Source organism: Hypomesus nipponensis, chromosome 4 (genome assembly GCF_054491055.1).
Source record: "Hypomesus nipponensis isolate SF chromosome 4, ASM5449105v1, whole genome shotgun sequence".
Classification (NCBI taxonomy): domain Eukaryota; kingdom Metazoa; phylum Chordata; class Actinopteri; order Osmeriformes; family Osmeridae; genus Hypomesus; species Hypomesus nipponensis.
Genome location: NC_140364.1, coordinates 4,136,377 through 4,272,621, shown reverse-complemented (window position 1 = coordinate 4,272,621; position 136,245 = coordinate 4,136,377). Strand labels below are relative to the sequence as shown.

The 136,245-nt window shown below is 48.0% G+C and overlaps 17 protein-coding genes and 1 pseudogene across 21 annotated transcripts in view; 13 read left to right on the top strand and 5 right to left on the bottom strand.

Annotated features, from left to right (window-relative positions):
- Positions 1 to 10,410, top strand: part of stm (starmaker) — a 13,347-nt gene extending 2,937 nt beyond the window's left edge. For both annotated transcript variants that reach the window (XM_084697137.1, XM_084697136.1), the window contains 14 exons: positions 82 to 132; positions 299 to 343; positions 2,339 to 2,407; positions 2,773 to 2,811; positions 2,912 to 2,950; positions 4,573 to 5,787; positions 5,923 to 5,970; positions 6,159 to 6,212; positions 6,604 to 6,645; positions 6,729 to 6,776; positions 8,291 to 8,338; positions 8,445 to 8,534; positions 8,636 to 8,707; positions 9,698 to 10,410. In XM_084697137.1, coding sequence (XP_084553263.1) covers positions 82 to 132; positions 299 to 343; positions 2,339 to 2,407; positions 2,773 to 2,811; positions 2,912 to 2,950; positions 4,573 to 5,787; positions 5,923 to 5,970; positions 6,159 to 6,212; positions 6,604 to 6,645; positions 6,729 to 6,776; positions 8,291 to 8,338; positions 8,445 to 8,534; positions 8,636 to 8,667 — 1,820 coding nt within the window. In that variant the 3' untranslated portion in view covers positions 8,668 to 8,707; positions 9,698 to 10,410. The remainder of the gene's footprint in view (positions 1 to 81; positions 133 to 298; positions 344 to 2,338; positions 2,408 to 2,772; positions 2,812 to 2,911; positions 2,951 to 4,572; positions 5,788 to 5,922; positions 5,971 to 6,158; positions 6,213 to 6,603; positions 6,646 to 6,728; positions 6,777 to 8,290; positions 8,339 to 8,444; positions 8,535 to 8,635; positions 8,708 to 9,697) is intronic.
- Positions 10,411 to 16,602: 6,192 nt separating this feature from the next.
- LOC146295090 (uncharacterized) lies at positions 16,603 to 28,337 on the top strand. The gene is made up of 27 exons (XM_084695953.1): positions 16,603 to 16,639; positions 19,100 to 19,135; positions 19,443 to 19,505; positions 19,679 to 19,729; positions 20,555 to 20,584; positions 20,769 to 20,825; positions 21,207 to 21,260; positions 21,476 to 21,520; positions 21,616 to 21,660; positions 21,755 to 21,796; positions 21,970 to 22,008; positions 22,232 to 22,303; positions 22,965 to 23,042; positions 23,301 to 23,336; positions 23,451 to 23,501; positions 23,596 to 23,628; positions 23,751 to 23,789; positions 24,598 to 24,651; positions 24,877 to 24,918; positions 25,057 to 25,101; positions 25,221 to 25,253; positions 25,595 to 25,639; positions 25,736 to 25,900; positions 26,714 to 26,746; positions 27,011 to 27,046; positions 27,278 to 27,322; positions 28,087 to 28,337. Exons 1-27 carry the CDS (start codon positions 16,603 to 16,605, stop codon positions 28,119 to 28,121), a joined length of 1,341 nt encoding a protein of 446 aa, XP_084552079.1. The 3' UTR covers positions 28,122 to 28,337.
- Positions 28,338 to 28,681: 344 nt separating this feature from the next.
- On the bottom strand, positions 28,682 to 38,958 carry hsf1 (heat shock transcription factor 1). 2 transcript variants are annotated; one of them, XM_084695770.1, is made up of 14 exons: positions 38,535 to 38,958; positions 37,336 to 37,444; positions 34,982 to 35,118; positions 33,965 to 34,089; positions 33,728 to 33,803; positions 33,551 to 33,612; positions 33,235 to 33,331; positions 32,651 to 32,787; positions 32,249 to 32,461; positions 31,712 to 31,792; positions 31,248 to 31,353; positions 30,971 to 31,027; positions 30,608 to 30,665; positions 28,682 to 30,221 (listed from the first exon to the last, which is right to left on the bottom strand). In XM_084695770.1, exons 1-14 carry the CDS (start codon positions 38,658 to 38,660, stop codon positions 30,022 to 30,024), a joined length of 1,584 nt encoding a protein of 527 aa, XP_084551896.1. In that variant the 5' UTR covers positions 38,661 to 38,958; the 3' UTR covers positions 28,682 to 30,021. The 2 variants fall into 2 exon arrangements, with proteins under 2 accessions (XP_084551896.1, XP_084551897.1); XM_084695771.1 differs by lacking the exon at positions 31,712 to 31,792.
- A 160-nt stretch (positions 38,959 to 39,118) lies between these two features.
- On the top strand, positions 39,119 to 56,153 carry bop1 (BOP1 ribosomal biogenesis factor). The gene is made up of 16 exons (XM_084695769.1): positions 39,119 to 39,384; positions 40,170 to 40,379; positions 41,249 to 41,392; positions 50,235 to 50,389; positions 50,555 to 50,672; positions 50,839 to 50,940; positions 51,036 to 51,248; positions 51,603 to 51,764; positions 51,890 to 51,970; positions 52,056 to 52,125; positions 53,723 to 53,855; positions 53,977 to 54,157; positions 54,583 to 54,874; positions 55,190 to 55,274; positions 55,405 to 55,512; positions 55,600 to 56,153. Exons 1-16 carry the CDS (start codon positions 39,283 to 39,285, stop codon positions 55,751 to 55,753), a joined length of 2,310 nt encoding a protein of 769 aa, XP_084551895.1. The 5' UTR covers positions 39,119 to 39,282; the 3' UTR covers positions 55,754 to 56,153.
- Positions 44,977 to 48,990, bottom strand: scxa (scleraxis bHLH transcription factor a). Its single transcript, XM_084695528.1, has 2 exons — positions 48,012 to 48,990; positions 44,977 to 45,646 (listed from the first exon to the last, which is right to left on the bottom strand). Exons 1-2 carry the CDS (start codon positions 48,507 to 48,509, stop codon positions 45,614 to 45,616), a joined length of 531 nt encoding a protein of 176 aa, XP_084551654.1. The 5' UTR covers positions 48,510 to 48,990; the 3' UTR covers positions 44,977 to 45,613.
- Positions 56,154 to 60,070: 3,917 nt separating the features above from the next.
- Positions 60,071 to 63,349, top strand: LOC146295086 (testis-specific serine/threonine-protein kinase 5-like). Its single transcript, XM_084695764.1, has 8 exons — positions 60,071 to 60,568; positions 60,845 to 60,952; positions 61,032 to 61,234; positions 61,713 to 61,768; positions 61,921 to 62,053; positions 62,142 to 62,248; positions 62,463 to 62,675; positions 62,840 to 63,349. Exons 1-8 carry the CDS (start codon positions 60,374 to 60,376, stop codon positions 63,241 to 63,243), a joined length of 1,419 nt encoding a protein of 472 aa, XP_084551890.1. The 5' UTR covers positions 60,071 to 60,373; the 3' UTR covers positions 63,244 to 63,349.
- hgh1 (HGH1 cochaperone) lies at positions 63,300 to 66,238 on the bottom strand. The gene is made up of 6 exons (XM_084695765.1): positions 66,139 to 66,238; positions 65,159 to 65,792; positions 64,934 to 65,031; positions 64,646 to 64,836; positions 64,224 to 64,340; positions 63,300 to 63,721 (listed from the first exon to the last, which is right to left on the bottom strand). The coding sequence occupies exons 2-6, from the start codon at positions 65,698 to 65,700 to the stop codon at positions 63,539 to 63,541; spliced, it is 1,131 nt and encodes a 376-aa protein (XP_084551891.1). The 5' UTR covers positions 65,701 to 65,792; positions 66,139 to 66,238; the 3' UTR covers positions 63,300 to 63,538.
- Positions 66,239 to 66,341: 103 nt separating this feature from the next.
- Positions 66,342 to 77,357, top strand: recql4 (RecQ helicase-like 4). The gene is made up of 24 exons (XM_084695763.1): positions 66,342 to 66,562; positions 67,187 to 67,220; positions 67,591 to 67,751; positions 67,887 to 68,033; positions 68,165 to 69,513; positions 69,993 to 70,086; positions 70,181 to 70,331; positions 70,562 to 70,678; positions 70,772 to 70,906; positions 71,121 to 71,213; positions 71,294 to 71,430; positions 71,590 to 71,673; positions 72,091 to 72,264; positions 72,646 to 72,828; positions 73,048 to 73,240; positions 73,674 to 73,951; positions 74,267 to 74,404; positions 74,754 to 75,096; positions 75,304 to 75,433; positions 75,572 to 75,729; positions 75,897 to 76,074; positions 76,353 to 76,500; positions 76,693 to 76,801; positions 77,058 to 77,357. The coding sequence occupies exons 1-24, from the start codon at positions 66,479 to 66,481 to the stop codon at positions 77,177 to 77,179; spliced, it is 4,740 nt and encodes a 1,579-aa protein (XP_084551889.1). The 5' UTR covers positions 66,342 to 66,478; the 3' UTR covers positions 77,180 to 77,357.
- Positions 77,358 to 79,801: 2,444 nt separating this feature from the next.
- On the top strand, positions 79,802 to 87,769 carry slc39a4 (solute carrier family 39 member 4). Its single transcript, XM_084695761.1, has 12 exons — positions 79,802 to 80,110; positions 81,017 to 81,298; positions 81,391 to 81,586; positions 81,730 to 82,052; positions 82,151 to 82,319; positions 82,491 to 82,663; positions 83,740 to 83,913; positions 84,205 to 84,291; positions 84,731 to 84,782; positions 85,795 to 85,947; positions 86,711 to 86,898; positions 87,365 to 87,769. The coding sequence occupies exons 1-12, from the start codon at positions 79,898 to 79,900 to the stop codon at positions 87,491 to 87,493; spliced, it is 2,139 nt and encodes a 712-aa protein (XP_084551887.1). The 5' UTR covers positions 79,802 to 79,897; the 3' UTR covers positions 87,494 to 87,769.
- A 2,628-nt stretch (positions 87,770 to 90,397) lies between these two features.
- On the top strand, positions 90,398 to 92,210 carry LOC146295082 (zinc finger protein RFP-like). Its single transcript, XM_084695760.1, has one exon. The coding sequence runs from the start codon at positions 90,398 to 90,400 to the stop codon at positions 92,021 to 92,023; it is 1,626 nt and encodes a 541-aa protein (XP_084551886.1). The 3' UTR covers positions 92,024 to 92,210.
- Positions 92,211 to 96,063: 3,853 nt separating this feature from the next.
- On the top strand, positions 96,064 to 97,913 carry LOC146295081 (E3 ubiquitin-protein ligase TRIM21-like). The gene has a single exon (XM_084695758.1). It carries the CDS (start codon positions 96,064 to 96,066, stop codon positions 97,729 to 97,731), a length of 1,668 nt encoding a protein of 555 aa, XP_084551884.1. The 3' UTR covers positions 97,732 to 97,913.
- A 3,892-nt stretch (positions 97,914 to 101,805) lies between these two features.
- On the top strand, positions 101,806 to 103,896 carry LOC146295080 (E3 ubiquitin-protein ligase TRIM21-like). The gene is made up of 2 exons (XM_084695759.1): positions 101,806 to 101,915; positions 102,163 to 103,896. The coding sequence occupies exon 2, from the start codon at positions 102,165 to 102,167 to the stop codon at positions 103,794 to 103,796; it is 1,632 nt and encodes a 543-aa protein (XP_084551885.1). The 5' UTR covers positions 101,806 to 101,915; positions 102,163 to 102,164; the 3' UTR covers positions 103,797 to 103,896.
- A 4,439-nt stretch (positions 103,897 to 108,335) lies between these two features.
- LOC146295079 (E3 ubiquitin-protein ligase TRIM21-like) lies at positions 108,336 to 110,003 on the top strand. The gene has a single exon (XM_084695757.1). It carries the CDS (start codon positions 108,336 to 108,338, stop codon positions 110,001 to 110,003), a length of 1,668 nt encoding a protein of 555 aa, XP_084551883.1.
- An 896-nt stretch (positions 110,004 to 110,899) lies between these two features.
- LOC146295078 (coiled-coil domain-containing protein 137-like) lies at positions 110,900 to 111,520 on the bottom strand (annotated as a pseudogene).
- Positions 111,521 to 113,954: 2,434 nt separating this feature from the next.
- On the top strand, positions 113,955 to 118,170 carry LOC146295077 (E3 ubiquitin-protein ligase TRIM39-like). The gene is made up of 3 exons (XM_084695948.1): positions 113,955 to 115,109; positions 115,191 to 115,574; positions 118,159 to 118,170. The coding sequence occupies exons 1-3, from the start codon at positions 113,955 to 113,957 to the stop codon at positions 118,168 to 118,170; spliced, it is 1,551 nt and encodes a 516-aa protein (XP_084552074.1).
- Positions 118,171 to 119,029: 859 nt separating this feature from the next.
- On the top strand, positions 119,030 to 121,165 carry LOC146295076 (transcriptional repressor scratch 1-like). Its single transcript, XM_084695889.1, has 2 exons — positions 119,030 to 119,147; positions 120,435 to 121,165. Exons 1-2 carry the CDS (start codon positions 119,030 to 119,032, stop codon positions 121,163 to 121,165), a joined length of 849 nt encoding a protein of 282 aa, XP_084552015.1.
- A 7,499-nt stretch (positions 121,166 to 128,664) lies between these two features.
- Positions 128,665 to 133,914, bottom strand: LOC146295075 (TBC1 domain family member 20). Its single transcript, XM_084695862.1, has 8 exons — positions 133,451 to 133,914; positions 132,717 to 132,902; positions 132,371 to 132,451; positions 132,047 to 132,233; positions 131,675 to 131,776; positions 131,141 to 131,282; positions 130,596 to 130,780; positions 128,665 to 129,582 (listed from the first exon to the last, which is right to left on the bottom strand). The coding sequence occupies exons 1-8, from the start codon at positions 133,518 to 133,520 to the stop codon at positions 129,330 to 129,332; spliced, it is 1,206 nt and encodes a 401-aa protein (XP_084551988.1). The 5' UTR covers positions 133,521 to 133,914; the 3' UTR covers positions 128,665 to 129,329.
- A 51-nt stretch (positions 133,915 to 133,965) lies between these two features.
- Positions 133,966 to 136,245, top strand: part of mims1a (mitochondrial inner membrane scaffold 1a) — a 3,219-nt gene continuing 939 nt past the window's right edge. The window contains exons 1-3 of one of the 3 annotated variants that reach the window (XM_084695863.1): positions 133,966 to 134,089; positions 134,465 to 134,876; positions 135,481 to 135,592. In XM_084695863.1, the coding sequence (XP_084551989.1) occupies positions 134,503 to 134,876; positions 135,481 to 135,592 (486 nt within the window). In that variant the 5' untranslated portion in view covers positions 133,966 to 134,089; positions 134,465 to 134,502. Of the gene's footprint in view, positions 134,090 to 134,446; positions 134,877 to 135,480; positions 135,593 to 136,245 lie in introns of all 3 variants that reach the window. The other 2 variants (XM_084695864.1, XM_084695865.1) reach the window with 2 other exon arrangements.

Genomic DNA, 136,245 nt, shown 5'->3' with positions numbered 1-136,245 from the left:
CTGTCTTGTCCTGTCCTATGTTGTCCTGTCCTATCTTGTCCTGTGGTATCTTGTCCTGACCCCCCTGTGCTTGTACTTCAGATGGAGAAAGCATGGAGATGACCGATCTGCCAGACCTTCTGGATGCTGCAGGTGATAGCTGCATCCTTCTGCGTTAACACAGACACACACAGTCGACAGCCTTTATCAGACATGCTAGATGGAGTTCTATTACGGCTTCACTAAAGACAGAAGAGGTCCATGGCTTGATGATGCTAGGCTACGCTAACTAGCAAGCATTCACTGTTCCCCCTCACAGATTCAGCTGATGCAGATGGGATGCCACTGGAAATGGATATTACAGGTACGAGATAGGGGCTGTGTGAGGTACACCTAAACTTGTCTCTTTACCTATCTAACCCTAACCTGTCTCTAAAAAGCATTACCGACCTGTCGCTATATAGTGAGGTTTGCTATCTAGGTTTGTTAGCTATCCTCATCTATTTAACTGAAAATGAATGCCAGTGATGACACCAGTGTCTTTCAGTGGAGTTCAAACATTTTTGACTAGAAGCTCTCAGAGTGGCCACAATTAAAGTGTTCTGAAAAAAGGCTAGGTTCAGCGCTTTTTCTCTATAAGTGGCCGCATGCATATGTATACGCTCTCTCCTCAGTGTGAAAACCCTGAGGCTCAGAAAAAATCCTGGTCTGGACACTGGCCCTAACCCTCACCTGTCTAACCCTCATCTGTCAAACCCCCACATGTCTAACTCTCATCTGTCTAACCCTCACCTGTCTAACTGTCTAACCCAACACAAGCCCACAGCCTCACCTGTCTAACTCTCACCCATGTGACCTTCACCTGTCTCTTCACCTGTCTAACCCTCACCTGTCTAACCCTCACCTGTCCAACCCTCACCTGTCCAACCCTCACCTGTCTCTTCACCTGTCTAACCCTCTCCTGTCTCTTCACCTGTCTAACCCTCACCTGTCTGACCTTCACCTGTCTAACCCTCACCTGTCCAACCCTCACCTGTCTCTTCACCTGTCTAGCCCTCAACTGTCTAACCCTCACCGGTCTAACCCTCACCTGTCTCTTCACCTGTCTTACCCTCACCTGCCTATCTGTCTAACCCTAACCTGTCTAACCCTCACCTGTCTCTTCACCTGTCTAACCCTCACCTGTCTAACCTTCACCTGTCTCTTCACCTGTCTTACCCTCACCTGTCCAACCCTCACCTCTTTCTTCACCTGTCTAGCCCTCAACTGTCTAACCCCTCACCTGTTCACCTGTCTAACCCTCACCTGTCTATCTGTCTAACCCTCACCTGTCTATCTGTCTAACCCTCACCTGTCTCTTCACCTGTCTAAGCCTCACCTGTCTAACCCTCACCTGTTTAACCCTCACCTGTCTCTTCACTTGTCTAACCCTCACCTGTCTAACCATCATCCTGTCTAACCCTTACCTGTCTCTTCACCTGTCTAACCCTCAACTGTCTAACCCTCACCTGTCTAACCCTTACCTGTCTAATCCTCACCAGTCTAACCCTCATCCTGTCCAACCTTTACCTGTCTCTTCACCTGTCTAACCCTCACCTGTCTAACCCTCACCTATCTATCTGTCTAACCCTCACCTGTTTATCTGTTTAACCCTCACCTGTCTATCTGTCTACCCCTCACCTGTCTAACCCTCACCTGTCTAACCATCACCTGTCTAACCCTCACCTGTCTATCCATCTAACCCTCACCTATTTAACCCTCACCTGTCCCCTCACCTGTCTAACCCTCATCTGTCTAACCTCACCTGTCTAACCCTCACCTGTCTAACCTGTTAATATACAGAGTTTCTTTATACATGAAGCTTGTGTCTTCCTGAGGTCAAGAGGTCATACAGTGAGGCCCCTCACAGAACAAATATAGGCGTGGAATGAAAATATGTCCAGACTCTTGGGAGACAGTGAGGAGGGAACATGTATAATCAGGATTTACATGAGTTACGATGTTTTTACCTGTTTGCCTGTTCTACTGTATCAATGTACTGACCATTCTAGACCATATAAGGAATCAATTCTGTACATTCAATGTTTTAACATGTCCAGCTAATGTATATAAGGACGTCTGGGAGACAGTTGCCCCACTCATGCTGACCATTCTGATCACATGATCCGAGCTCGCTTAATAAACAAAATGAACCCTTTTCATTGTCGTGCATCCTTCCGGCCTGCCTTCTGACAGAAAGAAAGTTCTAACACCTGTCTAACCCTGACCTGTCTAACCCTCGCCTGTCTCTTCACCTGTCTGACCTCACCTGTCTAACCCTTACCTGTCTAACCCTCACTTTGTTCTGTTGCCCCATCAGATCCTGCTGCCAGTGACAGTGTTGAAGATGAAGACGCCGCTGAAACAGACTCAGATGATTCGTCTGAGGGTAGGTACACACCAGGGGGCATAGCCCATATTTTTGGGTAGCCCTAGAAAAATATGGATAGGCATCTTTTCAGTTTTTTGTAACTTATCTACTTTGTGATGTGCACCCGGTGCATCATTTTTCAGAGATATTTTCGTTTTTGGGTAGGCCTTAGAACAAATTGGGTAGGCCTGTGCCTACCCAGGCCTACCCGTGGCTACGCCCCTGGTACACGCACCACCGTTATATACACACCACTAATATATAAATGTAAACAGAGTTACATCGCTCTAAAGGAGCTGACATCACACATCCTGACATCACTCTGTCAAGATTCTGACATCACTCTGTAAAGGTGCTGATATGATGTTGCTTTTGTGTTTCAGAGTCAGAGGTTGAGGAGGACGCTGATTCACGAGGGAAAGGTCAATGATCCCCTTTTACAAAAGCACTATCATAATCTGGTCACTGTCATGTCACTCTTGTAACAGTATGTTGTGTGCCCCTGTGTGGTGTCTAATGCAGACAGCGACAAGGACTTAGAGATGGACCCAGATGATGCAGGTAACAATGGACAGTGATTGTGACAGACACACAAACACACACACACACACTCACAACAAGACAAGCACAGACAAGCACAAACACGCACGCACAATACATACACACACATGACCCATTCCAACACAATCACCCGCAAGCCCTCACAAGAACTTTACTATGGTTGTTGACGCCAAAATAAGCCCATTAACTAGAGAGGGTACAATTTCTGGGGAAATTGTAGGGTGTGCTTGCTTGCGTCAGTTGCAGGTGGGTCCGTTTTCCCTTCTAGTGAAATTTTCAAGCATTTAGCCTACTCATATTGCATAATTCATTAAGGACACCCTTTGAAACAAGGAACCCCCTTTGAAACAAGCTACTGTAACAACGTTGTCACCAGTGTTGGGTAACGTTACTTATTAAAGTAACTAATTACAGTTAGCACTTACATTCCTTGTAAAGTATCTAGTTACGTTACTTAGTTACTTGCTGTAGAGAGTAAGGCGTTAAGTTACTTTTGCGTTACATTAAGAAAAGTCTTTTATTTCTAAGACAATTCACCTGGTCACTCTTATGCCCAGAAGGCACATTTAATGGGTTGACCTCAGCAATAGCACATATTGTACTGAATATTCAGTGTCACTCGCATATAACATGATCAATCCTCATTATACAGCAAGACGGATCAAGGTAATAATCCACTATCATGAAAAGCAATATTTGCATGAAGTTCTTCAATCAAGAAACGTTTTAATCGATAAATAATATACTTGTCGACGAGTGTCAACACTCGTCGACAACACTGTTGTTGCTGCCGCAATTGTCAATGGAGGCTGACGGGGCTTTCACATAGCAAACAAATCAAAGTTTTTATAGCAACCTATATTAAAATCTCACCACCTGGCTGTCTTCACAGTCATATTGTCATAACATTTCCCTCTTTCTGTTTGTTCGTGTAAAAGCAATTGGTGTGATTTTGGGGGGCTGCCATTTTTCACTCATAATCCAAGCTCCAATTTGCGATCTAGAACGTCTCTATCACGTTGTATCCATGCGTCGTTGCTAACGTGTGTTGACGTGGTGACGTAGCTAGCACAGATTACCCTTCGACGACTAAAGGCACTTTGTTGCCACAAAAACGTTGTAACCTCCTAAACTGTGCAACGGAACATAATGCAATCGAGACCAAGACGAACATTTTGACACAGGCGTTGTCTATGTAGTCCAAATATTGACTGATCCTTAGGGGGGCAAAAATAAAGAAATAAAGAAATATATATGTGAGATAACAATGGTTTGTGTTCGCCGAAGGCAAGCACACCCCAATAATGTTGAATTGATCCACAACCTAGACCTAGGCACCATAAAATGACTGTAACTGGGGTTAGACCGTTCACTAACTGGGATGAATCAGTGAGAGGGTGAGTAACCGGGACAATAACAGGGTTGGTAACAAGGACGGAAACACGTCAGTAACAGGGACATCAACAGTAGTAGGGACCGTAACATGGGCTGTAACCAGGACATTACCAGGGAGAGCAAAGGGACAGTAAGAGGGGCAGTCAGTCTGATAGTGGTCTGGAATGCAACGTCTCCACTACACATCCTACATCACAGTTTCCTTTAAGTTATATTTCTACCTGCAGACACGGACACAGATAACAGCGACAGTGACCAGGAGATTGAGGCAGATCAAGACACCGACAGTGACAAGGCCCTGGAAGCCGCGGTGGCGAGTGACAGCCAGCAGGACTCTGAGGATGACAGTGAGAGCGAAGCAGACAGCCCGGAACAGGAAGCGGAGACCGATGAGGGGGGCAAAGACAGCGATGAAAACCAAGATGCGGCTGAGCAGGATGACACAGCGGATAGAGATAGTGTTGAGGATGAGGTGAGGGAGCAGGTGGAGGCAGGGGGAGATGAAGGGCAACAGGCTGAGTCTGTGGAGAGCCTAGAGGAGGGTGGTCCCGTGGTCGCCCAAGTCCCGGAGGTGGAGCCAAGTAAACAAGGAGACAAGAGTGTGTCCTCTCTGGCCGCAGACTCCTCCGAGAGCAAGGATGACAGCAAGGATGACAGCAAGGATGATAGCAAGGATGTCAGCATGGATGACAGCAAGGATGACAGCAAGGATGACAGCAAGGATGACAGCAAGGATGTCAGCATGGATGACAGCAAGGATGACAGCAAGGATGACAGCAAGGATGTCAGCATGGATGACAGCAAGGATGACAGCAAGGATGACAGCAAGGATGACAGCAAGGAGGACAGCAAGGATGTCAGCATGGATGAGAGCGAAGTTGCTGTTGAAGCGAGGGATTCTAGTGAAGAGAGTGATGTCCCAGACCAGAACCAGGACCAGGACAGCAATGATACTCAGGAGAGTGATGTCCCAGACCAGAACCAGGACCAGGACACCAATGATAGTCAGGAGAGTGATGTCCCAGACCAGAACCAGGACCAGGACACCAATGATAGTCAGGAGAGTGATGTCCCAGACCAAAACCAGGACCAGGACAGCAATGATAGTCAGGAGAGTGATGTCCCTGACCAGGACCAGGACCAGGACAGCAATGATAGTCAGGAGAGTGATGTCCCAGACCAGAACCAAGACCAGGACAGCAATGATAGTCAGGAGAGTGATGTCCCAGACCAGAACCAAGACCAGGACAGCAATGATAGTCAGGAGAGTGATGTCCCAGACCAGGACCAAGACCAGGACACCAATGACAGTCAGGAGAGTGATGTCCCAGACCAGGACCAAGACCAGGACAGCAATGATAGTCAAGACCAAGATGTCCCAGACCAGGACCAAGACAGCAATTCACAATCAGAGGATACCAGTGTAGACAAGCTGTCTGAAGGTATAACTTTTCTGTTACATAGCTATGGCCACACATGACCGTGTATAATGAAAATTCATAGCTACACCATACATGAATGCGTTTCTCCAGTAAGACATCTTGTACAGTACATAACTGTTCATTGCTTCCTGACAGAGACGGACACTGACGACGCCAGCGAGAAGGAAGACAGTTTGGCATCTGGTAGGTCTGGCCTCATAAATGTAAATCAGTATCAAACTAACCAACCACAAAGTGGTTATTGGCCATTGGGAGCCATTCTAGCAGGCTGCCTCTCCAGACCAGTGGAGGTGAATGATGAAGCAGTGATTATTCTCCGCCCAGTCCTGTCTCACTGTCTGGCCAGATGTGACATTATGTTGTTCCCTCAGACCCTGAACTTGAAGCAGACCTGGAGCCAGCAGAGGACGCAGACTCAAACGCAGGTGGGTTAGGATGAGAGTTAGAACTAACTGGGTGTGCTAACCAAACTAAGTGTTTGTATTCCAGTCAGACCACTTAGCACTTTATGTTATTTGGTTATTTGGACAACTATTCTATCGTCACACATTTATGAATACTTTACCATTGTCTTTTACAAAAATACCAGTCCAATTTATCTGCGTAATCCTGTCTAATTTACAATCCTAATAAATGGGTTGATTAACTAATTAATTAATTAACATTAATGAGTTAACAGGGGATGACTGCTTGGCAATGACACATGATGACAAAGCGGTGACATAGTGGTGACATAGTGGTGAGACAGTGGTGACATAGTGGCGACTAGTGGGGATCTTGTAGTGTGAATGCTACAGTCTCTGTTTATCTTAACAGATGAAGATGACCACCTTGAGGAGACTGCTCCAGATTCAGACGGTAAAGTCCAGGATACAAAACCAAGACCTAACAAGGTTCTGATGGGGGTGGTACTCTTACGAGTTGTGTGTTTCCCTGAACAGAGATGGTGAAGTCAGACGATCTGGATGACACGGACATGGTATCGGATGGTGAGTGTCAGGAATGATATTAATGATCCTCATCAGAATGATGAAGATGTTGCTCCCAGTTGGGTTGGTACTGATTGGGTCATGGACGGATTAAGAAACCACGGGCCCCTGGGCCTGGATGTGTCCAGGCCCCCCCCCCCCTCACCGCAAAAAAACCAAAACATTTTCTTTTTTGTCAGGAATAATATTGATATAGTTGTTTAAAAACGCAAAAGTACTCGAGTAATCAACAAAATAAACAACGTTTATATTCCAAAAATATTTGATAGTTGTAACCATAGACTAGAGTGTACATTTGTAGCCCACACAACCCTCTCTCTTTCTTGAAAAATGACCATCATAGGCTTAACAATATTATATCTTCAATAAATAGTGTGTTGGGGGTGCTTAGACACAGCTCTAATGCCATTGGTTTTCACTTGCTTTTTGGATTTCTCCCTAAAAAGTTGAAGGTCCCATATTTCATGGAGTACTCAGCCCCTCTAAAGTCCTATAGATAAACTGAGGGGATAAACACTCACTTGAAAGGTATCATGATGGTTTCTTTCTTGTGACATCTTCAAAGTGAATGTTTAAGCGATTTTTTTGTTTAATCAGTAGGACTTTTGGGGCCCTGTTTAAGACATTAATGACTTAAGCCTAGCATATACTGGCTACAGCGCATATCATCATGTCAATACACTAGCACATATCAAGTTAATAACAGCGACGTCACGCAGACTCTGGGTTAGGGGCCCCTGAGCTCATGGGCCCCTGGGCCTGTGCCCGGTAGGCCCATTGGTTAATCAATCTCTGGGTTGGGTTGGTCCATGATGGGTTCTGTTCTAGTTGGGTTCTAGATTAGTTGGATCTATGTGTAGGTGTGTGTATAGGTGTTGGATTCTAGTTGGATTGGGTTCTGGTTGGGATCTAGCTGGGTTCATCTTAGTTGGGTGGTGTTACAGTTGGGTTGGGTTCTAGTTGGGTTCTACTTAGATGGGTTGGTTTCTACTAGGGTTGGGTTATAATGTGTTGGGTCCTAGTTGGAATTGTTATCAAACGTGAATGCCCTCCAAGAAGCCATTTGGGCACAGAACATGTAGATTGCAGACACACAGCAGACACACATTAAAACCATATCAAACAAACCAAATCACAACAATCCAAGGTAATCAAGATCATCTATTGTAGCCGTTCAGACAGAAATTAAAGGTGCCTGTCAACAACTGTTACAATAAAAAATACGTTAAAATAAATGATGAGTATGTTGCGCATCTATGTATTTATGGATTAAGTTCTAGTTAGGTTTATAGATGAGTTACTTCAAGATGGATTGGGTTCTATTGGGGTTCCAGATGAATTTGGTTCTAGTGGGGTTGAACTTTAGTTGGGTTCAAGGTTAGTTGGTTCCTATTTGGGTCGGTTCTAATTGGGTTCTAGTTGGGTTGGGGTTCGTATGGTTGTGGTTGTAGTAGTCCCATTTGGGTTGGTTCTGGTTGTGGTGTTTGGGTACTCTAATGTGTTTCTCTGAACAGAGTTGGTTCAGTCAGACGAGCAGGATGAGCTGGACATGTTATCTGATGGTGAGTAGTTATCCTAACCCTAGCACTCCTTTTGTTGCAACATAAGAAAATGTTGTTGGATCCAGTCCAGCATCATGTTTTGGTACAATGTGAACCCTTATCACAGAGCTCCCAGCCACACCTGATCCACTGGACCCACTGGACCAGCTGGACCAACTGGACCCTCCAGATGATATGGTTCAGGGCGCAAAGCAGGGTAAAGATCACTGCACCACACTGCCTGCCTGGAAGACCAATCAGCCTCCTTCTTCAGGGATACTACATTAACCTCATCACTGATCACCGGTCTACTTCCAGGCTCTGATGCTGCCATGATGACCCAGTCTTAGCGCTATGGAAGGAGTCCACTGGGATATCAGTTTTCAATAGGTATTTACTCCATCCACACACCTGCAGGTCCATCTTTCCACCTGAGGTTCATCCAAGTATCTGCACCCATACGCCTGTTACACTATCTACTGCTATATTCCTGTCTTGACATTGATACACCTGTATCTACCTTAATACTCCTGTAGTTACTGCTGTAATCCTGTCTTCATTGATGCACCTAGCTACACCCATAATCCTGTAGCTGCACCCATAGTCCTGTAGCTGCACCCATAATCCTGTAGCTGCACCCATAGTCCTGTAGCTGCACCCATAATCCTGTAGCTGCACCCATAGTCCTGTAGCTGCACCCATAATCCTGTAGCTGCACCCATAGTCCTGTAGCTGCACCCATAATCCTGTAGCTGCACCCATAGTCCTGTAGCTGCACCCATAGTCCTGTAGCTACACCCATAGTCCTGTAGCTGCACCCATAGTCCTGTAGCTGCACCCATAGTCCTGTAGCTGCACCCATAATCCTGTAGCTGCACCCATAGTCCTTTAGCTGCACCCATAGTCCTGTAGCTGCACCCATAATCCTGTAGCTGCACCCATAGTCCTGTAGCTACACCCATAGTCCTGTAGCTGCACCCATAGTCCTGTAGCTGCACCCATAGTCCTGTAGCTGCACCCATAGTCCTGTAGCTGCACCCATAGTCCTGTAGCTACACCCATAGTCCTGTAGCTGCACCCATAGTCCTGTAGCTGCACCCATAGTCCTGTAGCTACACCCATAGTCCTGTAGCTGCACCCATAGTCCTGTAGCTGCACCCATAGTCCTGTAGCTGCACCCATAGTCCTGTAGCTGCACCCATAGTCCTGTAGCTGCACCCATAGTCCTGTAGCTGCACCCATAGTCCTGTAGCTACACCCATAATCCTGTAGCTACACCCATAGTCCTGTAGCCACATAGTGCCTTACACCTTCAGCTTGTGTTTTACACCTATGAATTGAGTGTTTGTGCGAGCCCTCTGTTTTTGATCTCCTCTCCAGAGCCATCATGGTGATGCCCATCGAGGAAGACCCTGTCCCGCGGCCACAGTAACAAATCGCGTCAAAATGTCACATGTCATGTGTTTTAAAAGTTTCCTAACCCTGCATTTCCTTGAAGGTTGAGGGTTTCTGTCTAGGGCTGTGGGGCTCAGATTAAATTATTTCCTCTATTTGATGTAAATTAATTTCCACCCACTTGTTTCTCAAAGCTAGTTTAATGTTTGACGATGGAGAATATGTCGGTTATCCATATTGCTCGTCTCGTCAGCCGTGTTCTGATGTCCTGCTTGTCAGCTTTTCGTTTATCGTCCACCAGCACCCTGGAGATAGCATTCAGATACTGTTAGCTTTGCAAAAGTCTTGAAGGTTTTTGGTTTCAACTGTCTCTTTTGCTGTTGTGTGACACAGTACTTTTTCTGTTCTTAGCTGGCACTTTGTCCTTTTAACAGCTGCTACCCTGACTATAACTCCACTGACTCTCAGATCATCATTGGTTAAGTTATGATAAACATAATAAGATGTACATACATTACATTCTAGGCTATGACAATTCTCTTGCCTGTCTTGGACTTACAAACTGAAATTTATAGAAAAAATAAAGATTGAATTTGGTGGATCAAAGGTGAAATAACAATTGCATGAACATAATGCTAAAACACTTTATTTTCAATGTACGCTTTAAAACACAATAAAGATTTGAGTTGTCAGATTAACTTCATCTGACCCTTTTTGGGGATAACAGGCTTGTGTGTGCGCGTGTGTATGTGTGTGTGTGTGCGTGCATGCATGCATGTGTGCATGTGTGGGTGTACGTCTAAACATGTGAACATGCTTTAGGACACATATGGGTTATTTGTAAAACGTTTTGTGCAATGGAAGAATTAAAAATTATAAATAAGTATTTTGCACCACATCTACTCCACAGCATTAGGACAGAACACAACATATCGGGCACTACTCACCATCGATAACAGTGTAACACCCAATAGTGCATATGACTAATTACGTAATTAATGAATCAATAAAGCCATACATTAATAGAATAGAATGGAAAATGTTGTCCTTTGACAGTCAATTAATGTTACACATATAACATATGTTCACTTATTCACCATTTGACATCTTAGAAACCAATAACAAATGATTGAATTAATGGTTGAGTGGAATCCAAAAGATGCATGTATGCGCTCTTTCATCCAGGTCATAAGCTCACTGCTGGAACAGCAGACCTGCAGGGCTACAGTCAGGTGAAGGGTTGGGGTTACAGCAGGAGCTCTCACCACAGAGACCAGCTCAAGGCAGACAGACAGACAGACAGACAGACAGACAGGCAGGCAGGCAGGCAGGCAGGCAGGCAGGCAGGCAGGCAGGCAGGCAGGCAGGCAGGCAGGCAGGCAGGCAGGCAGGCAGGCGGAGACAAACATACATACATACATACATACATACATACATACATACATACATACATATATACAGGCCAGCAGGCAGGCAGGCAGGCAGGGAGGCAGGCAGGCAAGCAGAGAGAGACAGTTAGACGGAACAACAGACAGAGAGGCAAGTGGACAGAGGGATATGATATAGAGAGGCAGGGGGTAGAACTGGGCGAGGGACATTAAGGTGAGCCAGGAAGAGAAGAGGGGAGGACAGAGAGGGATATTGAGGTGAGGCTATCAGGTTCTCGGTTTAGGGTTTTGAAGTGACCCAGTGAAGTAGATCATTTGACCCCAGAAAAGCTGTTTTGAGGAGCTTCGGTTTCCACGCCTGCCTCCTGACTCTCGCGTTACACATCCTCCACACCTGGTGGTCCAGAACCTGACTGGAGACGAGGAGGGGGAGCCGGGGGGACGCAAGAGGGGAACCAGAGACAAAGCCTCCAAACAGCCCCGAACAAAGAACCGTGGCCTGCCAGAAAGAAGGCCTGGGATTGGCGTCTCAACCCTGACCTAGGTTACCTGCCCATGCTCAGAGAGGCTGGGTAGTGGAGCCTGACTGCTCCCCCCCGCCCTCCATCGCTCACAACGCTCCCCTCTCTGCCCCAATCCGCCCCCCCCCACCCAACCCCACCTGCACCCCCCCAAACACTGGAGCCTGACTCGCCCCAGCACCACCCCCACCCCCAACCCCCCGCAAACGCCAAGTGCATTAGGAACTTCCCTGACCTCTCCACACACCTACCCCTCTCGCCCCCCCCCAAAAAAAACCTCAGGAGGGCGGAAGCCTCCCAGACCTGGGAGAAATATTAGACTTTAATTTCAAGAGCAGGAGGTTTCGAGCGTGCGCTCTGATGGCTGCCATGATAGCTGTGAGAAGAGGCCTACCTTTACCTGGGAAGTGGCACGTCCACTCCAATGGATTACTTGCGTTACACTTTAGAGACAACACGAGTACAGTGCAGCCCCATTGTTGTTCTGGCAGGTGTCTTGTCGACACGGTAGGATGTGTAACACAAGAAGCAGGCACACACTCCCCGCTGATTGGTTGGAGGGACCGAGGGCTGGGGTGGTAGAACTGATAACTTCCTCTCCCCCTAACCCTAACCCTAACCCCAAACTGTTGGCGAAGGCCCTTAGAACAGGGAATTTCCAAGACCACTCGTTGGTCATCAGGAGCGAACGAAAGGTAGTGGGAAATGATGAGACATTGGAGATGGATGTGAGGGGGCGGGGGGGGGGGATTCTCCCAATATATCCTACTGGGGACACAGATGAACAGTTCTCTTCTGTTGGATTCCTTTCGTTTAAGAGCTTGGGCTGATTGGAAAGAGAGCAGGGCGGCCCTGGTCACACTAGCAGCCTCTAATCTGTGTTTGGCTCCGGCACAGCCCCCCATTAACAGGAACCGATTGTCCTGCAGGGGAAAGGAGGGGAGGCGGGGAGGCGGGGAGGAGGGGAGAAGGGGACATGGATCTGGATAAGAGGAATCTTGGCAGATGGATGGAAGGCTCCATGACACATAATAAGGCCTTTCTATATGTCCTCTAACCTTATTCTCCCACACGTGCCTGTGTGTCAACGCTGTTATTGTGATCTGCGGGAGAAAGGGCCCAAATGTCCTCCTCCCTACGAGTGAAACATACATAAACATCTGACTACATGTTGGCTGGGTAGTACTGTACTGTAACTGACACACTGGGGGTAGTACTGTACTGTGACTGTACTGCTATGTTCTAGGGTTTAGGAACGTGTGTTAAGTATGTGTTCTCCAGAGTGAATGAAGATGAGCGCTCTCTTGAGTATAGGAAGGTGCATGTTCTCCAGAATTGAGAGACGTAAGTGCTCTCCAGAGTTACGAAGGTGAGCGTTCTCAGGCGTCAGAACATGTTCACCTGAGGTAAGGCAGGTAAATGTCCTCCAGAGTAAAAGTGATTGTTCGGTAGACAGGTGTTGTGTTTCAAGGGACAACAGTAACAGTCTGTTTGATGGCACAGTAATTACTTGTGTTATGGAAGATCTCCATTGCTGCTCATCGGGATTCATTTATTTAACCAATAAGTCTGAGCGTCTGCGGGTATTCATTACAGTGTAACACTGTAAAACAGACTGCTGAGGTGACCTGGCAAGCAGGGCAGGAATGCACTGTTTTAATTCTAGTTTAGTTTGATTTTCTTTCTGCCTGCCTGCCTGCCTATCTAGATGTCTCTCTGGCTCCTCTACCTGTCTGTCTGCCCGTCTTTCACTTTATCAGCCTGCCTGTCTGTCTGCCTGCCATACTACTTGTCTGGCTGCCTGCCACATTACCTCTCTACCTGTCTGCCTCTCTACCTGTCTGTCTGTCTGCCAGCCACTCTACCTGCTTGCCTGCTTGTTTTTCGGCCTACCACCCTGTCGGCCTGTATGCCACTCTACCAATCAGTCTCTCTGCCTCTCTACCTGTCTCGCTGCCTGCACCTGTGCATTTTGGCCTGCTTTTCTATTTGTCCCTCTGTCCTTCAGGCTATAGAGGAAGCGATATCTCCCAATACAGCATCAGAGTCCACCAGCCTTTTTGTCTGTCAGTCTCTCTGTCTGTCAGTAAGGAGGAAAAATGGGCAGAATGCAGGTATTGTTTTGATGTTATTAGCAGGCTGGCTGTGCCCTCCACTGGTAGACCAGGGTGAAGGTTGCTCTATATGGTAGACCAGGGTGAAGGTTGCTCTATATGGTAGACCAGGGTGAGGGTGAAGGTTGCTCTATAAGGTAGATCATGGGGAGGGGAAGGGCTGCTCTATAAGGTGGACCAGGGGAAGGGCTGCTCTAAGGTAGACCAGGGTGAGAGTGAGGGGTTCTCTATGTGGTGGACCAGGGGAAGGGCTGCTCTTAGGTGGACCAGGGTAAAGGTTGCTCCATGTTGTCTCTGAGCAGCTCATGCAACTGATTTTTCATGTCATGTTTGAGATTGTGTAGTAGCACTGTCTTGTAAGAGACTACATAGTGAGGGTGAGGCTAGGGCTGAAGGCTGGAATTAGATTTGGGTCCACAACTGGAGCCAGGTTGAAGGCTGGGACAAGGCGTGGGTATTGGGAGTGAGATTAAGCATGGTATTCTGGGAGGGTCCAATGGCTAGTGCTAGGGTTAGGATTGTTTTATGGGCCGGTGGTAGGGTTAGAGCTGGGTTCTGACGAGGTGTTGAGGTTAGGGTTATATATTGGCTGATAATGGTGCTAGAATTGGTTCTGGAGCTGGCTTGGATTCTGGTCTGGGTCCTGGACTGGTCCTGGTGCAGATCATGGTGTCGGTCCTGGTCTGGCCCTGGTCTGGTTAGGGCTGGAACTGTCAGGGTCTGAAGCTGCAGGGGCTGGGTTAGGGCTGGTCCTGCCCCCTCCCAATATGGGGGGTTGAGAGAGTATAAAATTTATAGCCATGCCCACTGAAGCATAAGGACGCCTGTGTGCTAGCTGCTTGATGTCTGTGTTTCGGTCCCCCACATAGACCTTTACAACATGCTGTCACGGTAAGTCAACACTGCATAGCTACTGTTGTGGAGGGCTGTCTCCTCAATAAGCAGTTTCCATGGAGCTGGTTGTTGATGTTTATCGTTAATGTTGTCATTTTTGGTGGTCCAGAGTTGATCAGATTATTCAGATGTTTACAGGTGTGGTAGTGAAGATAGACAGTTGGGTATCTGGACATATGCTGACTCTAGGGCTAAGGTATCTAGTCTTCATCTGAAGTCTGAAAAGATTATCTAAATGTTGTAATGCTGATTATACTAACATTCTGTGGAGATAGGAGGATAGAGTTAAACCCCTGGACATGATTAATTCTGTGTCCTTGTATTGAACTTTGTAATAACCTACAGGAGCATTTAAGTGGCACGCAACAATAGCAACTTATTAACCGTGGTTAATAAGTAGTTATTGTGAACTGTCAAAGTAATAACACTGATTAGTTTTGTTATAATGAATTCTGAGGTATTATTTCTTATCCACAGAAATCTTTTACTTGCGTCAGTGGTTGTCTTTCTGGTCGTAACAGCTTTCACAGCCCCAGTAGACGGTAGGAACTTTCCCCAAACCTTGTGGGTTCATTTGGAGTTCACTGTGATGCCGTCGATTCAAGGGTAACCCTGACTTCTCTGTCCAGAGATAGAACACGAGGACACGGAGGTGGAAACAGAGGAGGGAGAAGAGGAGCTCTCCGAGGAGGAGGAGGGTAGGAGACGGAAGGGCGGGGGAAAGGGAGGGATGGTGGGAAGAATGGGACGGAGGGACTGAGATAGAGAGGCTTGGAAAAGAGATGGGTCCTCATGCTAAGTTCACAGCCATAAACGTTTAGATGAGGTGCATCCTAAATAGGCACAGTTCTAATATCACTCTAACTTGGCGTCCTTAACATGGAATTGTTTTAACGTCACTCTAAAATAGTATTCACATGACACAATAAAATACTCTAAAATAGCAAAGGACTTCTGTTGAGTTAGGGTCAAGTTATGTTGCTAAATCGCTCTTACTACATTTGAGACAATTTATCATCGACCTGCTCCTAGTATTACTAAACTAGACCTGAGCATTGTCATTCTAGACCTGCAGCATTGTCATACTATACTTGTAACTTTACCATACTAGACCTGCTCCTAGCATTATCATACTATACCAGTAACTTTACCATAAAAGACTTGCTCCTAGCCTTACCTTACTTGATCTGTAGTATTAAAATACTACACATGTAGCATTAACATGCTAGATCTGTTCCCAGCATTATCATACAATACCTGTAGAATTATCATACTGAACCTGCAGCATTATCATACTAAACCTACTCCTAGCCACTTCTTACTACTTAGACCAATAGTTTTATTATTCTAGACCTGCTCCCAGTGTTGCTTTACTAAACCTACTGCATCAACATGCTAGACCTGCAGCATTACCCAACTGCTCCTAGCATTATCATACTAGACTTGTATCATTCCCAAACTTGGCCTGTAGCATTACCATACTAGACTTGCAGCAATATCTTACTATACTTGAAGCGTCACCATTGTAGACTTGCTCTTAGCATTTCCTTCCTTGACTTTCCCCTAACAATAGCTTACCAGACCTGCTCCTAGCATTTTGTTACTAGACACGCTTCTAGACTTGTGTCCTTACCAAACTAGATCATACTGGATCTGCAGCTTTATCATACTAGATCTGCCACATACCCACACTAGACCTACTCCACAGCACTATCCAGTTATATGTGTAGCATTAGTTAACTAGACCAGTAGGACTGCCCTTTTATATCTGCTCCTGGTGTAACGGCTCACGCACAGAGGTACATCCAGATGCAGACACAGGAGGTAGCTTCCAAGAACAATAGGGTTTATTTAAGGCAGAGATAAGTCAGGGACAGGCAGGTTATTTGGTGCACAGGCTGGCGGTGAAGGTACAATCGGGTACAATCGGGTATCAGGTAGAGTAGTCTTAGTCCAGTCTAATCGAGGTCAAAATGCGGGAGATCAGAGCACAAGGCAGGAACAGAACAGGTAACAGGTAGACAGGAACGCTCGGTAGAAACACACAAGACGAACTGGCACAGGACACACAACCCAACTGACTAAACACCCTACTAACGAGCAGACGAGACACACCTGGAGGGGGCGGGGCCAAACAGAACAGGTGAACACACATACAGGATGTGACACCTGGCATTTTCACACTAGACCTGCAGCATTACTGATCATTCCTGCAGGTCTAGTATGATGATTCTGTAGGTCTACTATGATAATTCTGCAGGTCTAGTATGATGGTGCTGTGGGTCCTACTAGACCTGCTTCTAACATTATCATAGTAGTAGACCTGCAGCATCGTCAAATTAGACCTTCTTAATATCACTTGTAATAGGATGCCTAATCCTAACCTGTTAACAGTGGAATGGAACATCAGACTAAAGCAATATGGACAAAAATCTATTTATTCCGTTTATTAATGTCCTTTTCTTTTCAGATGATGATGACTCCAAGAGTCAGGATAAACATATGGGTGAGAGGTTAACAACATACCACCAATGAAGAGAACAGCAATGACCTTGTGTTTAAATCTGTCAGTCTAAACAGATGACTCTGTGAGTGATTGGGGTCAGAGGCCAAACTGAAATGTCTGAAGGATAGATCTTTAAAGTTAAATAACGAGCATGCATGTTTTAATTCGACTTGAATGTCTTGAATGACGTAACAGTAACGGGTTTCAAAGACAAACAGCTTAAGACGGACATAAACATTAAATAGTATTTTATAAAACCAAACGAAACAGCACATACTCTCTATGAAGTAGAACCCCACTGCATAAAGTCCGTTTGTTGGTAAAAACCAGTTGAAGCCTCACTGCTCTCCTAGTGACATGGGTGTGCAGGTATGGAAGTAGGCCTAATCTTCCCTCCAGCGGGCTGAATGAAGGGCTTTATAGATAAATCTCAGAAGACTCTCGTCTCCCCTGCAGGAGCTGCATCACAGACGAGCACAGCATCAAAGGGCCTGGGTAAGATGACCCTAATCCCCTCTCCGCCAGGAGATCGCTCGCTGCTTTACACCAGAGCCCATCTGATTGGTTTACACCCGAGCCGATCAGATTGGTTTACACCAGAGCACGTCTGATTTGGTTTACGCCAGGACGGATCTGACTGGTTTACCCCAGAGCACATCTGATTGGTTTACGCCAGAGCACATCTGATTGGTTTACGCCAGAGCACATCTGATTGGTTTACGCCAGAACAGAGGGGGGCTGTGTGTGCATCTCTGTGTTTGTGGGTATGTGTGTGTGTGTGGGGGTGTAAATAAATGTGTGCGGGGGGGCGGGGGGGTATGTGTGAATGTGTGTGTGTAGAGGGAGGGGGGGGGGGTAGTATGTTAATGTGTAAGGTCCAAGATGACCTCAAACTAAAAGCTGTTTCCTTCCAGGCATCAGTGCTCTGCCGGACTCCTCCGCCCAGGGCCAAGCTCTTAACGGTAACTCTCTCAAGCATACGCCTGCACACATAGACACCTACACACGCCTGCACACATATACACCTACACACACCTGTACACATATACACCTACACACGCCTGCACACATAGACACCTACACACGCCTGCACACATAGACACCTACACACGCCTGCACACATATACACCTCCACTCACACACACACCTGTACACATATACACCAACACACCTGTACACATATACACCTCCACTCACACACACACCTGTACAGCTGTACATCCACACGGCTCTTCTCTCCTCTGAGCCCTGTCGGCTCAGTCTGTGATCACCGGGGCTCTGATTTGCCCAATGGGAAGCGGGGAACCCCTCAGAGTGGTCCTGGTCCACAGAGGGCTGGGAGGCCTTCACTCTCTGGTGCAGCCACAATACCCCACCACAAGAAGAAAGCCAGCATAGAACTAGGCCATACGATTGACCACCTACACAACTGTACGGCTGCAGACCGATATACTCACACTGCTACACACCTGTACACTCACACATCTACAGTATATACCTAGATACATGTACACCCATACACGTACACACCAGTATAACCAGAACACCTGTTAGAATACTTCCCTCGGGTAACCAGCAGCATGGATGTGCTAGCCTGTCTGCTGGCTCTGGATGTGAGTCTAAACCAGGTGCAGCATGTGCTCCCTGCGATCAGTGGCAAAACTCTGCTATGAACTTGGGGGTAACAATTATATGACATTTTCTCAAGAGCAATTCCTGAGGGGGACACCAAATGACCGCCGTAACATACGTACGGCCAGTAAAAAAGCACCATTGTGTCCATAATCAGTAAAGCGCTTTCATTGCGTATTATGAATATGATAGAAATTACATAGTTATGTTTACAGTGATTTATTGGGGGGGGACAAATCATGTTTTTCCCAGGATGGGGGGGGTCGTGTTCCCCCGGGATTTCCGATGTCAGTGTGCTTGAGTGAGACCTCATGATGTGTTCTCTGTCGTAGCTTCCAGCAGCATCTCCACGTCACAAGGGATCAACGGTAAGAACCACACACCAACTAAAGTATACCATACTGCACTAAACATGTTCAGTACCATGTACCGAATACTGCCATAGACATGTCATTGATCATATAACGTTAATCTTAATAAAGCAGTATTCCTAAAATATTATGAATGTGCCTTTAAATCTCAAGGCAACCATCCAAGCCAAATTCTAACTTTTTTTTCAACCAAATTGAATCCGAAGAACATTGGATTATGAATGTGCATGTAAACATGCTCAGTGTCTTGTTCGTGTGCGCTCTGACTCCTGAGTCATGAATCTGACTCACTCTTTGGATTTAGGAGGGGTGGAGGAGGGTCCTCCTGGTGACGGAAGTCTCCACGATGCATCCTCTTTTTCCCAAGGTAACGCTTCAGCCAGACCCACCCCTCTCCTCCTCTTCACATCCTCCTCCTGTTCCTCTGCTCACCACCTCCTGCCCCTCCTCTCCTCCCCCTATCGTCTTTCCCTCCCTCCTCCCCTCCTGCCTCTCCTTTCGGATGTTCCTCCTCTCAGATGAGTGTTTGTGTGATTTCAGAGTCTGTTGGTGCACCAGGACAGCCAGGGTCCTCCTTGTACTCCATGTCTGGTACCAGTTCTGTTCTGCACCCCTGCACCACGACACCCAGCGGTCTATGTACCTCCACTAATCACTGATCCACCGTCATGTAGTCCATACCTCATTGTACATGTGACCAAACTGTGCTCCAGATGACCACACGTTCACATGTCACCCTATGCATCTTCTTCTGACCCGAACCCTCTAAACCAGGAAGCCATATTTGAACCCAAACCCTGCACATTCAGGTGTGCTGCATTCTCTCAGCACACACCAGAGGGCAGCATCTCTAGAAACCAGGGTGAACTTGTTGAGGTTGTGTTTCGTAGAACTGTTGTGAGGTTGTGTGTCATGATGTCATCAGTAGGTGCCGAGGGACATGGCAGTTCTTCATCTCAGCTGCAGGCTCCAGGTAAGAGCCATGCCGTTCAGGACCAACCCTAAACCCCAACCCTGTATGGGGCTAGCCCAAACCCAGCAGAACATGGTTTTAGCATGTCCTTCCTACTGCTACATAGCACAGAGGCCAGGTCTGATCCTACATGACTGTCTCCTTAGGAACAGAGGGAGGACACGCAGACACCACGTCTCACGGTACGAGACCACGGAACTCCACACCCACCTCTCACTCACTCTCTCCTAACCCTAACCCGCCCCTAACCCACCCCTCACTCATTCACCTCTAACCCTAACCCACCCCTAACCCACCTCTAACCCGCCCCCTGCAGCTGCTGTTGCTTTACACTGGACACAGTAAGGCAGATGCACAATGCCCCTGTCAAGGTAGCTTAGTCATGTCATGATATGACAGGTTAAATTGCATAAATGATTAATGCTTTTCTGCTGTTTCTTCAGGTTCAGAGGCACCTGAGATGGAGTTCAACGGTAACACTGCAGACAACAAATACCCCCCACATTTTGTAACCAATCAACAATCGCTAACATTTATCGAATTACGGCTCCATTCCACCTTTTCTGTGAGCTGTTGGTTGTAATGTGACTGAGGAGATCTACCATCCATTATTAATGACTCGTTAGTAACAGCCAATAGATTTCACAGGATAACTTTCTTTCTCAGGTAATGGTCACAAGCTGCTGAATGGAGCCCTTGAGAATGGCCATTCAGGTGAGCAAACAGGAAGCAGGGTATGACAGGATGGAGGATGAGGGCATGGGGCTGGGGGGAGAAGGCAGGAAGAAGGGAAGAGAGGATGAAGAGAAGATGAGGGCAGGGGGAGAAGAAGAGGAGGAGTGGAGGAAGAGGAGAGGAAGAAGAGAGGGTGGGAGGAGAAGAGGAGGAAGGAAGGAAGGTAGGAAGGAAGGAAGGAAGGAAGGAAGGAAGGAAGGAAGGAAGGAAGGAAGGATGAGGGCGGGAGGTAGAGGGGAGGAGAAAGAGAAGACAGAAGGAAGCGAGGAGGAGAGGACTAGGGCAGAAAAAGAAACCTAGCCCCCATGGCGTGATCAGGGAGGCAGCAGTGTTTCTGAAGTCCAACTGCTTGTGTCTCAGCCTTAGGCACGGACCCGTTCACTGATGGAACCGCTCACACAGACTCCACAGCAGGTAGGTCTCGTCTCATATGAGAGAAAAGATGATCACTAATTCCGTTGACAGCATGAGACAGATTGCATCGTATAGCTTTGTGGTAGGGTCCAACACTGCAGATTTAAAGGTTGCAGGTTCAAATCCCTGTTGCTTTGGATAAAAGCTAGATGAAATCATTTGATCATTTATTGCCTTGACACCTGTAAACGTTTTGTGTTGGTTCTTTTGTCCAGGTGCTCTTGAGCCGTTTGGTACCGATTCTCACCTGGACTATACAGGTGAGTGTCCAGGTGAGGGTGCTATTGTTTTTCCAGTTCAGGTACGATCCGTTCTGTGTCCATGATCACGTCACTCAGCTCATGCTTTTCCCCAGGCATCATAGATGAATCCAGTCATGACTTCCTCATTGGGTTGATGGGTGAGTTCATCTCAATATCTCCTCTCAAGGCATGTTGTGGTCATGGTTGTGTTTATGGTTGTGCTTATGGTTGTGGTCATGGCTGTGTTTGTAGGTGGAGTTGATCCCTTCGGTCCAGACATTCACATTGACACAGGTACAGTCACTCAAAGTGGATAAGATAGCTTCATGAACACTCATGCACCTCTCATCAGTGTTCCCTCCCACTATTAGAACCCAGAACTGATGAATGATTCCCGTGATTGATTCAAACTTTTGTGAAGTTAGCCCTGTTAAGCTGTAGATGTCTAATGCTCCTTGCTCTGCCAGCAGAACACACAGGACTATTACCACACTTTGATTCCACAGGTAGGTGTCCTCAGCCTGACCTCAAACCCCCAGCCCCCAGCCCCTTACCCCAGCCCCTAAACTCCAGCCCCTAATCCCAGCACCTAACCCCAGCCTCTAACCTTCAGCCCCTAGCCTCATTCCCTAATCCCCTAACCCCTAACACTGTTCCCAGTCCATCATGCAGCATGTTCAAATTCCCTTAGACCATGTTGATATTCTCCCTCTCATCTCTCTCCTCGAGGTGTGGATCTGGACCCGGAGGCAGATCTGGATCTGCTGTCCAGTAGGAGCCCAGTTCCAGATCCCCATCCAGGTACTGAATGCTGGTGTTCTAGCTCACTAATTAGCAGGTGCCAGTTCTTCTGCCAGGTACCAGTAATCCCACCAGGTACCATTTATCTTATTAGGTATCAGTTATCCTACTGGGTACCAGTTATCCTACTAGGTACCAATTATCTTACTAGGTAGCAATTATCCGACCTGTACAATATTATTATATTAAACTGAAATATTAGGGTTATGGTATCTCTCATACATTGTATATGAAGAGTTCCCTGGAATGCATGCAAAAAAACATGATGTAGGGTGATAAATACAAAATGAGATATATGTTTTTGCTAAATAACCCCTCAGATCATTTGTAACCTACAGTTCTGAAATTTATTTAAATTTTTAAGTAATTCTTTTGCAATACTTCCATGGAATAAAATGTATTCCTAAAAATAATAAGGTGAACAGTGTGAGTTGAACTGATTTAACAGGGTGGGACACGTCAAATTTTGAGTTCAATGTCATTTATAAAGGGAATTCTGTATGAAATGTACGTACTCACTGTGTCATAAATAAGAATATTTTTTGTAAGGGCTTCCTGTGTTTTGTCGGCCCTCCACTTTTGACGTGAATCCTCCGCAGTTTTACGAATGAAACCACTGCTCTTCTCACAGGACACCACCTGGACCTTCCTGACCAATCAGAACTTGACCACTCATCTCCAGGCTCCTCCCTCGACCATGCTGTCTCAGGCTCAGACGACCCTCCAGTAGCAGACACAGGTCAGTCGGACCTGGCATGAAAGCTTACCTTTTTTAGCTACTTCAGGGGTATTCTAGAAACTGCAACACAGGCTTGTTGAAATCAACAAAGACTAACTGACATCTAGGCAGGCTATTTAAAGTCGAGGCAGGATAGATGAGGTTGAGGCAGGATAGTTGACACACTAGTGTACTAGCAAAGACTGTGGACTACAGTCTTTTGGCTCTACGCGTCAATGACATGATGTAAAAGTGCATTGTCATCATGCATTCCTATAGGCATGGGAGATTACGCTGGCCACATAGATGCTCCAGGTAAGTCTAAAAACGTCCCAGTATCTGGCGCCTGGGAACCGTTTCTGCCACTGAATGTTCATAGAATGTTCATAGGACGTTTATAACAACCTCACCCTCAGTTTTGGTCTACAGACGCAGCAGCTGTGATATCACTTCCAGATCATTTGCATATAGATTACCCAGGTAAGATCATACACACATGTAGGATACCACATGAAACATCAGAACAATTCCTCCATCCAGCACCAGTTATAAACGCATTCCCCTGTCCGTCCAGATGTCTCCAGCATAGACTCAGCTGATTCTAATGGTAAGGTGTGAGTTAACTGTGGGCCAAACATCCTATGCCATTGCTGTACATGTAATATCAGCATTAAAACAGGTGGATTGAAATAAATAGCATGTTTTCACGGGTATATTTGTATGTTGCAGGGAATGGTCGACAGAGTCTGGTTATAGACACCCATGGAGGTACGGAACATCCTGCATTAGTGACAGCTCCATCACGCATCCTACTTTAGTGACTGCACTTTAGCGACATACAGTATGCTACATCAGTGACAGCACTGAAGCATTATATCCTGCATTAGTGACAGCTCAATGTAGAAATCTTTCTTATATCTGGTTCCTAGGAGACCACCATGTTGAGGATCATATCCACATCACGGGGACCATCGCAGGTAGGAATGGATCTCCAGACAGGATCTCTAGACTAGTACTCCAGACAGGATCTCTAGACTAGTACTCCAGACAGGATCTCTAGACTAGTACTCCAGACAGGATCTCTAGACTAGTACTCCAGACAGGATCTCTAGACTAGTACTCCAGACAGGATCTCTAGACTAGTACTCCAGACAGGATCTCTAGACTAGTACTCCAGACAGGATCTCTAGACTAGTACTCCAGACAGGATCTCTAGACTAGTACTCCAGACAGGATCTCAACACTAGTACTCCAGACAGGATCTCTAGACTAGTACTCTAGACAGGATCTCTAGACTAGTACTCCAGACAGGATCTCTAGACTAGTACTCCAGACAGGATCTCTAGACTAGTACTCCAGACAGGATCTCAACACTAGTACTCCAGACAGGATCTCTAAACTAGTACTACACTAGATCACACTAGATTTTGCACAAGCACCAGGGGAAAGGTATAGAATTATTCTAGTGATAAAAGCTAAAGGGATAGATTAATATCATCCCGGCACACTTTCCACTTTCTACTCGGTCGTAACTGTCTGTTGATGTTGGCTAACTGCCGTTTCTTCACATGTTCAGCCACTGTCCTGGTAGATGGTGTGGACGATGTCCACGCCCCCACGCCTGCCCCAGGTACAGGCCTCGCTTCTCTCCTTTTCCGCACCTCTATGACAGAGTCACAACCCTAACCCTTTCCAGCCTCCCCACGTTGTGAAGCGTATAGACCTTCTTTGGCGTTGCATGGTCGCAAGAGTTCGCGTCAAAACTCGTTTTAATCTTCTGTTCCGCACTCTCTCTCTTTGTTTTGTCTCTTCCCTTCGTCCTCCCTGCCCCCCCCCCCCTCCCCCCCATGTATAGTGCTGGCAGACGTCCACAGTTCTGCTGCCTCGATCGCTCCAGGTTGGTTCAGCACTGCCCCCTCTCTCTGATTCCCTCCTCACTACCCAGTTCCACCCCCCCCCCACCCCCCCCGGTCCCTATTTGACCATCCCTCTACATCCATTTCCACCAATCTAACATCTCCAGTGTTTGTCCCAGGGGCTGATGATGTCACAGTGACCAGTGGACTTCTGAACTTTACAGGTCAGTCAGGTCTTGATGAAGTCTCCTTCCCCCTCACCCCCTCACCCCCTCCCAAAGGTTGAATAGTACGTTTGCTTGGGAATCTGTTCTGTGGTCATTTTTGTTTTTCATCTCCGCAGAATCTGAGTTTGGATTAGGACATAATGTCACAGGTACACCTGCTAATAAAGAGAGTCAGAATGACCGTAATAGTGACTTGGTTTATGACTGTAATAATGACTATAATCATAACTGTAATAATGACTATAATCATAACTGTAATAATGACTGGGATTGTGACTTACCTGATGGGTATTGTAATGATTATGATTCATTACATGATGATTGCATTATCACGATTGATAACGATTGCTGGAAATTCTTATCATGATTGATGGGGTCTGTGGGGGCTGTGATGATGACTACAATGAGTCTGGGATAATGACTGTGATGGTACTGTGATAAGATCTTTGATGATGACTAAAATATGGGACTTGCACTGTCTGACTTGTAGGAGCTGGAGATTTTCACATTGTTGTCGACCACACAGAGTCATCAGGTGAGTAGAACCTGTGGCCCTCTATGAATACATAATCATAACCATTGAATACATTATCTTAACATTATATTATTGTGATGGCCTGTGATGTCACAGTTACAGGGGTTCCGAGCAACACTTTTCCCCAGACTGATGCTGTAGGCACTCACACAGCAACAGACACGGCAACAGACATGGCAACAGGCACGGCAACAGATACGGCAACAGACATGGCAACAGGCACAACAACAGACACGACAACAGACATGGCAACAGACAAAGGTGCTGACTACAAACCCTGTTCTGTTTACTACTGACCCTAACTCTGGTCTGTTCACTACTGACCCTAACTCTGGTCTGTTCAATACTGACCCTAACTCTGGTCTGTTCACTACTGACCCTAACTCTGGTCTGTTTACTACTGACCCTAACTCTGGTCTGTTCACTACTGACCCTAACTCTGGTCTGTTCACTACTGACCCTAACTCTGGTCTGTTCACTACTGACCCTAACTCTGGTCTGTTCACTACTGACCCTAACTCTGGTCTGTTCACTACTGACCCTACCTCTGGTCTGTTCACTACTGACCCTAACTCTGGTCTGTTCACTACTGACCCTAACTCTGGTCTGTTCACTACTGACCCTAACTCTGGTCTGTTCACTACTGACCCTAACTCTGGTCTGTTCACTACTGACCCTAACTCTGGTCTGTTCACTACTGACCCTACCTCTGGTCTGTTCACTACTGACCCTAACTCTGGTCTGTTCACTACTGACCCTAACTCTGGTCTGTTCACTACTGACCCTAACTCTGGTCTGTTCACTACTGACCCTAACTCTGGTCTGTTTACTACTGACCCTAACTCTGGTCTGTTCACTACTGACCCTAACTCTGGTCTGTTCACTACTGACCCTAACTCTGGTCTGTTCACTACTGACCCTAACTCTGGTCTGTTCACTACTGACCCTAACTCTGGTCTGTTCACTACTGACCCTAACTCTGGTCTGTTCACTACTGACCCTAACTCTGGTCTGTTCACTACTGATCAGATTGTCATCAGCTCTCTGAGAGTCCCTCTCTGTTTTCTGTTGCAGGAACGGCAGACCCACAAGCTGCCCGTGGTTCCAGTGAGTCTCCTCCAGACCAGGCCCATAGTTACAGAGAGCAGTGTGTGTCAGGACAGACTGGGTGGCTAGGTCGTGGCATTATTGAGTTGTCCTGTTTGTGATGGGGTTGTTAGACAGGAGTTAGTTGGATCACGTTTTCCTGTGTTGGCGATGAGGTTTGTAAGGGGGGTTAAGGTGTGTGTGTGTATATGTCTCTGTGCGTGTGTATGTTTATGTGTGTGTATGTGTGTCTGTGTGTTAACATCATGTGTCTGTTTCACTCAGGTCAGCCTGCTGGAACAGAACAGTCACAGCTGGCTGGTAAGCTTCATGAGAGTCCTAGTTAGTCAACAATAAACACTCACACACGTTCACTTACACACACCCATTCACACACACACACACCTACCAGACGGCTCTGGGAGCAGGCTGGTGAGGCTGTAGGTGGTTCCTTGGGGAACAGAGGTGGTTCCTTGTGGAACAGAGGTGGTTCCTCGGGGAACAGATGCTCAAGGGTTCTTCTCTTCTCTCGGTTTTGTTTGTTCTCTCCAGTTCCAGCAGCTGAACAGTACAACACATCTGGTCAGGGTCCTGAAGGTAGGCGTCTTCACCTACACAATGCTACATACAGTCCTGCTACACAGTTACATATACAGTCCTGCTACACACCCAGCCTTGCTACACACAGTTACATATACAGTCCTGCTACACACCCAGCCTTGCTACACACAGTTACATATACAGTCCTGCTACACACCCAGCCCTGCTACACACAGTTACATATACAGTCCTGCTACACACCCAGCCCTGCTACACACAGTTACATATACAGTCCTGCTACACACCCAGCCCTGCTACACACAGTTACATATACAGTCCTGCTACACACCCAGCCCTGCTACACAGTGCAAAACACTGTTACACACAGTCCTGCTACATATTGTACACAGCGTCCTGCTATATACAGGAACATGTACACTGTCTGAGGTAAGATGAGGTCACCTGTTCAAACAGGAAGTTCCGTAGGTTTCATACAGGAAAGGTTTAATGCGAAAAATGTGGTAGATTGTGACTGATGTATTTAGTGTTTAGTATTAGCAGCTCAAGGGAGTCCTCATGCTGCTTCAGCAGAATCATGGTTCTTCTTGTGACCTTGCAGTCAGGAAGGGCTTCTTCCAGGGATTCTTGATTTTCTGCTACTGATTCTTGATGTTCTCTACACGTACATGTATGTCACTTTGGAGAAAAGCTTCCTCCAAATGAATAAAATGTCAAATGTGATATCCGTGTAGACATCTAGCTCTACCCGCCTACCAGCCGAGCCTCCCTGAGTTCTCTGATATTGTCTGATGCTCCTGAAGGTGCAGAAGATGTGGAACTGGAGGATACCTGCTGACTTCCACATGAAGCCCAGGGTGCACTTCCTGCGTTATCGTTTCCAATGCACGGACCAATCAGCACAGCAGCCTCCCAGTGACCCCACCCACCAGCAATAGTCCTCTGTGTCTGTGTGTTTGTTTGAACTATTTAAACTTAAATATGACACTGTAAATTCAATTTCTACACATGTTTATAACTCCCTTTCTATGTCCCTGTGCAAAAAGACGATGTGAGAAACTTGTTTCAGATGAGAGTCCCAATGAAAGGATTTTTTCCCTCCCTCTAAAAACTTTTGTACAAAACTCAAATTTAATTCATCTTTGTGGTTTGTTATATTCTAAAGTACTGTATTTCCATATTTAGAGAATGTGAGAAATATGCAACTTCAGTGTCAGAATTGTACATTTCTAAATGTATGTCAGCGTAAACATTAAAAGTAACTTCTATTTTGAACATCAAACTCTTTCTTGCTCCGTCTTATTCTAACTCTTCTCAGTTTAATGACAACTTTGTGTATAAAACTCCCACCCAAGTCCCCGTGTCTCTTCAATGCTTAACGAAAGACTCAGGCATTGGTTTTATTTCAAAACAGTCATGTTTATTTGAAACATACCCTTCACAAAATATAGTTCTCATGCGCAGTTAGCAAATCTCAGGTTATGCCAGTCATTGGTTATGGTCAAAGTACTCAACTGTCCATTTTGGTACATGCAGACCCACCACATCCCTGTCTGCACCAGTAACTACACTCCAGTACACACACTGGGACTAGACTCCACCCCCGAGGGACGAGGGCTATGGACAAGGACCAGGGTTGTGAACAGTTATGGACTAGGGATATGGACCAGGGTTGTGAACAGTTATGGACTAGGGATATGGACCAGGGTTGTGAACAGTTATGGACTAGGCATATGGACAAGTGACCAGAACTACGATATTTACTGGGGCTAGGGATATGGACTAAGGATGTGGAGTTGGGAAGTGGACTAGGGCGGGTGATTGAGACAGACGAAACAGAAGGAGCAGAAGGTGGAGACCAACATCTGGAACTGTTGAAATGTTCAACGTGACAGAAGGCCCGTCTACACGACTATGATCCATCTACTGACAATAGGTGGGAAGAAATTAATATTCCTCACAAATCAATACTCTGCATAAGTGTACGCTATTTATATTATTGCAAAATAAATACTTCGATGGTCAAGCAGAACAGTGTGTCCATGAATACCTGTGAGGACCTACATACAGAGACCCAGTGGATCCCATACAGATGTGGATCCCATAGAGACCCAGTGGATCTTATAGAGACCCAGTGGATCCTATAGAGACCCAGTGGATCCTATAGAGACCCAGTGGATCTTATAGAGACCCAGTGGATCCCAGAGAGAGAGACATGGATATGCAAACATGAACAAATGCCAAACCCACAGTGAATCTAACATGCAGCACAAAGAATATAGAATGTTGTAAAAGAACTACTCTTTTAAAAGAACCCAATAATCCAAACAAGCAGGACAGACACTAAGAGAGGAGAGGAATTTGACAGAAAGAAGAGAAACAAAATCACAAGGATTGATCCTTGTGAAACAAAAGAGGGAAAACAAAATCGGGTAAATTCTGGAGTCTAAATCTGTCGTCTATCCTGCCTTGGTGCTCTGTGAACCACGCCTTGAACTGGACACTGCCTGGGGTATTGTGGGTAAAGACTGCATCAGGCCAGTGGCATTGTGGGTAAAGACTGCATCAGGCCCGGGGCATTGTGGATAGAGACTGTAGGGATTTCAACCAGCTGACTGCAATTCTGCTCAAGAACTTGAGGACATTTCCCCGGTTGGACATGGCTGTATAAAACAGAGACATCCCTATTTAAAATCAGCGCAGCGAGAGTCTCTGGGCAACAGGATGCAGAGGAGCGTCTAGGAGAGTCCAGGCTGGGGGGGTGAGGGCGCCTGGAAGTCGGAGGAGAGCAGGGAGAAAGTGGGGTCGTCAGGGATGTAGTAGGAGTCTCCCTCCAGCTGCAGCAGGGAGGGCAGGTCCCCCACACTGTTCTCGGGCTCCGGGTCGCCTTGCTCCGGCAGCACCAGCGGCGAGGCTGTGTACTGCACCAGCTGCTTTCCTGCACACACATGTCGTGATGCGGCCTCCACTCTCACAGGGTCACAGGTGTGACCGGGCACATGTATGTGTCATGTGGCATGTTTGCGTATTGGTAGTAGAGCGTATGGTGTGCGTGAAGGGAGATGTGTGTGTGTGGGTGGTGTGTGAAGGAAGGTATGTGTGTGTGTGGTGTGTAACGGAAGGCGTGTGGTGTTTGAAGGAAGGTGTGTGTGGGTGGTGTGTGAAGGAAGGTGTGTGTGTGTGTGTGTGTGTGTGTGTGTGTGGTGTGTGAAGGAAGGTGCGTGTGTGTGGTGTGTGAAGGAAGGTGTGTGTGTGTGTGTGTGTGGTGTGTGAAGGAAGGTGTGTGTGTGTGTGGTGTGTGAAGGGAAGTGTCTGGGCGCTAACCTGAGTCCTCGCCAGGCTCCCCGACCCTGGAAGGCTCAGGTGACAGCAGGTCCCGAATCTGAAACACACAAGTGGGACTGTGATACACACACAGGGCTAGGAAGCATTAGCTAGATGGCTAAATTAGCAAGATTAGCATGTGTGCTAAAGGGCTAGGCAAGGTTAGCTAAAGGGGTGGGCAGGGTGAGCAAGAAAGCTAGTCAGGGTTAGCAGGTGCACTAAACTGCTAGGTAGGGTTAGCTATAAAGCTAGGCAGGGTTAGCATGTCCGCTAAAGAGCTAGGTAGGTTTAGCTAGAGGGCGTGGCTGGGCAGGGCTAGCTAGCTAAAGAGCCAGGTAGTGTTTGCTGGGAGGACTAACTTACACTGTCCAGGCTTGTGTCCAGGTCAAAGTCACTGTTGGGCATGGGTGAGCTGAAAAACTGAAACAACCCATCAAGAAAACATTACATTGACATTCATCCACTCAGAAGAAGCATTCATTGAAATTGTCAGAATACTACGTGAAGAACTGCAGAAAGGATCACAGTGCAACGGGACAAACACTCAAACACAGTTTACATCGCCCCCCCCCCCCCCCACCCAGCACAGCACCCGCCCATCCAGGACAGCAGCCCACAGACTAAGTAGGTGAGACGTTACTTCAAATAAAGGGGAGGATTCAAAGTTGATGTTCTGAGCATTGAGGATGGTCTGGAGGTTCTCCAAGCCGTTGTCGATGCTGTCCAAGTGTTCGTTTAGCTCGAGCCTGCAAGACAGTGAGACCGGGATTACACCTGGGGTGAAGTTAGACCTGGGGGGGTGGGGGTCATACCTGGGGGGTATGGAGGTGTAGAAATAGAACCAACACACATCTGCCCTGTTTACGAAGCGCGTTTGCTGTAGTCGGCATAAACCACTGTCCCAATACAAACACTGAACAGTATTCCAAAAAGGGTGAAACTACAACCAGGTGAACATCCTAACGGTTGGCTGATGACAGTGGTGGGGATTCGGGGTTTACGGTAATAGTGGGGCTGTCGCTGTACGGGGTCTAAGGTGTGGTGTGTCTATAGGGTGTGTTTGATACAGTGTCTAGGGTGTGGCGGGCCAGCTGACATGCTAACCCCAGATGATGCCTGAGCTGTGGAGACGAGGTGGAGGAGGGGCTGGGGATGAGGAGGGAAACATCTGACACCTGGGCAGAACTGAAACATAGAAGCACAACAACTAGACGGTAGACCTAGACAGAATAGACACTGTCCCAGCTAGAACTAGACAGAATAGACACTGCTGTCCCAGCTAGAACTACACAGAATAGACACTGCTGTCCCAGCTAGAACTAGACAGAATAGACACTGCTGTCCCAGCTAGAACTACACAGAATAGACACTGCTGTCCCAGCTAGAACAAGACAGAAAAAAAACTAGACAGAAAGCCGCATATAAAAGTCTGCGAATGCTAAATATACCCGAGAAGGATAACTCACATAACTGGGGTAAACTGGTTAAAAACTCTGGTTGTACTGTAACTGAGGTTCAAGAGGCAACCTAGTTGGCCCGTCCCTGGATTCACACCTGCCTGTGTCCATCTGGGTGCTATTGGACAAGTGTGCATGTGCATGTGTGTAGTTGGAGCAGGGTTAGAGGGGGTAGGACGCTCACTTGTCAATACAGGCGACACTGAGACACGGCTGATCTGTGTGGGCGGGGTTAGGGGCAGGGGCGGGGCCGGGCTCGCTCTCCTGCAGGATGGAGTTGATGAAGGTTGTGGGAGAAAGGGGCGTGTCTGCTGAAAGCCCCGCCTGGGTAGAACATGGCTCCTCCCCCTCGGGGCTGGATGGCTCCTCCTTGACTAGCACCCGCGGGCTGGTGGAACTGAACGCATAACAACCAGGGTTATATAGGATTAACCAGGGGCAGGGTTAGGGTTAACACACCAGGGATAACACACAGGTTAACAGGCTCTCGGGCTATGACTCGACTGCGCCCACACGTGGATACTGAGTGTTACAAAAGAGTGACATGAATGAAGCTTGTTTATTGTGTGGTGGTCAAGGCACTAACCTGTCCTCCAGCCAATCGCTGTTGTCCTCCACAGGGCTGGGCGTGGCCTGGTCAGTGATGTCAGAGATGATGGGGCCGGACTTTAGAGGAGCTTCTGTCTGGAACAGGTTCACAGCGCTGAAAGCACTGTTCGGCGCCTACACACGAGCACATGTTATTGTCCATTATCTGAACAAACACAAATAGATTATGCTGTATGATGTCATGGTATGCTGTGCTAAGTTTGGCTCCAGGACTCCCAGATAGAACCTCATGCTAAGCCAAGCTAAACTAGGCTCCAGGACTCAGAACACTGCTATGCAAAGCTATGCACCAGGACTCATTGAGAACCCTATGCTAAGATAGGCTAAGCTCCAAGACTGAGAGAATATGATGCTATGCTAAGATAGGCTAGGCTCCAGGACTGAGAGAATACCATGCTATGCTAAGACAGGCTAGGCTCCAGGACTGAGAGAATACCATGCTATGGTAAGACAGGCTAGGCTCCAGGACTGAGAGAATACCATGCTATGCTAAGACAGGCTAGGCTCCAGGACTGAGAGAATACCATGCTATGCTAAGACGGGCTAGGCTCCAGGACTCACAGAGATGACTGGGGAGGCCTCCAGGGGCTCCAGAGAGTACTGCCGGCTGAACTTGGGTAAGGAGTGGGCGGAGCTGCTGTCGTTCAGCATCAGTGGTCTGCAGCGGGGACAGCAGTGACACAAGACCACGTAAGCAGGTCCAGTCATCATAACCTCACATCCTCCAACCCCCCCCCCCTCCTCCTCTCAACAACATAGCAGGTAAAATTGTTCGATACCCTTCCCCACTGCAACTCTAGTCAAGGGGACACTCCACACGAACGGTGCACTTCGATTAGGATAAATGCTACATCATAAAGATGCTAATGTCACGTACATCTTCCTCTTCATCCCCAGCACTCTGTTGGACTGAACCAAGGTCACCAGGAACTGGATCAGCTGTGGACGGGGACGGGGTGAAACGGGATGAGAGTGCGAGACAGGCTTACAGGGTGAGACCCTGGTTACCACAATATATGTGTGTGCGTGTGTGTGGGGGTGGGAGTGTGTTTACCTTGTTAACGACTTTCTGCTGGTGGGTGTGTTTCTGCCTTAGACTGGCCACTTCCCTCCACAGGGCTTCGTTCTCACTGTGCGCGCACACACACACACACACACACACACACACACGCACACGCACGCATTGGGCAAACACATTTTAAACATGCATAAGTGTGTGTGGCATGTGAGTTAATTGTTGTTGGTGTATGCATGTGTGTGTGTGTGTGTGTGTGTGTGTGTGTCCCCTCACTGTTTCATGGCAATGATCTTGGAGTCGATGTTTTCCTGCTTGCCCCTCATGTGCTGCACGTCAGTCAGGATCTTGGACACGTCGTCCGTGCTGATCTTCAGGTCCTCCTGCTTCAGACTGGACACCTGGGAGACCACAGGGCACGTTTAGCACGTAGCGTACACACACACACACACACACACACACACACACAAGCATGGATCCTGAAGGAGCAGTCGGGCCCTGCTTGTCAAAGATTCTGGCCTGGCCAGATTATACATTCAGATTACCAGATCCTCAAGGATTTAATCCCCAGATGGTAGACCATGCTGGCTCCAGATTAGCTATCCCGACATGATGTCCCCTCAGACACAGAGAGAAGGAAGGAAGAGCCTCGACAGAAGAAAGCACAGCAACAGACAGAGAGTGGACAGAAGACAGACAAAAACAAACAAAGGGGAACAGAGAGCGAGAGGGAGAGACAGGAACAAACAAGAGACGGCAAAACAGAGAGAGACAGTAACAGAGAGAGAGACAGAGTAACAGAGAGAGAGACAGAGTAACGGAGAGAGAGACAGAGTAACGGAGAGAGAGACAGAGTAACGGAGAGAGAGACAGAGTAACGGAGAGAGAGACAGAGTAACAGAGAGAGAGACAGAGTAACAGAGAGAGAGACAGAGTAACGGAGAGAGAGACAGAGTAACAGAGAGAGAGACAGAGTAACAGAGAGAGAGACAGAGTAACAGAGAGAGAGACAGAGTAACAGAGAGAGAGACAGAGTAACAGAGAGAGAGACAGAGTAACAGAGAGAGAGACAGAGTAACAGAGAGAGAGACAGAGAAACAGAGAGAGAGGAGAGAAACAGAGAGTAACAGAGAGGGAGACAGGGAAACAGAGAGAGACAGAGAAACAGAGAGAGACAGAGAAACAGAGAGAGACAGAGAAACAGAGTAACAGAGAGAGAGAGAGAGACAGAAACAGAGAGACACTGAACAAGCGTATCTGTCAGGCAGACTGGTCAAGAACAGTGGACTGTACGTTTGTGACTTTGCGTTTGATGTTCTCCAGCAGGTGCTCCTGTCCCCGGAGGAAGTCTGGGTGCTGGAACTCTGTGTCGTCCCTCTCCGGCTTCAGCAGGCCGCCGTGCTCGATGTGCACCACCTTCCGGAAGCCGTCTGGACAGAGACAAACAGGGGGGAACTGGGACTTAGAATCCAACTCGTCTCTACAATTCCAACGATATGTTATGCGACCGCCTTTTATTCAAATTGACTCGATGTACTGTGGGGGATGCAGACCTGCGATCTCTTGATTTGTATTCACGTGCTCTAGCCTACCACGAGGCTATACCTAGTTCTAGCTAGTCCCTAGGGGTCAACTCCAGTACATGGCACAATTATATTAACACAGTCATGTTCCATTACAAAACACTACACACTTCCGTTCCATGAGGGGGGGGGGGGGGGGGTGTACGTCAGTGTCGTTGAGCTACCAGAGGGGGGAGGAGCTATAGGAAGGGGAAGGAAAGTGATAGCTGTTTGGTATAGGCTGTCACTGTACAAGTCAGAGGCGTCCTTTCTGAAATGTTGCTCCGGAGGACAGATCAATGTCGCCACGACTTTGTACCTTTATGCTGTCTACATGGGGCTACATCAGTAACCACTGTTAACTTATTACTGATGTGATTATACGATAGCACAAAGGAGACCACTCTTATGGCAGTTTTTTTCACTTGTGACAAAGAGATGATGGAATAGAACAGGTACAGGGAATGTCCCTGTACTTACTGTAAGTCGCTCTGGATAAGAGCGTGTGCTAAATGTCTAAATGGAAAAACAGAAAACTATCTGATTGCGTCTGAAAATGGCTGACTTTTGGCCATGTCACTGTTTGAGATGACACTGTGTTTTCATTAGACTACAAAAGTGTTAAGAGGCAGCTTTTATTTAAAGGGGTGGTTGACGTTGTTTTGGGGGAGTATTTCACAGTGTTCCTTAAGGTCTCCGAACAAGGTATGTAACATTGGTTGGGTTGAAAATGGCCCGGGTGCTGTTCTATGATAGATCTGATAGATCCTCTGAAATTTACCCAGGAAAAAACACTAGCTTTTCTCTTTTTATGGTATGCTCATTAATATTTAGATAAGCTGCGGGCTGATTGGTTGGTTTTCAACGAGTGAAGCTGGGGAGCAAAAACGCAACTGCTCAGAGCAAATGAATGATTGAGTGTCGACCTTTGCTGGGATCTACTCATAGACAATCAGCAGCCATGCCTGTCAAATGTTTGGCTCCTTGGGAAGTCTATGAGTGTTAACCGTCCCTGTACAGGCTGGAACACAGCATTTACAACCGTGGTCCATTTTCGATATCCTTGTTATAATTCAAAACATTTTTCTTTGTAATTCCTTAGAAGTAGCCTACACAAAGCAGCACGCAGCTAAACTAGTATTGGAGATCTACGCTACCTCGGGTTGGTCTGGATGTAAATTTTGGGGCGTGAAAAAAATACAGACCAGAGCCAAAACAGGAGGGCCACCGGACTGACGTCAGTCCGGTGGCTTTGTTGAAAAGCTACCGTTTTACAGACAATTTTTTTCATTTTGAGTTTGCATAGGGAAGAGGTGTCAACAGACTTTGAGGTTGACTGTATGTTCATTTTACCCACCAAACTGTTGTTATTCAACTATGACAGGGTAAAATCGGTTTTGTAATCAATGACTCCTTTAATAATAAGCTTGTACTTTGTTAAACCTGATAGGTAAATTCATGTTTGTTTTCTTTTGTTAATCCTTGTTTTGTTCAAATCAAAACCAAATAAATCATACTTATTGGGTGTGCTTGCCTTCGGCAAGAACACAACCTTTGTTCTCTCACATATATATTATTATTTTTTCTTTTTCCACCCAAGGATCCCTAAATATTTGATTTTCTTGATTTTCCCATAAATAAATGTCAAGCTTGTTTACGTTTTTGGGGGCATATTTTCAGTTAGCAGATGGTACTGTTTAATCGCGATTCCATCTGAAAAATACTGCTGGTCACAACGTTGTTAGAATAGCTTGTTTCATAATAAACGGACACATCTGCAACCGACGCAAGAAAACACACCCTACAATTTCCCCAGAAATTGTACCCTCTCTAGTTTCCTTTGTAGTTTCAGTGTATTTTAATTTTTTATTTATTTAGGCCATGTTGCCCAATCCAACAGGAGGGGTGAGGATACAGGTGAAGGGAGGACAGGAGGGTTGAGGACAAACGAAGGGTGAGGAGGACACGAAGGGTGAGGACAAATGAAGGGTGAGGAGGACACGAAGGGTGAGGACAAATGAAGGGTGAGGAGGACACGAAGGGTGAGGACGACACGGGGGAGAACAGGAGGGGGAGGATACTCACACATGTTGAGCTGGCGGACGAAGCTAGCCATGTTGTTGTGTTTGAAGAACTTCGGCAGAACCTCTTTGGAGAAGCGGCCCTGATCGAACACGTGGAAACTATTTCCATTCTGGGACAAAATAACAATACATTTGATTAGCAGATGATTTTATCCAAAGCAAATACAATACAAATAGAAAGTACAGCAGAAAGTCAAGAATCAGAAGTGCATCAGTTCCAACAATATTTCAGTGGTCAGAGTCAAAGAACGGTCTGAGTTTGATTTTTGTTCTGAGAAGTGAGACAGCATGCCCATCAAGCTCTGGTCAAATCAAGTCTTATTTTAGAGACCTTTTACAAACAACGTCACAGATGCCTACAGATCAGAACCCAAACCAACTTAATACCTCAAACCCATAGCAGCGACACTCTGCTGTTGCCAGGTCTCACACAACGGTCGATTAACACTCAAGCTAACATTCCGATAAAGTTAGACTCTACCCTCTTCTCCCGTCATCCTGTGACGCATCTTGCTGCAAGAGTTGTTCCTACGTAGCGAGCCTGTGAATAATTATTTCCAGTAGTTAAGCTGAAGTTGGTTTGTTGTATTTACTTCCGCACATGTACATATTTAATTGTATTTCTTTATTTAATCACACCGTGTCCCCATATTACCATGTTAACTATTTACATTTTACGCTCGGTACATCTTTGTAACCCCCCTCAAAAATAACAGTTAGCTACAACAACGCATTCCCATACAGCAGCTGGTTATTTAAGATTCAAGAACGTCTGAAATCAACAGTCAAACAGCTGCTTCAAGTGTGTTAAACATACGTTTTAGTCCATTAGCTAGTTGGGGTTAGATAATTTGGCAATCCCAAACTCCCAAGTCCTTCAATCCGTTAACGCAGACTAAATACAATACTATAGCTGTCTGGTTACTACTAGCCTAGCTAACTTGCGAACCAGTTCGGCTAACTTGAGTCCACTGTAGCACAGGCTACCTTGAGCTTAACAACGATCTAGCTAGAGCTAATTAGGGAAACTAACTATATCATATCGTTAGCTAAACTAATAGCTGGAAGTGCAACCTCACTACCTCACACTAACATTAAACTGTATGCTACACAGTGTTGGATAATATTGATAAATACCATCTTTTTTGGGCAGGCTAGCTAACCTCGTAGCTTTGCCAGTACACACTCGTAGTAACTTACAGGGCTCCAGCAGATGAGTGGATCGGCGTCCGGATCTTCAACTAAAGTCCACAGCTTGGTGAGGAAAGCTGGTACGTTACTGCCGCTGACTACAACACCGCCAGACCCGCCACCGTGGAACTCCATCACAACACAGTAAAAAAAATGCTTGCTAAGTTTACAGCTAGCTAACGAGCTAGGAGACTCCAAAAATAGCCACCGACACAAGGGGGGGCGCTCGAAAGAAAAACAAAGCCTAAACGAGCGTAATATTATTGACAGCGCAGTTTAAGCTGTAACCTCGACATAGGCGGTTACAGAGTTTCACGGAATCCAAATATTCAAAACTGTAGCGTATAAGTCCGGGAGTGGGACCTTCTATGGTCGATAACTGTAAGAGATGGAAATTTCCATCCAAACTACATGTCTCCCAAGTACGAACTGCGTAAATAATGCCCATTGCACAGGCGCCTGGTTGTTGTCGCATGTGTGTGACATCATCAACAAAAACTTAGCAGATACATAGGCTACATGATACATACACTTCACATACATTAATTTCAAAAAATGTAAAAAAAAAAATATATATATATAATATAAAATTGAACATTAAGATAGAATTTCAATTAGCATCATTGTGTGTCATTTCAACGCAACCCGCCGGTTCCATCCACGTGTAGCCAAAACGAGTGTACCCATCTGATCTACACTCTCAACTTCGACCCTTGACTCCACAAACTGCACATGGACCGCTGTTGATGTCCGCAGCATGCCGACACAGAAGCTCGAGTACAACACAGACTGTACTAACATGAGCAAGGCTAAAGAAAAGAGTGTGAAGAAAAGGAGCGTAGAAGAAGAGGATGACAAGGTACAGCACAATGCCGTTTTAGATGTAATGTTAACCGGTTAGCTGAAACCGAGGGGCCAGCTTATACCACTGTGCTAGCTTGCTACTAGCTATCAAGAACGCATGGCCGGAATTGGATTGTAATCTTTCTTGTCCAGTTAGCATCCCAGTTCAGTCTTCTATGAAGGTAGTGTGTGCTTGATGTAGCGAGTATCTGTAGGTACCGGTGGCAGTGATTGTCTGTTTTTATGAGCAAAAAGCATCCACGGAGAAGTACGATTTGAATCAAAGCAACAAAATGTAACTAGCCCAGGGGTTCTGACCCTCAAACCCTAAATCGTTACACCGATTTAGTAGATGCTTTTGCGCTCTTCATTTGTTACATTGTATTCCTTGATGCCATTGGAAGCATTTGCAATCTAAAACTTGACAGCATTTATACTTGTCAAGTAATTTATCTCAAAAGCTTTCAGAACATGAACAGTAGCCTGGCTGAAGACAGGGAAAGAGACATTTAACATGGCCAGTCTAAAACTGACCTTCCGCAAAGGCATTAACTTTTAAATAATGAACTTATTGCTCCTTAATCAAATCATTACATAAATTATAAGTGTTATAGAACAACTTAACTGGCTCAAAGCTGGCCTCGGTTTGGAATAATTTAATGGAGACAAAATGCTTGTTTTATTGCACAGTTTAGCTAATAGTCCCGGTTGGCTGGTTGATGTAATGAAGAGAGATCTGTAGCTGACGAGTGTCACACTGCAGACTATCCTGATGTTTCTACATGTCATCTCTCCTCCCAGCTTCCCTTGTTCAGCATAGACCTGACCCTGGAGAAGGAGGAAGAGGATGCTTCTGACAGCGAGGAGAGCGTGTTCTCAGGGCTGGAGGACTCGGGGAGCGACAGTGACGACGAGGATGAGGAAGAGGGTTCGGTGGAAGATCTGGCTGTCATCGATGGGCCCCTGGGGATCAGCAGTGGAGCTGAGAGCCCAGAAAAGGAAGATGCTCAGGTAGCCATCTTGACTGCTGTGTCTCGTAACAGTGTGACTGGTTTCTGTCTGTAACAGTGAGTATGTTTACATGCACACTAGTATCCCACTATTATTCAGGATATCAATTCTCCAAATTTGATACGGTCATGTAAATGGATATTCTGAATTGGGCCATATTCTGAATGTAGCATTTTCTAACGAAGACGTGGCATATGCAGATATTGTTTGGTTTGTAGGAGCCTTAGTTGGAGATGTATGCAGCGCAGTCAGAATATCTCTGTGTGCATCTCTGTGTTTTTTTTAAATGCAGTTTGCAACACACTGTCTCACTGTCAGCTCTGTGCGTTGTACACAAGCCAACTAGTTAATCGGAGTAAGCACGGCTGCATGTGAACGGAAATATTAGGGGGATCTTTATTTTCATTTTACATGTAAACATATGAGCAGGAACATTGTGTTCATGTTCCAGAATAAAGGCCAACATCTAAATGTTTTGTGCAAGTGATCATGGTTGTAGTAGTAGATCTGCAACAGTGTGATTGGTCTATTTGTAACAGCTGGTCTCTTTCTGTAACAGTGTGACTGGTCTGAGTTCAGATTAGTGCGAAAGCTGTGTTCTTTTTCCTGACCATGGGGGGGAGCTGTAACCCAGCCATGTCTTTCACAGTTTGACAGGGCAGAACCCAAATTGTAGTAAAGCAAGTCTTCAATCCCTGGAAGAGGACAGTTTCCACAAAGGTGGTCATTATTGTAGTCTACTGGAGTCTGGAGAGATTGGAGAAAGCGTGATGGTGAATCGTTTTATCATTGAGGATCTCCTTGTGACAATCTGTAAAACATGGACACCCTCTGTCATCTTCTTAAATGGAGTGTTCTGTTCCCTGCAGGAAGACGGTTCTTTATTGAAGAAGACGAAAAAGAAGGTGAAGAAACTATGTGCTGAGAGTGGAGAAGAGGAGAGGGGGATGGAAGAGAGAGGACCGAGTACCATGCTGAGGGACGAGTACGAACAGGACACCTCGGATGAGGAGGTAGGAAACTGTCACAGTCACACAGTCACGGTCACACACAAGCACACAGCCACACAGTCACACAGCCTCACACACACAGCCTCATACAAACAGCCACACAGTCACACAGCCTCACACACACAGCCACAGTCACGCAGTCACCCCCCCACAGTCACACCCACACAGTCACAATCACCCCCCCACAGTCACACCCACACAGTCACAATCACAGACCTACTTAAGCCGACATAGGGGAAATGCGTAACAAAACCCTCACTTTGGGGACACGTCTTTTTGAATGGTTTAGAGCTGTGGTCCTCAAACCTGGTCCTCTGGGCAGCCTGTCCTGCATGTGTTAGAGCAGGGGTTTCAAATCCTGGTCCTCGGGCCTCCCTGCCCTGCATGTTATAGATGTTTCCCTGCTCCAACACACCTGATTCCAATGAATGGGTCGTTATCTATTTATGCAGAAACCTGCTAACGACCATTCATTTGAATCAGGTGTGTTGGAACAAGGAAACCTCTAAAACAAGCCTGATAAAGACCATTTATTTGAGCTGTGATTTTTCTATCTATTCTGTTTTGACAGCAGCAAAATAGCCATAAAAGAAAGTTGCAGATGGGATAGGTTGTCACAAAAAGGCACGGTTGTCACACAAACTACAGAATTTCTGCCTCAGGTTGAGCACAACCATGAATAATAACAATAAAACAAAATACAAAAAGGCATTAAAAAATAATACAATAAAAATAGGACAAATACAAAACTACAGGGCTTTCTCGAATTAGGTTGTAGTTTTCCAAATAAGAAATCAGTTTATGGGCTTTCTTGACCTTAACAAGTTTCAAAGATGAACTCAGAAGTTTGACCTCATTTTCCCAATGGTTCTAACTGGGATATGTCTGCAGTGAGAGGTTCTCAGGATTCCAGTGACACCGGCAGCTTCAAATACCTGTTCACTTCTCAGCAGTAGCAGTTTCATAGCTGCTTTTTTAATACCATTAATTTGTCTCTCAGAAAATGTCCTTAATGAGCCTTTATCTGTCCAAATGTGTCTGTCCTCTGAATCTCTCACACATCTTTTAACAGTTCGATTATCTCTTGTCAATTTTCACAAAAACGACACTATTTAATGCTTTTCATCTTAAGATCTTTCTTCCTCCCCATATTGCATGAGAACTGTCACTTGCATCATTATGTGGAACAACCTCCATTTACATTTAACTAGTCATCTGGCAAACTAATTGACATTGCCTGTCTGAGATTGACACCAGTCATCTAAAAATATATGAGGAATAAAACAAATACTTTCTTTGAACACCTTAAACCTAAATGTTTATTTGACTGAAATCTTACTGATATGTCAGTTGAATAATAATTAGGAGCACAGTGTTATACAGACAGTCCTGCTGTTTGTTGTACACTCAGGATCCATTGCACTTTCTAATGACAGCAGGAACAGATGCTGATGCAGTTCCATCTCCCATGGGATCTGATCTTGTCTTATGCACTTCTTCTTATGATTTGATCGCAGTCTTCGTGATTAATCAATACTTTCTGTCACAGCTCTGACATGTAGAAAGAGGGATTTTGTCTTTATATTTGCATGGAAGAGGATTGCTTCTGTCACCATTTACCAGATGGCGTAGCATCTCTTTGTGGTGGTATTACATACCTCATTCTACTGTCTGGACTTTTCCCACTGGATGGCACATATTTCTCCACTGTCTGGGCTGGAGTAACTCCCAGTGGACCCATCAGTATTCCATCAGGGTTGTGTATGTACATTATACTCAAGACATCAGCGCTACTCTAGCAGGTAAAACAAACTAATTGAATCATTGTCAGGGTTAGGTACCATAGCTGTAACATTTAATACTCTGCAGCATGCAAGATTATCTCCAATCTTTCAAAATGTTCTCTTCCTCTTCATCTGTGCTGGAATTGAGGACAGTTCTTGACTTCATACACCTTGGCACAACATTGTTTTCATCAGGACTGGAGTCAAAAAGCTCTTCAGACCAGATCAGGAATCTCCCACTTCATCTAAGACAAAATCATTTATTTTAAAATGTAAGATGCAAATTATGCCCATATTCTGAAAATAAATTATATACTAAGTACAACTAATAAACATGCTCTTTAGGCATGTTTTGTGATAAGGGGGATATAAGATATGGGATATTATTTAAATAATAATAATTTTAGTTAAAAAAGGGTTAAGTATTACTGCGATTCCCTGCATTTCTATCTTAAACTCTGTTAAGGCTGTGGGCAAACCTCATAGTTGTGTGTTCACCAACAAACATGCTCCATGACATCGCTATGATATCTATTGATAATTTATTTTTGAGAATAAGTTTAAAAAGTTGTCAGGAAGTACAACTTTGCCATCCTGCCCTCCACAAAGTGAACATGACTCCCCCTGGTGGTAACACAACAAAATCACACAGTAAAAGGAGCATGTGTTTTATACAAATTGTTTGTACCCTTTTCACTCACGTGAGACGTCACCACGCCTAGAACAAGGACCAGACAGACAAATATCTTAACATCTTCAACGGGGAGGAGCACAGTAATAGGCCTGTGCATCCTCAGAGAGTCATCTTTGAACCCTATCTAAACCATAACACCTAACCCTGCCCCTGACACCGCCCTAACCCTGCCCCCATGCCCCCCTGTCTAACATCGTACAGACTGCTCCAAAGGATGGAAGCAGCCACGGTGTAAACATTTAGTATTGGTTGTATTCCCGCTCTTGGTTGGGACGTTTTTTTTCCTGTTGTGTTCTCTTATCGGTCAGACTAACTGCCATACTGGCAAGCTTATCGACAACGTCTTCCTCATCACCTGAACTCAGTGTCTCACGCCACAAGGTTTGCTTTTGTTGTGTCGCATGTTGAGGGTGCAGCCGAACAATGACTGGCCTGTTCCGTGTCGGTCGTAGCACGCTCCATTATCACGCTGTCCATGAGCCATGGAGGGAGCGCATTGGGGGTGCGTTCACGCAACCCAACGTTGCCTGTTCGTTATGCGCTTTCCTGGACGTTTGAATGGGATGCATTGAAGTGACAATGTCGAACATCCCATCGAGCCGGATTCTTATTGCAATTGAATGAGTGTCTTTATCGCGGTACGCACCGCTATCGTTTGTTCGCCCAGTCCCAACCCTGACTTTGATACTCCTTCGATAGTCCTGAACCCGACCATATCCCAGTCACCATGCCCCCGCCCTCTCTAGCCCTCACTCGTCACCCCAGTAACACCCACCACCATACTAACCTGATCCTGAGATTCCAGCCTGCAGACAGGAAGGTCTCGTTCCCTGCGATAGGTTTAACATGTGCTCTTTAGTAGAATGAAGAGGGTGGGGGGGGATGGGGGCGGAGGGGTAGAGGACAGGGGGAGTAATGGAGAAGGGATAGGAGAGGGGGGGGGGATTAGGGGAGGAAGGGAAGAAGGGGGAGGGGGGAAAAGCAAAGCTGGCGCCAGCTTCCTGTCTGAAAGCTGCTACTGCACTCAAGGACTCCACACAAGTGCTCTACAGTGTGTGTGTGTGTGGGGGGGGGGGGTAGTAACTGTGTGTGTCAGGGTTTTAGATGTGAGTGTGTGTGTGTGTAGGAATGGACAAGTGAGTGTGTAGGGAAACAGTATGTCTGTCGAGTCCAGAAGTTACCGAGCATAAGACAGTGAATATACGTTTATCATACATGTACTGCCTGCTTATGAACATGATTAGCTATGATGCTGTAGAAACCCAGTCAAGTTTAATAAAAAAAATAATTAGAGCGGGTTCAGTGGGTCCTGGGGGGTGCGGTAGGGTCCTGGGGGGTGCGGTAGGGTCCTGGGGGGTGCGGTAGAGTCCTGGGGGGTGCGGTAGGGTCCTGGGGGGTGCGGTAGAGTCCTGGGGGGTGCGGTAGGGTCCTGGGGGGTGCGGTAGGGTCCTGGGGGGTGCGGTAGGGTCCTGGGGCGTGCGGTAGAGTCCTGGGGGGTGCGGTAGGGTCCTGGGGGGTGCGGTAGGGTCCTGGGGGGTGCGGTAGAGTCCTGGGGGGTGCGGTAGGGTCCTGGGGGGTGCGGTAGGGTCCTGGGGGGTGCGGTAGGGTCCTGAGGGGTTTAGTAGAGTCCTGGGGAGTGTAGCAGGGTCCTGAGGGGTGTAGCGGAGTCCTGAGGGGTGTAGCGGAGTCCTGGGGGGTGTAGTAGGGTCCTGGGGGGGTCATCCTCCTGTCTTTCTCGTCTAGCAATTAACTCCTCAGAGCAGTGTTTCTGTCTTTGTTCTGAAAAAGAACACACCCACATTCAGACATAAATACATGTAGAGTCAGTAGGTGTACTGAACACAGACCCTATAAAACACTCCTGTAATGGCTGTTTGACTGCAACTCTGCTTTGAGATTTGGGGAATTATCACTTTATAACTAACAGCGGCAGGAAAACTGTATTTCAAACGAAGATGGATAAACTTTGCTATGAATTGATCTATTTTGGTCCGTTACAACATCACCCTCAAATTGTCGAATACATCACCAATCACAAATTGAAGCAATGATGGTTGTCAATAGGAACATTTGTAGTTCTCGCCCAACCCTAGTGGGTTATTTGCTGATGTCTGTATGAATATATGGGAATATAAGAGGTGAGTCTGTTCTGATATCTTGTGTGTGTGTGAGGACTGTGTGAGTCCACCAGAACCAGAACTCCTCCCCTGGGCCTTCACACACCCAATTAGTAATCCTTTTGGGTCACCCCTGTTCACATCGCACAGGTGTGTGCGCTTTGTGCACTGTGTGCCGGTATGTGTTATGCAATCCCCCCCTGCCATCTTGCACTAGTTTGTCCTCACCTGCTAGAGACATTACTCTCCAGCTCCATTACACACACTCTCTCTCGCTCTCTCTCTCTGTCTCTCTCTCTCTGTGTCTGCCTCTCTCTCGCTCTCTCTCTCTGTCTCTCTCTATCTGTGTCTGTCTCTGTCTCTTTGCCGGCATGTTGTGCCTTTATGCCACCCAGCAGTTCTGTGTAACAGGCACCAACATAGAATGAAGGATCATTGTTGTACTGCCAGGCAGTGGAAGTAGTCACTGTTTAAAAGGGAGAGTCAGCATGGTTGATTCACTGTTAGTCAGACTGTGACACTGTAATACTTATCTGGTGGCAAGGCCCTCGCCCAGAAATATGCTTAGTTTCTCACTATCATCAATCTCTACTGTAGTTTGTAATTCTTTATTTTGTCTCTCTCACTGCACTGAGACACGTGTAAACACACACACACACACACACACACACACACACAAGCATGCATTATTGTATTATTTATATGAGCTCATTTCTATGTCCTTTCACTGTAATGCCTTGAAGTCATGGTAATACTCATTGTAAGGCTAAACTGTGTCGTCATGGTAATGCTCTACACAGTGTAGTCATGGTAATGATCCACAGTGTAGTCATGGTATTGTGTAGTCATGGTAATGATCCACAGTGCAGTCATGGTAATGCTCTACTTACTTGCTTGATAATGTAGAGCATGGAAATGCTTTGATGGTAACATAGTTATGATTCACAAGGGCTATGTATTCTAGAGTTGGGAACAGGTAACGTTGCCTATGGTAATATGGTGTAATACAGTGTAAGGGCTCTGTAGTCTAGTGTTAGCTGGAGTGCAGGGTTTCTCATAGCTACTGTACTGATACACTACTGATGGGATGACTGGAGGGGCCAGTCACTGCACCGTCTGATCAACCATAGGCAGCAGGCCCACTCAGAGCTCTGGGCTGGATGGATGGTTGACTTGCTGGAAGGCTGGATGGATGGCTTGCAATCTGGCTGGCTGACCGGTTGGTTGGCAGACTGGTTAGCTGATTGGCTGGCTGGCTCAGTGACTTGTTGGTTAAGTGCAGTTAGTCACAGTGGTTTTGGGGTGTATGTGTGTTTGCAAGTGCAATGATTTAATGAAGCAGAAATGTTCCAAAGTCACGTTGCTTTGGGCATATGGTATATTTCACTGCTCAGTCTCTCCCCCTTCCTTCTCCCCCCCTTTTCGTCCGTCTCCCCTCTCTCCCCCTCTTCTTTCTCTCATCCACTCTCCTCTCTCTCCTCAGCCTCCCTCTCTCTTTCTCCCCCTCCTCTGTCTCCCCTCCTTCCTCTCTCTTTCTCCCCCTCCTCTGTCTCCCTTCCTCCCTCTCTCTTTCTCCCCCTCCTCTCTGTCTCCCCTCCTCCCTCTCTCTTTCTCCCCTTCCTCTCTGTCTCCCCTCCTCCCTCTCTCTTTCTCCCCCTCCTCTCTGTCTCCCCTCCTCCCTCTCTCTTTCTCCCTCCCTCTTTCTCCCCCTCCTCTCTGTCTCCCCTCCTCCCTCTCTCTTTCTCCCCCTCCTCTCTGTCTCCCCTCCTCCCTCTCTCTTTCTCCCCCTCCTCTCTGTCTCCCCTCCTCCCTCTCTCTTTCTCCCCCCCTCTCTGTCTCCCCTCCTCCCTCTCTCTTTCTTCCCCTCCTCTCTGTCTCCCCTCCTCCCTCTCTCTTTCTCCCCCTCCTCTGTCTCCCCTCCTCCCTCTCTCTTTCTCCCCCTCCTCTCTGTCTCCCCTCTCTCCTTCTCCCCCTCCTCCCTCCCTCTCCCCCCTCGTGTGTGTAGGAGGGGGAGTGTGTGGACTCACCCCTCTCCTCTGGTTGCTGAGACAGAAGGTGCAGATCTGTTTGGGCTGGGCGTTCTCGTTGTCACGGTTACGGCTGGGGGAGGCGTAGTGATGGTAATGGGGGGCGGGGCTTCCACCGTGGCAGGGCTGTCCTTCCGCCGGGCCCTCCCCCAGTAGCAGCACGTTGCCAAGGTGACTGATGTAGCTGGAGGCCAATCGCAGCGTCTCGATCTTGGAGAGCTTCCTGTTGCGGGGCTCCGTGGGGATGAGCGTGCGGAGGGCGGAGAACGCCGTGTTCACGCTGTTGGTGCGGTCGCGCTCCCGCGCGTTCGCCGTGTTCTTGGGGGGCGGGGCCTGAGGGTCCGGGGGCGGGGCCTCCCGGACAGGCTTGCGGAGGTGGTAGGCGGCGCCGTGCATGGCGATGCACCCCTCCCCCTCGCTACTCTCCCCTGACGACGGCAGCGACAGCTCAGAGTACAGCAGGCTTCCGGCCGCTGGGCGCACCATTGCAAATGACATCGCCTGACCACGCCGGGGTCAGGGGTCAACGTCACAGTCTCAGGGGTCAGGACAGTCGAGGGATCCTCTGGTCACCTGTTCATGCTCGTTAGTTAGGGGTCGGGGTTGAAGGGTCAGGGTCGAAGGCAGGGCTGGAGAGGGATCGGCTGCTGACCACACACACACACACACACAGAAGGCGATTGGCTTAAAAAGAGTTGTCCAGTATCGTGTAGGTCCAATCTGCTAGGTGCTGATCCAGTACCAGTGTTCCAAGTCGAGTAGCACTCTGCTTGTTCCAGTACCAGTGAGCTAGGGCCAGGGCCAGGTCCAGTACCAATCCGGTATCTTCTGCCAAGGCTTTACTTCTCCTTTCCTTGTCTCTTTCCACGTCTGTTTCTCTGTTCAGCTTTACATGTGTCTCTTGTGATCTCTCACACTACCTGCGTATATCTGTCTCTTTCTCTCTCTCTTTGTTTCAGTCTGTCCTCTGTTTCTGTGTGTCAATATATTTTTATCTCCCTCTCTCCCTCCCTCCCAGTCTCCAGATCCATGTGAGGTGTCTGAGTTTCCGTGTGCCTCTTTTATTGCCGGGGGAGTGTCCTCGCCCCTGGCTCCTCCTCTTCCTCCTCCCTCTACACACACAGTTCCTCAGCTCCTCCCCCTCCTGCCTGCCCTTCTCCACTTCCTCCTCTTCCTCCTTCCCTGTCCCCCTCTTCCTCTTTCCCCGTCTTCCTCCTCCTCCTCTCCCTCCTCTACCTCCTGGCCCTCCTCCCCCTCCTCTACACAGTTTTCTTGCTGGCACCGAAGAAGGAAACCCTCATGCCATCTATACTGCTGTAGGATTAGGGTTAGTGTTGTCGTCTGTCTGGATCTGTTTTGATGTGTAGACCCCGTCTCCTCCTCCTCTCCTCTTCTCTCCTGCTTTCCCCTCTCCACTCCTCTTCCCCTCCCCTCCTGTCTCCTCTCCTCCCCTCCCTGTCTCCTCCCCTCCCCTCCTGTCTCCTCTCCTCCCCTCCCCTCCTGTCTCCTCTCCTCCCCTCCTGTCTCCTCCCCTCCCCTCCTGTCTCCTCTCCTCCCCTCCCCTCCTGCCTCCTCTCCTCCCCTCCCCCGCCGAGTGCATACAGTAGCCATCTGGAGGATGAGTTAGCTGCTACAGTGGTGTTTTCATTCCAGACGAGGGCCTTCTACTTGAGTTGCTTTCTGGGTTCATCAGTGTGCTTATGCTGGGTCAGGGTTACAGACTGGGGTCTGTGTCCTGCCAGGCTGCAGCAGGAATGAGGTCTGTCACCTGCCTGCAGCTTCAGGTCTGGGTCTTGGGTCTGTCTGGATCCAAGGCTGAGACTCATGTGCGAGTCTGGGACTGGGGTCTGGGTTGTGCTGGGGTTAGGGTCTGGGTTGTGCTGGGGTTAGGGTCTGGGTTGTGCTGGGGTTAGGGTCTGGGTTGTGCTGGGGTTAGGGTCTGGGTTGTGCTGGGGTTAGGGTCTGGGTTGTGCTGGGGTTAGGGTCTGGGTTGTGCTGGGGTTAGGGTCTGGGTTGTGCTGGGGTTAGGGTCTGGGTTGTGCTGGGGTTATGGTCTGGGTTGTGCTGGGGTTAGGGTCTGGGTTGTGCTGGGGTTAGGGTCTGGGTTGTGCTGGGGTTAGGGTCTGGGTTGTGCTGGGGTTAGGGTCTGGGTTGTGCTGGGGTTAGGGTCTGGGTTGTGCTGGGGTTAGGGTCTGGGTTGTGACATGTTTCGGTGTTCCTCAGGACATAAGAAACACAGTGGGGAACGTTCCTATGGAGTGGTACCAGGACTATCCTCACATTGGCTATGACCTGGACGGCAGGAAGATCTATAAGCCCATCAGAAACAAGGACGAACTGGACGAGTTCCTGGACAAGATGGACAACCCTGACTACTGGTGAGGGCTGGTGACTGGAGAGAGTTGTGATAAAGATAATGGTGATGATGATGATAATAATAGTATATGATATATCTTGTATGATATAATAATAGTATGGGTGGTCATGGTAAATGCTCTTATAATGGTTACCATAACCCACTGTGATCTTCTCCCACCCCCCAGGCGAACGGTGCATGACAAGATGACAGGAAGTGATGTCAAGCTGACGGACGAGCAGATAGAGCTGGTGCAGCGGCTGCAGAAGGGCCACTTTGGAGACGTGAACTTCAACGAGTACGAGGTAACCACGGCAACCGTCACATCCTGATCACATGGCCAGAGGACCATGTTGACGTTTGACTGATGTGTGTCACCTCTCTCTTCCTCCTCTCTGTCTCTTCATCCCCATCGCTCTCCTCTCTCCCCCTCCTCTCTCCTCCCTCACTACTCCTCCTCGCTCTCTCCAGCCGTCTGTGGACTTCTTCTCTGGTGAGGTGATGATCCACCCGGTCACCAACAGGCCTCAGGACAAGCGCAGCTTCATCCCCTCCCTCATTGAGAAGGAGAAGGTGAGACGCACCCTCACACACACACACACTCACACACTCACAGGGTGTCATGTGTGAGGTGTCGCCCCTGTACTTACCCAGTGTGCTGTGTGCAGGTGTCTAAGATGGTGCACGCCATAAAGATGGGCTGGATCAAGCCCCGCCAGCCCAAGGTCACGACCCCGGTGTACTACGACCTCTGGGCCACCACTGACCCCAACGCCATCCTGGGGAGGCACAAGATGCATGTCCCCGCCCCCAAGCTGCGCCTGCCTGGTCACGAGGAGTCCTACAATCCCCCCCCTGAGTACTTGCTGTCAGAGGAGGAGGTACACACACACACACATACAGGCACACACCAAGCGTATTATTGTAAACAAAACATTCTAAACAAAGCTCTGTGGAAAAACTGCATCCACAGTATAAACAATATTCAGTATCATGTGGTACGTCTTTGTTTGTGAAGAGCCTCGACACTAAGGACATTTCAAAAGACCCATCACTCGTTTTGTGATGCAGTACAGATCTGCATAGTTACACTGCCTTAACAGGTCTAATAGCTTTGTACTGCAATACACCTCATTTGTGCCTTAGTCGAGTTGGGATGGTCATTTGATTTCCTTTCTTCTGCCTGCCTGAAAACAAACTGTGACCGAGCTGGGTTGTGATGTTGTGCGTCGCAGCGTCTTGCCTGGGAGCAGCAGGACCCAGAGGACAGGAAGTTGGAGCTCCTGCCCCAGAAGTACTCCTGCCTGCGCGCCGTGCCTTCCTTCCCTCGCTTCATCCAGCAGCGCTTCGAACGCTGCCTCGACCTCTACCTCTGCCCCCGCCAGCGCAAGATGAGGGTGAGACTCAAACATACACACACACACACACACACAACCACAGTAAAAAAAAACGCACGTGTATGATCACAAGCAGTTCTCTCAGGTTGGTTATGTAGCGGTGTGTGTGGTCTTTCTCCCCTCAGGTGAGCGTCAATCCAGAGGATCTGATCCCCAAGCTCCCCAAACCCAAAGACCTGCAGCCCTTCCCCACCACACAGTCCCTGGTAGGTACCCTGCCCGGCACACACACCCATTTGTACACACACAATTGTACACACACAAAACTTAACAGTTTTGCTGTGTTCCCAGGTGTATCGAGGTCACACCAGTCTGGTGCGTTCCATAAGTGTGTCTCCTTCTGGACAGTGGCTGGTCTCTGGTGAGTACAAGCCTATGTTGCTACTCCTAGCCTAGCCTGTATTTAGATTGGATCAAGCCTAGCCTATCACTGTAAACTAGCCTGTATGTGCACTGTAAATTAGCCTAGCCCGTATGTGGGCTGTAAACTAGCCTAGCCTAGCCTGTATGTGCACTGTAATTTAGCCTAGCCTTTATGTGGGCTGTAAAGTAGGCTAACCTATGTGGACTGTAAATTAGCCTAGCCTGTATGTGGGCTATAAACTAGCCTAGCCTGTATGTGCACTGTAAATTAATCTAGCCTGTATGTGCACTGTAAATGAGTCTAGCCTGTATGTGCACTGTGAACTAGCCTGTATGTGCACTGTAAATTAATCTAGCCTGTATGTGCACTGTAAATTAATCTAGCCTGTATGTGCACTGTAAATTAATCTAGCCTGTATGTGCACTGTAAATGAGTCTAGCCTGTATGTGCACTGTGAACTAGCCTGTATGTGCACTGTAAATTAATCTAGCCTGTATGTGCACTGTAAATGAGTGTAGCCTGTATGTGCACTGTGAACTAGCCTAGCCTGTATGCGGGCTGTAAACTAGCCTAGCTTGTATGTGTACCTCAGCTCTCCCTGCAAAGCCTCTATCACATTCCCCGCTAATGATGTGGCCACACTGGGTCACCATGGCATCCCTGACCCTGCCCATCTCCCTATGAACTCCGGAATATGTGGTTCTCGTGTGTGTGTACGCTCAGCTGTGGTTCAGTCAGTGTGCCAGTGGTCCCCAGGCTTGGTCTGTCATCTTCATCTTAGCAGTTCACTTCCTGTGCTTCAGCCTGGTATGTCTCACTGGTGTCAACAGGTTGCTACGTGTGGCCGAGTACTGACTAGAGTATGCTAGAGTACTGACTAAAGTACATACCAGAGTACTTACCAGAGTAGTGACCAGAGTATAGCAGAGTAGTGACCAGCAGTCCCAGGGTTAAGAGCAGAGGGCCATAACCCCAGTGTGCTAAATCTGTTTGCTGCAGCAGCCGCCAGTGCTGTAGTTAAAAAGTGATCATGGTTTCTGAGTTATTCTGCTCCACCCTGACGTGACCCTCGCTCGACCGCTGCCTCTGCTGTGCAGGTAAACACACACAGCGTACTAGTACGGACCGACAGAGTACAGACATGAAGCATACTAGACTAGGCACTAGCGTACTACACTAGAGTACGTATACTGAGATCCTGTAACCCACTGTTTTGCTAGAGATTGAACCCACTAAATTGATTGATGTTGCATTTCAGTTCTGCCTTTTGTTATTTCTGCATTGTACTAAATTGTAGTTTGGATGGTGTTGTTGCACTGTATTTGTGATATTGTGGTTGCACTTTTGCCTGGTAGATGAGATGTGGTTACTTTTCCTGGGAAATACAGACCGTTCCTTGACTCTGACTTCCGAAGTACCGTTAGAACTGCCCTTCTGATGCTTTATTTACTTTTTGTACTTTTTGTACATCACTTTGGAAAAAAATGTCTGCGAAATGAATCCATGTAATTCTAGTGTACTAGTTCAGTTGGGGTATACTGTTCGAGGTGTAGCAGGGTGACAGCGTGTAAGAGATGACCTCTGACCCTAACAGGCTCGGACGACGGCTCGCTGCGTTTCTGGGAGGTTGCCACGGCACGCTGCATGAAGACTCTGGAGGTGGGCGGAGCTGTGAAGGGCGTGGCCTGGAACCCTAACCCCGCACTCTGTCTGGTGGCCGTCTGCTTGTAAGATACCTCCTCTTCTCTCCTCCTCCTGCATTTCTACTCTCCTCCTCGTCTCGTCTCCTCTCTAACCGTCCTCTCTCCTCCTCCCCGTCCCCCCCTCCGACCCGGTCCCCGTCCCCAGTGAGTGCTCTGTGCTCGTGGTGAGCCCTGGCCTGGCTGACCGGCTGGTGGTGTCGTCCAGCGAGCAGCTGCTGTCCTCCTACGAGGCTCCAGAGGAGGAGAAGGAGCAGGCCGTGGTCTGGAGCTCCTCCCAGGGACCCGATTACGAGAAAGGCATCCGACTCACCCTCACTCACCCTAAGGTACTATCCTCACCCCCTCCCTCCCAGAGGCTGGCTGTTCCCAGTTTGAAGCTGTCAGTGCTCTGGTGCCCAGTGGAGGGTTTGTCTTTCCTGCAGCTGACGGAAACTTCCAGAAATAGGCAAGTTAGTGAAGTTTCTCTGCTTTCTCCAAACAAAGCTGGAGGAAAAACCTCCTGACCTGCATAGAGATGGATCTGGGTTAGCATTAGCATCCAAAACCCTAGAAATGGATAAGGGTAAGCATTAGCATATCAAACACTAGAGATGGATAAGGGTTAGAATTAGCATATCAAACACTAGAGATGGATAAGGGTTAGCATTAGCGTCCCAAACCCCAGCCATGGATATGGGTTCACATTGGCACATAAGGTGTTTTGTGGGTTATAGATGGTTATTTTAACCATCTCTCCCCCACACCTCCTCAGGCGGTGCGTCAGGTGACCTGGCACGCTAAGGGGGACTATCTGGCCAGCGTGATGCCAGACAACAGCAGCAACCTGCAGGTGCTCATCCACCAGATCAGCAAACGCCGCACGCAGAACCCCTTCCGCAAGAGCAAGGGCCTGGTGCAGTGCGTATCCTTCCACCCACTCAGGCCGTACTTCTTCGTGGCAACACAGCGATACGTCCGTGTCTACAACCTCATCAAGCAGGAGCTCACCAAGAAGCTGATGACCAACTGCAAGTGGATCTCCAGCATGGCCATCCACCCCGGAGGTAAGGCTAGGCTAAGACATGGTAGGCTAGTCCCAAGCTAATACATGCTAGGCTGGTGCCTGGCTAGTCCCATGCTTTGACATGCTAGGCTAGTGCCTGGCTAATCCCAGGCTAAGATACGCTAGGTTAGTGCTAGGCCAAGACACGCTAGGATAGTCACATGCTAACAAATGCTAGGCTAGTCCCACCCTAACACTTGCTAGGCAAAGAAATGCAAGGCTAGTCCCAGTCTAAGAGTTGCTAGGCTAATGCTTGGCTAGCCCCAGGCTTCATGCGCTCTCTCTCACTGTAACTCATCTGTGTTTGTGTCCACAGGAGACAACCTGGTCTGTGGTAGCTATGACAGCAGATTGGCTTGGTTTGACCTGGACCTCTCCACCAAGCCCTACAAGATCCTACGGTTAGCAAACACTATGCTGATCATCCTCTAATCATCATTAGCCAGAATACATAGTTGGGTAGTTTGGTCTTTGACATCATATAGACTTGATTGATTGTTTAACAAATACCCTTCACCTGTTGTTGCCTAGGCACCACAAGAAGGCCCTCAGGGGTGTGGCCTACCACAACCACTATCCTCTCTTCGCCTCGGGATCAGACGATGGCAGCGTCATCGTCTGCCACGGCATGGTGTACAAGTAGGTTACCATGACTACGTTCACAGTGTGACAGTGCGAAATGGCCGTTCCACAATTCAATTCTAACCTTCTCTCCTGCCCTTCCAGTGACCTGCTCCAGAACCCCCTCATCGTCCCAGTCAAGGTTCTGAAGGGTCACACCCTGACCCATGACCTTGGGGTCCTGGATGTGACCTTTCACCCCACCCAGCCCTGGGTCTTCTCCTCTGGAGCTGATGCCACCATCCGCCTCTTCACCTAGGACGTGTCATTACCATTTTATTGTGTACTACAACCTATTATTATTATTAACAATATGTCCTTACCTGCTAAGACCTGTTATATACATGTTCTTACCTGTTAGGACCTGTTATTAACATGTTCTTACCTGCTAGGACCTGTTATTGCCATGATTTTACACGCTAGAGCTTGGTATTTCTATCTAGAACCATCTACGAATACATTTCCTTCTAGGAGGTTATGTTATAACTGATGTAGACATGTTATTCTGTTCTATCTGATGACGTGAACGTGTTGTTAACGATGTAAACATGTTATTGTGTACGATCAGCTGATGTGTGTGGTGGGAAGCAGGCATCTCCATCAGTGCTGCACCAAGTGCCTCCTTGTTCAGTCTCTGTTTAATACAAGTTGTTATAAAACGTATGTTTCAGATTTATGTTATTGGTTTGCTTTCGTGGTAGTGTTTAGATTCCTCAGCCAATCATCGCTCACCAAGGCCGTAGGTCAGATCATAAAAATACCTTTTTAGAGTTGTTGGAGACAGAGTTTTCTCCTGATGATTCAGATGTGGATCAACTAGAACAGTCTCTCCTTTGCCCCGCCACGCCTCTCTTTCCCCCTCCTCCTTCCCCCTTTTCTTTCCCCTTCCTCCTTCCCCCTCTGGTTCAGTTGAGTTTCTAATGTCAGGTGGCAATGACATTACCCAGCCCAGAGTGGGAACCCAGTCCAGAGTTGGAACTGTGCCTGTCCCGGCGACTGGTGCCACAGTTGCTGTTTAATTAAAAGGGTGTTTCTAGATGTTTCCATTGTGTTGGGGTTTGGGGTCCACATCTCTGTGTTCTCTGTAGTTTCTCCTCCCAGCCTCTCTTCTCCCCAAGCCTCTCTTCATACTGCCTCATTCCTCAGACAGCCTCTTCTCCTCTCCCAGTATCCCTCCTCCCCCACCATCTCCCCTCCCCCACCATCTTGCCTCTCCTACCACGTCCTCTCTTCTCTCAGCCTCTCCTCCCCCAGCCTTCCCTCTCTCCCAGCCTCTCTCCGAGCCTCTCCACCAGTCTCCTGTTAATTCTGCAAGGCAGGGATGGTAAAACGCTCCATAGATGTAGATCTCTAATAAGAGTCTTTGATACGGCATACATGCATGGGAGTGGTGAAACGGCCATGGCTCATAAACCATATTGCTCTCTCCTTCTCCCTCCTCTCTCTGCCCCTCAGTCTCTCGCTCTCTTTCCAGCTCATCTGGTTCCGCTCTGGCCTAGCTGCTCGTTTACCACATTTATCAATTAGCGTCGGCAGTAGCTGGGGAAACCACTTGATTGGCTGCAGCTGGTTGCTGTTTGATGTCCCAGAATGCCCTGCTCCCCCAGACACACCAGCTGACAGGAAATTGAGGCGCATAAAATGATTTTTAATCAACACAGAGCGAGTGGACTACACGACCCAGGGAGCATGGAGAGAGAGGGAGGGGAGGACGGGGGAAGGGGGGGGGGAAGAGAGGAGGATGGAAAGAGGAGAGGAGGGTGAAGGGAAGGAGAAACCTGGACCTGCCAGACCAAACCATCCCAGACGGTGTCCGGTCGGGAGACATGGAGAAACATCATCGGTCTTAAAACAAATGTGACCTTTTAATAATGATAATAAAGTGTTCATTAAGCCGATGCTGCAACCTCTAGATCTGCAGTCGAATGCCCTACCACTGAACTACACCCATACCTCTGGATGACTTCCTGCCAGTAGCAGGCCTCGGTGGAGTGAACACCTTGAATTCCTTGTTACTTAAACCTCCTAATGTGGGTTAGCTAGAGAGCTATAGTGTCGTGTGGGTTAGTCATGGTGTTTTGTGTGTATAAAGTATGTGAGTAGCTGGTGCAATAGGACTCGGATGTTGACATCAGAAAATGGCACTGAAACAGTCTAGGAATCTGTCTGGTCCACAATATTGCAGCAGAGACTGTGTGTGTGTGCACACGTATGTCTACTTGTGTGTGCGTGGCTGTGGGTTTCCTGTCAGTGAAACTCAATAATAGTCCCATTGCATCACTCTGAGTAGTTTGAAAGCAGCCGTCCTGGTTTCTGGAGGAAAACCACGCTTTCCATAACTTCTCTTTTCCCTCTTTCAGCTTTTCAGACGCAGGAAGCTAAGGAACAAACAGAAATATGCAGAAAGGAGAGATGAGGGGCGGTGGGGAGAGAAGTGCAGGGGGGGGGGGGGGATGAGGGAAGGGAAGGGAGATGAGAGGAAAAGAGAGGAGGGAGGGGGGATACAAGCCTAGGTAAGAGTCATGTCTCTGTCGACAATAGCGTCCTTCTTCCTTTGCAAAGACTTTGGCAGATGTCGCTAGAATAATATGACTTCTTCCCTCGCTATCTTTTTTTCCACCTCTCCTTTTTTCTCCCTCTTTTTTTCTCTCCCTTCTATTGAATCCGTGCCCTCTCGGAGCATGCATCCTCTCAGCATGGCGTCCATGTTGTACCTTCCAGGGTGACTCAGCACGGTTGTACCAGTGCAGTCCCACAGCCGCAGTTTACTGAGTTCTGATTGGTCGAGAGCAGTCCTAGCAGCCTTGATCTGCAATAAAGCCTTAAATAGAGAAGCATCTGCATGACCTCACCTCTGCAGACGAGAGGGGGTGGGGAGGAGGGAAAGGAAAGGAGGAGGGGTGAAGGAGAGAGAGGAGGGGTGAGAGTAGGGGAGGCTGACCACAGTGTAATTGACTTGCCTGAGCTCATTTAGAAAAAAGTCTTAGTCGGCCGTCTAGTTTTTGTTAGATCACTGGTGAGGGGGGAGGAGGGGGAGGAGGAAGAGGCTAGCCTGCCTCTTTAGCTCTTCCCCCAGCTCTAGCCCACTCAGTTGTAAATCTGGACCACTAAGTCTTCATCAGAACAGCTGCCTCCATAGAGGAGAGAGGTGGAGTAGAGGAGAGAGGTGGGGAGAGAAGAGAGGAGGGGGAGGGGAGAGGGGGGAGGGGAGAGGGGGGGGGGTGAGGGAGAGGAGAGAGGTGGGGAGAGAAGAGAGGAGGGGGAGAGGAGAGGGGGGGGGGAGGGGAGAGGGGGGGGGGTGAGGGAGAGGGAGAGGAGAGAGGTGGGGAGAGAAGAGAGGAGGGGGAGAGGAGAGGGGGGGGTGAGGGAGAGGAGACAGGTGGGGAGAGAAGAGAGGAGGGGTGGGAGAGAGGAGAGAAGTGGGGTAGAGGAGAGAGGAGGGGGAGAGGAGAGGATGGGGAGAGAGATGGGGGAGAGGAGAGAGGTGGGGGAGAGGAGAGATGGGGGAAAGGAGAGAGGAGGGGGGAAGGATTTGTCGGAGCCTTTGAGTGAATCACCTTGTCAGAGATCAACATTCCTTTTCAGGACACAGAGCATCTTTCATTCCTGGGCAATTCAGAGTGTGTGTGCTTGTGTGCGTGTACATGTGTGTGTGAGTCTGCTGCCTGAATTATGGTTCCTAATGTTGTGGGTTTAGGGGCTCAGAGGACAGGAAGCAGTTCGTAGGAAACAGGAAACAGTTTAACGACCACCTGCTCTGTTTGTTTACATGAAGCACTCCCCAGACCCCCTTGTCTGTGTGTGTGTGTGTGTGTGTGTGTGTATGAATCACAGGTGGGTGCCTGCAGGTCAGTCATGATGCAAAGTGTACTTGTTGGCTCTCAGTCAAGTAGGACAAGAAGTTACACACACCTACACCCTCACGATCACCAGTGATCACCCACTGGTGACTTGATCCTGCCCAATGAGACACCAGCTTTCTCCAGGTAACCGTCTACAGGCCAATCAAAGACCAGCTCCCAACAGCTCTTGGAATCTCAGAGTAGGGGCAGGGGGGTGGGGAGAGATCCCCTGCTGGGGAGACCAGTACCAGCACAGGGTCAGGGTTAGAACCAGACCAGGGGGAGAGTGAGTGACCAGCAGACAGAAATGTCTTCATGTGTTCCACTGCTGGTGCTCAGTTACTGACCAAGATCCTCCACTAGGGGGACACAGAAACACGACTGACAAACGCACAAAACAGATATTTGCAATAAAATGCTTTATTTTCAGTCCAAGTGCTAAAGGGTTAGCCAGAATTCAAACTAGTTAAGCTAAACCATTTAACATATAGTATTTTAGACAATGGGCAGTATTTATCTGGTTTGGTACATATACAAAATGTTATATAATAATATAAAAGTATTGCAATTGACAGATGATAAGAAAGCATTCATCTCAAGAAATTCCGCAACTTTAAAACTCTTAATGAAAAATCCATGACATCACAAAGGAAGGGGGATTGTTTTGTGTTGATCAATGATGTTGCCATGGTAATGGTTCCAAGTCCTGCAGTCAGCAGACTCCAGCAGAAAAACTTGTTAACAGAGACCTACAGTACTGCCTGACTTTCAGTACTGCTGCCACACCTACAGTACTGCCTGACCTACAGTACAGCCTGACCTACAGTCCTGCTAGTCCTACAGTACTGTTGCCAGACTTCCAGTCTTACAGCCTGACCTACAGTACTGCCAGACCCATGCTGACCTCACAGTAAAGCCCAGAACTGATGCCAGACAAGCAGGTGACCTTGCCATGAGGAGCTGCTAGCCTCCCAGCCCTGATTGGTCCAGCCAGGCTGTGATGTCAGCGGCGTACTAGAGAAAGGGCAGGAGTCAGAATGAGTGGACGGAGGGTTTCTGGGAAGTCTATTGATGAGCGCGCGATGGAGTGCAGGGAGAATGGCTACCTGCTGTCGGCTAAGAGGATTGGCGCTGGAGCCTTCTCCAAGGTCTACCTGGGATACGCCACTCCCAACAAGATCTGCCAGAACTACAGGCTGGCCAACGACCTGCGCAGCAAGAACCACAACATGGTACACTACCCACAGACCACAGTACAGTAGAACAGAGTTGAGTTGAGTGCAGTAGAGTATGTGAGTAGAGTGCCACAGAGTAGAGTACCCGAGAGTGTGGGACAGTCACTATGCTGTTTGCGCTATCAGTCTGTTTGCCTGTCTGTCTACATGTCTGTCTCTCTATCCGTCTCATCTGCCTGTCTGCTTGCTTGCCTGACTGTCTGACTGTCTGGATCTTGGTCCGTCCGTCCGTCTGTTTCTTGGTCTGTGTTCCTGTCTGCCTGTGTCTGTCAGGTGGCCATCAAGATCATCTCCATTAACGATGCTCCTCCAGAATATTCCAAGAAGTTCCTCCATAGGGAAATCTACGCCCTGAATGCCACATACAGACACCCAGGAGTGGTGAGAGCAGACACAGACACGCACACACACACGCGCGCACAGGATGCTGGTTGATCGTGGCTGTTCTCCGGGGTCTCAGATCCAGCTGTATGACGTGTTCCGCTCCCCGCTGCGGTTCTACCTGGTTCTGGAGCTGGCGCTGCGGGGAGATCTGTTGGAGCACATCAACGCCGTGTCCCGCAGCAAGGGCATCCCAGGCCTCAGCGAGGATGAGGCGCGCAGGGTCTTCAAACAGATCGTCAACGCTGTCATGCACTGCCACAACAGCCACATAGTACACAGGTAGTGTGTCAAAGGGGTTTCTTTAAGACTGTAAAGAAATGAAATGCTAGCTTTCTTACTACCAGCAAGACAATATAAAGTGAACACTTTATTTTCCATACAGATGCAGTGAATTGTATCATGTTAATTAACGCATTTATTGATCATCCGTGTGGAGGTGCATTCTCTAATTGAACTGTGAAAATGTTTTGTTGGTATTGGATATTGTCCCCCCGGGAAACATTTCACAGTTCGATTACAGATAATCACAACCAAATCAGATTTTGAAGTCGGAACTAACTGTTCTGCAAACCACATAGAACCAACCACATTATGGTTGTGATCCACATAGTACTTAAGTAACGATAATAACCAACTTACTAACCAACCAACTAATCAGTTGCTGGTAACTAAGCACTAGCAATCACGGCAACAACTACTTTATAGTCCACAAGTTCCAGGTGCAGGTCCAATTCCATAATTTCCTCTTCCTCTTCAGAGACTTGAAGTGTGAGAACATTCTTTTGGACGAGCAGGGCTTCGTCAAACTGACAGGTACACAAGCCCCTCTCGCTTCATCTCCTAGCTCGTACAAGGTAGTGAAGAGGCTCTGGTTATACGATGTGTTTGTGGCGTGGCGTTGCGTCTGGTACGTGTGTGTATGCGAGTATTTATGTGGGGTGTATATGTGTGTGTGTTGCTGCCAGACTTTGGCTTTGCCAACCACTCGAGTGACAGGAGAGCCCTGATGAACACGTTCTGTGGCTCTGTGGCCTATACGGCTCCAGAGATCCTGCTCTCACGCAAGTACAACGGAGAACAGGCTGACCTCTGGAGTCTGTGAGTACACACACACACACACACACCACGCACTCTCCAGACACACGCACCCAACCAGCATGCCTCAAGCTCCCTGCTGTGTGTCCAGGGGGGTGATCCTGTTCGCCATGGTAACTGGGAAGCTTCCGTACCAGGAGAAACCCCCCAAGAGACTGCAGCAGCAGTACCTCACCTTCCAGACCCCCGTCTCCTCAGGTAACACAGCCGTGTGTGTGTGTCTGGTCTGGGCGTGTGTCTGGTCTGGGCGTGTGTGTGTGCTTTCTATCCCTGTTTCCTCATGGTGTATCACACCAGTTTTACGACACCTTTCTAGTACTAGTATACCGTGCAACCCTGTGTGTGCTTAGGTATGTGTGTGTGTGTTTTTAGGTATGTGTGTGTGTGCTTAGGTATGTGTGTGTGTGTTTAGGCGTACAGGACCTGATCAGGAAGCTGCTGCAGTGGCAGCCCTCCTGCCGGCTGCCTCTCAGCCAGGTGAACACACACCCCTGGCTCCTCCCCCCCACCAACCTGCTGCACAAGCTCCGCCCCACCAAGAGTGACATCACCAGCCGGAGCCACGAGTGCCCCGATAGGTCCGGGGCCTCGGCCAGGCAGCACAAAGATGACGAGGAGCTCCCAGGTGAACGTGCATACCGTGTCTGCTGGCGTTACCCATCTGTCTGCTAATGCTACCTGTCTGTGCTAGCGTTCCTTGTCTTTCTGCTAGCGTTACCTGTCGGTTGGCAGCCTTGTGGTTTCCTGCTCCTGTGTATGAGGTGTACTTCCTGTGTTCTGGCCCTCCAGGTATGGTGCTGTCGAGGGGGGGAGTGAAAGGTCATTCATGCCACTCAGGACACGTTCCTTCGCCGTCACCCTGCCGCCGCCACCCCAGCCTACGAAACGGCCCGCCCCTCGCCCCCCCGCCCCCCAGCAGCCCTGACGGTGGACGGCTGGAGCCCTCGCACCCCAAGCCCCCCCGCGTGACCGCCTGTCGCCTGCTGCTGCGCCCCACTCAGCCCCCCTCCGTGTCCCCCACGCGCCTGTTCGTGTCGCGCCAACCTCGCCCCCCCTCCCAGCCCCGCCCCTTCCACAACCTGCCCAACTTCCGGAAGCCGGGCTCCGCCAAGGAGGTGAGGTCGAGAGGCCTGGCCGGCAAGATGGACGACGGCTACGCCAAGAACTGTCTCAGAACGCCATCCACTGGCTGAACACACACACACACCTGCCTGGCTAAAGAGCCAGCCATGGACACACTAACACACTGTGAAAACTAAATGAAACGTTTATTTTTAATAAATGTGGATTTCTGGTCTGGACCTACAACTGTGTCTGATGTCTTAAAGAGGTCCCACAGAGGTCATTGACTTGGTGGTTATGTGCTCTGTTAAACAGAAGTAGGGTTGTGTCTTCCGTCCATCAGAATCTCCTCCAGTCCTCCCTCTCCTCTTTACCGCTCCTCCTCTTGTTCTCTCTCCTCCAGTCCTCCCTCTCTCCTCCTGTTCTCTATCTCTCCTCCTCCTCTCGCTCCTCTTCCTCCGCTTGCTTTTTCTGCAGTTCTTCCTCCTCTCTCTTCATCTGCTCTTCCTCTTTAATATCTGCGTCCTTCAGCTTCTCCTCCACCTCTGCTGGGATCTCCACCTCCATCAGGTTCTCCATCCCTTCATCCGGCTCGTCCCCAATCAGCACCTGGGGACAGAAAAATGCAGGAAGTGGAAACAGGAAACAGTTAGCAGTGGCGAAATGTTGATAGGGGTGTCCAGATGGGTCCACAGAAAATCTTGGGGTGGCACACCAAAATCAAACAAATTAAATGATTTATATTTTCTATGTTACACACAATTCTTCAATTCAAACCCATACATAATCATTGATACATTTTGTTAATGTTTATTTAAAAATACAGAAATCCGAAAACACTTTCCACCACCAGGGAGCACGGCACCCTAGTGCACTGTGCTGGAAATGATCTAGCTTGACAGACTGATGATTATGACATCGGTATAGAGCACATAACCCAAGTCGCCACATGACACATCACATATCAGATTTTGCTCTTCCTGAGTTTTTCACACATGACACCTTTTTCTTAACTTTAACGGTTTGTCAATAAAACAGAAATGTGTGTATGTCTGTGTGTGAAGGTGAGTGTGTGTGAAGGTGAGTGTGTGTGAAGGTGAGTGTGTGTTACCTGGACCAGCTTTTCGCAGGCTGAAACCACCTGAGGCTCCTTCTCCCACTTGTGGAACTCTCTCATGATGGGATAAACATTCTTCATCACCTGCCGGCCATGTTTGGTGGCTGTGAGCTGTTTGGGTTAAGCCGGGAGGAGTTAGTCTCCGTGTTACATTAATCACAGTAAGAGAAAATATAGATTTATATGTCTATGTATAGTATATAGTCATGTTGTGCTCCATATATGGTAATGTGATATGGTGCTGCGTGGTCATGTGATGCGTGCAGCTCCATGGTGCTGCGTGGTCATGTGACGCGTGCAGCTCCATGGTGCTGCGTGGTCATGTGACGCGTGCAGCTCCATGGTGCTGCGTGGTCATGTGAGGCGTGCAGCTCCATATATGGTGCTGCGTGGTCATGTGACGCGTGCAGCCCCACCAGCAGCAGCGTCTCCAGCAGCATGGTCCTCAGGTCGGGGTCGTCCTCCCTCTGCTTGTCCTCCGGCAGGTACTGCAGGTCGGCGGGCAGCGCGTCGTTCTCCTCCTCGCTAAGCTCCTCCCCCCCCGCCAGCGGGAGCAGCAGGAAGGGCAGGATGTCCACCGCGTCGCCAAGCAACCACTCATGGTGGGCTACAGGGGGAGGGCAGAACAGTGAGCGGGTGGTGACTGAGTGGGCGAGCGAGTGAGTTACTGAGTGAGTGAGCAGGTGGGCGGGTGAGCGACTCACCGTGGTCAAAGCAGCAGTTCCTCAGCGTACCAATCACGCCCCCCCGTCTGATGGCGGAGTCATGCTGCGTGTAGGGGAGGAGCCTCTGGATCACACACCTGCAGGGGGAGATCATCACAGCTCGATACACGGACGTACGTCATGCGTAACGTGTGTGTAAACGCGTGTATGTGTGTGTCACGAACACGAGCATGTATGTGTGGCGCGTGTGCTGCGTCGGGGCACCTGTCCTGGTCCAGCAGGAAGGCCCTGGTCTCGGGCAGCTGGGAGAGGTTGGCCAGCAGTGGCCCCAGGTAGTGCAGAGGGGCCGCCTGCTGGGGGCCCTCGGAGCAGAACAGCTCCACCAGCCCGGCCAGACCCCCCTCCTGCCGCTGCACGGCCTGCAGCACCGGCCCGCAGCTGGGCCGGTGCCGGGACAGGTTGGTGAGGATGGTGCTCACGCGGTCCGCAAACAGGAAGGAGGGCTCGAACAGGTTCCGCAGCAGCGGCGGCAGGAAGTCCTGGTCCGACAGCAGCACCTGGTGCAGCGTCTCGTCGGCAGAGAGGTTGACCAGGGCGTGGAAGCAGTCCTTCGCTATGGCGATGGAGGGGTCGGAGGTCAGGACGCGGAGGGCGTGGAGGAGCTGGGGCTGGGAGCGGAGGCTGCGGCAGCCATCCCTGGATCCTGAGAGGCCCAGCAGGTAACCGGTAGCGTGGCTTTTCACGTCCGGGCGGGTGTCCGTGCCCAGGAACGAGAGGAGCTCCCCTGCCTTGCCCTCACTCAACATGGCCGACTGTTTAGTCCTTTCTGGGTCACGGTTGTGCGCAGGACAGTCTACACTGGTGCAGGTCTACACTGAACCAGGATGAGCTACAACACCTAGGATAAAGATCTCCATGAGTACATCCATACAACAGCACGTACAGATGAACTCTCTACCATTTAGAATACATCTCAAAATAACAATGGATTGATTGTATAGTGAGCCTGTATTATGAAATAGTACTAGAATAGTAGTAATAGAATTAACTGTAAACAGTAATATGATGCCTAATGTATTTCCTGAGAATGGCAGATCGCATAAAGACTCACACTGTCCTAGTTTCTAACGTGCGATAATAAAAAAAAGGTTGAATTTAAGTAGCGAACAATAATATTAACATATACAGAGCGCCAATCTAACTTTTCTAACGTTAATCAGACACGTATTATGAAAAACACTCACCTTCTTTCACACGCTTGTAGCCATGCTGTTGCTCCTTCCTTGATCGTATTTGAGTGACGTTCCATGGATCCAATGGGATTACCGATTACACAAACATTTCCGCCCTGTAATCCTGGATTGGTCTCTGATTCGTTGTGAAAACTATAGTTCCGCCGGATTGGTGAAATTGTTATACGTCACTTCCACAGCGCGCGCTACAACTGTCAACAATTGATAGGACTTCATGTTTGAACGCTGGCTAAAATAATATAATTAAATTATTAATCTGGCTTTAAACGTTTAAACGTTTACATGCCGACAACTGCATTGTCAGCTCGGTCAGGCGACCAGAGGTGCCGAGATGGATCGCAACAATGACGTGAAGATTCTTCTGAAGAAATGGGAACAGAAGTTCCTCAAAGAACACAAGAGGAAACCGAATAAGGTAGATAGTTACGAACCGCATATCAACATGACTGGTGAAAGCTTCTGTATATACGGCTTTATTTATGCAGGCTCTACAGTCCCATCTACACTCTTATCCTCCCCATCTCTTTCTCCCTCTCTCCCTCTACCCGTGCGCTTCTCTTTGCACCTCTTCTCCCCTCGCCCTCTCCTCTTCTCGCCCTCTCCTCTTCTTCCCTCGCCCTCTCCTCTTCTCCCCTCGCTCTCTCCTCTTCTCCCCTCGCCCTGACCTTTTCCCCCCTCGCCCTCTCCTGTTCTCCCCTCGCCCTCTCCTCTTCTCCCCTCGCTCTCTCCTCTTCTCCCCTCGCCCTGACCTTTCCCCCCCTCGCCCTCTCCTGTTCTCCCCTCGCCCTCTCCTCTTCTTCCCTCGCCCTCTCCTCTTGTTCCCTCGCCCTCTCCTGTTCTCCCCTCGCTCTCTCCTCTTCTTCCCTCGCCCTCTCCTCTTCTTCCCTCGCTCTCTCCTCTTCTTCCCTCGCTCTCTCCTCTTCTTCCCTCGCCCTCTCCTCTTCTCCCCTCGCCCTCACCTTTTCCCCCCTCGCCCTCTCCTGTTCTCCCCTCGCTCTCTCCTCTTCTCCCCTCGCCCTCTCCTCTTGTCTGTCCTCAGGAGGACATCGACGGAGCCCCAGAGGAGACCAGGAGTGAGTCGGGCTTTGTTGTCATGGAAAAGGGTTGGTGGTAAAGGTTAGGGCCCTGCACTGCGGGCAAGCAAATAAAGGGAACCCCTCTCCTAATAATATATGGGATGTTCTCTGAATAAATAGAAAATCAAACCAACCAATCTATCGACCAAACTACAAATCAGGCCTATGTTCAGTTGGAATGATTAGTGTTTCAGTGTTTTCTGTGTGCTGAGATGAAAGGAGTAGGATCGTTCTCCTGCTTCACAGGAGCTTGTGGGTGTTTTGCTGTGTGGGTGTTTTTCTGTGGAAGGTGCTGTGTGGGTGTTTTTCTGTGGAAGGTGCTGTGTGGGTGTTTTTCTGTGGTTCTGAGCGAGTGTTTCTGTTTTAGAGCTTTATAAAGAGTACAGGAGTCTGAAGCTTAACAAGGAAAACCAGAACCAGGAGCATGGGCCCCAAACCCAGCCCCAAACCCAACCTCAGCCTCAGTCCCAGCCTCAGTCCCAGCCTCAGTCCCAGCCTCAGTCCCAGCCTCAGCCTGCAGCAGAGAAGGTAATGTGGCTGTATCTTTGTATGACAGTCTCTAAGCTACACGGCAGGCTCTCCTGTCTGGTTGGCAGGTTTTGTTTTTGCAACGGCTATTTCGGACAACAGTGTAATTGTGTCTGTGTGTGTGTGTGTGTTCAGGAGACAGACAGCTGGGGGTCCTTCCTGAACCGAGGCAGCCTGCCGGCGTCTGCCCCCTCCCTCACCCCCCAGGACCGCGAGTCCCTCCAGGCCTCCGCCCAGTACTACGGCATGAAGCTCAAGACCAACCTGGGAGGCCTCATCAAGGTAGGGATGTGAACCCAGTACCATGATAGGTTCCAGGAATTCAGCCTAGCCACTCCAGCCGAAAGCTATGCAGATGATGTTCAAATGTAAACAATGTTACAGTTATGAATGCCTTGTCTTATTGTCTGTAGGAGAGACCTGTGTCTCTGAGGAAGAGCCTGACTCCTGGTCGTACTCCTGGTCGTACTCCTGGTCTTGGTCTCAGTCCTGGTCCTAGTTCTGGTTTAAGTCCTGGTCCTGGTCTTGGTTCTTGTCGTAGTCCTGGTCCTCGTCTTGGTTCTTGTCATAGTCCTGGTCTTGGTCTTGGTCCTGGTCCTGGTCGTAGTCCTGGTCCTCGTCTTGGTTCTGGTCCTGGTCTTAGTCTCACTCCCTTAAAATCCTGGAAGGAGCATCATCCAGGCCAGGGCAGTCCCAGTCCTATAGCCTCACCCTGGGCCAAGACCAGCTCTGATGCGCCCCTACTCCAGCCAGTCAACACCTCCTTGCCCTCCCAACAGCAACCAGAAGAACCTATTGAACCACTACCTCTATTCCAGCCCCCCAGCCCAGCCCCCTCTCCTATATTAGACGGACCAGGGGAGTGGGGCCAATGGGCTGGTCGTGGTGGGGGCAGGCCCCCGCTGCTACGGCCCTCCCTCACCTGCAGGCTGTCTGAGGTGGACCGTGGCTGGCTGCAGCGCTGTCAGGTGTTCAAGGAGGTGGAGGATGGAGAGGAGCCTGTGGTGGGCAACCTTAGTCAACTGTGCTCCTCCCCCACTCGGTCTGCACTTAGCTCCACCCAGGCCGGCGGCACCACAGCCTGTACACTTACCTCCACCCAGGCCAGCGGCACCACTACCTCTACACTTAGCTCCATCCAGGCCGGCGACATCACAGCCTCTACACTAAGCTCCACCCAGGGACTTGGCCCCACAGCCTCTGCACTTAGCTCCACCCAGGCCGGCAGAGCTGCAGACGAGGCAGATGGAGGGAAGCCAGGAGAGCAAGAGGTTCAAACAGCAAACGTCTATCCCAGCAACAACAGAAAACCATCCACCACCTCAAGGAAGACTGACAGATGGGAGGAGGAGGAGGGGGGGCAGGAGGGGGGAGGGCTGAAGCCCGACGGGGAACCACCTGGGCAGGATGGGAGGGCTGGAAAGAAGAAAGGAAGAAAGAGAAGGAGGGAAGCCGAGGAGGAGAGAGAGACGGCGGAGGAGGCGGGTGACGAAGGGGAGGAGAGGAAGAAGAAGAAGAGGAGGAGGACCAGAAAGACCGAGGATCCACCAGGGGGAGGAGCCAAACCAGCCGCAAGGGGAGGAGCCAAACCAGCCGCAAGGCGGAAAAAGAAGACAGGAGGAGATGTGAGCGAGGAGGACGCCACTGAGAAGGTAGAACCCCAAGTTCCCCGCAAGGTTCCCCAGGAGAACCTGCTGGGGGAGGTGGATGAGGAGGACGTCAGAGCGATCAGAAACCGCGTGAGCCAGCCAGTCAAATCCAGGTACCATGACAACGACACTACACTGATGATGTCACAGTATTGATCGTGCCCCCACACCAATTTTGTGTAAGAGGGATGATGTCACTCATTGAACAGGATCTGTCACATAGGCTGCGTCTCAACACACATACTACCATACTGTTTGGTCTATCCCAATACACATTTCAGTTACAAGCACAAGTTTAATTAATGATGCCAACATGTGACCTGTCATGGAAGACCTCTGGATGCAAACATGTAAAAACATGTAAAAACGATCACTACAGTGATGGTGTCACAGTGCTGATGATGTCACAGTGCTGGCAGGGTGCTGATGATGTCACAGTGCTGATGATGTCACAGTGTTAGCAGGGTGCTGATGATGTCACAGTGCTGATGATGTCACAGTGCTGGCAAGATGCTAATGATGTCACAGTGCTGATGATGTCACAGTGCTGACGACGTCACTGTGCGGGATTCTGATGGTGTGTGTCTTGCAGGCCGAACTCGGAGGGGAACTTTGTGAGGATCAACCTGAAGAAGAAGTCCCATGTGAAGGGCTTTGCTCTGAGAGGGGCAGTTCTACGCAAGCAGGTGGGACGACTGGAGCGCCACTTCATCAGGGTTTGGTTCACAATTCTCCCTTGACCTTATAACCTGTGTGTCTGTCTGTGTGTGTGTGCTGCAGATGTACATGCAGAAGTTCCAGCTGAAGGGCGAGCGGTTTGGAGGAGTGACGGGGCGGGGCAGAGGAAAGTTCTCCGGGTTCAGTCGTCAAGGCGACAGCTGCTTCAAGTGTGGAGGGACGGGCCACTGGTCCAGGGACTGCCGTGGGCCGGGTGAGGTCACATGACTCTCCTTCCCTTCCTCCCTACGTCCTTCCCTCTTTCCCTCCCTCCTCCTTCCTTCCCAGTCTCCCCTGTTTTCAAACCCATCACAACACCATAACATACGACAGTAACACGATACATACCACATGCTAGAGAAAAATACTAGAGCAACACGCTACAGCAACATTCTACCGACTAAAGTGATGCTGGCCTGGTAACCCTCGGTGACGTCCTCGTAGCCCCTCCCCCCGTGGCGGCGGCGGCGGACGCCGAGCCTGTGGAGGAGGAGCCCTTCCTGCTGCCCACCCTGGAGGAGGTCGCCAGGGCGACGGGGACACTGCGCTCCGAGCCGCTAGGTAGGAGGGTCTCCCCTGCGACCAGCATGCTCGTCATCACGTTGGTCTGATTGGACTGAGAGTGAGCCTCTGTGTGTGTGTGTGTGTCCACAGTGCCCCCTAGTGTCGGGGAGCAGCAGGAGGAAGGGGAGGTTCTGCTCAACGTCATCAGACCAGATTACGAGCGGCCGGCCCCCCCTCCCCCTGTGGAGCCCCTCTACAGCCTGGGGGAGGACGGGCAGGTGCAGGGTAGGAGTACACACACACACACACACACACACACACACACACATATATATATATATATATATATATATATATATATATATATATATATATGTACACATACACGCACACACTGTATCTATTACACTAACACACACACAGTATCGTTCTTTCACACACACCACACACACACAGATGACTATTAAAGCAGTGTGTGTGTGTGTGTGTGTGTGTCCAGCGGCCCCTCCGGAGGTGTATGATGCTCTGAAGATGTTGGGGTACCAGAGCTTCAGACCAGGACAGGAGAGCTCCATCATGAGGATCCTGTCAGGTACTGCACCCCTCACCGCTCTGCTCCCAGGCTGCTCACTCCTCTTATACATCATATATATATATATACTGTGTGTGCAGGTCAGTCCACCCTCGTGGTGTTGTCTACAGGGATGGGGAAGTCTCTGTGCTACCAGCTGCCCGCGCTGCTGTACGCCCAGCGCTCCACCTGCATCACGCTGGTGGTGTCCCCTCTGGTCTCTCTCATGGACGACCAGGTAACACCTGCTCCCTTCCGGTCTCTCATCTTTCCTCTGGTCTCATTTGGTCACTCCTATAATTGGACGTTCTATCATCCACTGTTTGAATGATGTTTTGGATAAAGGCATCTGCTAAAAGTGGTGTTTGTGTGTGTGCGTGTGTGTTTGTGTGTTCAGCTGTCTGGTCTACCAGGCAACCTGAAGGCAGCATGCATCCACTCCAACATGTCCCAGAAACAGAGAGATGCAGCCATTGAAAAGGTGAGGTACCGGTTCTGGGTTCCATCCTGGGTTCTGGACCCTAAGCCTGTGGTCTGGGTTCGAATCTTGGGTTCTGTGGTGATAAGCCAGTGTTTGTGGTTCTAAGCCTGCGTTTCGGATTCTACCTTGTGTTTCAGGTTCCAAGTCAGTGTTACTACCTTGTGTTTAAGATCCTGTTCTACCACTGTCTTACAAGAGACTGTACCCATGACATAATTTGATATCGTACTTGAGATATGACGTTTCTTTCGCTGCACCAGAGTTGAGATATTCCTGTTATTTCAGCTTTGCAATATGCACGGGAAATACAGTTCTAAGCTTGCGTGCCGGATTCTCAGTCTGTCCTCTCTGTTCTAAGCACAGGTTCTAAGCCTAGCTACGTGTGCTGAGGCTGTGTTGCGTGTTCTCCCTGCCCAGGTGAAGGCTGGCGAGGTGCATGTGTTGCTGCTGTCTCCAGAGGCCCTGGTGGGCGGGCACAGCCTGCCCCCTGCCGAGCTGCTGCCCCCGGTGGCCTTCGCCTGCATCGACGAGGCCCACTGCGTCTCCGAGTGGTCCCACAACTTCAGACCCTGCTACCTCCGCCTCTGCAAGGTCAGGGAGCAGCTGCAAGGAACACTGCTAACCCTAACTACTGCGGCTATCCCCAACCTGCACCCTACTACTATTAACTCTGACCCTAATCCTCACCCTTTCTAACCCTCCCAACTTCAGACCCTGCTCCCTCGGCCTCTGCAAGGTAGCAGGGGGTGGCAGCTACTATGATTGGGTCTTTACCGGAGTTCCACCTCATTATTTCCATGATTTTCCGTAAATCCAGGAAAATATTTTCTTTAATGTCATATTTGGGATAATCTGAAAAATGAGGACGTTTGTCTTCAATGAAAGTAATGGAATGTAAAAGACGACAGGAAACACTCAGGTCACCGTGAGTTAACGTGTGCTGGTGTGTTTGTGCGTGTGTGTGTGCGTCAGGTCCTGAGGGATCGTCTGGGCGTGCGCTGTCTGCTGGGTCTGACAGCCACCGCCACGCTCTCCACTGCGCAGGACATCGCGCGCCACCTCGACATCTCCGACCGGGACGGCATCTCCATCCGCTCCGACGCCGTGCCCAACAACCTGCTGCTCTCTGTATCCACCGACCGCGACAAGGACCAGGTAACCATGACCACCACACCACCATAACACAACCACCAAGGACCATGACAAGGACCAGAGGCCTATATTACAAAGCAAGTTCAACACACCCCGGGACATCTTTTTGTTAGCTGGAGTTTGTTCGATAGCTAGTTACCTCGCTAACCTGACTCAACCACAACAAGACCTGACCTGACCAGCCCCAGTGTGGCAGCTGTAACGGGCTGTGTTTCGGTGCAGGCCCTGGTGTGTCTGCTGAAGGGTGAGCGCTTTGGCTGTCTGGACTCCATCATCGTGTACTGCACCCGGCGGGAGGAGACGGGCCGCATCGCTGCACTGCTCAGGACCTGCCTGCAGGGGGTGCTGCTGAGGGAGGCAGCCAAGACCACCAGCCTGGAGCACAACCCTGTGGAGAAGAAGAAGAAAGCTCTGGGTTAGTGGCCTGAGGTGGGCCCGAGGCTGGGGACTGGGCCTTAGTTAGAGACTGAGGCTTAGTTGGGGGCTGGGGCAACAGTTGTGTAGTGTTGTTGATTGATGACTCTGTCCTGTCTCCCAGCCAGCAGGGTTAAGTGTGTCTCCAGCCAGCAGGGTTAAGTGTGTCCCCAGCCAGCAGGGTTAAGTGTGTCCCCAGCCAGCAGGGTTAAGTGTGTCCCCAGCCAGCAGGGTTAAGTGTGTCTCCAGCCAGCAGGGTTAAGTGTGTCTCCAGCCAGCAGGGTTAAGTGTGTCTCCAGCCAGCAGGGTTAAGTGTATCTCCAGCCAGCAGGGTTAAGTGTGTCTCCAGCCAGCAGGGTTAAGTGTGTCTCCAGCCAGCAGGGTTAAGTGTGTCTGCAGCCAGTGTGGTGTGTTAAATGTGTCCTGTCTCCCAGCCAAGAAGAAGATTCGTAAGCCTCTGAAGTGGATGGCAGAGTCGTACCACGCCGGCATGTCAGCTAGCGAGCGCCGCCGCGTCCAGAACAACTTCATGTGCGGCCAGCTGCGCGTGGTAGTTGCCACGGTAGCTTTCGGAATGGGGCTGGACAAGTCGGACGTGCGCGGCATCGTGCACTACAACATGCCCAAGAGCTTTGAGAGCTACGTGCAGGAGATCGGCAGGGCGGGGCGAGACGGCCATCCAGCTCACTGTCACCTCTTCCTCGACCCGGAGGTCAGAGTTCACCGCTTGTTTGCTAGTGACCCAGATAGCTAGGTGGTTAGCTATTTAGCTTGAAAGCTAGGTGTTTACTGGTTAGCTAGTGAGCGAGTGAGTTAGCTTGAAAGCTAGGTGGTTACTGGTTAGCTAGTGAGCGAGTGAGTTAGCTAGCAAGCTATTTAGCAAGATTGTTAGCTAGCGAGACAGTTTGCTATTAAGTTAGTGAACCAGAAAGTTAGTTAGGTGATAGACGCAAAGGCTACTTAGTTACTTAAAAGTATGCTAGCTAGTGAGTTAGGATGGTTAAATATTCAACCAGATGTGTTTTAGGGTGGAGACCTCCATGAGCTGAGGAGACACATTTACTCTGACACTGTGGACTACTACTCCATCAAGAGGCTGGTGCAGAAGACCTTCCCGGCTTGCAAATGTCGACAGATTCACCGCAAGCAGCAAGAGATCGCCAGGGTAACACTTCCCTTCCCACGGTAGCATTCAAGGAGCCATGGTCTTTGGATCAGGACCAACCTTTATTTCCATCTGTCTTTTCTTCTCACCCCTCTTTCTCTCTCACCTCTCTTCTCCTTACACCTCGCTCTCTCTTTTCATTCCTCTCTCCTGTCCTTCCCCCTCTCTCCCCACTCTCTCTTCCATCTCTCTCCCTCTCTGTCCTCTCCTTGCACTCTTCCTTCTCCTCACCCCTCCTCTCTCCACCTCTCCATCCTTTTCCTCACCCTTCCCTTCTCTGCCCTCCCCCCTTTCTACTCCACCCCCCCCCCCCTCTCTCTCTCTCTCTCTCTTCTCTGTGGTGTGGCAGGATGTTGAGGACAGAGAGCTGGTGGAGATGATGGACATGTGTGACCAGGCAGTAGAGGAACTCCCCCCCGCGGGGCAGGTGGAGCCGTCCAGTCAGCCTGCTGAGGACAAAGGTGGACCAGCCCATTTCCCACCAGACGGGGGACCAAGGGCGGAGGAGTCGGGGGATGATCCGCTAAAGAACCAGGAAGCGGATTATGCAGAGCAAGATGTTGATAGGTCAAAGGTGGTGGAGGAGGAAGCATGCAGAGGGGCTGATTGGCCGAGCACAAGAGTGTGTCACACCCATGAGAGGGCCATCCCCATAGCGGAGACGGTTGAGACTCTGGACATCACAGAGGAGGGTCTGTACCTCAAATACACTTTAACTACACCCACTTACACGCTAACTACACATTAGCTACACCTTTGCACCCTAACTACACCCCAGCTACATATTAACTATACCAAAATACACCTTAAACACAGTCCTATCTGTAGGATTGCTTGGTACTAGCATTGGTACAGTATATTAATGCCTGAATGTTAACCTGTGTGTGTGTGTGTGTCAGGCCTGGAGACTCTGCTCTGCTACCTGGAGCTGCATCCTCAGCAGTGGGTGGAGCTTCTTCACCCCACGCTGTCCTCCTGTAGGCTGGTGTGCTACGGAGGCCCCGCCCACTTACGCACACTCACCAAGATGTACGTCACATGTCCTGCCCGGAGTCCCGCTATTGGCAGATCACATCTCATAGCTACAAAATCAGATGCTATATCTACATTGTATCAGGTTGTGTGTGTTGGGGGGTTACTGATGCTGGTGTGTTGTTTCCTTGGTAGCTGCCCTCCAGTTGCCGTGGTTTTGGCAAGGAAGCGCATGGCAGGTGAGCGTGTGGAGGCTTATGATTCGGTGGAGTTTGATGTCGTCGAGGTAGCTGACACTATGGGATGGCAGCTGCCCCTGGTGAAGAGAGGAATCCGTCAGCTGCAATGGAGCGGTGAGTGTGTGTATGTGCGTGTGTGTGTGTGTGTGTGAGAGAGAGTTTGTGCGAGACTGAGATCCTCTCACTCCTCTGGGCTTGCGTTTGTGTGTGTGTATATCTGTGTGAGATTGTGTGTGTTCATGTGTATACGCGTGTGTTCCTCCTCACCATCCCTCCCCCAGGTTCCGGTCGGGGCGGGGTCCTGGTGGAGTTCTCCAAGCTCTCCTTCCACTTCCGTTCCTATGGCGACCTGCTTCCTGAGGAGATGGATGGCGTGTGTAACTTCCTGCATGGCCGTGTGCTCGCCCAGGAGAAGACCCAGCTCTACCAGCTGTCTGCCTGCTTCAACGCCTTCCGCAGGTCACACACACACACACACACACTTAGATAGCCACGTATCTGGACCTGGCTTCGCAAGGTTCTGAGGAGTCATCGAAGTTCTAACGGCTTCTCCAGGTTCAAATTTCTTCTCTGGGTTCTAATGAGTCCTTTAGGATGTGATAGGACCTATAGATTTTAGTGGGTGTAGACCAACTCTCCTACAGATTCTCTCTCACAGACACACATAGACACTCATGAAAGCACATAAACACGTATACTTAAGTACTGTGGGTGTGTGTGTGTGTGTGTGTGAGCAGTGTGGCGTTCCGCAGTGTGAGCTGCTGTGAGCCGGAGCAGGGCAGCAGCCAGCAGCTCAAAGTTCTGCTGGGAGAATACTTCAACAGGAGGAGGGAGATGGACCTCACCCTGCAGGCTGCTGAGGAGCTGGAGAGCAGCAAGCACAAGGTACACGCTCACACACACACATACACACAGTCGCCCCTCACTGGGAAGGCCAGTAAAACCTGGCCTGGGTCACCTGGGGGGGTCATATACATACATACATGTACTTTATACATGCGTCATGCACACATACATTGCCATACAGACTACATGTGACGTTTGTGTGTTGATTATTTGTTTGTGTTTGTCGTCCAGTTGCAGGACTGGGAGGAGCAGATCAGAGCTGACATCCGGAGTTTTCTGGCCAATCGGAGCGATGAGAAGTTCTCAGGGAGAGCCGTGGCCAGAATCCTGCACGGGATTGGTCAGTCCTTTTCCCCCCCCCCCTCCTCTCGTTCTCCCCTTTCCTGTTTTCCTCTCTTCTCTTCTGTCCTCTCTAGTGTCTTCCATCACCTCCTCTCTTCTTCTCCTCTTTTCTCTTCCTGTCCTCCTCCTCGTCTTCTCCCCTTCTTTCCCTCTTCCTTTCCCTCCTCCACTGTCCTCTCCCTCCCCCTTCTTCTGTAGCGTTGACTCCTGATCTGCGGGGGACAGTGTTGACTGTGTGCGCTCTTCCTCCACAGGAAGTCCCTGTTACCCTGCCCAGGTGTACGGCAGGGACCGACGCTATTGGAGGAAGTACATTCAGTTTGACTTCAATGAGCTCATTCGAATGGCAACCCAGGAGATCATTCGATTTAAATGATCTATAAGACTGACCTCTCCGGTTACTCTGCGTTTCTGTTGCTTGGTAGAAGTGCCATGTCTCTTACTATTCCATCCGATGGCATTATTTTATGTTAAAAAAAACAACAAAAAAAGAATATATGAAGAAATGTGATGTTTCATGAACCATTTATAAATCAATAAATATTTTTCTGTAATTTTTAGCACAAGCATTATTCCAATAGTTTCTGAAGGCCAGTAAAGAGGAATATGGAGGGAGGATGAAGGGGAAGGAGAGAAGGTGGGGGAGGAGGAGAGGTGGTCAGGGATGTGAGGGGGGGAGAGGAGGGGTAGGTAGGAGGTGGGGGGAGAGAAGGGGCAGGAAGGAGAAGGTGGCGGGGGAGGAGGAGAGGAGCGGCATGTTGGAGGAGGTGGAAGCTGAGAGGTCTGTTCTCCCTGGCTCAGCAGCAGCTGAATCCAACCCTGAGCCCTGAGAAGCTTCTAGAATGATTAGTCAGCTCTCTGGGGGAACCACTACAAGATAACAAAGTTATGGATTTATGGTCTGTTCGGAATAAAAATGACACTGTGGTGAACTGGTTACATGCATACAAAGGTGTGTGTTTTACTGTTCCAACACATTTGACAGGAAACTGCATCTGAAAACATGATTTGGCCATACTTACTGTTCTTATGTGTACAGATACACTGCATTCTGGGAAGAGGTCACAGGGACCCGGTTGGCTCCCAATGATTAACTAATCCGTGAAAGAGATAGCATCGACCAAGCAACAGGATCAAGGTGGTGGAGCCTCTTATCAGCCTGCTGTGTTTAATGTACATCGGGTCAAGCGGTCTGGAATGTCCTATGTTGAGAAGGAGGTTGACTAATATGAAGGTCTGGTGACGTGAGGACCAGATGACTGCACTTCCCCCTGGCTTCTACTCATACAGTACTATTGTATTGGTAGAGCAATGCCACAGCACAACTAAAAATACAAACGAGGAAATGAGTAGTCAATGATGTCACTGCGAAGGATGACCAACAAGGCAATGAGAAGCAACTAAGTAGGGTGCAAAAATGAGGGGTTTATTCAACTCTAACTGAAGATAAAACAACTAGCAACAGAAGAGCATGGAAACCACAGCGAAATCAAGAAAACTGCAGAGATAGATGCTACCTGACCTTTAGGTCCCGCCACCTCCCCCCCCCCCCCCCCCACACCACCGAGGAATGGTACAGTCCGTTCTCATGTCCACGTCTCCCAGACCGCCATCATGACAACAGCAACAACAAGAATTCTAACGTGGTTTGCTTAAAACATTTAGTCATTTTAGCAGACGCTCTCTAAAAGGTATGTTTATGGTGCAAGAAAGGTAAATCATTGCTCAGGTGTGTCATTCATTGGTTATCAAGTGTACATTGGTAGATATCGACGTGCAGCAATGAAAGGTCCAGGTCCCTGCGTGGACCACGGGCCATCACAGTCACACAAACCTCCCGTCGCGGTCACACACACGCACTTCCCAGGAGTCATCTGAGTCCACTCTTCTGACTGGAGCTCCTCCCTCCTCCCCTTCCCTCCCCAGTTACTGGAATAAAGCAGTGTGGTTGTGTCAGTCACCAGGGGCAGTGATCACACATAGTAATGACAGTAATACGCACCCTTCTGTCAGAGTAGGTCGGCCACAGTGACACGCACGCCTGTCAGGGCAGATCAGTCACAGGGACACAAACGTAGACAAACACACACACACGGACATTTGTCCATGTCTTCTCCAGGAAGAGTCTGTCTGGACTTCAGACTGTAGTGAGACAGGACTTGTGCAGACAGAGCACACCCCTCTATTAACTCAGGTCACAGTGACCTGGAGTGAGTGTGTGTGTGTGTGTGTGTATGTGTGTTTGTCTATGTGTTAGACAAACACACATATGTGTAAAAGGAAGGGTGTGCTGTCTCTTGGAGCCCCTTCAAATACCTGACAATTATCACTATTGATCATCACCTGTATTATCACTATAGATCATCACCTGTACATTATCTCTATAGATCATCACCTGTACATTTTAACTGACGATCATCACCTGTACATTATTACTAACAATCATCACCTGGACATTATTTCTATAGATCATCACCTGTACATTATTACTATAGATCATCTGTACACAAATTCACTACATAAAACATTTTGGTTTGAAATGAATACGATCTTGTTTATGCTCTATGAACATGTATCATGTATCCTGTATGTTAATGGGGTTTTTTAATACTGTATTCTGTGCATTTAAGCAGTCCAGACTGAGGCCTGAAAGATCAGCTGAATCAGCTGGTTTGACAATGACGTTATCTCCGCGGGACATCCAAGATTACATTTAGTCATTTAACTATGATGATACCTTGGCCGTGTGTATATATTCACATGTGTATATTATATATGCTCGTTTATTTAAAGTGTCTTCAGTACCGTGATGGAGAGCCACCTTTCAGCCACCGGAGAATCTCTAGGGGGGCAGGTAAGCCCCTCTCGCGCCGCGGGGCTGCTTTGTGATAAGTGCGGATCTCCCGCGGACCAATCAGGACACAGATGACAAGTTCAACGGAATCTTTACCTGCGCCATCTGACACCTGCTCAAACTTGTTGCAGTGTGAGTGCGTGGACGGTATCAGCACGAGGGGAACCATTGACCTGCTTGAATAACTGCATCAGTTTCTTCACATATAAAATTACTTGGACACTTTCAAGAGATCAGAGGATGAAGTGTGTTTCTCCGCTGAGTGGCGTGCTCCTGGTGTGGCTGTGGCTGGGTCTCCCGGCGGGGCTAAGATGCTCACTGGAGGAGCAGGTCTCCTCCGGGATGCTGGAAATGGTATCCACAGGCCAGGGGTGGCTGAATCACACGGCCGTTCGCTCCCTTTTCAATCAGCTCGAGCGGCGTGTGCAGTGGGCAGCAGTGTCGTGTGAAAAGGTAACGTCTTTGCCCGTCTTTCTCTCCGCTTTCAGAGAGGTCGAGGTCCAATCCACACCTGGTATCATTGCGCCGAGCGCTACAGTGTGTGCTGGGTTTTTAAATTAGGTTTTCTATTTTGACAAGTCAAATATGAACCCATCCAAACTGTTTCTATTGAATCTTAATAACCTCACATTTGTTTTAACATGTTGAAAGAACTTCGCGCAACGCGACGTAAAAGTTGCAAAGTTGCTGCCGTTCTTGACAACAGCGCGCACAGCTTTCGGCACATAGCTCGCTGTATATTATATTCAGATATATCTATTTCCAACATGGTAAACATCTGATTAATAATTACAACTAAACTGAAACACACAATTTGTTCGGGAACCTGTTTTATCAACTTAAAGACCAACAGGAAACAGGTCTATTTTCATCGCTTTACAGCCCCTGCAAGACCTTTGAGATCCAGCTTGTTGTCTCTCTGGACAATGGACTCCGGTTGGATAACCGCTTGGCGCATGCAGCTTCAGTCACGTTACAGATGTCATGTGCATTGAATACATTGGTTTAAATTATAACAAGAGTTCAGCAGGTCACATTTCCTTCAGGCAATGAAAGGTTCACTCAGTGAATATCTAAGATGTTTTAATGCTGATTGCCTAGGGTGGAACGGCACCCAGCTGTAAACAACCAGGTGAAGTCTCTGGCTCATTACTCAGCTGTCAACCTCCATGATGGATCCAGCATGATCTCACAGCCTGACAGATAGCAGGACTTCACTGGGTTCAGTATGTTCATGTGTATGTTTGTGTGTGTGGTACTTGTGTGCATGTGTGGTGTGTGTGGGTGGTGCATGTGTGCATGTGGTGTGTGTGTGGTGTGCATGTGTGTATGTGGTGTGTGTGTGGTGTGTGTGTCCAGTGCCAGCCTCTCCTCTATCTAGACCAGCTGGTCAGGAACTACTCCAGCGAAGGTCTGGGAGTGGAGCAGCTCTACCGTGTGTCCGAGGGGTGTGGCCTCTATCTCAGTAGCCCCGCCCTGGCCTGCGCCGCCATGAGGGAGGGGCGCTGGGGCGAGGAGACAGAGCGCCTCCTCGGGAGCCTCCGTCAGCAGGAGGAGCAGGCGGGGGAGCTGGAGGAGACACTGTCCTCTCTGCTGCAGGACATCCACACACACTACACACCAGCTCACCATCATGTGGAGGTGGGTGACGCAGTCACGGTAACACTTTACACCCCATAATAACCTGGTGTTAACCTAGTGCTACCTGTGCCCTCCTCCCTCCTAATCACCAGTGTCGGAGCAGCCGTGACATTATGGCCGAGGTCAGCATGTGGTCGGGTAACCACAGTACGGTTTCCATGGTGATGGGGAGCATTGTGTACCACGTTCTCCGGGGAGACTGCCTGACAGGCCACGCCCTCCCGGGGGAAACCTACTTCCTGGACTCCATCATGCAGCGCCTGGGCAACGACAGTGTCACTGTCTCTGGTATTGTGCAGTTACCATAGTAATGACAGCATAATCCTCACTGGTTCTGTACTGTTACCATGGGAACCGCACCATTACTGCTTCTGGTGCTATAGTTATAGTTACACAGGGCTACAGTGTGACAGTCGGTGTTTCCTGTTCAGAGCTGCAGGATCTGATGAGCAGTCTGAAGATAGGAGAAACACAACACGAAGAACACGATCATTTTCACCCAGCGGACCTCCACGCTCACCACGACGACAGTCACCGTGACCACAGTCACCAGGACGACAGTCAACGTGACCACAGTCACCAGGACGACAGTCACCGTGACCACAGTCACCAGGATGAGAGTCACCGTGACCACAGTCACCAGGACGACAGTCACCGTAACCACAGTCATCAGGACGACAGTCACCGGGACCACAGTCACCAGGATCACAACCATACTGAAGAGGGACAGGGTAGGAACAGTAGCTGGGACCAGGTAACCACAAACACTCACACACTCACACTTTCTCGCACACACACATTCACAAACCCACTCACTCATTCACTAACACACTAATGTGTGTCTCCTGCCAGGTGTGTTTCACGGCTCAGCAGCTGGTCCAGATCCATGGGATGAACGGTTCTGCTCTGGTCCGGTCTGACCTGGCTCGGCTCAGCCCCGCCCTGCTGCAGCAGCTGCTGTCAGGAGCCTGCTCTGCCCTGCCCCACCCGGATCCCTCCGACTCTCTCACCACCACCGAGCGTGAGTCTATCACCCCCAGCCCCTCCTAACACCCCCAGCCCCCCGAGCCCCTCCTGACCCCCCCCCCCCTCCTGACCCCCCCCCCCCCCCTCCTCCCCAGCTCCTGTGTGCTGCCTCCAGCTCCAGGCCTGAGCAGGTGTCTCCTGACCCCCATGTCTCCTGTCTCTCCAGGGTTTGTGTACGCCAGCATAGCTAACCTGCTGATCAGCCTGACCTCCATGGTTGGTATCGTGGTTCTGCTCTGCACGTCCTGCAGCAGCGTGTTCCAGCTCTGCATCCAGTTCTGCGTCAGTCTGGCTGTGGGCTCGCTGACCGGAGACGCACTGCTGCACCTCATGCCCATGGTTAGTACATAGTTAGACATTATTACCTAGTATGCACTACTACCTAGCATACACTACTACTTAATAGCACTACTAAGTAAACATTGCTACTAGGCTCACTCTCTGGAGATGCACTGCTGCACCTCATGCTCATGGTTAGTCCACAATTATTCACTATTACCTAGTATATACTATCCAGTACACTACTACCTACCATACACTATACCATATATACCACTACCCAATATACATTTAATCATTTAGCAGATGTTCTTATCCAGAGCTACTTACGAATATACACTACACTACACTACCATACTATACTACTATATACACTACCCAGTACATACTATTACCTTGTATACACTGCTACCCTGTGTACACTAATAACTAGTATATAGTCAAAATGTGCACCTCGTTCCCGATTGTGTAGCATTATTGTTTTGTTGCACGGCTTATAAAATACTATTTAGAATATACTCACTGGAAGGGGCAGGGTGCCAAAACAGAAATGCAACACCACCAAGATCCATTTGTTGCTTTTTTGCCAGATGAGAGGGGGGGACTTGGTTACTGTAGTAAGAGTCAGCTAGCTCGCTAGCTCGATAGCATCAGCGGTGTCAAACTCAGTTTGGCAGTACACAGCAGGAGTCAACTGACAGCTGGGGCAGTCACAAGCACACTTCACAATTCCCCCGGAACATTTTCTATTAAGACTTGCATTGCCCAGAATGACCGCTGTTATGCTGTGCATCTGACCAATAAATCTCTTTGACTTTGACTTTGGGTGTACTGTCACAATAAACCACGCAAGGTTTTTATCACTGATATCCTGTGACCGCAGCACAACCCAGGGTATATCTGATGGGTTTCAGGTGGTTTATTGCTGTTATACAACAGTAACATCAATGTGACATTTCAGTGTATTTTACAAACATTTAATTTAAACTTACAAGAAAAAAGTCATACATTTCATGCTGCTTGCTGTCCAGGAGTTAGAATTCTCATTTGATAATGCCTAGCAACCAGGTAACAATACATGTTGTTTTGTGTGTGTGTGTGTGTGTGTGTGTACACTGGTGTGTGTGTGTGTGTAGGTGCTGGGACTGCATGTCCATGAAGCGGGCTCCAGCCACAGTGACGAACCTCAGGACCACGTGTACAAGCTCCTGGTGGTGATGGCTGGGATCTACTACTTCTACCTCATGGAGACCGTCTTCTCCATAGTCACTCAGAAGAAGGAACACCACCACCACCCGCACCACCACGGCGTAGGTCTCTCCTCTCTCCTGGTCCCTGCTGCTGGTCTCTCCTCTCTCCTGGTCCCTGCTGCTGGTCTCTCCTCTCTCCTGGTCCCTGCTGCTGGTCTCTCCTCCCTTCCCCTCTCCGCTCCTTTCTGGTCTCTCCTCCATTCTGATCTCTCATCTCTGCTGATATCTCTGCTGGTATCTTCTCTCTGCTGGTATTTCCAGTAGATATAAAGAAGATTGCGAAGGCTGAATGTGAAGGCTGATTGTGAAGGCTGATTGTGAAGGCTGATTGTGAAGGCTGTTTGTGTGCAGGAGGAGGAGGAGCCTCACCACTGTGACCATGGCAAGGTGCTGGAGATGTACCAGGAGAAGAGGAAGACTGCCTCCCAGACAGACCTGGTACACACTCTCTCACACCGATGCACTCTCTCACATACCACTCTCTCTCTCTCTCTCTCTCTCTCTCTCTCTCTCTCTCTCTCTCTCTCTCTCTCTCTCTCTCTCTCTCTCTCTCTCTCATACACAGACACTCTCACATACCACTCTCTCTCTCTCTCTCTCTCTCTCTCTCTCTCTCTCTCTCTCTCTCTCTCTCATACACAGACACTCTCTCACATAACACACACACTCTCTCTCACACACAAACACTCTCACGCACATTTTTTCTATCCTAATTAGGCCTGACCATTCACTCCCATTCCAAATCAGGTTCTCTCTAACCACTTACCCCCTACCTTTCCCCCTAAAGTACTTGTAATTCCAACCCTAACACTAAGGTACCTTTTCCCATACTTATACTCGTGAGGACATTTGGTCCCTTATGAACTGTGTGTTTCAGGTGGATGGGGAAGACAAGGAGCCCGTTTCTCCAAAGAAGGAACGTACCAAAGGTGAGATCTGATTGGTCTTCAGAACCAGCACCAGCCTACACTGACTGGATAAGCAGCACTAGTAATGCACCCTGATTGGTAAAGCAATATCTGGTGAAGCTTGTTCAGGCATGGCACTCAGGCAGCGTGTCATCTGCCGACGCAACTCACTCACAACAACTGCTGGTGTGCTCATTTCATGTCTAGACCTTCCCCTCCAGGGTCCTTAAATACTGCATGAACTCACAGAGCCAGACACACACACTCACACAACATGTGCCGCTATGTGCATTATGTGCAGTGTTGCTTTCACCTTCCACCATCTCCAGCGCCTCCTGTCTGCTGTATCGTCACTGCAGGACGTTGTTAGTGCTCTGTGAAGCCTTTTTCCTGTTAAACATGCAGGACATTTCCTGGATTTGAACATTTGATTTCCTGTCCACCAGGGGATTTGTATCCTGCCTTGTTCTTGTATGAACTTGTGCTATTCTAGCCATGCTCCAAACCAGAGTGTTTCCCTTTAGATAGATCCACACCTCCAAAGATAAACATATTTCCATGTAATAAATTCTTAAATCAATATGTGAGTGTCCTGAATGAACTGGTATACTGGGCCCTTATTGGAGCAGCCATGTTCAGCCGTTGTTATGTACTGTAGATTGTATAGGTTAATCTGATAGAGATAAACTTTATACCCTACTGTCCTCACTGACCTCCCCTTCCCTACCTCCTCCCCCTTTCCCCTCCCCTGTCCTCCCCCCCCTCCCCCTTCTTCCTTCCCCTCCCCTCCCCTCGCTTCCTCCTCCTACTCCCTCTCCACCCTACATGTCCTCTACCCCCTCCCCCTCCTTTCGTCCTTCTCCCCCCCCTCCCCCCTCCCTTCCTCCCCTTCTCCTCTTCTCCCCTCCCTCCCCTCCCTTCCCCCTCATCCTCCCTCTCCACCCTACCCATCCTCTACCGCCTCCCCCCCCTTACCCTCCTTCCCCCCCTCCTCCCCCCTCCCTTCCTCCCCCTCTACCCTGCCCCAACCCAGAACAGAGACTGCTCCCCTTCATGATCACCCTGGGTGATGGCATCCACAACTTTGCAGACGGCCTGGCTATCGGAGCAGCCTTCTCTGTGTCCTGGAGGTCTGGCCTGGCCTCCTCCCTGGCCGTGCTCTGCCACGAGCTGCCCCACGAGCTGGGTGAGTCTTCACCCCATCCTCACACAGTACAGCTCTGTACCCCTCCCTACCCAGTGTAGATAGACCTCCATCCCATCCTCACACAGTACAGCTCTGTACCCCTCCCTACCCAGTGTAGATAGACCTCCATCCCATCCTCACACAGTACAGCTCTGTACCCCTCCCTACCCAGTGTAGATAGACCTCCATCCCATCCTCACACAGTACAGCTCTGTACCCCTCCCTACCCAGTGTAGATAGACCTCCATCCCATCCTCACACAGTACAGCTCTGTACCCCTCCCTACCCAGTGTAGATAGACCTCCATCCCATCCTCACACAGTACAGCTCTTTACCCCTCCCTACCCAGTGTAGATAGACCTCCATCCCATCCTCACACAGTACAGCTCTGTACCCCTCCCTACCCAGTGTAGATAGACCTCCATCCCATCCTCACACAGTACAGCTCTGTACACATCCCTACCCAGTGTAGATAGACCTCCATCCCATCCTCACACAGTACAGCTCTGTACACATCCCTACCCAGTGTAGATAGACCTCCATCCCATCCTCACACAGTACAGCTCTGTACCCCTCCCTACCCAGTGTAGATAGACCTCCATCCCATCCTCACACAGTACAGCTCTGTACCCCTCCCTACCCAGTGTAGCTAGACCTCCATCCCATCCTTACAATGTACAACTGCATTCCGTCCTCCCACAGTATATGTGTACAGCATGTGTGTGATGTGGTTCTATGTGGTTCTATGTGTGTGTGTGTGCAGGGGACTTTGCCATCCTTCTCCAGAGTGGCGTGTCGGTGCGCAGGGCATTGTTGCTGAACGTGGGCTGTGCCATGACATCATTCGGGGGACTGTACCTCGCCCTCTCCATAGCAACCGACGCCGCCACCAAGCAGTGGATCGCCGCAGTTACCACCGGAATGTTCCTCTACGTGGGATTGGCTGATATGGTGGGTATGGTAACATGTACCCACAGCTGCTATTTCACGCCCCCCCGAACCTGACATATAACCATGGTAATCTGACATATAACCATGACAATCAGACACGTAACCATGGCGACAGACAGACCCTGTTAGTAGCTGCTACAGCACTAGCTGGAGATTATGCTTTTTCTAATGTAGGTGTGTGTGACTGTGTGTGTCTCTGTGTGTAAATGTCTGTGTGTGTGTCTCTCTCTCTCTCTCTCTCTCTCTGTCTCTCTCTGTCTCTCTCTCTCTCTGTATGTATGTCTGTGTGTGTGTATCTGTGTCTGTGTGTGTCTGTGTGTGTATCTGTCTGTATCTGTCTGTGTGTATCTGTGTGTGTGTATCTGTGTGTCTCTCTCTCTCTGTATGCCTGTGTCTGTATCTGTGTGTGTGTGTATCTGTGTGTATCTGTGTGTGTATCTGTGTGTGTGTGTGTGTGTGTCTGCAGCTCCCCACCATGGTCCATGTGGACAGCCGTCACCCCTGGCTGATGTTCTTCCTGCAGAACGTTGGACTGCTGACTGGCTGGAGCATACTGCTACTGCTGTCTCTCTACGAAGACCGCATACACTTCTAACACACACACTCCTCGCAGCACACACACACACTCCTCGCACACACACACGCTCTGTAAACTGTTCTCTTCTGCTTATGTTGCCAATATACTAGTTGTCCAGATTAATATAATAAACTCCCATCAGTTTTTATTCTGTGTTGTAAAACTGATAACTGATGTCACATACCTGATAGCAGAGATGTGACTCCAGTCTGTCAAACCTCCAAGATGAACACCGTCATTATGCTGCTTCTGTATCATGCTGCCTCATTGCGCCAATAAAGGGCAAAATACAAAGCTTCTCTTCAGTATGTGTTGATATTAATGCTGTGGTTGTGGTGATGATGAAATACTGGTGAGTATCCTGTCATGGTGATGGAAAACTGGTGAGTATGCTGTCATGGTGATGATGGAATACTGGTGAGTATGCTGTCATGGTGATGGAAAACTGGTGAGTATGCTGTCATGGTGATGATGGAATACTGGTGAGTATGCTGTCATGGCGATGATGGAATACTGGTGAGTATGCTGTCATGGTGATGATGGAATACTGGTGAGTATGCTGTCATGGCGATGATGGAATACTGGTCATCAATACTGGTCCCTTGTATTGCCCCCATTCCAATTTTTTTGAGACATGTTTCAGCCATCAAATTCCAAATTACCTTATTTTTTCCCAAAAATGTGTTTACATTTACATTTATTCATTTAGCAGACGCTTTTATCCAAAGTGACTTCCAAGAGAGAGCTTTACAAAAGAGCGTAGGTCACTGATCATAACAACGAGATTGTCCCAAACATTGCAAGTAGCCAAAACATGAAGCATACATTGTTAAAAAGCTAAACAAGTGCCAAAAGGGAAGACCCATAAGAGCATGCAGTTATACAAGTTACAAATTAAAACAACATGAACCACAAAAGTGCAGGACTGTACCTGTAGAAGAACAATCAACAGTAAAATATTTCACAGCGAGTACAAGACTTAGCTTCGTTATATCTAACCTAAAAGAGCAATGAGTCACTTAATAAGAGTCATTGTGATCCTGGAGGAAACTAACCAGTCCAGCCTTGCATTCTTAAGTGCCGTTGTACTCCCGGAACAAGTGCGTCTTGAGCCTTTTCTTGAAGGTGGGGAGACAGTCAGTGTCCCTGATGTAGGTAGGGAGCTGGTTCCACCATTGGGGGGCCAGGCAGGAGAAGAGCTTGTGTTGGGACCGGGCAGTCTTGAGCAGTGGGACCACCAGGCGGTTGTCTGAAGAAGACCGTAGGTGACGGGTGGGGGTGTAAGGTTGCAGGAGAGACTTGATGTAGATGGGTGCAGTCCCGTTCACTGCTCGGAAGGTCAGTACCAGGGTCTTGAATCTGATACGGGCGTTGATGGGTAGCCAGTGGAAAGAGATGAGGAGCGGGGTAACATGGGAGCGTCTGGGTAGATTGTAGACCAGGCGGGCCGCCGCGTTCTGAATCCTCTGAAGAGGACGTATTGCACATGCTGGGAGACCAGCGAGCAGCGAGTTGCAGTAGTCCAACTTGGAGAGGACCAGTGCTTGGACTAGCAGCTGGGTGGAGTGCTCGGACAGGTATCTCCTGATCTTCCGGATGTTGTAGAGGGTAAATCTACAAGACCGGGAGACTGCAGCGATGTGGGCCGTGAGGGAGAGCTCGTCATCCATGGTAACCCCAAGGTTCCTGGCAGAGGATGAGGGGGTCACTGTCGCAGATCCCAGGGGGATTGACAGATCGTGGGAGATGGAGGGTTTAGCCGGGATGATGAGAAGTTCAGTTTTGGCGAGGTTCAGCTGGAGGTGGTGCTCGGTCATCCAGGCGGAGATGTCTGCGAGGCAGGCTTCAATCCTAGCTGAGATCCCCGGATCGGTCGGGGGAAACGACAGGTACAGCTGGGTGTCGTCGGCGTAGCAGTGGTAGGAGAAGCCATGGGAGGTGATGATTGGTCCAAGTGAGGTGGTGTACAGAGAGAAGAGGAGGGGTCCAAGGACGGAGCCCTATGGGACACCGGTGGAGAGCTGGTGAGGGTCAGACAGTTTGCCTCCCCAGGAGACCTGGTAGGATCTTCCCGAGATGTAGGATGAGATCCACTGGAGTGCAGTGCCAGTGATGCCCATCTCAGAAAGTCTGTAGAGCAGGATCTGGTGGTTAACCGTGTCAAACGCTGCAGAAAGGTCCAGCAGAATGATGACGGATGACCTCGAAGCCGCTCTGGCAGACTGGAGGGCAGTGGTGACTGAAAGGAGGACAGTCTCTGTGGAGTGGCCGGTCTAGAAGCCCGATTGGTTGGGGTCAAGCAGGTTGTTCTGAAAGAGAAAGTTAGACAGTTGGTTAGACAGTTAGTTCATGAGATTTTCAAATCTCTTTTACACAACATCCCAACTTTTTTGGAATTGATTTTGTATCTAATTTGGAGCTTCAAAGTAATAAAACCCTTCCTGTCAGCTGACTTGCTAGATATAATTCAGTCATGAAAGGGTTAACTTTGTTAAGAACAGAAGACTGGGAGGGGAGGAGCCTCTTATCGTTATTTCACTGAAACGAAACGAAAGAGATTCTAAACTCTCGAAACACCTTCTACTTGGATCAGGTAGAGAGTGACTTGGTTATTTTATACACAGAGATCATAGAAAACGACATAAGTGCCAATAGGTGAGAACAGAGAATCAAGGGTATCCAATTTTGATGTGAATAGTAAATAAAGACTGTTGCTTGACTCAGACGTTCAAAATACTATAGAACTATGCTCTTCAATATGCAGTATTTCCATATTGTGCTATTTCTATCTATGCTATCGCTTATTTAATGAAAGTACATCTTCAACAAAATAACATTATACTTGGTTCTAGGTTCTAGGTTGGTTCTAGTTGGTAGTAGGTTCACAAGATTCATAATTGAACTTCTGGTCTTATTCTAGAAATGGCTTCCTGCAGCAGTGTCCTGTCTGAAGATCAGTTCCAGTGTTCTATCTGTCTGGATGTGTTCACTGATCCAGTCTCTATTCTGTGTGGACACAACTTCTGCAAGGCCTGTATCACCAAGTATTGGGACAACAGTGACCTGTGTCAATGTCCCATGTGTATAATGACTTTTGATAAAAGACCAGATCTCTATGTCAACACTTTCGTCTCTGAGATGGCTGCTCAGTTCAGGAAGTCAGAGCCACTGAAAGCTGCCATCAGTCCAGAACTGCGTCCGACTAATCCTGATGTGTCATGTGACATCTGTGCAGGTGCCAAGCGCAAGGCCCTGAAGTCCTGTCTGGTGTGCCTGGCCTCTTACTGTGAGACTCACCTGGAGCCCCATCAGAGAGTTGCAGCCTTCAAGAAACACAAACTGATGGACCCTGTGGAGAACCTGGAGGACAGGATGTGTCAGAAGCATGAGAGACCCCTGGAGCTGTTCTGTAGGACTGACCAGACGTGTGTGTGTCTCATGTGCACGAGAACAGACCATAAGACCCATGACACTGTCACTTTAGAAGAGGTGTATGAACAGAGGAAGGTTAAACTGGGACAGATGATGGCTGAGATGAACCAGATGATGGAAGAAAGATCTAGGAAGCTTCAGGAGATCAAACTCTCAGTAGAGACCAGCAAGAGAGATGCAGAGAGAGAGATATCAGACAGTGTTCAGGTCTTCACAGCTCTGGTGCGCTCCATTGAGAGAAGCCAGGCTGAGCTCATTGAGGTGATGGAGGAGAAGCAGAAAGCAGCAGAGAAACAGGTTGAAGGGTTGATTCAAGATCTGGAGCAGGAGATCACTGAGCTGAAGAGGAGAAGCACTGAGCTGGAGCAGCTCTCACACACTGAGGACCACCTCCACATGCTGCACAGCTTCCCACCCCTGAGCACCCCACCACACACCAAGGACTGGTCTGAGATCAGTGTCCACAGTGGTCTGAGTGTGGGGGCAGTGAGGAGAGCTGTGTCTCAGCTGCAGGAGACACTCGATAAAGAGATGGAGAAGCTGCCTGAAGTCAAGCTGAAGAGGATTCAGCAGTATGCAGTGGATGTGACTCTGGACCCTGATACAGCATGTCCCTATCTCATCCTGTCTGAGGATGGGAAACAAGTGAGGTGTGGAGACATAGAGCAGGATCTCCCTGACAACCCAGAGAGGTTTGATCCTTGTCCCTGTGTCCTGGGAAAGCAGGGCTTCTCCTCAGGGAGGTTCTACTATGAGGTGCAGGTTGAGGGGAAGACGAAGTGGGATCTGGGAGTGGCCAGAGAGTTCATCAACAGGAAGGGAAAGATCAAACTGGGTCCTAACGATGGATACTGGACTGTATGGCTGAGGAATGGAGATGAGTACAAGGCTCTGGCTGGACCCTCTGTCTCCCTGAGACAGAAGCCCCAGAAGGTGGGGGTGTTTGTGGACTATGAGGAGGGTCTGGTCTCCTTTTATGATGTGGAGGCCAGGTCTCATATCTACTCTTTCACTGGCTGCACCTTCACTGAGAAACTCTATCCATACTTCAGTCCCTGTCTGATTGATGGAGGTAAAAACTCTGCCCCTCTGATCATCACTCCTGTCACACAGTGAAAAATAAAGACATGGAAATGCTGAAGTTCAAAAGAAAATGTGATTACAAAATATTAATCTGAACAAAACTGTTGCGAGTGTGCGGGAGACCATTTGCTGCTTTTTTCTCTTTCTTAGTACCTTTCCTGTCAATCTTTCACGGTCTGTATAAAAGAAAGGAAAACAATCTGGTAAATAATCATCTCAAACCAGTAAATACTGTCCAGAATACAGTAATAAAAGGTTTTTTTATTTTTTTATTTTGCACATTACCACAATCAGTGAAACAAACAAATCACCTATGAGCATAATTGTTTGGTTTATAAAACCTCCAACATGATGCTTGTACTCAGGGACGATGTACAAACACACAGTTGTAATTCAATTTCACACTAGTTATGTTTTGTAATGTTGCATTACAGACAACAAAGGGACTTTAGAGACTTTACAGAAAGGGACCCCACTCCATATGTGCCTAGGGTCAGAGCCATGGTAGCTGGACTCCACCTTAGTCCTGTCAGCCCGTTTTGCTGCTTGGATGGCCAGAAGGTCGTATCTAGACTTCCTGTACTGATCAGGGTCCCCAGAGTTAAAGGCGACAGCCCGGGCTCTCAGGTTGGCCCGGACCGCGGCATCAACCCAGGGCTTCTGATTGGGGAAAGACCGGACTACATTCTTGGGGACGACGTCATCGATTTAGTGTTGAATTTATGGCACCACAAACTTTGTTCAGACAATGAGTTCTGGAGGTGTTTCTGAGCCCATGCAATGATTGCCATTATAGAATCATGTCTGTGTTTATGCAGTGCTGCCTGACTGCCTGAGGATCACAGGCAAGCAGTATTTATTCCCCCCCTTCTCCATTACAAATAGAGATTTCTCCAGATTCTCAGAACTATTTTGTTATATTATGTACTGTAGATGATGAGCTATTCAAAGTATTCACAATTTTACGTAAGGAAAATTATTCTGAAATGATTTCATGATATGTAGATGCAGGTTTTGGCAGATTGGTGAACCTTTGCTAATCTTTACTTCTGAGAGACTCTGCCTCTTTAACCCTTGTGCGGTGTTCACATTTTAGTAACTCAGCCAGTGTTCGTGGGTCTGGTGGACCCGCTGCATTTTGGGGGTTTTAATTCCTCACAATCAAATATTTTAAGTTAAAATACTCAACAGATGTTTACTTCATCCCAATTACAAGCAATATAAACAGCATATATTGTTAAAAATTGCGCTTTACTTTTGTTAGATTACATGAATGAATTAAAGTGCTACTCGTTTTTTGTTTGTAACATGTAAACAAAGAAAGAAATCAGTTATAATCAAATTCAGAATGGAAAAACAGTCAACAAATCTACAAATGAAGGAGGTTTTTCATAACTATAGATTTGTATTTAGGCAATTTGAATTTCCTTAGAAATGTAACCCATTCAAGTCAGTTTACACAACACAAGCCGAACTCTCATTCCTTGATTTTTTCCTCCATCAGGCTTCCCTGTGTAGACTTGTAAGTTTCAAGCATATGAGGAAGTGGCATCACAGGTAGCAGAGATCTTTATACCATAATTTGCAGGTTTAGATATACTGCCTAAAGGGGCAGCGGCCCCTATATGGCATCAGCTACACATCAATTGTGACATTAGGCCCAGGGTCGTAAAACAGGGGGAGGCAGTGACCCACTTGTCTCACACTGTCTTGATGGCAGCTAGCTTGTCTCTCTGCCATCGAGCTGGTCTGTCGTTTCGGTTATCCAATCGGATAATCCTGGAAATTATATGGAAGTTTTCCTGAGACGTTGCACGGAAAAGTTATCTGCCAGTTTCTGCATCCCACAGGGATTCAGTGGATTCCCATTTGGACCTGAAAAGTTCAGCAAGGATAAGAACCCCAAAGTAGACATGTCAATGGGGTTGGTCCATCTCTTTCTACCTTTCTCCAAAAACATGCCCTCTTTCTAAATGAGTGCAATCCAGAATCATTTTCTGGATGGAATCTAGGATGAAAAGCTCAAAAGAAGACTTGATGTCCTGCACATGAGTAGGCACCATGTGTTGTTACTCATGTGTTAGCCCTGGATGCATCCTTATCACATTGGCAGCCATGCGTTGTGGCTCATTTCATGGGCTAGAAGGCCATTCAATTTCATCATATTTTGACATCCATATTTCTTCACTTGCTATCTAACGGGCTTGTTCTGGTCGTGGTGCTGGCTGCTGATGGGGTGGTCCTTGAGCTGACTAATGACCGGTTGGTCCTGGGGCTCGTCTTCGTTTTGGAACTAGCTTATGCTCAATCTCATCCTCTTCTTCAAAGTCACTGTCCGACTCTGAATTTGCAGAAATTACTCTACATCATCATCAAAAGCTTCTCTCTCTTCCAAAATCAATTGCATGGCCCTCTGAGCAGAGACTCTTTTGGCCATCTTGATCAGTTGTGATAACTAATCACACTGGCAAAGCTATATTTATATTATCCCACCCCCAATTTGCAGATGGGATAGAGTATGAGGAAATAAAGATTGGTTCCCGCAAGACAGTAAAATGTGAGAGCAGACAGGTGTCGGTGCTTGAATCTGTCAACAATTTTGCAACATTGTGCGGGAACGGCAGGGGCAGAACTACAAAACTCTCTCTCTCTTTCACACACACACACACACACACACACACACACACACACACACACACACACTCTAACAACAGGCCCAGAAAGGAGGACAGAGTGAATGTACACAATTTCCACACTCTTATCAGCCCTGGGTCCAGTGGACCCGAACATTCCGTATGTAATATAAATGTGTAGGGGGGGTGTACAGTGTGTGGTCATTGAAAATGTGTTCTGATATGTGTTCTTCACAGAAAATGAGCCAAGGCCAATGAGTCTCAGTTTGAAAAAATAATTAATCATATGATTTTTCTTTTGATAAAAACTGAAAACGGGTCCCACAGACCCGAACACCACACAAGGGTTAAGATACTCTTTTTTATGCCTAATCATGTTACTGACCTGTTTGCAATTAACCTAGTTAGTTGCAAAATGTTCCTCCAGTTTTTTTTTTTCAGTAACACTTACTTTTTTTTCTTTTTTTTTTTTTCCTTTTTGCTTTAATTTATGGCTACATCGTTTACTGATATTTTATAGATGTGTTTGCTCCAGCCTCAGTATGAAAAACATTTACAAATTTGATTTCCAAACCTTATAGAAACAGTGGGAGGAGTTGAGCAAAAAACTGAAACAAACAATGGCAGTACCTCAAGAGAGATAGAATCATATTTAAATCAATGATCACAATGTCTGTGCAAGTGTTCATGGGCTTTTCCAGACATCAGGTTTTACTCTCCAGCTGCCAAGTTCACTTACCCGGTTATGTGGCAAAACCTGCTTTCTGGAGTACCCCTCTACAAGGATGAGAACATTGAAAAAGTGAGGTAGAAGGACTAAATTCAAGGTGAGGAGAGACTGTTGATGTAACCATAAAGTATGGAGTTCTATTGTAAAATGCTTCTCTCTCTCTCTCTCTCTCTCTCTCTCTCTCTCTCTCTCTCTCTCTCTCTCTCTCTCTCTCTCTCTATAGTACAGTATATTGTGCTCACTGATCACCCACACCTATACATTCTGGTATTACTGGTCTCGTCAGTAAAAGGTGCATAGTTATTCTAAAATGAGAACTAGGTAGGAGGAGCATTGTTACCTCAACTTACTGAAGTGGACAGACTTACAGTATCGCAGCACTGAACAGACGCATATAACTAGAATCTGTTTAAAACATCCAACAGTTAAAACATCAAGACTAAAACATTAAGACATCAAGACTAAAACACACAGGTGAGTAGTCTAAATGACAAGGATTGATTCAAATGATGTGGACAATTTATAATAATAATACTGTCAAGTGTTTAAAAAAATAAATAAAAGTATGCTCATATTAAGACATACAGTGTAGTAATGTGAATCATATGTGTAAATAATATCAACATGTCTGTACTTGTCACTGTTTCTTGAACTATTCGAAATCTCAAACTGTCACGTAACAAATGACTCCCTGACTCAGCTCAGCTTTCATGGTTTCACTTTTGATCTCTCTCTCCAGTGTAGAAATGGCTTCCTGCAACAGTCTCCTGTCTGAAGATCAATTCCTGTGTTCTATATGTCTGGATGTGTTCATTGATCCTGTCTCTATTCCATGTGGACACAACTTCTGCAAGGTCTGTATCACCAAGTACTGGGACAACAGTGACCTGTGTCAATGTCCCATGTGCAAGGAGAAGTTCTATAGGAGACCTGAGCTTCGTGTCAACACCTTCATCTCTGAGATGGCTGCTCAGTTCAGGAAGTCAGTGAAAAATAAACCCAACAGCCAATACCGACGACCAGCCAGATCTGGAGAAGTGTCATGTGACATCTGTACAGGTACCAAGCTCAAGGCCCTGAAGTCCTGTCTGGTGTGTCTGACCTCTTACTGTGAGACTCACCTGGAGCCTCATCAGAGAGTTGCAGCCTTGAAGAAACACAAGCTGATGGACCCTGTGGAGAACCTGGAGGACAGGATGTGTCAGAAGCATGAGAGACCCCTGGAGCTGTTCTGTAGGACTGACCAGACGTGTGTGTGTCAGTTCTGCACTGAGACGGACCACAAGACCCATGACACTGTTCCTCTAGAGGAGGAGTGTGAAGAGAGGAAGACTCAGATGAAGAAGACAGAGGGAGACATGCAGCAGATGATCCAGGAGAGACTGGAGAAGGTTCAGGAGATCAAACTCTCAGTAGAGACCAGCAAGAGAGATGCAGAGAGAGAGATATCAGACAGTATTCAGGTCTTCACTGCTCTGGTGCGCTCCATTGAGAGAAGCCAGGCTGAGCTCATTGAGGTGATGGAGGAGAAGCAGAAAGCAGCAGAGAAACAGGCTGAAGGGTTGATTCAAGATCTGGAGCAGGAGATCACTGAGCTGAAGAGGAGAATCACTGAGCTGGAGCAGCTCTCACACACTGAGGACCACCTCCACCTGCTGCACAGCTTCCCACCCCTGAGCACCCCTCCACACACCAAGGACTGGTCTGAGATCAGTGTCCACAGTGGTCTGAGTGTGGGGGCAGTGAGGAGAGCTGTGTCTCAGCTGCAGGAGACACTCAAAAAAGAGATGGACAAGCTGTCTGACGCTGAATTGAATAGGATTCAGCAGTATGTGGTGGATGTGACTCTGGACCATGATACAGCATGTCCCTATCTCATCCTGTCTGAGGATGGGAAACAAGTGAGAGATGGAGACATAAGCCAGGATCTCCCTGACAACCCAGAGAGGTTTGATCGTTGTCCTAATGTCTTGGGAAAGCAGGGCTTCTCCTCAGGGAGGTTCTACTATGAGGTGCAGGTTGAGGGGAAGACTGACTGGGATCTGGGAGTGGTCAGAGAGTCCATCAACAGGAAGGGAGCGATCATACTGAGTCCTGAGGATGGATACTGGATTGTATGGCTGAGGAATGGAGATGAGTATGAGGCTCTGGATTGCCCCCGTGTCCTCCTCTCCCTGAGACAGAAGCCCCAGAAGGTGGGGGTGTTTGTGGACAATGAGGAGGGTCTGGTCTCCTTTTATGATGTGGAGGCCAGGTCTCATATCTACTCTTTCACTGGCTGCACCTTCACTGAGAAACTCTATCCATACTTCAGTCCTTATCTGAATTATGGAGGTAAAAACTCTGCCCCTTTGATCATCACTCCTATCACACAGTGAATAATAAAGATGTGAAAATGCTGGAGTTCAAAAGAAAATGTGATTACAAAATATGAATCTGAACAAAACTGCTGTGAGTATGCTGGAGACAAATTAATTTAGATTTTCAAACATTTATAAAAACTCATAGCAATGACATGTCACCTAAATGTACCAATGAGCGAATGAAAGAAAATGACCTCAAATGCAATAAATTAATTGAAAACCTCATTCAATCCTTATTAAACTTTTTTTCACCCCATCACAATCAGTGAAAATCACGAATCACCTATGAGAAGTTCTGTTTAGTTTAGAAAATCTTCAACATGAGATCCTAACATGGTGCTTGTATTCAGGGCTGATGTACAAACACACAGTTGTGTTTCAGGTTCACACTAGTTCATTTCAAGTTTGAAATACTCTGAAGAACATAAACTCTTGCATTCTGTTTAAGTTGTTTAGGTTAATCCACATATTTAACATTACAAACAAACTCAACAGGTCAGTCAACTAGACATTCATTCATGACCAACAGAGTCACACCCCCTCTCTCTCATATTAGACACACACACACATAATCTTACGTAATATACTTCAAATTCTACGTTTCAATAGATTCTGCCTAAACAAATACATTCTTCTGTAATTTGATGACAAATAGGTTCAAGAATCATCAAAATATTTACTCCAACCATCAACTTTGAACTCCTACAAACTCACAGAGATCACAAACTGTCTGTAGTATCGACATTGATATCGTCCTCTACTGTCTTCATAGTTAACTCTCATCATCTGTGAACATAGACAAAGGGTTGTGTTTTGTGTGTGTGTGTGTGTGTATAGTACATTATTCTTGTGACACCATCTACTACAGCAAGACTAACAGCAGACAAAGCTAAGACAGAGGACAGTTGAGATATGAAGTGTGATGTGAGGTGTTAATGTCACAGATGCCAGTTGGCCAGCCTATGTTGGTCTGCTATTTCTGTAGTACATTTTAGTGGGGTTTGATTATGATTTGAGATGTTTTTGATTGCTGTGGTTATTTCCGTTGTCTTGATTTCATGTTGTTTGCTGTGACTATTGCATGGTATCTTGGTGTGTGCTGTTGTTTGGATATGTGCAGTGCAGTGTTTGGAGACAACAAGGATGGGGGGAGAGAACTCCCCAGCTGACAGGGACCAGCCCATCACTCCTAATGACTTCTTCCACTGATTGCTTGGCCAATAGCAGGGGCTCTTTTAAAAAGCAGGTGGGGACTAAATGGAGGGAGGGGGGGGGGGGAGCTCTATTATAACATAACGTGTTTACTATCGGTATGAGGGACCAGCTGGATTCCGCAGCCGCAACTAGACTCCTGGGTCACAACCGCGGCCTGGTTGACCGACGAACCTGCTTCTAGAATCTAGGATATATCAGCTCGACTGCTGACGCCTTAAGGGGGCTCGCTATACGCGTCGCAAGAGGAGGGCTACGGCGGAACGGAGCGGGATTATACAGAACCGGCAGCCGGGATTAATCGAGTCGGCATACGCCAAAGGACCACTGCGAGAGACACCCCTCCTAGGTTTTTAAAGGACAGAAAGACACTACGTTTTTACTGTTGAAGATTTTGTCAAGGTTGGATTTATTAAAGCCTAAAGCCTTTTCTGTATCTTATGTTGACTGCCTGGTGTGACTGTAGCCCAAGGATCAGAACCTGCAATTGACCCGTGTTACCAGTGTGACAAACAGGTGCTGAGCACCATCCTACACTGTGCACACATGCACATACAGCTGACGGCTGGAGGAAGACTAACTTACAAGTCAGAACCTTGATTAACACCACTATAAATGGTGTTTACTGTACATGAAATTATGTATTTTATTAAACTTTATCCACAGAGCTTTACAGCACTTACACAGTGTACACTTATCTCAGACCATTTAGTAAATGAGTTGCAGACAGCACAATAATAACCACTGTCAGCAGATATATATCTAAAATAACAACAGTCAAATGACACTTGGGTTCTGACATTGGGGACTGCAGCTATACAAAGACACACTCTGTCATGTCCACACATACAGTAGAAACACAACCAGGAGCGACCTAATGAGAAGCTCCATTGAGAGCCAGCTGGTGTACTGTGTTCCCTATGGGCTGCAGGGTAGGAGGCTGGGGTCATGCTGAGTGGTCCTGGGGTCAGGTCAAGAGACACAGAGAGAGAGAGACAAATCACACACACCTTCAGTTCAGCCAATGAGCCGGTGATGATGTGCCGTGCCCCGTCCGTACTGCTGGGGTCAGGGTATCAGAGGTCAAAGGGGAAGGGTCAAGAAACTGAGGTCACTGTGTCATTCTGGAACAAACAGAGACCACGGTCAACCTCAGTTCATTCAGTCAGTCTAGAGAACAATCAAACCCTCAATAGAAGTTACTTGTCATGTTAGACTTTCACCACTAGATGTCCCTCTACATTAACATATACAGTATCACGTACACTTGTTAACTGTGTAGTTAGATGTCAGTGGAACATCAATCAAGTCAAATGATTGGCTATTACACTGGACAAGCTGCTATCTCAACACATAGACTGTAACATGGGAATAGGTATGACCAGGATGAGAACATGCTCTGTGTGCATGACACCTCAGATCAGCTCCAGGTGCTCCAGTCACTGGTCTGATCTCACCTGGAGTTCTGCCCGGTCACATGGTCAGCAGCAGCAAGGAGAGATCTCAACAAGCTGCAGGTGACTCAAACCAGGCTGCTAGATCAGTGCAGGAGGGTTCATGTCACTGTCAAACATCCACCTTCATTTCTGACTAATAGACAATGCTGGTGTGGTAGCTGACTTCATGTTAGCAGTGTGGATCATTGTGTGGTAGACCTTAGAGAATGAATGAGTAAGTGTGTGCTCTGTATGTGACAAAGAGGGGAACATCCAGTCAGGGGAGGTTTGTATGGATGTCAGACTCTCTCCAGTTGTCTATGAGTGGTGTACAGGGTGTACTGATTTACTGAGTGCTTGGTTTAGTGATGTGCAGTCCTGCAGTACAGAGTACAGGGTTCAGGTGGGGTTCAGCCACCAGTTGTATTGTAGGAAACATGAGAGGTGCAATGACCACTAAGGTTGTTATGGTGCTTCATACATGGTGGAGCTAGTTCTGGAAGGGCTTCCAGAACTATGGCTTCCCCCTTAGAGGACTTGAATACTGCATGCCTTCACAGACCCAGAGACACATGCTCACACATCATGTGTTACTGTGTACCTGCATGTTGTGCTGTTGCTGCCACCCTCCACCATCTCTACAGGATGTTGTTAAAGCTCTGTGAAGCCTTTAGACTTTGCATGTTAAAAGGTCTAAACATTAAGTTTGATGTGCTAAGATTGTGCTATATGCTATAGCTGCTCCAAGGCAGCATGTTTTCCATAAAAATACAACCCTTGCCAAAGACAAATCTACAGTATTCCATTGCAACACATGGTTCAGGCAGGCAGACTCAGTATTAGTTATTACTTGATACTTTATAACACACGATACAATACACGTTTTGGCATAATGGTTCTACTGGCAGCGGCTACCTGCCGCACCCAACAGAGACCCCATCTCAACATCCGAGCAGAGAGCAGCGACGCATTCCCCCTAGAAAGGATCACAGAACCAAGGGTGGAGACTGGGGAGGCAGCAGATTGAAACAGAGATCGTGCTGTGCTGCACTAGCAATGCAGAGTGCAGTGAGTCTGAGTTTGCATAAACCAACTACGCCTGATTAATTCAGTACAAGAGTATCTGGACAGAAATGTAGAAAACATACGCATGCTCACCACATAAACACACCACACACACACACACACACACACACACACAGTTATATACACACAACTTCCATGAAACATGTCTCTCTGTCATTCTTCCTTCATCACACACATATTTTATTTTTTTCTCTGTTTCTACCTCTCTCTTAATCTCTCCCATTCACTTGCTTCAAAATAATAAAACTCTTCCTGTCAGCTGACTTACTAGAGAGTTCAGTCATGAAAGGGTTACACTTTGTTAAGGACAGAAGACTGGGAGGGGAGGAGCCTCTTATCGTTATTTCACTGAAACGAAACTGAAGTTTTTCTAAACTTTCGAAACATTCGACTTGGCTTAGGTAGATAGTGATTTGATTATTTACATCACACAGAGATCATAGAGAACAACATAAGTACCAACAGGTGAGAACAGAGAATCAATCAGTTGTATCCAATGATGATGTGGTTAGTAATTAAAGACTGTTGCTGGACTGACGTTTGAAAAACTAAAAAACAATGTTATTCTAAATGTAGTATTTCTGTATTGTACTTTCGGTCTATGCTATTGCTTATTTAATGAAAGTACATTTTCAACAATATAACATTATAGTTTTGTTCATGAGTTCAAAAGTTCACAAGATTTATCATTTAACTTCTGCTCTTATTCTAGAAATGGCTTCCTGCAGCAGTCTCCAGTCTGAAGATCAGTTCCTGTGTTCTATCTGTCTGGATGTGTTCACTGATCCTGTCACCACTTCATGTGGACACAACTTCTGCAAGGCCTGTATCACCAAGTACTGGGACAACAGTGACCTGTTTCAATGTCCCATGTGCAAGGAGAAGTTCTATAGGAGACCTGAGCTTCGTGTCAACACCTTCATCTCTGAGATGGCTGCTCAGTTCAGGAAGTCAAAGCCACAGAAAGCTGCCATCAGTCCAGAACTGCGTCCGACTAATCCTGATGTGTCATGTGACATTTGTGCAGGTGCCAAGCGCAAGGCCCTGAAGTCCTGTCTGGTGTGCCTGGCCTCTTACTGTGAGACTCACCTGGAGCCCCATCAGAGAGTTGCAGCCTTCAAGAAACACAAACTGATGGACCCTGTGGAGAACCTGGAGGACAGGATGTGTCAGAAGCATGAGAGACCCCTGGAGCTGTTCTGTAGGACTGACCAGACGTGTGTGTGTCTCATGTGCACGAGAACAGACCATAAGACCCATGACACTGTCACTTTAGAAGAGGTGTATGGACAGAGGAAGGTTAAACTGGGACAGATGATGGCTGAGATGAACCAGATGATGGAAGAAAGATCTAGGAAGCTTCAGGAGATCAAACTCTCAGTAGAGACCAGCAAGAGAAAGGCAGAGAGAGAGATATCAGACAGTGTTCAGGTCTTCACAGCTCTGGTGCGCTCCATTGAGAGAAGCCAGGCTGAGCTCATTGAGGTGATGGAGGAGAAGCAGAAAGCAGCAGAGAAACAGGCTGAAGGGTTGATTCAAGATCTGGAGCAGGAGATCACTGAGCTGAAGAGGAGAAGCACTGAGCTGGAGCAGCTCTCAAACACTGAAGACCACCTCCACCTGCTGCAGAGCTTCCCATCACTGAGCACCCCTCCACACACCAAGGACTGGTCTGAGATCAGTGTCCACAGTGGTCTGAGTGTGGGGGCAGTGAGGAGAGCTGTGTCTCAGCTGCAGGAGACACTCAATAAAGAGATGGAGAAGCTGCCTGAAGTTAAGCTGAAGAGGATTCAGCAGTATGCAGTGGATGTGACTCTGGACCCTGATACAGCACATCCCTATCTCATCCTGTCTGAGGATGGGAAACAAGTGAGAGATGGAGACATAAGGCAGGATCTCCCTGACAACCCAGAGAGGTTTGATCGTTGTCCTAATGTCTTGGGAAAGCAGGGCTTCTCCTCAGGGAGGTTCTACTATGAGGTGCAGGTTGAGGGGAAGACTGACTGGGATCTGGGAGTGGTCAGAGAGTCCATCAACAGGAAGGGAGTGATCATACTGAGTCCTGAGGATGGATACTGGATTGTATGGCTGAGGAATGGAGATGAGTACAAGGTTCTGGCTGGACCCTCTGTCCTCCTCACCCTGAGACAGAAGCCCCAGAAGGTGGGGGTGTTTGTGGACTATGAGGAGGGTCTGGTCTCCTTTTATGATGTGGAGGCCAGGTCTCATATCTACTCTTTCACTGGCTGCACCTTCACTGAGAAACTCTATCCATACTTCAGTCCCAGTCTGAATTATGGAGGTAAAAACTCTGCCCCTCTGATCATCACTCCTGTCACACAGTGAAAAACTAAGATGTGGAAATGCTGGCTCAAGAAAATATTAATCTGAACAAAACTGTTGTGAGTATGCTTGAGACAAAGTCATGGGTGACAGGGGTGACAGGGTGGCTCACTGGGTAGAATGTGTCTCACAGTCTAAGGTCTTCACTCATGGATTGGTGTTCAAGTCCAGCCCAGACCATTTGCTGCTTTTTTCTCTTTCTTAGTACCTTTCCTGTCAATCTTTCACGGTCTGTATAAAAGAAAGGAAAACAATCTGTAAAATAATCATCTCAAACTAGTAAATACTGTCCAGAATACAATAATAAAAGGTTTTATTTTTTATTATTTTGCACACTACCACAATCAGTGAAACAAACAAATCACCTATGAGCATAATTGTTTGGTTTATAAAACCTCCAACATGATGCTTGTACTCAGGGACGATGTACAAACACACAGTTGTAATTCAATTTCACACTAGTTATGTTCAAGTTTGAAATGCTCAAAAAAGCACAAACTCTCGCTTAATCTCACTTCAGTCAGTGTTTGTATGTTTTCTAGGGTAATCCATATATTTGACATAAGAAACACACTCAACAGGTCAGATATGAAGATTTAGTTGACAGCATTAACACCAGCTGTAACTGATCTGAGACCAGCATTAAGACCAGCTGTAACTGATCTGAGACCAGCAGTATCACCAGCTGTAACTGATCTGAGACCAGCATTAAATAAAACACTAACTAATGTGTAATGACTTTCCATTGAATCAGATGTAAATACACACCATATTTGATGTGTGAAAAGTCTCAATAAAGCAAGTCAATGCTATATTTATGGCTACATCTTTTACTGATATTTTATAGGTGTGTTTGCTCCAGCCTAAGGATGAAAAACATTTACAAATTTACTTCCAAACCGTTGTGGTTGAGGTGATGATGAAATACTGGTGAGTATGCTGTCATGGTGATGGAAAACTGGTGAGCATGCTGTCATGGTGATGGAAAACTGGTGTGTATGATTGCTTTAGTGTTACTTTCTGTCAGCAAGGTAGGAGTGTGTTGTCAGGAGTGCCCACTGGATGACGCCCTGCTCCAGGAAAAGTGTTCACTGTATCTCAAATTATGTATTTTATTTTATTGAACATTTATCAAATTTACAGCATTTGAAAAAAAAGTCAACTGGACAGACAGATATGGTAAGTCTCCTTACATAGGAGAAGTATTCAGACTGCTAGGCTGTCCACTTCACACTACATTTCCCATGATGCTTCAGGCTTTCTTCACAGGTAAACCTGGCCGCACCTTCACCTTTATATTTACATTTATTCATTTAGCAGACGCTTTCATCCCAAGCAGAGTGAGCTTTACAAAGTGAATAGGTCACTGATAATAACAACAAGATAGCCCCAAAAACATTGCGGGTAGCCAAAACATGAAGTACATATTGTGTACCTGTAGAAAAACAAGCAGCAGTAAAACATATTTCACAGCGAGTACAACAATTTAAATCAGTTACCACTAACCAAAAAGAGCAACAAGTCTCTAAGCAAGAGTCATTATGATCCTAGAGGAAACCAACATTGGGTCCAGCAAACCATTCCTAAGTACCGTTGTACTCCCGGAACAAGTGCATCTTGAGGCTTTTCTTGAAGGGGGGGAGAAAGTCTCTGTCTCTGATGGAGGTGGGGAGTTGATTCCACCACTGGGGGCCAGACAGGAGAAGAGCTTGTGTTGGGACCGGGCGGTTGTCTGAAGAAGACTGTAGGTGGCGGGTGGGATGGGACTTTGGAAGTCCCAATGGGGGGAATTGATGAAGAAATTGATGTCCCCCTGCTGAAATGGTGGAGATGGGTTACACATATGGAGCTATCTAATTGAAAAGTGAATGTCTCAGTTATTCCTCATATTATACTCTAAGTTGTATTATTGGAACTTTGATGCTAAGCTGTGACTGAGTATGAACAATAGAAGTGTGGGACATTGGTTTTAGTAAAGGAGAATGGGGAAACACCACTTAAAGGAATGCAGAGGCCTAGCCATAAATTAGAACGTACATTTATGGCCGAGCTTCAGGAACTCCTGCAAGCCAGGTCTGAAGCTGTCAGACCCACGTCAGGCCTGGGTCTGTGTCTAGGGGTTTCCTATGTTTATAAAGCATGAGCATCCCATACCAACTAGAAGACAGTCCATGATGTGTGTACACCCAACATAAGCCTGTACATGGTCAGATGTATGTAAGGACAGAGATGCCAACGTGATGCAGCTTCTGTAATCAGAAACCCTAGGTCAGGAGCCGATTGGGTGACAAAGCGTAGAAATTGTCACCAACAGAAACGTGCCATTAGTAAAAAATGACACAAATAATAGGGAGAAAATACAGTATATAAGGGACTGTCTGGAGAGAAATGTCAGTCTGCTCTTGGGAGCTTACTCACTTGGATACCTTTTTTACCCTGTGTTGGAATAAAACCTTTGCATCAATACTCTGAGTTTCAGTGCATCTGTTTGGACTTAGCCTGATTTTTGACTGGTCAAGACTTAGAATAATTTTCTACATTTGGACTTAGCCTGATTTTTGACTGGTCAAACACACTTACAATCACTTACAATCATTTTCAAACTTTGGACTTGTGTTTATTTTTGACTTGGTCGGACTTTTGAAGTGTTCTTCACTTCGAGACTTAGATTTATTTTCGACAGGAGTAAGGCTGCAGGAGAGACTTAATATAGTCGGGTGCAGTCCCGTTCACTGCTCGGAAGGGGAGTACCAGCATCCTCACATACGTATTCCCTTTGTCCAGGTGGGAGAGAGCGGTGGGCATTGTCGGGGCGATGGCATTGTCTGTAGACCTGTTGGACCAGTATGCAAACTGCATAGGGTCCAGGGTGGGAGGCAGCGAGGAACAGATGAATGATTTGACTAGCCGCTCAAGCGCTTCATGATGACAGAAGTCAGTGCTATTGGGCAATAGTCCTTCATGCAGATGACCTTGGTGCTCTTGGACACAGTGATGGTAGTCCTATTGAAGCAGGTGGGGAGTACAGACAGGCTGAGGGAGAGGTTGAAGATGTCACTGAAGACCCCTGCTAGCTGGTCAGTGCAACCCCTGAGGGCCCTACCTGATATACCATCTGGGCCAGGTGTCTTTCGAGGGTTGATCTTTTTGAAGCAATGCCTCACCTCAGCTACAGTTAGTGTAGGCACACCACTGGCTAGGCCTTCAGGTAGCTCTACTGCAGGGGGGTCACTGTCCCTCTCAAAGTGAGCGTAGAAGGCATTCAGCTTGTCTGACGGTATGACAGAGGGCTGGGTCTCACTGTAGCCTCTCCCTTTGTAGTCTGTAATGTTGCATTACAGACAACAAAGGGACTTTAGAGACTTTACAGGAAGGGACCCCACTCCATATGTGCCTAGGGTCAGAGCCATGGTAGCTGGACTCCACCTTAGTCCTGTCAGCCCGTTTTGCTGCTTGGATGGCCAGAAGGTCGTATCTAGACTTCCTGTACTGATCAGGGTCCCCAGAGTTAAAGGCGACAGCCCGGGCTCTCAGGTTGGCCCGGACCGCGGCATCAACCCAGGGCTTCTGATTGGGGAAAGACCGGACTACATTCTTGGGGACGACGTCATCGATTTAGTGTTGAATTTATGGCACCACAAACTTTGTTCAGACAATGAGTTCTGGAGGTGTTTCTGAACCCATGCAATGATTGCCATTATAGAATCATGTCTGTGTTTATGCAGTGCTGCCTGACTGCCTGAGGATCACAGGCAAGCAGTATTTATTCCCCCCCTTCTCCATTACAAATAGAGATTTCTCCAGATTCTCAGAACTATTTTGTTATATTACGTACTGTAGATGATGAGCTATAATAACGACACAAGTAACGGCACAAGTGATTAAAAGAGTCTAGTCTTCATCCTCACTTTTGATGAGAAATCTTTTCAGCATCATCTGGATAATAAAACTCAGCAGCTGACTCTTCGCTCATTTTGCAGATGACGTCAGAGGGCAATACGGAGCCGTATTGACCGCTGAGGAGGGCAATAGCGTCTGGCATGACTACCCATTAGCCATTCAGAAAGCTCGTACCGTCGTTGCCATATAATAAATTATGTTATCTACTATTAATCTATCTAGTCAGTAAAAGGTACAAAGTTCTTCTTATAGCAGTACTAGGTAGGAGGAGCATTGTTACCTCAACTCACTGAAGTGACACTGAAGTGGACAGACTTACAGTATCACAGCACTGAACAGACGCACGTAACTTGACTCTGTTTCTAAAAGTATCCACCAGTTAGAACATCAAGACTAAAACACACAGGTGAGTCGTCTAAATGACAAGGATTGATGCACATCATGTGGTCGTTAATAATAATAATAATACCGTCAAGTGTTTTTTCACAAAAGTATGCTCATGTTAAGGCATACAGTGTAATAATGTGAATCATAAGTGTGAACGTAATCAACATGACTGTACTTAGTTGTCACTGTTTGTTTAACTATTCAAAATCTCAAACTGTCACGTAACAAATGACTCCCTGACTCAGCTCAGCTTTCATGGTTTCACCTTTGATCTCTCTCTCCAGTGGAAAAATGGCTTCCTGCAGCAGTCTCCTGTCTGACGATCAATTCCTCTGTTGTATATGTCTGGATGTGTTCACTGATCCTGTCTCTATTCCATGTGGACACAACTTCTGCAAGGCCTGTATCACCAAGTACTGGGACAACAGTGACCTGTGTCAATGTCCCATGTGCAAGGAGAAGTTCTATAGGAGACCTGAGCTTCGTGTCAACACCTTCATCTCTGAGATGGCTGCTAAGTTCAGGACGTCAGTGAAAAATAAACCCAACAGCCAATACCGACGACCAGCCAAATCTGGAGAAGTGTCATGTGACATCTGTACAGGTACCAAGCTCAAGGCCCTGAAGTCCTGTCTGGTGTGTCTGACCTCTTACTGTAAGACTCACCTGGAGCCTCATCAGAGAGTTGCAGCTTTGAAGAAACACAAGCTGATGGACCCTGTGGGGAACCTGGAGGACAGGATGTGTCAGAAGCATGAGAGACCCCTGGAGCTGTTCTGTAGGACTGACCAGACGTGTGTGTGTCGGTTCTGCACTGAGACAGACCATAAGACCCATGACACTGTTCCTCTAGAGGAGGAGTGTGAAGAGAGGAAGACTCAGATGAAGAAGACAGAGGGAGACATGCAGCAGATGATCCAGGAGAGACTGGAGAAGGTTCAGGAGATCAAACTCTCAGTAAAGACCAGCAAGAGAGATGCAGAAAGAGAGATATCAGACAGTGTTCAGGTCTTCACGGCTCTGGTGCGCTCCATTGAGAGAAGCCAGGCTGAGCTCATTGAAGTGATGGAGGAGAAGCAGAAAGCAGCAGAGAAACAGGCTGAAGGGTTGATTCAAGATCTGGAGCAGGAGATCACTGAGCTGAAGAGGAGAAGCACTGAGCTGGAGCAGCTCTCACACACTGAGGACCACCTCCACCTGCTGCACAGCTTCCCACCCCTGAGCACCCCTCCACACACCAAGGACTGGTCTGAGATCAGTGTCCACAGTGGTCTGAGTGTGGGGGCAGTGAGGAGAGCTGTGTCTCAGCTGCAGGAGACACTCAATAAAGAGATGGAGAAGCTGCCTGAAGTTAAGCTGAAGAGGATTCAGCAGTATGCAGTGGATGTGACTCTGGACCCTGATACAGCACATCCTGATCTCATCCTGTCTGAGGATGGGAAACAAGTGAGATATGGAGACATAAGGCAGGATCTCCCTAACAACCCAAAGAGGTTTGATCGTTGTCCTAATGTCTTGGGAAAGCACTGCTTCTCATCAGGGAGGTTCTACTATGAGGTGCAGGTTGAGGGGAAGACTGAGTGGGATCTGGGAGTGGCCAGAGAGTTCATCAACAGGAAGGGGAAGATCAAACTGGGTCCTAACGATGGATACTGGACTGTATGGTTGAGGAGTGGAGATGAGTACAAGGCTCTGGCTGACCCCCGTGTCCCACTCTCCCTGAGACAGAAGCCCCAGAAGGTGGGGGTGTTTGTGGACTATGAGGAGGGTCTGATCTCCTTTTATGATGTGGAGGCCAGGTCTCATATCTACTCTTTCACTGGCTGCATCTTCACTGAGAAACTCTATCCATACTTCAGTCCCAGTCTGAAGTATGGAGGTAAAAACTCTGCCCCTCTGATCATCACTCCTGTCACACAGTGAAAAATCAATTTGTGGAAATGCTGGAGTTCAAAAGAAAAATGTGATCACAAAATATTAATCTGAACAAAATTGTTGTGAGTATGCTGGAGACAAAGTCATTTAGATTTTCAAAGATTTATAAAAACTCTTTATACAAGGGCAGTGCTCCCCTGTTGGCTCAGAGGGTAGAGCATGAACCTCAGACTAGGGCCTTGACTCAGGGTTCAAGTCCAGCCTGGGACATTTCCTGCTTTTCTCTCTTTCTTACTAGCTTTCATGTCACTCTTTCATGGTCTGTATCAAATAAAGGCACAAAATCAGGTAAATAATTATCTTAAATCAGGAAATATTGTCCAGAATCCAGTAATAGGTTTTACGAAATATGGCAAAGGATGTCACCTAAATGTACCAGTGAACCAATGAAATAAAATGACTTAAATGCAATAAATGAATATAAACTCATTCAATCCTTTATTTTTGTACACTAGCACAATCAGTTGTAACAGGTTCAGGGTTGTGGGGTTTCCACACCATCAAGCTTAGTAATAAACTGGCACACACAGTCCAATGTCAATGTAGTTGTATCTTTAATCCTTCTCATACAATCAAAGTTTTGGTCTTATAAATCCTTTTTATAAGCCACCACACAATCAATTAACGGCTCAACGAAACACAGCCTGTCTCGTTGAAGCAGGAAGTCACTACATGGTTCGGGGGTGGATCCCACAGGCTGCCAGCTACCTTCCCTCCACCACCACTCTCCTCACCTCTCCCTGCCGTCTGCCACACACCTCAACCCTCAGCTCCGACCAGGAGGGAGGGGCGGCCCAGCCCCCATGAGCGTCTTTTCTGGAGAGGGCATCGGCATTTCCATGGGCTGCACCCGATCTGTGGACGACAGAGAAAGCAAAGGGCTGTTATGACAAGAAGCGTGTGGCTTGGCCCAGTAGGGAGTTCAGCAGCAGACACGTGTTGATGCCCTGTCCCTTTAAAGCCACCTTGTTTGGTATAACAAAGTTTGTGGGGCCACAGCAACTTCACCAAAAGTAACTTTATCAATGAGCTTATCGTTTTCCCTCTTGTCTTCTCGTCTGTCCAGCTTCTTCTTATGCAGCCTCTGAAGCCGAGACTTATTACACTCTTTCTTTTTGTCTGACTTCTGGTTTTCTTCAGGCTCCTCCTGGTCCTCCACCAGCTCAGGTTGTCTCTCAACTTGGTTCTTGGTGAGGAAAATGACATTCTGAGTCTCGCTGTTCATGCGTTGAACGTATGATATCTCTGACTCCTTCTTTTTTCTGCGAAAATGGGGGACGAGGATCTCCCCCAACCTGGGCCTCTGCTTTCTTATTAGTTTTGGGAGTAATGACGTTTAAAATGCTTCGGTCGGTTTTGGCTTCTTCCCTTTTTCATTCTCTCTTTACTTTTCATAATTTCACGGAGAATAAATGGGATTTGCTGAGATGTTCGTTTTGTTTTGGTCTCTCATCTCGCTTTGGCGTCTTACTAAAATGTTGTATGGTTTTGCCGCCTTGTTTTAACGTTTCAATTCAGTTTCAGTTTCAAGTTTTATTGTTAGGTTCACAGAACAACACAAGTGCAGACTGGGCTCTAAAATTCTTGGGACAAGACAACGCAAGCAACCTAGCATAACATAACATATAAGTACTTAAATAAAATAAAATACAAATTAAATTATAGTAATAAACTTCCTAATATACAAAACAAGTATGCAATGTACAAAAATACACATTATACACTAATACACAGAATGACTTATACTAACTTTATAGACATATACTAACCTAAAGCAAGACCTATACTAACCTAAGACAAGTGGAGTACAGTTAGTGCAACAGCACAATATTGAGCTGAAAGTGACAGAAAGAAAAAAAAGTAGTGTCGCGAGAGAAATGTATCACTGTCCATATCAATGTCCATTCAGAAGCCTGATGACACTTGAATCGAAACTATTGTCCAGTCTGCGTGTGCTGACCTAATGCTTTGGTATTGCCTGCCAGGAGGCAACGGGATAAAGAGACTGAAGGATGTGTGGGAAGAATCTCTTAGAATCCTGCCAGCTTTCCTGAGGCATCATGTGTGGTAGGTGTCTTGTAGGGCTGGGAGCTTCCTGCCGATGATGAACTCAGTAGACCTGACTACACTACGTAGGGCCTTGTGGTCCCTGTCTGTGCAGCTCCCATACCACACTGTAATACAACCAGTCAGTATGCTCTTTATAGTGCATCTGTAGAAGTTAGTGAGGATGACTGAGTCCATGCCAAACTTCTTCAGTCTCCTCAGGAAGAAGAGGTGTTTCCGGCCCGCTTTGACCACCTTGTCCGTGTGAGCAGAACAGGTGAGATCATTGCTGATGTTCACCCCGAGGAACCTGAAGCAGCTGACCTTTTCCACTTTGGATCCGTTGATGTGTAGGGGTGCATGCTCCTCCCCCTGAGGTTATTAAGAGATGTTGTCCTGACACCATGATGTCAGGGTATCCACCTCCTCTCTGTAGGCTGACTCGCCACTGTCAGAGATGAGGCCCACAATGGTTGTGTCATCAGCAAACTTAACAAGGAGGTTGGCGCTGTGCGTTGCCGCACAGTCGTGAGTGAACAAGGAGAACAGGAGAGGGCTGAGCACACAGCCCTGGGGGGTGCCTGTGTTGGTGATCAGTGTGGATGAGGTGTGGTCACCACCTGTGGCCTTCCTGACAGGAAGTTGAAGATACACATGAGCCAGGAGGGCTAGAGGAAGAGACCCTGGAAGAAGAAGGAACTCGCCAACATGACTCTGTGTTCGTTAATGTTTTTGTTTTGTACCAAAAGGTGCTATTAAAAACCCTTTGGCTTACCTTCTCTCTTGGAGCCTGTCTCCGTGCTTCACACACCGCAAACTTTGTTCAGACAATGAGTTCTGGAGGTGTTTCTGAGCCCATGCAATGATTGCCATTATAGAATCATGTCTGTGTTTATGCAGTGCTGCCTGACTGCCTGAGGATCACAGGCAAGCAGTATTTATTCCCCCCCTTCTCCATTACAAATAGAGATTTCTCCAGATTCTCAGAACTATTTTGTTATATTATGTACTGTAGATGATGAGATATTCAAAGTATTCACAATTTTACGTTGAGGAACATTATTCTGAAATGGTTCCACGATATGTAGATGCAGGTTTTGGCAGATTGGTGAACCTTTGCCCATCTTTACTTCTGAGAGACTCTGCCTCTCTAAGATACTCTTTTTATACCCAATCATTACTGACCTGTTTGCAATTAAACAAGTTGGTTGCTAAATGTTCCTCCAGCTGTTTATTTTCAGTAACACTTACTTTTTCCAGCCTCATTGCTAGATGTCATTGCTGTAATTTATGGCTACATTGTTTACAGATATTTTATAGATGTGTTTGCTCCAGCCTCAATATGAAAAACATTTACAAATTTGACTTCCAAACCTCATAGAAACAGTGGAATGCTCCTCTTCCTTGTTCCTTGTTGCAAATCAGCAAGGTAAACAGGAGTTGAGCAGATAAACTCTCTCTCTCTCTCTCTCTCTCTCTCTCTCTCTCTCTATCTCTCTTCTCTCGTACAGTATATTGTGCTCATTGATCACCCCCCCCCCCCTATACATTCTGGTATTACTGGTCTCGTCAGTAAAAGGTGCATAGTTATTCTAAAAGCAGAACTAGGTAGGAGGAGCATTGTTACCTCAACTTACTGAAGGAAAACTGAAGTGGACAGACTTACAGTTTTGCAGCACTGAACAGACACACATAACAAGAATCTGTTTCTAAAAGTATCCACTGGTTAGACAGAACATCAGGGCTAATACACACAGGTGGGTAGTCTAAATGACAAGGATTGATGCATTTCATGTGGGCGTTAATAACAGTAATAATAATACTCTCGTGTTTTTTTCTTCATAAAAGTAAGCTCATATGGTTTCACTTCTGATCTCTCTCTCCAGTGTAGAAATGGCTTCCTGCAGCAGTCTCCTGTCTGAAGATCAGTTCCTGTGTTCTATCTGTCTGGATGTTGTCTCTGATTCTGTCTCTATTCCATGTGGACACAACTTCTGCAAGGCCTGTATCACCAAGTACTGGGACAACAGTGACCTGTTTCAATGTCCCATGTGCCAGGAGAAGTTCTATAGGAGACCTGAGCTTCGTGTCAACACTCTCATCTCTGAGATGGCTGCTCAGTTCAGGAAGTCAGTGAAAAATAAACCCCACAGCCAATACATACAACCAGCCAGATCTGGAGGAGTGTCATGTGACATCTGTACAGGTACCAAGCTCAAGGCCCTGAAGTCCTGTCTGGTGTGTCTGACCTCTTACTGTGAGACTCACCTGGAGCCTCATCAGAGAGTTGCAGCCTTGAAGAAACACAAGCTGATGGACCCTGTGGAGAACCTGGAGGACAGGATGTGTCAGAAGCATGAGAGACCCCTGGAGCTGTTCTGTAGGACTGACCAGACGTGGGTTTGTGACATGTGCACGAGAACAGACCATAAGACCCATGACACTGTCACTTTAAAGGACAAGTACAGACCAAAAAAGAATGATCTGGGGAAGATGATGGCTGAGATGAACCAGATTATGGAAGAACGATCTAAGAAGGTTCAGGAGATCAAACTCTCAGTAAAGACCAGCAAGAGAGATGGAGAGAGAGAGATATCAGACAGTGTTCAGGTCTTCACAGCTCTGGTGCGCTCCATTGAGAGAAGCCAGGCTGAGCTCATTGAGGTGATGGAGGAGAAGCAGAAAGCAGCAGAGAAACAGGCTGAAGGGTTGATTCAAGATCTGGAGCAGGAGATCACTGAGCTGAAGAGGAGAAGCACTGAGCTGGAGCAGCTCTCACACACTGAGGACCACCTCCACCTGCTGCAGAGCTTCCCATCCCTGAGCACCCCTCCACACACCAAGGACTGGTCTGAGATCAGTGTCCACAGTGGTCTGAGTGTGGGGGCAGTGAGGAGAGCTGTGTCTCAGCTGCAGGAGACACTCAATAAAGAGATGGACAAGCTGTCTGACACTGAACTGAAGAGGATTCAGCAGTATGTGGTGGATGTGACTCTGGACCCTGATACAGCACATCCCTATCTCATCCTGTCTGAGGATGGGAAACAAGTGAGGTGTCGAGACATAGAGCAGGATCTCCCTGACAACCCAGTGAGGTTTGATTGTTGTGTCAATGCTCTGGGAAAGCAGGGCTTCTCCTCAGGGAGGTTCTACTATGAGGTGCAGGTTGAGGGGAAGACTAAGTGGGATCTGGGAGTGGTCAGAGAGTCCATCAACAGGAAGGGGCTGATAACACAGAGTCCTAACGATGGATACTGGATTGTATGTCTCTGGAATGGAGATCAGTACATGGCTCTGGATGGCCCCCGTGTCCCACTCTCCCTGAGACAGAAGCCCCAGAAGGTGGGGGTGTTTGTGGACTATGAGGAGGGTCTGGTCTCCTTTTATGATGTGGAGGCCAGGTCTCATATCTACTCTTTCACTGGCTGCACCTTCACTGAGAAACTCTATCCATACTTCAGTCCCTGTCTGAATGATGGAGGTGACAACGTTGCCCCTCTGATCATTACTCCTGTACAAGGGGCGGACCTAGAGATTTTCATTCAGGGTGGAAATGGGGTGGCGAAGGAAGTTGTTGGATGGCCTCCCGTAGGCGAATCAAAACCCAAAGTAGGGGGGTACAGTACTCCCTATGGTAAATGATTAGGCTATAACATTATAGTTTAAATTAAACAGCAACATTAATATTATGTATTGAAATGTTCTGTAATGTACAAACAATATTTTTCCATGGGAAGATTGAGGTTCATGTTGTTTAATTGCAACTTGTTTCACTACATGCTCTCATGGTTCGTCCCTTTGGGACTTAATAGTTTTTTCACAATGCATGCTTCATGTTTTGGCTACCCGCAATGTTTGGGGCTATCTCGTTGTTATGATCAGTGACCTATGCACTTTTGTAAAGCTCTCTCTTGGAAGTCGCTTGGAATAAAAGCGTCTGCTAAATGCATTTAAAAAAATAAAAAAGTTTGGTGTGGCAGTATTTTATATTGGGGTGGCAGCTGCCACCCCTTGCCATCCTGAAATCTGCCACTGCTCCTGTCACAGTGAAAAATACAGATGTGAAAATGCTGGAGTTCAAAAGAAAATTTGATTACAAAATAATAATCTAAACTCAACTGTTGTGAGTTTGCTGGAGATAAAGTAATGTAGATTTTCAAACTTTAATAAAAGTCTGTAAACAGGGTGGCTAACAGGGTAGAGCATGAACCTCAGACTAAGACCTTGACTCAGGGTTTGAGTCCAGCCTAGGACATTTCCTGCTTTTCTCTCTTTCTTACTACCTGTTTGATACTGTCTGTATCAAATAAAGGCAAAGAAATCCAGCAATAATAGGTTTTATGAAATATGGCTGTGAGATGTCACCTAAATGTACCAGTGAACCAATAAAATAAAATTACCTAAAATGCAATAAATGAATATAAAACCTAATTGAATCCTTTAATTTTGTACGCTACCACAATAAGTGAAAAGCACGAATCAACTATGAGAATGTTTTTTTGGTTTAGAAAACCTCCAACACGAGATCCCAAGATCCTAACATGGTGCTTGTTTTTAGGGACGATCCACAAACACACAGTTGTGTTTCAGGTTCACAGTAGTTCTGTTCAAGTTGGAAATGCTCTGAAGAGCATAAATTCTTGCTTTCTCTCACAGCTTCGGTCAGTGTGTTTAAGAGGCCAGTGTAAGTTGAACACTTCTGTTCCTCACTCAAAACATTTCCTATCTAACTATTTGTAATGGAAAGAAAAAGTTGCAGTGGTCTAACTTTTGGAAGAAAAAATAATTGTTGAGAAGGACATTTATGAGTGAAGAACAGAAGGGTAAAATTTGCAGTGGCCTCCTAAATATTACCCATCTGTTCCTCACTCAAAAATATCCTTCTCAACTATTTTTAAAAGAAAAGAACAAGGTGCAGTGGTCTCCTATTCCAGAGATGTAACTCTCCTGGTCTCTCCTGGTCTCTCCTGGTCTCTCCAGGTCTCTCCTGGTCTCTCCTGGTCTCTCCAGGTCTCTCCAGGTCTCTCCTGGTCTCTCCAGGTCTCTCCTGGTCTCTCCTGGTCTCTTCTTCTCTCTTCCCTGGTTCGACCAGGATCTCCCTAAAGGTAACTTGACACGCTGTGGCTTTTGATAGCTTGATTGATAGCTACCAGATCAGAGAGTACATGGATATAGTACTAGAATCCATAGATATAGTACTACAATATATGCGCAGAGTACTAGAATACATGGATAGAGTTCTAGAGTACATGGATAGAGTTCTAGAGTACATGGATAGAGTTCTAGAGTACATGGATAGAGTTCTAGAGTACATGGATAGAGGACATGTTGTCAAAAGAGGTCCAGCATGTTTACTTGTCTGTCTGAGTCTGTTTGGAGAATACCTTATTTAAATGTTATAAAACCAATCACATCCGCACATCTATCTGTCATCGATAAATACACACACAGCAACTGTTTGATAAACATGATATGTAAATTCCATGGAGGGTCAGGTGAGCTTTATTTAGTAGCTTGTTACCCAAGAGCTTGGGTCTACACACACTTTCTCACAAACACACACACCCACACACACTAACACACCATCCCACACACAAACACACAGACACTAACACATACAGAGGGTGTGCTCGGCTCACCTCAGTAATCCCATCTGCCGTGTTTACCCACGTTAATGGGAACTTCCTTATTTGCATATTGTTTTAAACACTCCCTCTGGAGGTGAGTTAATGAGCTCTTTCATTTGGCTTCTGACCAACCAGAGACTCCAGACTATTATTATGCAAATGAGGCTCTGCGCTGGTGAGTTTCACCTGAGGTCAGCAGTCTGAAGCCTCGCCCCGAGTTCCAGGTCCTGCCCCCAAGTCACAGTGCATGTGGAACTGTGTGTGTGGAACTATGATAATTATGTACTAATTTAGCAGATGCTGTCATCCAAAGCAATTTACAGTACAGGGGGGATTTGAATCATTTGAATATGTGACCTCTTTAAACTACAGTCAAATGCTTTAGTGCTGAGCCATACCCATCCTAAAAGTGTGTGTGTGTGTGTGTGTGTGCAACTGTGTGTGTGTATAACTGTGTATGTTTGCTCCAGGATCTGTTATGAGTAAAAAAATCTTCTGTTACCCTGATGCTCATTTGCATACGTCAGACACCATTGGCTGACAGAGTGTGAGGTAAACGGAAACCTGCCGGCCGCGTGCCTCATCAGAGACGACGATCTCGTGGTTGACGTCAAAACTGTACGGGAGGGGGATTCGGTTATGCTTCAAATTCAGTGTCTTTATGAACTTTATTTTATTGTATCCACCCTGCTTTGTTGATACAATATGAATTCTCATTCCAATTGAATATAATCTCAATAAACATAATGACGTTGTGGTGGTGCGGCACCGCGCAGGCCTTATCACGCTTCTTTGTTTAGTGCTAAGACGTGATATCACGAAGTCAATAATTCCCCCCCCCCCCCCCCCATCAAGCTCCCGGGAGACTTTCTATTTTCCTGACGGATCAAATGAAGCGCCCTTATGTCCCACCGGGGTGCGCCTTATAAAGCCGCCAGCTGATCCTCCACTTCGCTCAAAGACTGTCCCAACCCCCTCGTGGAGCACAACAGAGGAGAGAGAGACTGGCAGCAAGAGCAAGAGTCAGGAGACAACGGACAAGAGCAAGGTCCACGTTTCTGGGATCTCAAAACAGCGTTTGGCCGAACTTGAAGGTAACAGCCGCCTGGCGGTCAAACGGCACGTGAGCGAGGGGAGAGTGAGAAGTGCTTGCGCTATACTGGGGAGCTGTCCGGTGCTGGAGTTGCTTTCCTGTTAAAGCCGAACGCTGCAGGAGCGGATCAGCTCAACATCCTCTCGGACTGTGCCGGCATTTGAGCATCCTGCGTGCCAGAGGAGCTACCGCTGCACCGCCCGTCTGTCGCCACGCATGAGGAGAGATACAGGAGCCCCGGTAGAACCATGCCTCGCTCCTTCCTCGTGAAGAAGGTGAAACTAGATGATTTCTCATCTGCCGATCTTGAGGGCCCCTATGTCCGGTCGCGAGCCGCCAACCTCAGCCTACGTTTTCACGAGAAAGGTAAACCCTGACCCACCTTAACCGTTACCGAAACAGGCTGGATTTGATGTTGAAGATTCACAGCTCGTGACCGTCACGGCGGTTGGTTTCGTGCGGGCGGACGGGCTCCGGGCTGATAAAGCGGGCTGGTTGCTTGTTGCTCTGGAAGCTTGACAGAGCCCCGGGACATGGTCAGCTGGCAGACACGCGGCTCTTCTGTCCACTCAGCACGTTTCCTTGAGCGCATGCACAAGGTTAAACACACAGACAAGCGCGCTAGATGATAAAACAAATTATATGTGAGGTCTTTGATGTTATGTTGATTTTATTTATATTATTTGATATTTTACAATACGCCGCTCAACAAACACACACACATACATACACACACGCGCGCGCGCGCGCGCGCACACACACACACACACACACACACACACACACACACAAAATGAGTAACACGAGAGAGGGGGAGAGATAGTTCGTTTCCAGACATTACACACGCTCTATAAAACAGACAGCGCGCGCTCTCACTTGCATAACCAAGACTGTTTTGTCCGGAAGTGCGTTTATAGAATATTCATGGTTCCTTTCATCTCTGCCCGTGGAGTCGCGCTGGAGTATTTGTTCTTCATCGACCTATTTAAGGCACGCTGCCTGGCGGGGGCAGCTCACGCCTAGTGATCGGGGCTAAACGGGTTAGCAGCGCTGACGGGAACAAACGTACTACTTACCGCTGCACAGATGAGATATAGGTTCACATCTTCTGCCACTGAGGATGATGAAGGTGATAATGGTGATGATAGTGATGATGATGGTTCATGTTATTTTAGAGCTCATTTAGAGCGTCCTGGGCATGAGAGGCAACAGCACCAAGTCAGTACACCCTTTATCTATCTAGTGAAATAATAAACACCAGAGCATAAAAAAATCATGAAAAACAACTTTGAAACAGTTACTACGGTTACTGCTTTGGTGACAAAGATGAGATGAGGTGATAATGATCCTAATGATGAAGATGATGATAGTGATGGTGACGATGATAGTGATGAAGATGGTGATGGTGGTATAATGATAACAGCTCTTTACAATCAAATCTAACTCCTCCTACACCCCTCCCCCTTTCCCCTCCCCCTCTCGCCCTCTCCCCCCTCCTTTTTCAAACCCTTTACCCCTTTCCCATCCCCATCCCCCTCTCCATCTCTCTCCCTTCCCCTCTCCTCCTCCTGCCCTCTCCCCCCTCCTTTCTCAAACCCTATACCCCTTCCCCATCCCCCTCTCCATCTCTCCCCCTTCCCTCCCCCTTTCCAGGCTACATCAGTGAGTACCTGCCCGAATATGATGGAGAGAACGACCATGTCGTCACAGCGATCACCTCCCCCCTCTACGCCCGTCTCCACGGCGACTCCGAGCCCCCTGACAGCCCGGCCTCCGAGACCTCGTCCGGCACCGACCACGGCCACGGGTCATCCGTTACCGACAGCTACGGCCTGGACTCCTTCCTCATCAGGGACGGTCGCTCGCGGCAACGGCGGGTCGCCGCCGGCGCTCAGAGGCACACCTGCGGAGAATGTGGGAGGAGCTACGCCACGTCCTCCAACCTGAGCCGCCACAAGCAGACGCACCGCAGCGCCGACAGCCAGCTGGCCAAGCGATGCCCCACCTGTGGCAAGGTGTACGTCTCCATGCCCGCCCTCTCCATGCACCTGCTCACCCACGACCTCCAGCACAGGTGCCAGGTGTGCGGCAAGGCCTTCAGCCGGCCCTGGCTGCTGCAGGGCCACAGCCGCTCCCACACGGGGGAGAAGCCCTTCTGCTGCGCCCGCTGTGGCAAGACGTTCGCCGACCGCTCCAACCTGCGCGCCCACATGCAGACGCACTCGGCCCTCAAGATCTACAAGTGCAAGCGGTGCCACAAGACCTTCGCCCTCAAGTCCTACCTGACCAAGCACTACGAGTCGGCCTGCCTCAAGAGCTCCTTCTCTCCCCCCTCCTCCCCTTCCTCCCCCTCCTTCTCCCCACTCAGCTCCCTCAGTGATTGACCCAGTCTCCCTCTTCTCCTCTTTATCCTCCTGTTCCCCTCCCTCCCTCCCTCCCTCCCTCCCTCCCTCCCTCCCTCCCTCCCTCCCTCCCTCCCTCCCTCCCTCCCTCCCTCCCTCCCTCCCTCCCTCCCTCCCTCCCTCCCTCCCTCCCTCCCTCCCTCCCTCCCTCCCTCCCTCCCTCCCTCCCTCCCTCCTTCCCTCCTTCCCTACTTCCCTCCTTCCCTCCCTCCCTCCCTTGTCTTTCCCCTCTTCTTGTCAGCAGCACTAAGAACCGCTGGGTAGCATGAACCAGGATTATTGATGATGCCCACCATCTTACACTGCAGGTTCTAACCTGGAGGAACCCACCATCTCATACTGCAGGTTCTAACCTGGAGGAACCCACCATCTCATACTTCAGGTTCTAACTTGGAAGAACCCACCATCGCATACTGCGAGTTCTAACCTGGAGGAACCCACTATCTCACACTGCAGGTTCTAACCTAGAGGGACCCACCATCTTATACTTCAGGGACGAACCAAGTGGAACCTGGAGGAACCCACCATCTCATACTGCAGGTTCTAACCTGGAAGAACCCACCATCTCATACTGCAGGTTCTAACCTGGAGGAACCCACTATCTCACACGGCAGGTTCTAACCTAGAGGGACCCACGATCTTATACTTCAGGGACGAACCAAGTGGAACCTGGAGGAACCCACCATCTCATACTGCAGGTTCTAACCTGGAGGAACCTACTATCTCACACTACAGGTTCTAACCTGGAGGAACCAGAGTTTGTCAGCCTCCCTGAGGACACTGAGAACACATCAGTCACACCCGGCTCAGTCATCAGGCGTTCACCTGAACATCACCTGGGTTGAATCGCTTCTAGCAACCACACTGCTCAGCATTGACGTTAAACTATTTATTCATTTCCATTCATCAATGTATTTATTTTAGAAATTATTTTTTACGGTTTTGTAGAAAAAGTATTTGCACTTTGTTATTTTTCTTGCCTTTGTCAGAGTATGCCAAAGTATTTGCCCTTTTTTTATCTATATCTTCCTTTTTAGTCTGCTTTTATAAACCTACTGTATGCATGCAAATAAAACCCCACAGTAATAATGAAAACTATGCCAATGTTATGGAGTTATGGACTTTCACCAAGCTGTAGATAGCATCTCTACTAGTGCAACATTCCGGTCCCAGAAAAGTAGAGCAATGATGCATGGGGTCACAGACGTTCTACCTGTAACATTTGTAACATCATTTAATCCAGGGATCAATGCATTGGAGCAGCATTTCTCTAATGTCAGGAAGAAAGGCCTAGAGTTAGGAAAGGGGGGGGGGGGGCTGCTAGGTTGAATATATCAACGTTGAGACAACAACTTCAATGCAATGCAAAATATGCTAATGATTGTAAAAAAAAGTTGTCACACATTTCATGATAAGTATCTTTAATAATCCAGTGACATTTTACATTATGACAACCAGCTGTATAATCCATTTAGAGGCCAAATTGTGGCAATCTTGCCATCCCCTGTAACACATTTAGTTATCCATAGCTGGCTACTGTCGCTGTCCAGGAGCAATTTATTTCCACAAGACATGCAAAGGCTCATGGGTAACCAGGGGACCAGTTTCCTCCTTCATATATTGATCCTGGGGGAAAACATGGGTCTGCACTGCCTGCCTCGTTATGATCTAGGAGTAAAAAATCTGGTGCTGGACAGAACCATCTGACAGGAAGGTTCAAGAAGGTTCCAGGGTTCTGGCTGGGAGGTTCTAAAAAGCAGAAAAAACGAGCTCCAAACCACTTACAGAATTCGATTTTGCCATGGCAAGCTTGCCCCAGTACAGGAAGGTGTTTCCTCAACATCTCCAGGACATCACATTGTAACCATGGGAATGTTCATCTTGAAGTACTTCCTGTGTTCAGGCAGCTCTAGATTCAGGAAGGGTTAGAGTCTTTGTACCCGTATCTCAGTGAAGACTCCTGTATGTAGAATCATTCTATGGAATCTAATGTTTCGATGAACTGTTACTGTAAGAATCTTATTAAATCTCCTTTCTGCAGGCAGTTTTTTTCTGCCCATTATTTGAAAACTGTAAAGCACAAGGCACCACTTCCAATTAAAGAATTTAAATAGTTTTTCTGCTTACCTGTTTGATTATGTGTATGTGGTGTGTGTGAGTGTGTGTATGTGTGCGTGACTCTATTTACGTGAATCTGTGTGTGTGTATGTGTGTGTACTGACCCAGATTGTCTCATTTAAAGCAACAGCAGTTTGGCAGGCAGACCAGGATGTGCATAATTTAACAGCAGTTAAAAGGACTATGTCCTTCCTCCCCACAGATCTCTCTACCAACTGTACAGACCTAGCTGTAGACATCTCTACCTACAGACCTCCCTAACTACAGACTTCTCTACCAACAGACATCTCTATCTGCAGTTCAGAGCTCTGTATACACAGCACAGACCTTTATCTACCTGTAGACATCTCTACCTACAGATATCTCTATCCTACAGACTTCTCTGACTCCAGACCTCACTATCTACAGGACATACCTTTCTACATACATCTGTACCTACACACCTCCTTCTCCCCTCCTGTCCTCAGGAAAGGAGAGGAGAAGAGGGGAGGAGGAGAGTAGAGAAGGGGAGAGGATAGAGACAGGAGAAGAGAAAAGAGAAGATGGAGTAGAGGAGAAGAAGGGATAGGAGGATAGGGGCAGAGAGGAAGGTAGAGGAGGAATATTGACCTTTATCAGAGTCCCATGGAAGACACTCTGACAAATTGGAACCAACAGTCGACATCTGCATGCTTACGCATACACTCATTCTCAGAGACACACACTCTTACACACACCATTGCACATGTTCCCCCATGCTGCCACAAAGCTGCTGAAAAATACATATACAAGGTCTCACTCTGCCTTACATCATGTCAACTGGTGCCTCCGGAGCTGGGACACACACACACACACACCATCACGCACCACACCATCACACACACCATCAAACACATACCATCACACACACCATCAAACACATACCATCACACACACCGCATACCATCAAACACACACCACACATCACAAACACATGCCACCCACACAAACCATCACACACACCTTCATACACGCACACACACACCCCCCACCCACCACAGCACACAGCATACAGACACACACGCATCCACACCAGACACAGACACGCACATACAGACACACATTCCATTACCCCCCCCCCCGCCTCACTAGGGCAACTTAGTGTTGAGGTCTCCAGTGCAGGGCCACCTGGGACCCAAACTGCTGACTGGCCACTGTGGAGGGGCTGAATGAGGTGTGTGTGTATCAATAAGGATGTTGCTCTAATAAGCTTGCATAGTTGGTGATGCAGTGGCCTTGTCGTTGTGGGAAACCAAACAGATGTGTAATTTGGGGGTAGGCAGATGCAACTGTTCTGGAACATTCATCTGCTCTGTCTCACACACACACACACACACACACTCCTGCATTGGACACAGCTCTAAGTGGAAAGGCGCATCATCCAGTATGTTCATGTTCTTGGATGTGTTCGAGTGATGCAATTACCCGTGTGAGCGAGTGTCTTTTTTGCGTGTGAGGGTGTGTGCGTATGCATGAGTGTGGATGTTTGTGTGTGTGAGAGTGGATGTTTGTGTGCGAGTGTGAACACATGGTTCGGCCGAGGAAAAGGGAGAATCAATCTACCAGACTCCCTCTCCTCTTCTCCCAAAAGCTGAGAAAGCAGTGGTCTGTTAGTTACAGACACTCACAGGACCCTCTCACACACACCCACACACTGGGCTTGGCTTGTTTGAAAGATGTTAAAACCTGTACGTGTGATTGTAAGCATGATTGTGTGTGTGTGTGTGTGTGTGTGTGTAGGGGGGGGAGGTTGTGTGAGTGTGTTAAGTCTTTGCATTTGTTTGTGTATTATGTGTGGTGTTTCTCTACATGTGACAGGAGAGGTGGGGCGGGGTGAGTGGAAAGATGGTGAGAAGGAAAGCGAGAGGGAAGATCGAAGGGAGGAGATCAATCTAAATGAATCTAAATGAATGGGTCCCGTCAGAGTGGGGAGCAGTTGCTAATAGGAACCCAACCAGGTGTGAAACAGCCTTTAGCTGGCCTGGGGGGGGGGGGGGAGGGGGGACTTGGCCTAAAATGGGCTGGGGGGGGGGGGGCAGAGGTTGGGGCAGACGGGGGTAATGATATTCCGACGTCTCAGCCTCTTGTTAGATATCCATTGAAACCAATTATGGACCCCAATTGAGTTTCACACATTGATGCGGAGATTCCCGTCAGAGAGCCGGGTGGAGAGTCCTCCGATTCTTCTCACCCTTTCTTCCTCCTCTCTTCTCCTCTGCCCTCATCTCTCTCTTTCCTCTCCTCATCGAACACATCATTGGTGTCAATAAACATGTGTTTATATCTGTTTGGTCTGTGTGTGTGTGTGCAGTGTGCAGTGTGTGCAGTTGGTTGGGGTCTGGAAGTCTGAGAAGGGGGTGGGGGTGTGTGTGGGGGGGAGGTCACTCGGTTGGAAACAATAAGCGACCCTCGGAACATGCTGTTATCCCTTTGGACACCCGCTGTAACCACGGTTACAAACACACGCTCTCGCATAAACACCGGTGTCCTATGCATGAATTGCGTTGGTGCCCTTGCATCGCAGCTAATAACACCATCAATCATTGTGTTTTTACTCACAAAGGAACGGCATAGCTTTATGTCTTTGAAAAATTAAAAAACTAAATGTAAAAGCTATCCCCAACCTGGTCTGTATATTTTGTCCGCTTTAGCTTGCTACAGAAACAACCTCAGAAGGCTTACCTTTCACTAAGTGGTCACTACAGAAATGAATACACTGTAATCCTCGCCAGACCTGAATCATATTTCATATAAATCAGACAAACACATATCCTCAAACACATATCTTCTTTATTCTCTAAGCAGTACAACAGAACATCCGTCTGTATTCCATAACATTCAGCTTTGGCAAATGAAATTCCCAAATCACCGAAATGTAGTGAATGAAGCATGAAGCGTAAAGTGATTCTGTTCGGACTAAATGAATGACACCGTTTCAGATGTACATGGTACAAGGAGACAGGTGAGATATGGCTGGTGCAGGAAGGGGAGAACAGTCTAGGGTGGAGCACCACCCTGGTTAGTGATAACAGTCTAGGGTGGAGCACCACCCTGGTTAGTGATAACAGTCTAGGGCGGAGCACCACCCTGGTTAGTGATAACAGTCTAGGGTGGAGCACCACCCTGGTTAGTGATAACAGTCTAGGGTGGAGCACCACCCTGGTTAGTGATAACAGTCTAGGGCGGAGCACCACCCTGGTTAGTGATAACAGTCTAGGGTGGAGCACCACCCTGGTTAGTGATAACAGTCTAGGGTGGAGCACCACCCTGGTTAGTGATAACAGTCTAGGGTGGAGCACCACCCTGGTTAGTGATAACAGTCTAGGGTGGAGCACCACCCTGGTTAGTGATAACAGTCTAGGGTGGAGCACCACCCTGGTTAGTGATAACAGTCTAGGGTGGAGCACCACCCTGGTTAGTGATAACAGTCTAGGGTGGAGCACCACCCTGGTTAGTGATAACAGTCTAGGGCGGAGCACCAACCTGGTTAGTGATAACAGTCTAGGGTGGAGCACCACCCTGGTTAGTGATAACAGTCTAGGGTGGAGCACCACCCTGGTTAGTGATAACAGTCTAGGATGGAGCACCACCCTGGTTAGTGATAACAGTCTAGGATGGAGCACCACCCTGGTTAGTGATAACAGTCTAGGGTGGAGCACCACCCTGGTTAGTGATAACAGTCTAGGATGGAGCACCACCCTGGTTAGTGATAACAGTCTAGGGTGGAGCACCACCCTGGTTAGTGATAACAGTCTAGGGTGGAGCACCACCCTGGTTAGTGATAACAGTCTAGGGTGGAGCACCACCCTGGTTAGTGATAACAGTCTAGGGCGGAGCACCACCCTGGTTAGTGATAACAGTCTAGGGCGGAGCACCACCCTGGTTAGTGATAACAGTCTAGGGTGGAGCACCACCCTGGTTAGTGATAACAGTCTAGGGTGGAGCACCACCCTGGTTAGTGATAACAGTCTAGGGTGGAGCACCACCCTGGTTAGTGATAACAGTCTAGGGCGGAGCACCACCCTGGTTAGTGATAACAGTCTAGGGTGGAGCACCACCCTGGTTAGTGATAACACGGCGGGGCAGAGATGGGATGTGCCGCATCGCCATCATGCGATACATTAAATGTACATATGAAGCAACGACTTGATGCAATATGATTTCCCCCCTATTACAATGCAGCGCCATTTGACACAACACGATTTCAACACAATGCGATTTAACTCAATATGCAAAAGCAAAACAATAAGAAGCAATGCAATTCAATATGGTACAGCATGATGTTATGATTGTATTTCCTACAATAAATTAAAAATTAGATAAATCCCTTTTTTACCCTTACATATTCGTTTCTCTAGTACTACAACTCAGTACTTGTTTTTTTACTTCTAAAAAAACATTTGCCCCTTCCACAAACAGGCCTTTTCACAAGTCCTTTGTCCATATTGCCAAAAAATGTTGAGTAAATTATGACTACTTATATATATATTTTTTTATTCCCCTTAGTACTAGCTAGACCTTCCTTAGTATTAGCTAAACTTTGCTCCTTTTGTATAGTTCACATATTTAAGTTTCAATATTCCTATATGTTTAATGTATGCACCTCCCTGCCAAAGTAAATTCCTTGTTTGTGCAAACATTCATGGCGAATAAAATCCCTTCTGATTCTGATTCTGATAAAGTCTAAATCTCAAATCAAACCGGGCCTGTCCCTCTTCTTAAGCCAAGTTACACCTCACACAGTTAAACCATGCGAGGATGTTCAGGGTTCACTTCAGAAGGATGGTACTTTGTGTCTGAGCTCCAGCCAGCAGACAGACGTGTTGGACTTCCAGCAGGTAGGCTGCCTCAGCAGTGAGCACAAAGCTGTGGTGCCCTTTCTACACGAAGGGAAATAACCAGTGGAGGGTCCTTGAGTGAGTCGTGCTGCCTGTGCACTTTAGAGTGGTAAAGCATCTGTATCGTCCTGATCACCTTTCTAAATAAATGGGACAGGGCCTCCACTACTAATTGAATATAAATAAATAAGATTAGAAATGAGGCACCTACAGCGAAGACCAAATTGTATTTGGTGCACAATTTTTAAAATTGGGGCAATCGCATTGCCAACTTCCGTGCCTGTGCACCGATGCAAATCGGTGAATCTTCCCAGGGTATAAGACACAGGACTTGCAGTACAAAAGGGCCTTGACGTGTTATTTTGACGACGTGTTCCAGACTTATTGTGATCCTGAAGCGGTGAGACGTGAGCTAGCAAGCTGCGGGTCTCGTTTTACTGAGCACGGTGCCCGGGCAGCTTCACATTAGCCTTCGCACACCCTAGGATATAACGTTTGAGACTGAAATATAGATTGTTCTTTTATGCTTAACTTGCTGCCTGGCTGGTTATGATGCCCTGAGACACACATCTTTCTCTACATAAAAGCTGCAAATTGAACGTTGTCCGGGTAAACTACAAAATTATCTGTACTCCTTCACCCCTGTTGACCTGACATTTTTTTTTTCACCACATTTTTTTTCAAGAATCCCATCCACACCAATATGGTTGTGTAGAGAACACGTGTTGGTCTACAACATCATCCCTATGTTCCAGAACCCTTTGTTGGTTCTGTCGTCAATGGAGGACCTTCCTGACCTACCAGAAGTGTCAATGAACAGTGACTACAGCTGCAGGCCTTATGAAAGCTGTCTGATTGGGCAGTGGGATCACAGCAGCGAGGCCTGTCCAATCAGAACCTAGCATCGGGTCCTTTGCCTGACCACAGCCAGTAGGTCCTCACCATGCCAATGGCCCGTAGGAGATCATCATGCCCAAAAGCTAAACTTCCTGGTCTTCATTGTCTCTCTACCCCCTCCCTCCGTACTTCCTTCTCTCTGTCAGGGGGGCGGGGCTGGCTCCAGGTCCATCTTCATCCCAGCAGCACGATGAGGAAGGCTTTACCTCCCCGGTGGAGAGGGGGAGAGGAGGCAAGGACGTGAGGTGAGGACGAGGAGAGGACAGGAGGCGTCATCAGAACAGCTGCATGAGGAAGTCAGGTGACCAGTTCAGGGCGGTGTGGGCCACAGCCAAGGCTGCCGCCCCCAGGGTGGCAGAGATGCCCCACACTGCCATCCTCACCACCAGCTGGCTGCCCCCCGCCTCGGGCCCCCTGGCCCCCTGCAGCCCCCCGTCCAGACATCCGCCCCCCCTCCCCCGCAGCACCCGGTCTGGTCTCTGGAGCTGCCGGCTCCTCTGGAACGCCTGGTAGGATCCGATGGTGATGCTAGGGGGAGGAGGGGGAGGGTCATAAGGGTTGGTCCTTTAGGCAAGTCTCCTATGTTACAGGCTAACTGTCCTGTCTGTTATGTTGGGGTGACTATCCTGTCTAATGTGTTACAGTGAAAATATCCGGCCTCTTTATACTGTCGCAGACCATTCTGTCATGTTATTACTGCACTGTCGTATTGTTTTTGCACCATGCCTGGGAGCTGAGACGTGGTTACTTTGCACTGTGCCTGGTAAATACAGGCCGTTCCTTGGCTCTGACCACTGTAATACTGTTAGGACTACACACCTCTGATGCTTGACCTTCTGCTGTACTTTCTGTATGCACCCTCGCTTTGTGAAAAAGTCTGCTCAATGAATGAATGATTTGAGCCCATGACCTCTAGATTTGCAGTCCAGATCTACCACTGAGCTCTAACTATGCCAACATGCAGAGTGTTTGTACAGAACAATACAGCAGTGACAACAAGGGGCAACCAACATTAATACCACACACACATATCTCTCTCACACACACACACACACCACCCCCTCCCTCTAAGCATCTGCTGGCCCGGAGGGAGAGGGGGAGGTGTTGTGAGTATGCGTGTGTGTGTGTGTGTGTGTGTGTGTGTAGCCAGCTTTGTGCTTTTATCCCCCAGGCTGGGGGTCTGTTAACTGGCTAGCTGCCCCGCACAAGGGGCCCACACAGCCTTTACTGCATTGAACACGCACACACACACACACACACACACACACACAGGCGGAGAGAGTGTTTGGCTACTGCATATTGCTGCTGCCTCCACCCCAGCCCCCCCTGCTGGCCATCTGTAATATAAGATGGGGTGGGATCAGGGTGTGTGGGGTCAGAGTTTGGTTAAGGTGAGTGGGGTTAAGGTTGAGGTTGCGGGTTATGGTGGGTGGGTGGGGTTGGGTGGTGTATGTGGGATGGGGTTAAGTCGGGGGTTAGGGTGGGTGAGGTAAGAGGGTAGAATCGTGGTGGGTGTGGCTAACTCATGCTCAGGCTCTCACCTGTTGCGAGACTGCAGCGCAGCGCGCTGGGCCAGTAAGGAGGGAGGGTATTGGTTGAACAGGCTCTGAGCTCGTCCAATCAGGATCTGGTAGGGCAGGTCCTGAGGGATCTGGGACAGGAGATGGTGCACCATCGCCATGTCACACTCTGACTGCAGAACCTCCTCCTGACGATGGAGCACAATCTGGAGGAGAAGAGGAGGAGGGGAGGAGGAGGGGATGAGGAGAGAAGAGGAGGAGGGGAGGAGGAGGGGATGAGGAGAGAAGAGGAGGAGGGGAGGAGGAGGGGAGAAGAGAAGGAGGGGATGAGAAGAGGAGGAGGGAAGGAGGAGGAGGGGATGAGAAGAGGAGGAGGGGATGAGAAGAGGAGGAGGGGATGAGGAGGAGGGGATGAGAAGGAGACAAGAGGAGGTGAGAGGAGAAGGTATGAAAAGATGAGAGGGAGAGGAGAGAAAAAAAAGAGTGGAGTAGGAGGAGGAGGAGGAGGAGAGAGGCGGAGGATAGGGGTAGCGAGGAAGAGGGGAGAGAAGGAAGAGAGGCATTACCGTGGCAGCAAAGTAGATGGCCATGAGAGGGTGCGAGGCCAGGAAGAAGTCGTAGAGACGCAGCACGTGTCTGAACTCTGATAGGACGTGGCCGTACCATGTGATCAGCCAGCTCAGAGCAAAGATGGTGCCCACTTCAGCCCTGCAACACATCACCATCACCATCACCATCATCATCATCACCACCATCATCATTACCATCATAATCAATACCATCTTCATCCTCATCATCATCATTATTATTCCCACCATCATCATCATCATCATCACTGTATGAAACAAATACAAACATAGTCTGTTTTGGCTGCTGGACAGTCTGAAGTCATTGACTAACTCAGTTTGTATACTGTATTACAGGACAGACAATGTTGTACTGCCCTCTGCTGGTGGGACGAGGGATGACAGGACACTACAAAGCTTCCGATGACGATGCTGAGAGGAAATTATCAACAAAGTTACAGCTCTGTCTGTGAGAGAGTATGTGTGTGTGTGTGTGTGTGTGAGAGTGTGTGTGTGTGTGTGTGTTACCAGTACCGGGTCATGAAGGTGTGCAGCTCTGGGTTCACCTGCTCCAGGAGAGGCATCAGACAGTTGAGGATGTGTTTGGTGCTGTCCATGGTAGGATCCATGAAGTCCCTGGTGAGGAGAAGAGGGGGCCGGACAGGAGAGGAGGTTACTGACGTGCATATCTGAAGTGTGGATTAGACACGTGGATATTTGAGGTATGGGTTAGTTATGTCATTATCTTCTGTATGGGTCAGTTATGTGGATATCTTAGGTACGGGTTGGTCAGGTCGTAGGGTTATATGACAAATACATGGGTGATCAGCGGGGGGCTGAATGGGGTGCTTATGTCCTTCAGCTCAGATGCTGTTGTTCTCTATGAGCCAATAGGAGACGTCGTACCGGAGGTGGTGATTGGACAGCGTCTCCACCATGGGTATGGCCATCCGCTCGCCGACCACCAGCAGGAAGGTGACGGCGATGTCGTGGAAGCCCTGGTAGTAGTGGAGCGGCGGGTTTCTGAGGAGAACGTCCAGGATGATGTCCACCAGCTGCTCCTGGAGAACCGCACGCTCCTCAGCACGCATGCCTGCGGAACACAGGAGGACGTGCGGAAAAAAAACCAAGTAGAGCAAACCATCGAACATGGGAAGGAAAACATAGTGGAACGGCGGGAGAACGTGTAAGGATGAACGTGCGAGGAGAACACAGCACATGACCCCTGACCTTTGGGGAAGCGTCTGAGCGAGCGGCGCACGTCCATCACAACCTGGTTGTAGTCCTTATGGTTCCGCCTCACCTCCCGGCCTGCACAACAACAACAACAATATCAACAAACATGTTACAGTCCTTGATTCCACATCCCCTCCCAGCCCGCACAACAACATTAGCAACATGACACATTAACACACGGTTAGGTGATAGTAGGGGTTATCATGCGTGTGTGTGTGTGTGTATGTGTGTGAGCCATTATGTGAGTTTGGGGGTGTGTGTATGTGTCAGTGTATGAGTGTGAGAGTGAGCGTGTTGATGTGTGTGTGAGAGTGTAAGTGTGTGCGTGTGTGTGTCTCACCAGGTTTGGGGGGGAGGCTGTAGATATTGACATTGAGCAGCTTGGGCCACACTTTCCTCCTGATGTCATTGTTTAGGAGACCTCCCTCGGAGGTGGCAGCAGTCCTCAGGGTCTCAATGTCCACCGGGTCGCTGTCCAGAGCCTGCTGGATCTCACACAGCTTCTGTCTCCGCCACGACTCCGGCTCTGCAAACACATCAATCATCAGTGTCTGGAACACACAACCCCTCAGCGTCTAGGACCCACAATTCCTTCTAGAACACTTAACTCCTCAGCAACTAAAACGCAGAAACCCTTCTAGAACGCAACCCCTTCCAAAACCCTCAACTCTTAGATCACACAACCCCTAGGCTAGAGCATAGTGACATCTCCATTTCTTGAAGATTTCATCATGGCCCAAACTTATTCAATGCAATTGACCATATACATCCCGAAGAAAAACAAAGCGTCTGGGTAACACCATGTGCATCTAAACTACAGCACACTCTGCTGGAACACAACATCTGCTCCTAAGAGACAGAGGCTCCGCAGGTTTGACAGACTCAACTCCGATCCACGTAGCAGCTGTCTGTCCACCAGAATAGCTCCCCTTTCAAATCGGCTATTTTTATCTTATCAAACCAGCTGCTTCATCTTATCAAACTAGCTGTTTAATGTAAAAAACTGTCCACACTGACTGAAGGAGTTTACGTGTATCCGGATTTATTCTAAACCTGCCGCGTTGGGATGACTACCTCCGTGTCTTGAAGCGTGTCCATTCACCCGGCCATCTGCGTTCGACTTGTGTTTTTTTAATTTCCTCATGTCCTGTTACACTGACAACATTACCGACACCAACCTCTTGCTACTGCATCATACGTTTACGTTAAATGGTGGAAACATCCGTTTACGTGGTGTTCAACATATGTTCCGCCTGTCACTGGAAGCGGCCGGCTGATTTTTCTTCTTTTGTGGAGTTGTAGCAATGATAGACAACAAACAGTTGCAATACTACAGCGCCACATATCGTGCCGGAGCACACTCTCACCTGTTAAAAGGCAGCTTAACGAACTTTACAACGTGACAGCAAACATAAATATTGTGTCATATTATGATATTAGTTCATTCGCTTGGGCATTAATGCGGAGGAACGTTTAAAGGGGAATAAAAACCGAGAAGCTAGGTTTCGGAACGTGTACCACCAAACATCGAGTTTCAACCGCCAAGGAAGAAGACCATCACTACATTTCCCATGGTTCCTTACGGCACCGTGCCAACACCTTGTGCGTCATGCCATGCAAGGAAGTTCTGAATGACAGAAGGGACATGGCCAAATTCCAGCAACCGTTCATGACCCTCGTCTGAAAGACCATAACACCATGTCTCACTGACAGGTAAGTACCGTGGGCTGTGTAGCTGCATGTCAATGTTTTGAAGATGGCGTTCTTGAAGTGTCAAATCATAAAAGTTATTTACAAGCTTGTCTTGCCCACTAAAGTAACTAGCGTTAGCTAGCTAGCATTATGTTCCATATGGCTTTCTGCATGGCACTAGGTAGGTCATATAAAGTGATGGAAATGTTAAAACTGCGTGTAGTGTAGCGACTCCGCCAGCGGTGATTGGTATTAGCTTCTTAAATAGCTACTTAGCCTAGCAGAGGTCTGATCAAACGTGGGCTCAAAGCTAGCCGAGTTAGCCTATCATATATTCAGCCACTGATAGTTTAGACAGGAAGTTTTCTGTTCTTACAGATGTTTGGTTCTGACCAGATAGTGTGGACTTGGCAGCGGTGGACAAGAAACGAAACATGCAGCGGCTCGTTAATCGAGGTGTGTGGCGGAAGGTGTCCGTCATGCGGTCTGTGCTTTCGGGCTCTGCTGCCCGTCAGTCTCCTACCGTCGCGCCGCAAACTGGATCCCACCTTGCGCTTAGCGAACCTCGCTGGGTGAGGATATCCGCGGCAGCATGGACTTCGCCGTCGGCGGAGCCCAAGAAGACGGCCCCAGAAGACGGGCAGGCAGCCGTCCCAAGCCCCGAGGAGGCGGACCCCCTGCAGGACCACTCGGTGGGCTTAGTGCAGCGGTTCAAGCGAACACTGAAGCAGTACGGGAAAGTTATGGTGCCGGTGCATCTGCTAACGTCATCAGTGTGGATCGGAACATTCTACTATGCAGCAATGAAGTAAGGTCTCACACACACATCAGGGGCGTATGTTTGTTTTCAAATGTGGATGGGAATCCTCTTTACCAACTGAGGATTAAGTTGCATTAAATATAATTTCTTAATAAAAAGTAGAGGGGACAGATTTGCCGTTTTCAAAAGGTGTGTGAGACAGGTCCCATATATAATGAAACATGCCCCTGAAACACACACACACACTTTTTGGCAAGACGTGAAACAAAGCCCTCTATTAATGGATCTTCTCTGAAGTCTTAATCTGTTGTTTGGGTCCTAGATTTTCTCTCACTCACACCTGCTGGCCTACATAGCTGTCTGGTTGCTTCATGGATTAGTGACATCCTCACCCTCCCACTTCCTCTGCTTCCTCACCCTCTCACCTCCTCATCCCCTCACCCTCTTACCTCCTTACTATTTCACCTCCTCATCCTTTCACCTGCTCAACTTCTCCCCATCTCACCTCCTCATCTCACTCTCTCACCTCCACCCTTCTCACCCTCTCACCTCCGCACTCCTACCTCCTCATCCTCTCACCTCGTCACCCCCTCACCCTCACGCCATCACCGTCTCACCCCCTTGCCCTCTCACCCTGTGCATATGTGTCCAGGGGTGTGAACGTGGTTCCCTACCTAGAGTACATTGGGTTTCCGGAGAGGCTGGTGAAGCTTCTGGAAAACTCCCAGAGTGGCTGTGCCCTGACTGCTTACGCCATGTACAAGGTGAGCTTACTGACTGGTTCTAGATGATTCTAATGGGTTATAGCTCAAGCTTAAGGGCCTCCCCTTGTCCCGGGGCCAGTGAAAACATTGGGAAGAATGTAAATACATTTTGGTATGAGAGTTTGGGGTAGGCAATAAAACTGCTAAAGTTCGAAGGAACGGCGATGAAAATGAAACTGACTGCAGGTTTTATGAAGCACACAAGCTTCTTATTAAACCTGCTTGAGGACATGTACACAAACACACACACACACATATTACTAAGTAATGTTAGTTCCAGTGTATACCCATCTAGACCTGTGAAAGTCTCCCTTAGCCTCAGGTTATTTCTTCTATCTCAAGATGTTGGTTCATATCATAGATGTATTGTAAGGTGCTGGTTAGTTTTGTGAGTCTAGCTTTGTCATATGTCCTAAAAGAATATCATGTAAATTCAACAAAAACATTTTTTTGAACTCACGTTTGCCCACTGCACTTAAGAACTTTGGGAAAATATATGCATAAGATTTAACATTTTGGATTGTCAACATGCCTTCTGGGATAACTTAGGTTATATTTCAGGTCAGTCCTGGTGGGATGGTGAAAAACGTTAGTGAAGAGCCCTGCTTGCTAGTACTAGTTGGTTCCAGCGGGTTCCTGCAAGTTCCAACTGG

What these genes read in the sequence shown, in the direction of transcription:
- LOC146295090 (XM_084695953.1), top strand. Translation starts at nt 16,603, where the DNA reads ATGCGGGAGATCAGAGCACAAGGCAGGAACAGAACAG. An exon ending in TGGCCACATAGATGCTCCAG is followed by an intron (nt 23,337 to 23,450) that starts GTAAGTCTAAAA and finishes TTTGGTCTACAG; the next exon opens with ACGCAGCAGCTGTGATATCA. An exon ending in GGTTATAGACACCCATGGAG is followed by an intron (nt 23,790 to 24,597) that starts GTACGGAACATC and finishes TCACATGTTCAG; the next exon opens with CCACTGTCCTGGTAGATGGT.
- hsf1 (XM_084695770.1), bottom strand. Translation starts at nt 38,660, where the DNA reads ATGGAGTTCCACGGTGGCGGGTCTGGCGGTGTTGTAGTCAGCGGCAGT. An exon ending in AGCAGAAAGTCGTTAACAAG is followed by an intron (nt 33,613 to 33,727) that starts GTAAACACACTC and finishes CCCCGTCCACAG; the next exon opens with CTGATCCAGTTCCTGGTGAC. An exon ending in TGGACACAAGCCTGGACAGT is followed by an intron (nt 30,666 to 30,970) that starts GTAAGTTAGTCC and finishes TGTGTGTTTCAG; the next exon opens with ATTCGGGACCTGCTGTCACC.
- bop1 (XM_084695769.1), top strand. Translation starts at nt 39,283, where the DNA reads ATGCCGACACAGAAGCTCGAGTACAACACAGACTGTACTAACATGAGC. An exon ending in CAGAAAAGGAAGATGCTCAG is followed by an intron (nt 40,380 to 41,248) that starts GTAGCCATCTTG and finishes TGTTCCCTGCAG; the next exon opens with GAAGACGGTTCTTTATTGAA. An exon ending in TGTCTGGTGGCCGTCTGCTT is followed by an intron (nt 53,856 to 53,976) that starts GTAAGATACCTC and finishes CCCCGTCCCCAG; the next exon opens with TGAGTGCTCTGTGCTCGTGG.
- scxa (XM_084695528.1), bottom strand. Translation starts at nt 48,509, where the DNA reads ATGTCATTTGCAATGGTGCGCCCAGCGGCCGGAAGCCTGCTGTACTCT. An exon ending in TCAGCAACCAGAGGAGAGGG is followed by an intron (nt 45,647 to 48,011) that starts GTGAGTCCACAC and finishes GTTCTTTTTCAG; the next exon opens with AACAAAGACAGAAACACTGC.
- LOC146295086 (XM_084695764.1), top strand. Translation starts at nt 60,374, where the DNA reads ATGAGTGGACGGAGGGTTTCTGGGAAGTCTATTGATGAGCGCGCGATG. An exon ending in GCAGCAAGAACCACAACATG is followed by an intron (nt 60,569 to 60,844) that starts GTACACTACCCA and finishes TGTGTCTGTCAG; the next exon opens with GTGGCCATCAAGATCATCTC. An exon ending in CATACAGACACCCAGGAGTG is followed by an intron (nt 60,953 to 61,031) that starts GTGAGAGCAGAC and finishes CCGGGGTCTCAG; the next exon opens with ATCCAGCTGTATGACGTGTT.
- hgh1 (XM_084695765.1), bottom strand. Translation starts at nt 65,700, where the DNA reads ATGTTGAGTGAGGGCAAGGCAGGGGAGCTCCTCTCGTTCCTGGGCACG. An exon ending in GAACTGCTGCTTTGACCACG is followed by an intron (nt 64,837 to 64,933) that starts GTGAGTCGCTCA and finishes CTCCCCCTGTAG; the next exon opens with CCCACCATGAGTGGTTGCTT. An exon ending in TGCTGGAGACGCTGCTGCTG is followed by an intron (nt 64,341 to 64,645) that starts GTGGGGCTGCAC and finishes TAACCCAAACAG; the next exon opens with CTCACAGCCACCAAACATGG.
- recql4 (XM_084695763.1), top strand. Translation starts at nt 66,479, where the DNA reads ATGGATCGCAACAATGACGTGAAGATTCTTCTGAAGAAATGGGAACAG. An exon ending in CATCATGAGGATCCTGTCAG is followed by an intron (nt 71,214 to 71,293) that starts GTACTGCACCCC and finishes CTGTGTGTGCAG; the next exon opens with GTCAGTCCACCCTCGTGGTG. An exon ending in ACCTCTTCCTCGACCCGGAG is followed by an intron (nt 73,952 to 74,266) that starts GTCAGAGTTCAC and finishes GATGTGTTTTAG; the next exon opens with GGTGGAGACCTCCATGAGCT.
- slc39a4 (XM_084695761.1), top strand. Translation starts at nt 79,898, where the DNA reads ATGAAGTGTGTTTCTCCGCTGAGTGGCGTGCTCCTGGTGTGGCTGTGG. An exon ending in ACCACCCGCACCACCACGGC is followed by an intron (nt 83,914 to 84,204) that starts GTAGGTCTCTCC and finishes GTTTGTGTGCAG; the next exon opens with GAGGAGGAGGAGCCTCACCA. An exon ending in ACGTGGGATTGGCTGATATG is followed by an intron (nt 86,899 to 87,364) that starts GTGGGTATGGTA and finishes GTGTGTCTGCAG; the next exon opens with CTCCCCACCATGGTCCATGT.
- LOC146295082 (XM_084695760.1), top strand. Translation starts at nt 90,398, where the DNA reads ATGGCTTCCTGCAGCAGTGTCCTGTCTGAAGATCAGTTCCAGTGTTCT.
- LOC146295081 (XM_084695758.1), top strand. Translation starts at nt 96,064, where the DNA reads ATGGTTTCACTTTTGATCTCTCTCTCCAGTGTAGAAATGGCTTCCTGC.
- LOC146295080 (XM_084695759.1), top strand. Translation starts at nt 102,165, where the DNA reads ATGGCTTCCTGCAGCAGTCTCCAGTCTGAAGATCAGTTCCTGTGTTCT.
- LOC146295079 (XM_084695757.1), top strand. Translation starts at nt 108,336, where the DNA reads ATGGTTTCACCTTTGATCTCTCTCTCCAGTGGAAAAATGGCTTCCTGC.
- LOC146295077 (XM_084695948.1), top strand. Translation starts at nt 113,955, where the DNA reads ATGGCTTCCTGCAGCAGTCTCCTGTCTGAAGATCAGTTCCTGTGTTCT. An exon ending in TGTCTGAGGATGGGAAACAA is followed by an intron (nt 115,110 to 115,190) that starts GTGAGGTGTCGA and finishes CTGGGAAAGCAG; the next exon opens with GGCTTCTCCTCAGGGAGGTT.
- LOC146295076 (XM_084695889.1), top strand. Translation starts at nt 119,030, where the DNA reads ATGCCTCGCTCCTTCCTCGTGAAGAAGGTGAAACTAGATGATTTCTCA. An exon ending in CCTACGTTTTCACGAGAAAG is followed by an intron (nt 119,148 to 120,434) that starts GTAAACCCTGAC and finishes CCCCCTTTCCAG; the next exon opens with GCTACATCAGTGAGTACCTG.
- LOC146295075 (XM_084695862.1), bottom strand. Translation starts at nt 133,520, where the DNA reads ATGAGGAAATTAAAAAAACACAAGTCGAACGCAGATGGCCGGGTGAAT. An exon ending in GCTCAGACGCTTCCCCAAAG is followed by an intron (nt 132,234 to 132,370) that starts GTCAGGGGTCAT and finishes TGTGTTCCGCAG; the next exon opens with GCATGCGTGCTGAGGAGCGT. An exon ending in GCGCTGCAGTCTCGCAACAG is followed by an intron (nt 129,583 to 130,595) that starts GTGAGAGCCTGA and finishes TCCTCCCCCTAG; the next exon opens with CATCACCATCGGATCCTACC.